Source organism: Phodopus roborovskii, unplaced genomic scaffold, assembly GCF_943737965.1.
Source record: "Phodopus roborovskii unplaced genomic scaffold, PHOROB, whole genome shotgun sequence".
Lineage (NCBI taxonomy): Eukaryota > Metazoa > Chordata > Mammalia > Rodentia > Cricetidae > Phodopus > Phodopus roborovskii.
The window spans coordinates 47,391,763-47,513,658 of record NW_026126407.1 but is presented as its reverse complement, the minus strand read 5'-3'; the positions used below and the strand labels follow the sequence as shown (position 1 = coordinate 47,513,658).

Below are 121,896 nucleotides of genomic sequence, written 5' to 3'. Positions count from 1 at the left end.
GGGTCCAAAGTCCCAGTTTCCAAAAGTCTACTTCTATAAAGGAGGTTATGAAACCACATTATTTAAATTTGAAATGAGGACTCATGGGGGCTGGAAGGATGGCTCACCGGTTCAGAGCTTTGGCTGCTTTTCTAGAGGACCCAAGTTCAATTCCCAGCACCCACATGGCAGCTCACAGCTATTCAAGTTCCAGTGGTTCTGACAATCTCACACAGACAAGCAGGCCAGACACCATAAGTTCTGATTTCTTTAATAGCTGATGGTGTTTCTTAGCAATGATGCTGAGATGGGGCTGAGGTGAAGTACATGAAGGTCCTGGGCTCCATATCCGTGCTGTCAGTACTGAGTGAGGCAGCCTGGGAGGGAAGTACACCTGACTGCTGTAGAATGGGATCTGATACTTGCTGTGCCCGCAGCATCATTTCCACCGCTATTGTAGAGTTAGTGGTGGTAGAAAAGATTGCTTTGTGCATTATGGCTCTACGTGCTCACCACTAAACATCATCTGCAGCCTTCTCTTTCCTTTGAGAAGATCTCATTGAGTTGCCCAGGCTGGCTTTAAAACTCCCCCTGCTTTGGTCTCCCTACTAGATGGAAATACAGGTCTCCACCACCAAGCCTGGCTGCCACTATTTAATTACATAGAAAAGTAAACTGAATGTTCTTGTGAAGGTTGCTGGTGAAAAGTGGGTCCTAAGATTGTAAAGGGGCAAACACTGGGCTTCTTCATTTAGGCCCTTGCTATCCCAGAGATGACCTTTGGAGTTCCAAGGCCCTGACTAAGGGAGGAAAGCCTGGATTACAGTCCTTCCTGGCCCGAGGGCCTGGGCACTGTCTCTGGGGGATGTTCCCACAACTTCTTTTAGCCATCCCCAGGCACCCAGTGCATATCATATCCCCACTGGCTTCCCTCCAGCCTCACTTCTCCTTCCTACTCTTGACTCCATTCAGGGACCCCTGCTGGGAAACATGGGAGACAGGGATAAAGACTTGCAAAACCAGTAAGAGGATACCCTCCCTTTCCCATATCCTATCAAAGGGCAACATAAGTGCAATTCTCAGACAGCGGCAAATACTCAAATGATACCTTCTTTTTGAGTAATAGTTGAAAATATGCAATAAGACTATTTTTTTGTCTTTATAAATTTTGGGACAAAAATAAAACGAATGCTTCTTTGTTGTTGTGTGAAGCCCAGACTGGTATGAACCTGACCTCTTCTTTTTTCGAGACAGTTTCTCTGCACAGACCGGTTCCATTTATTTATTTAGACTTTTTCTTTGTGTAGCATTGGCTGTCTTGGACCAGGCTGGACTCAAACTCAGAGACCCACCTGCTTCTGCCTCCCAAGTACTGAGATTAAAGACGTGTGCTATCAACACCCGGCATACTTCTCATTTTTTAAGTTTGTACTTTCTGGTCAAATCAAGTGTATGGCTTTAAACTACAGACACATTCTTTTGGAGAACCATTACAGCTCAGAAAAGATGTCGCGCCTGCGCAGAAAGCCTGAAAGGTGGCGCTCCCCTGCCCCCCCCCAGCACTGGTGAAATCTCGCGAGAGTGAGGACGCGCGTGTTTGTGTCCGGGCAGCGGCGCCGGCTTCCTCCGCGTTCCTGCGGGCCCGCGCCTGGCTCTGGCTCCTGTTCTCAGTCTCCGCTGTCCCCACGCGAGTTCCCCTCAGGCCCCCGTCCCAGCCCCCGCAGGATGGGGGACAACACCAGCCCCATCAGCGTGATCCTGGTGAGCTCGGGCAGCAGGGGCAATAAGCTGCTCTTCAGGTACCCCTTCCAGAGGAGCCAGGAGCACCCCGCGTCCCAGACAAGTAAGTGGCGCCTGGCGGCCACCCGCCCCGCCGCGCAGGGCACAGTGCCGAGGAGGAGGAGGAGAAGGAGGAGGAGGAGGAGGGCCACGGCACGACTCGGAGTCTCCAGCCTATGAAGCAGTTTAAAAATACGTAAGAATTGCAGGCGCTCATGAGTTCAGGGCCAGCCTTTTCTCCAAACATAAAGATTTTACGCACAGACACGAATTTATTCATTGTTTTAGAAATTATAAATTACTGTAGGGTCTGAAGTTGCACTTGAACTCTTGCTCCTTGCCCACTGCCATTTTAGTAATCACCCCTCCAGTACATAAACTCCAAAAGTGTGTCCACCGAAAAATAAAGTACTGTGTTGCCCCCCACACCGCCAATGAACCACAGGACGCCTGTTTTTTGTTGTATAATCGGCCTTGAAGCCTCTTTCCATCTACTGAACACATCCTCTCCTAATTGTACTGCTCTGCTGTGTGAGAACACAGCCTTCCTCTGTGGGTGAATATTCTTAGAACTTGGTAATAATGATGCAAAGGCTTTTAAGCTACAAAAACAAAGTTGGTATCATGCTCTCAGTACTACTCCCTCCCATATCCCCTAAAGGGGCTACCACTTTTACCATTCTCCAGAACCTTCCACATAAACACAAGCATAAGCACACATTTCTGTTCTAAGTAGAAGTGGAAATACAGTTTGCCCATTGATATTTGTACTTTGTGTCTGTGTCTTGAATACAGGACCAACCTTTGTAGAAGCCTTGTTTATTCTAATGGCTGCAGCTCATCATGAGATGAGCATACTAAGAATTGTTCATCTAGTCGCCTTTACAGTTTTTTCAGTCTGTTGGGGGCTGGGCAGATGGTTGAGTAGGTAAGAGCACTTGCTCTCAAACATGAGGACCTTACTCACTTTTGACCCTCAGCATCTATGTAAAAAAGCCTGGCATGATGTCATCACAGAGTGATGGAGATGGGCTGATCCTGAGAGCTCCCTGGCTAGCCAGCCTAGCCTGAAGGGTAGTGAATGTTGTGGTTCAGTAATATGTCAGTAACGGAAGACTTCACCACCTGAGCTTCTAGGCCACATACCCATGTCCAAACACCACCACTGCCACCAACAAAATACCCACAAGATGCACATGTCCTCTCTGGATATTTTTCTTTTGTAGAATGTATGTATTGACACATCTGGAGTCATGTGTGGTTGAGTCTGAGAGCTAATTGTCATGTTCTAAACAGATTACTTTTCAGTCTTTATTAGTCTGATGACAAAAAGCTGCATCTGATAGTGTTTTATATGGGTTTGGTTTTTCTAGACAAGGTTTCTGTATATAACCTTGGCTGCCCTGGAACTCACTCTGTAGACCAGGCTGGCCTAGAACTCACAGACATCTTCCTGTCTCTGCCTCCAGGGTGCTGGACTAAGGCATGCACCACCACTGCCCGGCTGTTTCTGATAGTTTTTCTTTGCATTTGTTTTACTGAGAACAAGCATGTCTTCCTAGCCATATGCATTTACATTTCAGAGGATTCTTATCCTGTGCCTGATTTCCTCATATTTGAGTTAAAAAGTAAGAATTTTGCTGGGCAGTGATAGCAGAGGCAGGTGAATTTTTGTGAGATCGAGGCCAGCTGGTCTACAGAGCGAGTTCCAGAACAGCCCAAGTTACACAGAGAAACTCTGTCTTGAAAACAAAACAAAATACAAGAGTGAGAATTTTGGATCAGGAGTGGTAGTGCATGCTTTAATCCTAGACTCCTGAGTCAGAGTCTGGCACATATCTTTGAGTACCAGGCTAGCCTGGTCTATATAGTGAGGTCCTGATTAAACAGAGCTACATGGTAAGATACTGTCTCAAAAAAAAAAAAAAAAAAAAAGGAATTTTTTTTTTTTTTTTTTTTTTTATCACAGTAGGTAGTCAGTTTGTTCTTTCTGTGTCGTTTTTGCCAGAGTTTTGATTTTTATGGAGTCAGGTTTCTAATCTAGTTTCTTGTGGTTTCTGAGTTTTGCTATCTCTAAGGCCTTCTGCTCTGCTAGACGATGAGGATGATGTCAGTTTGTTTTGAGGCAGGTTTTAACTCTGTATTCCAGGCTGCCTTGGAATTTACTGTATAGATTGGACTAGCCTTAAACTGGTGACACCCTTCCTCTCTAGTTCTTGAGTGCTAGGATTGTAAGTGAGCATTTCAAGATTATTGACAAGAGAAAAATCTCCTGAGTTTTTCTTTAGAACATCTATTGTCTTGTTTGAAAATTAATTTACTTATTTAAGACAGGGTCCTAGTTTGACCATACAGGTCTTGAACTCACAGAGATCCTCCTACTTCTGTCTCCAGAATGCTGGGATTAAAGGTGTGGACCACCACTCTTGGCCTTAAAATTTATTTGTCTTGATATAAGGTAGAGACTCCTAAGTGTGTGCTGCCTGCTTGCCCCTAGAGTACTGTGGAAGGAAAGCTGAGACAGGATGTGGTCATATGGTTGTTGGATTTCCTTGGGTGTTGGTGCTCAAAAGCCAACATAATTCAATTTTCCATATGGCTGTATGATTTTATTGAGTAATTCTCCTCACCTCTACCATGTACTAAATTTCAGTGTTTTTTGTTTGTTTTATTCTTTGATACAAAGTCTCATGTAGCTGAGGATGACCTCTAACTCTCCATGAATCCAAGGATGATCTCCAGCTTTCACCCCCAGAGTGCTGGGATTACAGACATGTACTATAACATGCTTTTATGTGTTCTTGGAGATTGAACCAAGGCTTCATACATGCTTAGCAAGTGCTGTACCAACCAAATTACACTCCCAGTCCCCTTTCTTTTCTCTTTTAATGGCCTCTTTACACATGGGTTTCACACCATCTTTTGTTATATTTACTACAGGTAGGATTCATCACTTACTGGCTTTTCCCGCTTTGTATTATCCTGGGAAACTGTGACTATTTTTCACCAGAAATTTTAGTATCAATGTGTTAGACTCTGTTGGTGTTTTGTTGGCGATGGAGGTAGAGGCAGCTTTCTTTCCCCATAGTTTTAAAAACTAGAGCATTTATTATATGACTGTTGAAATTCTCAGTGTGAACCGGATGCCATAGCAGCTTCCTTCTTGGGTTCAGGTGTTACTCCTTCAGAAAATTCATTCCTAAACATGCAATAGATAATATTTTATTCTTTTGAAACAGGGAAGATGGCCAGGAAGCATCTCTGTACATTAGGCTAGCCTCACATTCACAGAGATCCACCTGTCTCTGCCTTCCAAGTGCTGGGATAAAAGCATACACCACCATGCCTGGCTGCAAAATTCTTAGGTGTGTCATTTGCCCTGTCTTGGCTGTGCTTTCTCTCTCTCTTTTTTCCCCAAGCTCTTTTTATTTTTTTAAATTTACTTATTTTTTATTGTTAATTTATATTTTACATTCCAATCCCAGTTCCCCCTCGTTCCTCTCCTCCCACTCCCCCCATTCTCTTCCTCCTCCCATCTGCTCCATGGAGAGGGTAAGGCCCTAGGAAGTCTACTGAGTGAGTCCCATGTATTTTGTCTCTTAGTGTTGGCACTCCAGTTAGACTTTGTCTTGTGCTTGGTGGGGTAGTAGGCATATTTATCACAGGCTAACTCTTTGAGGGAGTAGGCCTTTGCAAACAATGACATCTCTTCATCATCTTGCCTCTGCCACTGAGACCAAAGAGGGCAGAAATAGCTTTTCGAAATGTTCTGATTAATAGGGGAGAAAAAAAAATTCTGTTGAATATTCCCATTCAAGAAAATAGTATATTTTGTATTCTTTCACCCTATTTTTCTTTCAGTGGTGAGCATGGAACCCAGGGCCTTGTAAGTGCCTGAACACTGACCTGTATCCTAACTATTCTATTTATTCTCTTCTCCCTTACTTGTGTTTTGTTTTTTCCTTGGTGATCATTTTGTATTCTTTTTAGAGTCCCTTTCTACTTAATTTGTTTGTTTGTTTGTTTGTTTGTTTTGTTTTGAGACGGTTTCTCTGTGTGGCCCTGGCTGATCATTCTATAGACCAGGCTGTCTTTGGGCTCAGAAATCCACCTGCCTCTGCCGCCTGAGTGCTGTGTTAAAGATGCTTGCTGGCACTGCCTTGCTCTATTTGTTTATTTTTATTTTAAAAATGTATTTATTTTTATTTATGTGTCTGGGAGTTTTGTTTGTATGTATATTTGTGATGTATGCAGTGCTCATGGAGAACAGAAGGGTTCATTGGATCACCTAGAACTGGAGTTACAGACAGTTGTGAGCCATTCTGGGAATGGCTGGGAATCTAACCTAAGTCCTTTGCAAGAACAGCCAGTGTTCCTAGCAGCTAAGCCATCTCTTCAGCCCCTGGTTTTTGTTTTTATTATTTTTGTTTTTTGAGACAGTGTCTCACGATGTTTTGGTTGGCCTATAACTCACTGTATAGATCAGATTGGCTTCAAACTCACATAGATCTGTCCACCTCTGCCTCCTAAAAATTGAGATTAAAGAAAGGCACACTCGCTTTGGTGTGCTTTGGTGCACACCTTTGATCTCAGCACTTGGGAGGCAGAGGCAGGTGGAAGGTGGATCTCAGAGAGTTTGAGGTCAGCCTGGTCTACAGAGCAAGCTCCAGCACAGCTAGGACTGTTAAACAGAGAAACCCTGTCTCGAAAAACCAAATAAATAAATAAATAAATAAATAAATAAATAAATAAATAAATAAAAAAGGCACACTCTACAATCCTATTTTTAAATAATATATGTGTATATTAAATACATATATATACATATATATAGTATGTGTTTGCACATGTATATGTATGTGCATATGCAGGCATATTTAGAGCCCAGAGTTTGACACTGAGATGGCTTTCCCAGTCACTTCTTTGCTTATTTTATTTGAAGCAGGCTCACACTGAATCTGGAGGTTAATATTTTAGTTTGACTGGAACTCATCTGTCTGCATCCACCAGCACTAAGGCTATAGGCACATGCTGCCACACCTGGTATTTTTATGTGGATGCTGGCGATCCAAATTCAGGTTTTCACACTTCCATAGTAGGTACTGCCCACAGAGCCATCTCCTTAGCTCCTGGACAGGGTCTTTCTGTGTAGTCCTGGCTGTCCTGGAACTCACTCTGTAGACCAGGCTGACCTTGAACTCACAGTGATTTGCCTGCTTCTGCCTCCCCAGTGCTGGAATTAAAGACATGGGCTGTCACCCCCAACTTATCGTATGGATTTTAAACAGGTTTTAAACCATAGTACTCTAGTAAAGAAGTGTTTATGTATGAAGGCTATGGTATGTACATTTAAAAATTCTTTTCTCTTACCTATCTGATCACCATTTCACATTGAGGGTATTTATATGCATATCCCACACACATAATTATGTATATGTAAATTTTTTATGTAAGAAAGTTAAGAGCCATAGCTGGCCCTGTGGCCTATAATCCCAATACTGTAATCTCCAACATTTAGGAGATAAAGAGTTCAAGTCCAGTCTCAGTTATATAGAGATTGAGGCTGGTCCTGGCTACATAATAAGATCCTGTCTCTGTTCCCTCCTCCAATGAGTAGCAAAACCATTTCCCCACATTGTCATAACTCCTTGCTCTAGATAGGACCTGCTGTCACAAGCTGAGTACTACCACCGAGCTCCATGCATCCTCAATCCCTCATCATTTATTTTAACATGAGACATGCCATTTTAACTCTCAGCTGCATTCTTTCCATTGTGAAACCATCACCATTATGTGTTTCCAAAACTTTCATCATCAGAAGTGAAGTTTTGTAATGATAAGTAATAATTCATTTGTTCCCAGCCCTTGCTAATATTCAGTTGACTTCTATCCCTATGAATTTGCTTATTATAGAGTTTTCATATAAGTAGTAATTGACATTATATATCAGACTTATTTTATTCAGCCTAATATTTTCAGGATGTATGAGTTTATTTTTCTTTGTAGCTGAATATTAATTGTGTAGACAATGGAATCCATGGGTTTTAATAGCTCTGCAGTCCTGTATGTGGAGAGGTTCTGCTTTCTTAGCCATTCATCTTTTGCCCTCATCCAGATAAACCACGTAGCAGATACGCTGTCAACAACACGGGCGAACATGTTGATGACCAGGATGGTGACTCCAGGTAAGGGCTCACCAGTCATTCTGGGCAGGAGGCCTGGTTCTCTTCCTAGGTTTGGCCAGAGCTATGCCCTTCTGCTGACCCAGATGTTCGTTCCTCTGAGAAACTTGGTGTCCTTCTCCTCCATGTAATGGGTGCTTTTAGGTAGTGCAGAGCTGGGGTTGCACTGCCAGTCCCTGACTTGCTCAGATTCAGCCCATGCACCAGCTATGGCTAGTTGGTTCGTAAAGGGATCAGAGGATGGGTGAGGCATGTCCACATGATGCATTTCTCTCCAATGAGAGGCTCAGACCTGATTCCTTAGCACATGCCTAGTCAGGTGCAGATGCTCAGGTACAGTGCAACCTGGGCACATCCTTTCTCAGGTGACGGTTGCAGCAGGGGATGCCATGGCTGACACTCCTTCAGGCCTGGGTGAAAGGCAAGTCCTCTCCTCCCTGTGTTCGATCCTTCTCTGTGTCTAGGAGGACTGTCAGGACTACATTCATAAGCCCTGCCTTTTTATGTGTATCTTAAAGGTTATTGAGAGACAGCGTAAGTCTAGGTAATGGAGACAGGATTGTGATTTACTTGCCCTGGACCCCCTGAAACATAGACAAGGCCTGTGTGGGGAAAAGGATAGCTCCTCCACTGTCCCAAGGAAAGAGCTGAGTCTCCCACACTGGGTCTTCACTATGTAGTGAGTCAGTGTTGTTTCTTGTCATTTCTTTGAGGAGGCACCATATCCACCACTGTGACTCACAGAACCAAAAGGACGCGTTTTTTTTTTTTTTTTTTTTTCCTTTTTGTTTTATTTCCCTTTTAGTTGTTGTGGCAAGATTTCAGGCTGGCTTCTGTGCAACTGAGGATGACCTTGGCCTTTGGTCCTCCTGCCTCTACCTCTTGAGTGCTGGGATGACAGGCATGTGCCACTATATCCAGTTTTATGTGGTTCTGGGGATCAAACCAGGGCTTCATGAATGTTAGGCATGAACAACACAGTCAGTCGATCATGTTGATCTGTGAGTCACATCCTCAGCTCCCAAAGTGTGGCTTGTGCTCTCTCCTGTGAGCATGGTAGGAGTGTGGGGGTGGTTTGGGGTGGCTTGGGGTAGAAAATTGCTATTCCTTTTAGAGGAGGTTCTTGATGTAGAGGCCTGTGGGTTTTTTCTTTTTTCTTTTTTGTTTTTTTTCCCCTGTAAGGGTGGTGGCTTGAATAAATGTGTCACAGGCACACAGCTTTTGCCTTAGCTGGCTGTGGTGGTAATTGCCTGTAATAATAGCTCTTGGAAGGTGGATGCAGGGAGGACCAAGATTTTAAGACCAGCCTCAGATCCTTAGCAAGTTGGTTGTTTTGTTTTTTTGAGACAGGGTTTCTCTATGGCTTTGGAGGCTGTCCTGGAACTAGGTTGGTATCGAGGTAAATAAGAATCAGGATAAACAAATAGGCCGAATAGATGTTTATTCAGGGAGAAATAACTTACAACCTAGACGACTATCACACTACAGGTTGGTCTCAAACTCACAGAGATCTGCCTGCCTCTGCCTCCTGAGTGCTGGGATTAAATGCATGCGCCACCATCGCCTGGCTTCCTTAGCAAATTTTGAGGCCAGCCTGAGCTACATGAGACTGTCTTAAAACAACAAAATGTTTTGCCCCTGCATACTCTGCAGGTGTGTCTTGTTTTCCACACATTCTACAGACCATCGCCTTCACCATCACCCCCCCCACACACACACACCCAAGTTCACTGGAAAGGAGGTTTTCAACAGCCGCCTTTGTTTTTTGTTTTTTGTTTTTCTTTTTTTTTTTCCAGGCATTTTCAAGACAGGGTTTCTCTGTGTAGCCTTGGCTGTCTTGGAACTCTGTAGACCAGGCTGGCCTCAAACTCACAGAGCTCCATCTGCCTCTGCCTCTAGAGTACTGGCATCAAAGGACACCATGCTACTATTCCTGGCTTTGGACAGTCTTTGACAGAAACATTTCCTAGAGATGACAGCAGCATCTAATTCCTGCAGTTGAATTTCAGGGACTTTAAAAGATGTTTTCTAGGGACCCATTTCAGATTTTTGGCATGATAAAGAGGAAGGGCTGTGGGAGGAGAGTGCTTTTGTCTGAGTTCTTCAGTTGAACTTGAGAATCGTTTCATTTGGTTAATACTTTATAGCATCTGACCTTTATAGCTGACCCTTGCCCCCCCCCATGATTACAAGATGCAGCTTAATTTCCTTTGGGGCCCCTCCCAGCTCCCCAGCTCCCCAGTTCGGAGCTTCTTTCTGAAGCAGTGCTGCTTCAAAGTCCACTCTCTGTCTTCCTCAGCTGCTCCCTAAGCTGCTTTCCTTTCCAGAACCTGCAAGGTACACCTGCTCATCAGCTGAGTGGGGTTGTCTGCCCTTTGTAATCAAGGACCAGAACTGTGCTGTTTAGTCAAGGTCATGGGTACTGGCCAGTTGGCTATTTACACAGAAATACTGGATTCCTAGCACTTCATAAACTGGGCATGGTGGCAAATTCCTGTAATCCCAGAATTTAAGAGGTGGAGACAAGAAGATCAGAAGGTCAAGACCATCATCCTGGGTTTTATAGTGGAATTGAGGTTCATTTGGGATATGAGGTTAACTTGGTCAATAAATAAATGTCTTTGGAATTAAGAAAAAGAAATCTAGCTCCTTAGTGTTGTTACCGCCACCACCCACTTCAGATGCTCAGTGGCTACTGAATTATAGATGCACACTTGGAACGAATCCATCACTGTAAAAAGTTCTGTTGGATAGCCCATTGTGACTTGTCTAGTTGTAGGAGTTAAAGCTGGTGAGGCTTGAGCTGCTAGGATGCTGGATGAAGTCTATTAAACATCTCACCCTTCAATGATATCTAATTTGATGAGCTTAAGTTTGGAGCTGCTAGGGAATGGCTCCTTTGATATATATTTCTCTTATACTGGTCTTTGTGTTTGTTGATGAGAGCAAACTGGACATGGAGTCCCAGTGAGTGGTCCAGCTAGGACCCTTATGTAGCTTTCCAGGGTTGCTTGGAAAGCAGCATGTTCTAGAATAAAATGCTCTTCACAGGAACATAAAATAATAAATTCCTAAAAAATCTAAGTCAGATAGTACAGAAACCCCAGTTTTCTGGCAAAAGTGTGCTTATTGTACCATGACCTCCTTACCATTGGGTAGAGGCTCAAGGAGGTCAATATGCAGGTGGAGCTCAGTGTTTCAATAACTGGGGCTGGAAGATGCTCATATGACACCACAGTTCGGAAGACCTTCCTGTCTGGGCATCTTATTTGGTGTCTTGGAAAGATCAGATACTTGTGCCCAGCTGTATAGCTAAGTCTTGAAGCACTAGGGTCTATCCCTCCAGTGTCCTGAATTTTGAGCAGAGACTCCTAGTCTCTCCTGGCCTGTATTTATTTGTGTGAATTTGAGCTTTAGTAAGAAAAATCCCTTGGTAAGTATTCATTTGGGGTATGTATGTCTTCTTTCTCATCCGGTAAGTAGCTTCATTCAACTAATACTTCATAATGGTGCTTCTGGTAGACTTTAGAACTATGTTATAAGACAACCTTATAACTTTTCATGGTTTTTAAGAAACAATGTTTTGTTTGGTCTTGATGGTCCTGTTCCCATTTCAGCAAGCCATGTCCTCCAACCGATGAGCAATTGGTTGCAGGGTAAGACCAAGATCCCTCCACCCTTTTTCTGTCTTGATTCCGGCTGCCTTCTCTTCTTGTAATTGTGCTTACTGCCTAATTTCTCTCAATGTTGAAGAATGACTAACGAGGTACATAGGCCCTAGCTTGGAACCCTCCCTGCCTCTGAAAAGCCCAGATTTTCCCACAGTCTCTGCCCTTTTTCCATCCAGAATTATTTAGCTATTTCACATCCACCCAAGAACTTAAAGCATGGTTGGCTGGTACCAGAGAGACTTCTGGATCAGGTGTGTTGTGCCTGTGATTGTTGTTCCTTGCCTTTAGTTTTGAGAGTTAGAGGGATAGAGAAAGATAGACAGACAGACACTATTAACAGTGCTTGAGTATTTGAGTGTTTAGTTAGATACTCAGGTTTAGATATAACTGAGTATATCAAGAAGTAACAAAAATGTCTCCATGAAGGTGGTATGGAGCTTTTGCAGGCTGCATTGTCTTGTCTCCCTAACAGTGCATCCAGTGTGGGCTGTGGATATACATATAGTATATGTGAGTTAAGAACACTTATTCTTGAGAGGACCTAGGTTCAATTCCCAGTACCCATATGGCAGTTCACAACTATCTGTAACTTTAGTTTCAGTTTCAGGGAATCCAGCGCCCTCTTCTGTACTCCATAGACCTCAGGTACACACCTGGTGCACGTACATAATTGCAGGCAAAACATTCATTCATACACAATAAAGAAAAAAAAAAAAAAGATGAGTCCTTTCCAATCTCTCTCCGCTGTTTTTGGATAGTCCTACTCCAGAATGATTTATTAAAAATAGGATCCTGGCCTGCTTTTTAACTGGACTGTTACCTCTTCCTAAATATGCTTTTTCTAAATATGTTGAAGTTAGAAATTTTTAGTTTTTGTAGCTACTGTTTTTAATCATCAAAAGGGTTTTTGTAAATTTTGGAAACAACCTTATGCCTTATAATTTCCTAAGTATAAGTTATACCCCTTTCCTGGTCTCAAGATGACTTTATCTTTGTGCACATTATATCATCAAAATTATGTGAAGTTCACAGCCAAGCAAGTGTTTTTCATCATGAATGTGTAATGTTAAGAGGTCGCATGCAGCTCAGACCTCAGATGGACAGAATAGTAAACTACGCAGGGACTTCTGTACAGCCACTTAAGGCATTGTGGTTTAACTTCGCCAGGGGAAAGATTTGATTTTGTTCCTTCAAGGGCATATTTGGCTTTTGGTATTTATGAATGGAAGCTGAGATACCACTACTTACCTCTGGGAGTCCCATGGCCAGAGATGAGGCATGTCTATGGTTCTTCATGACAGGGAGGGATTTTAGTGGAGATTTTTGTCTATCAAGGAAGAATTGTTTCAGAATGGTTAAGGTCATTCTCCCATGTGCTACTTTTATGTCATTGGATGGTAGAATGTCGGTTGTTGCTTGTTTAGACGTGATGTGAAATGATGGCTAGATCAGAGCCCAAGTGTTTGATAAGGTTTTAATATCCTGATGTGTCCTTCAGTCAGGTGGAATAGGGCAGAGAGAGGTATGTAGACTTTGAAGAAAACCTATAATGCCCTGGTCTGAGATGCTGGAGTCTTTCATATCTGTTAATCATTCCAGGCATTAATGTTCCAGGAAAGCAGGAACTAAAGACTTGGCTATGGGTCCTGCAGGTCCCAGAATGTCAGTGATAAGACTGGTGCTAAAAGGTTTGACCAGGCCCTCATTGCAAAGAGCAAGGAAGCCCTTTCTGACCAACTCTTTGTGTCTGGTTTATTTGGGGGCCCAGGAGTCCCACGGCAGCTGGAAGATCCTGCTCGTTCTACAGGGAGCCAGTGCAAGCCCCTCAGGTTGTAGTAGTCTGGAGCTTTCTTGCTGGCCTGGGGAGAAGTGGGAGACTTGCATAGCTGCTTGTCTTACATGTTGACTATAGCCAGGCTTCTGCTCCCTGCTATCTCCAGGTCACTCTTGTGGCCCTGCTTTGTGTAGGGTGACCTAAAATGAATGCCCCCTCCTTGATACTTTTTATCTCAGTGTCATTTGCTGCTTTGGAGTTGAGCCACATCAGCTGTTTGAAGCTGACCTTCCTTTTCCATCTTGTAATGGAGGAGTTATGATGTCAGTCTGTCTCTCATCCCTCAATGGAATGTCTGCCCCAAATAGTCTCTGTCAGGACTGTAAGGGTCTCCCTGCCCAGGGCAGAGTATGTTTCTGGTAGTGATGGAGCTGTTGTCTCCAAACCACCCTCCCTAGATATTAGGAAGCTTTCTTTAGTAGATAGTTGAGATAGGTGCTCTCTCCCTTCAGGGCCAGATTAGAAGCAGTGCCTGTGTATATACAGTAGAGGCCTTCAGTCCCTGGTCTCTGAGATAAGAGGCAACACCAGGCCCAGTGCTCTCCTCCCTGCAGGCAACTCACTTATCCAGATCCCCCAGACAGGGAGGACCAGGTTTGCCAGTAGGGGGAATATACAGATGCCTTTTGGGAGGGGTGAGCTCTCACACTCCAGTCATTCCCACTCACCCATGACACTTTGTTTCTATGCATCCCATGTTCCTGTAACATAGTACATCTGCATGCCTTGTACAAAATTCCCTCAATAAGAACTGAGAAGTTTAAGCCTTCAGGATAAGGGAAGGGCTGGGCAGCTATGCCAAGAGGGATGCAGTTAGGATAATGCATGCACCATTGAGCTCTGTCCTCTGTCCTTTTTGTGGCCCTGTTGTGGAGGGCCTGGGGTCACGGAGGTTGAGAGATACAGTTTTACAAACCAAAGTACATTAAGGAGGGGCCCTTCTGCCTGTGAGCCTGTGGCTCCTGAGGGCAGTGCCAGCCCCAGCTGATCTTCCTTTTAAATGCAAACCGCAGCTGTTTCTCTTCTAATTTCATACAGCATGCAATAAATGACAGCATGTGCCTTCAGCCTGTGCTTCTCCTGCCTTCTACTGTAATTCTGGTGATTTCACATCCCTAACCTTGGGATTCCTGCAAGAGAGCCACTGATAGAAATGCCACCCACTGGGGACAAAGTAGCTACACAGAACTGTCATTTCCTGAGCCACTCTCCACTTGTGGGACTTGGGCACAGTGCTGTGATTTTCATTAATGTATTTCCATCTTACCTTTTTAAAATTTTAAGGTTCTCGGATGTTATTCTGGCAACAATTTTAGCAACCAAGTCTGAAATGTGCGGCCAAAAATTTGAACTGAAGATTGATAATGTACGGTTTGTTGGGCACCCAACACTGCTGCAGCATGCTCTGGGGCAGGTATGACTCTCCTCAGCAGGTAGGATTTTTCTAGGGTGGGTGGGCATGGCCTTTTCTGGCTCTGAGGGTCAGAACTGTGCCAACATTGATGCTGGTGAATGTGCTATAGCAGGCCTGATCAGCACTTACCATAGGTTGTATACCTTTACAGGTCCTGGGGATCCAGTAGAGGATGACAAGGGGTCCTCGCCTCCAGGTGCTATATAGTCCCTGCCATTAGCTTGTTTTTTCATTCAGTTTTGGATGGAACTCAAGGCTTTCCACATGCTATGCAGTTGTTGGCCCACTGAGCTACACCCTAGTTCTTTGTTACTAGCCTTTGATGACTACATTCTGTGTCTCTACTAACTGTGGCCTTTCCTCTATATATAAGGTATTTGCTTTCAGAGATGATAATAGAACGAGTTAACTAACAATTGTCTAACTCCTGAACTTTCTAAAAAATGGTGTAAGCTCTTCCCAATAAATGATGAGTATTTGGGCACTGAGGAGTGTTAGCAAGATGGAATGTACTATTACCCAAAGGTGCTTGTCCATTAGAGCCAGTAGAGCCAGTCAACTTTGCATACAGGCAGGACCTATGACAGCATCACCTAGATTCAGAAGGGTTTCAGTATGCTGTACCATATAGAACTTGTATAAAGAGCTGTGCTGTGTCCTGCAAGCATCATCCACATGGGGAGCTTCTGGGATTATTAGAAATATCTTAGCCCTTTGATAATACCATGCCTCCTTATAACACTCTTTTACAACGGTCTTTAATGACAGGGAAGAGTTGAAGTCACTTCCTGTAGAATTGCAGTGACAGGTGGGGATGGGTACATTTCCTGGGTGTTATAGAGTTTTAACTTCCTCTTTAGACAGGCTCAAAGAACTGATGGCTCTCAGAGTGGTACCGTTTGAATGCTTTGGTGTTTGTGTCTGGAGCTGACTGGATGCCAGAACTGGAAAAGATAGCAACTTGTCTCTGTAGCAAGACTGGCTGCCCCTTTTCATTAGGACTGCTAAGCACTGTCCTATCTCTAAATGCCCTGAGCCCTTGCCATGGCAGCAGAGGCATGGTTTCTGGGCTCTCTATCCACTTGCATCCCTTTCTGTCCTGTCACTTTTGGGCAGTGTCAGCTTGATTCCTTCAGTCATGGAACTCAGAGCCCTGGCCATTCTGCTCCTTCTACACATGTAATTCATCTGTTTGTATGGTTGATTCTTCTCTGAGCAAAAACACTAATGGCTCCTCAAAGATTGGGAATGTTTTTCTCTCATTTTACCACACTCTAGAGCCTTTCTCCATGCATGAAGTAGAATGATCTAACAACCTTCTGTAGAAAGTCAGGATTCTCTGCTGGCTGTGGCATCTCACCCCTCCAATTCTAGTGTTGGGAGCCTGAGGTAGGATCACTGTGAGTTCAAGGCCAGCATGGTTCCATAATAAGTTCTAGGTCACCCTGCAGTTCATAGTGATAGCCTGTTGTAAACAGACAGACAGGACATTGTGTCTTTTGATTTATTAGAATTGTGCTCTTTTACAGGTCTCCAAAACAGATCCATCTCCAAAGCGGGAAGCACCCACCATGATTCTTTTTAATGTGGTGTTTGCACTGAGGGTGAGTGTTTGTGCTGACAGTGAATGAGTGCACTGATGGTGAGTGCATGAGTGTAAGAGTGCTCAGATCAGGAAGTAGGGTCTGAGGGAGAAGAGCAAGTTTCCAGGGAGTTTTTCATTGGCCCAGAGCTCAGACTGTGGGCATGACACTGAGCATAGCTCATTGTTTTTCCCTTCTCTTCCTTCTTTAACTTTTTAAATAAAATTCATACATATAACTATTTACTTTATTACAGTAGTGATGGAACCCAGGGCTTCATGCATTTTAGGCAAGCACTCTACGATTAAGCTATATCCCTAGTCCTGAATGTTCCCCATTTGAAAGTGTACATTTTTAAAGTGTATGGCTCAGCAGTTAAGAGCACTGGTTGCTCTTCCAGAGGAGCAGGATTCAATTTCTCGTACTCACATGGCAGCTTACACTCAGCTAGACCAGGTGGTACATTCCTATAGTCCCAACACTGGGGTAGGATAAGTAGCTCCTGCTACATAGTGAGTTTGAGGCCAGCTAAGGCAAATGAAACCCTGTCTTAGTGCCCTATTTCCTTCAAAAAAAAAAAAAATATATATATATATAATTTTAGTCAGGTATGACTGCACATCTCTTTGGCTGATTTAAAACACCAAATAATAAACGAGACACGGAATTTAATTATACCTAATACATAATGCCATCATGTATCATTCACTGCTATCTAGATTCATATTTTATTCCTCTTAACAGGAAACCATGAGGAGCCCAGTAGCAGTTTTTATACCTCTGTATCTCAAAGCAAGTCCTAGGCCTCATGTCCATTCTTTTGTTTTTGATTTATTTTTATTGATGTGCATGAGTGTTTGTTCAAGGCCAGGACAAGAGTCAGATCTCTTGGAGCTGGAGTTACAAACAATTGTGAGCCACCTGATATGTGCTAGAAACAGAACTTAGGACCTCTGGAAGAGCAGCGAATGCTCTTAATTGCTGAGCTATCTTTCTGCCCTGCCCCTAGACCAGGGTTCCTCTGTGTAGTCCTTGTTGTCCTGGAATTCTCTTTGTAGGTCAGGCTGGCCTTGAACCCAGAGATCTGCCTGGCTTTTGTTTCTTTTTTAGACATTGTCTTGTATATCTCAGGCTGGCCATGAACTCTTAGGCATCTGAGGATGACCTAGGCCTCCTGATTCTTCTGCCTCCACCTCACAAATGCTAGGGTTATAGGCATGTGCCCCACGCCTGTTGTATGTTCACTCATTATCCCATTACTATAAGACTTATCTATGAAGTAAGGGTTATTATTTTATGCCACAGTAGCTTTTTCAATCTGACAAGAATTAACCATGATAAGTTGACGTTAATCAGTACCTGGTCCACTAAAACTTCCTGATTGAGAACATAGTTTTCCAGTTGGCGTGTGAGAGCCATGATGCAGACCCTACTCAGTGTATGTGGTATCTCTGTCTCTACTAGTCTTAGTTGTCCTGTCCATTGTCCTGTCACATTTCCTACAATCAGATTTGTCCCATTGAGTAGACTGTGATACCTGCGCCCCGACTTTGTGTGTCCTACAGACTTGAAGTTACTTTGGAGGTATTATATTTGAATACAAGATTTTGGCAGGAAGCCCCATGAGTGATGGCATAGTCACTTTGGTGCTGCTTCCTATTCTGGACTGTGAAAGTTTACTTTGTTTATTTGTTTATTTGAGATGGGCTGGGCTGACCTCAAACTTCATATGTGGACTTGAACTTGGTCCTTCACCTCTGCCTCCCAAGTGCTGGCATTATAGGTATAAGCTATCACACCCAGCTGCAAGTATGCTCTTTCTAAACACTTCCATTAAAGGCTGGCGTGTTCTAGGTTGCAGCTTCCTCGGTGTTAGCCCATGCAAACAAGACATACCAGATATCCCTTCAGTGTATGTCATTGAACCTTACAGGGGGGGGGGGGGAAACTCAAATAATTGGTCCTCAACAGCTGATGTTGGGTGCTTTTGTGCCTCAGCTAGTGGCACCTCCAGCAGAAGGTAGGATGCAACTGTGACTTCAGTTCTTTCTCAAAGGAATAACCTATGTCTAAGATTATTTTTTCCCTTCTTTTCTAGTGGAAATGTTTTTACTTAGACTCTTTCTAAATGTCTATTTTTATTTTGAGGCATGTCTAGGACATGGTCAGGGGATGCCTTAGGCCTGTAGGGTCAGGGCAAATGGTCTTGTTGCAAGTCTGCCCATATGCTAGTTCCCTTTGTAAAGATGGGAATATAGAAAATCTAACTCCAGGTAAACAGAGTGTTGTCTGGGTAAGATTTTAACTTAACGGTAATAGGTACAGGGTCACCTAGAAAATACACAGGATGGGAAAACAGCATCAGAGGTCCTAATCAGTACTGCCATTTGTCCTTCTCCCTTCTAACCCTGTACCCCAAAGTATTACTCAGCAGTCCTGGTGGCCTCTAGGAACACTGAGTCATGCTTGGTTCAGTTATCTGCTCCTTCAAGCATCTCCATAGATCCACAGTAGCCTGCTCCACCCTAGGTCTGGGTGTGTACACACCTGCTGGTTGACTGTGGTCTCTGATAGGTTCCAGAGGGATGAGGGACACTGCTAACCTGAGAACCTTCTGCATGCTGCTTTGACCTAATCAGTGTGGGTGCACAATGGTCACTGGGGGTTGGGGGGTGGATATTTACCTGGAGCAAACAGCACAATGCTTCTGTATTACATATTCTATAACAGTGTGGCCTGTTGTGAATGAATTCCTCTGTACTGTAGACCAGACATGTTCATGAATGGTCAGTGCACAGTAGTGATTACAGATACCTCCAAGTTTTGCTCAGGGCAACCTCTGTTTTGAGTATGTATGTGTTTAACTAGTTTTCTCTGCTCAGTTGGTTGTCCTTCCTGAGATGAAGAAGATCACCTGTGACCCAGATCCTATAACAGATGGGTGGGATCCATGCCCTTAGCTGTCCCTAGCTTTTCTGTACAGTCCTAGCATAGAGTCATCTCAACCACCATCTAGACGGTTGTTCCCAAGACTAGAAGATAGGATGTCAGCCAGCATTTATATAGGTAGGCTGTACACATGCACAGGGAATTCAGGAAGGTAATTCTATGAGGAGGAACATAGTGGAAAGGAATGGAGAAGGCCTTTTTCATGGTCTGTGTTTTTGCTGTACACATGTATTAGCTTCTTTCTTTTTTTTCCTTTTTGGTTTGCTTGTTTTTGTTTTTTGAGACAGGGTTTCTCTGTATTGCTTTGGAGCCTGTCCTGGAACTGGCCCTGTAGATCAGGCTGGCCTCAAACTCACAGAGATCTGCCTGTCTCTGCCTCCCCAGTGCCAGGATTAAAGGTTTGTGCCACCAACACACAGCTTTATTAGAGTCTTTTAAATTGTGTGTCTCTGTGTACATATTTTAAGTGTTTGGCCTCTCTTGTGCAGGCCAACGCTGACCCATCAGTGATAAACTGTCTACATAACTTGTCCCGGCGCATTGCCACTGTCCTGCAGCATGAGGAGCGCCGCTGCCAGTACCTCACCCGAGAGGCCAAGCTGATCCTAGCACTTCAAGACGAGGTGTCAGCCATGGCCGATGGTAAGTGAGGTAGCCTGGTGAGCATGGTCTGGTCTGGTATGGCTGATGGCTTCTCTTGGTGTTATATCTCCAGAGGACCTGCTAGTAACCATGCTTTGTTTTGAAGCAATTGCAGATAATGCTACTAATTGGCCCTCTAGTTTCAGGAACACTATTAAAGAGATCTTCTGCAGGAAAGACAGGCTTACTGCCTGATCACGTGCCAGTTCTCTTTGTGGACTTAGGTTAAGCTGAGAGTACAGAGAATCTCTCTGCCTTCAAGGGCCCCTCCCATACCACAACAGAACAGTCAGAAGCTGACAAAAGCTTTGGCATTTGGTGAGCTGGACACTGGAGAGGAAATCCTTACAAAAGCTAGTAAGCAGAAACTGGCCAGAGAAGTTATAGGATCTCCACATTGAGCTGGTCATGACCAGGGGCACAGGAAGGCTCTTCTAGGGGTTTATATATGGATGAGTCTGAATTGATATCTAGAGGAAATACCCCCCACATTGCTGTATGATCATCTTTCACCTAAGACAGGTACCTCTACCTGGCATTGGTTCTGCTAGACAAATTGCCTTGGAGTGGGAAACTCAGGGAGGGTTATTGAGATCATCCAGCTGGTAAAATAGGTGATTTCCATACTTAGCTTTTAAAATGAAGAAGAATCTAACTATCCCCTAACCAATTATAAGAAATAATCTTTGCTTATAAAAAACTACAACGTTTGGTGTGCCAAAGGACCAAACATAGGATAGAAACTCATTTCCCTAAGGTTAGCAGTTATAGAAGAATGAATGAAAAACAGAAGTTAGATCAAATTAACACAAATTAACAAAGTCCTGCCTGGTTCTAGTATACTTTCAGTTAAAAATTTACCTTTTTCTTTTTTTTTTTTAAATTAGCTAGGTATGGTGTATACTTTTTTCTTTTAGGCAGTTTACTGTGTAGGCTTGGCTGTCCTGGAACTCACTCTGTAGACCAGGATGGCCTTGAACTCACAGAGATCTGTCTTCCTCTGCCTCTTGAGTACTGAGATTAAAGGTGTATACCATCACTGCCCAGCTAAGATGGTATATACCAGTAGATCTCTGAGTTCCAGGGCAGTCAGGGATATATAAAGAAACCCAGTCTCTAAAACAAAACACTTGTATTGTGGACCTGGAAATGGTTATAGAGTGGTTGCCTAGTACATGCAAGGCTCTGGGTTCCAGCCCCAGGACCCAAAACAAATGACAACTAAAAGAAACAAACGCTTATATTATATTTCCTTTTCTTTGATGAACTTGGGAGGAAGAGGCAGGTGGATCTCTGTGAGTTCAAGGTCAGCCTGTTCTACAGAACAGAGTTCTAGTACATCTAAGGCTACAGAGTGAGACCTTTTATCAAAAGGAAAGAAACAAGCCAAAACCACAGCAATCTGTTAAAAAATTAAATATTAAAAAAAAAACCTCACCTTCACCTTAATTGTATATATTTTGTTAGAAATTCATGAAGATCAATAAAAGACAGTTCAGTCATTAAAAACAAATCTCATTAGCACACAAGTGAGGGAAGAGAACTGGGATATGGCATGGGACTACCCAGTCCTACAACAGAGGATGGAGTCTAGTGATCTAAGAGACATTCCTTCTGTGGGAGGCAGTGAAATGGATTGCTTCTGTTACTACAAGGTTGTATAGGCCAGTGACAAGTTTAAATAAAGGTATTTCATATAGAAGTAATTTCACAAATCAGTGAGTCTACTTTTATTTTACAGTAGTTGGGGATACATTGCTTTATATTGTTATTATTATAAGGAGTTTCCTGATGTTAGTTTAACATTGCTTTAACATTACTTATTAATGTTGAATTTGTTCTAAAGATAGTTCCTGTTCTGGCCTGGGTATGTTTGTTGCTTTGGAAGCTGTAAATCCTTATCTATTGTGATTCTTGTAGCAAATGAAGGTCCTCAGTCCCCATTCCACCACATCCTGCCCAAGTGCAAGCTGGCTAGGGACCTCAAAGAAGCTTATGACAGGTAAGATGGCCATGCATGTTGAATCTACTCTTCCTGGGTCTGAAGCATTCTACAGACAGTGCTGCCATAGGCTGGGTAGTGCTTTGGTGTGTGTGCTGGAGCTCTGCGGAGACATGGGCAAGAGGGTTAGAGAAGGGGCAACTGTGTGCTCATTCTTCAGGAAACCATCTTGGTGTCCATTTTTTAAATGGCAGCCCCTTTGTTGAGTGATGTGTACTCAGCAGGGACTCATCATCCAGACTCCTTTTAAAACAAGCTTGGGGTGCTGAAGAGATGGTTCAGTGGTTAAGAGCATTGACCGCTTTTCCAGAGAACCTGGGTTCACCCACATGGCGGCTCACAACTGTCTAACTCCAGGATTCAGCACCCTCACACATATGTATGGAAAACACCAGTGCATACAAAATAAAGAAGTTATTAAAAAACAATAAAAAACAGAAGCTTGGCCCAAGATTATGCACAAAAGCTCGAAAATATTTTTCAACCATTAAAAGTGACATTTTATTGAGCTTAACTTACTGCCAAGTTCATTGCCACCTTTATTGAGATGGACCTCATCGACGGCTCCCTCTTCACACATGAGGAAATCAGTGTTCAGTAGGTAGAACTGGAGTTGACGATCAGTTTGTGTTTTGGGAGAGCTTCAGTTTGAGACTATATAGGGTTGGCAAGTGTTGGGGACACGATGGAAACCTCATGTTGATTTGATTATATTGGTGGCTAAATAATCTGTTAAAGTGTGCGTGTGTGTGCGTGTGCGTGTATGAGAGAGAGAGAAAAGGTCTTATGGAGTGGTCTAGGTTGGCTTGAGACTTAAGATCCTGCTGGGATTGCATGTGTGTGACACTGTCTGGCTTGCTTTCTTGTTTTTTAGACAGGGTTCTATTATATAGCCCTGGCTGGCCTGGAACTAACTCACTTATGTAGACAAGAGCAAAGTAAAAAGCAAACCAGAGATTTCAGGTTTCTAAAGAAAAAAGTGTGGACTGGGATTGTGGTGGAAAGTTGGAATATAGCTTTGTCATCTGCCAGGCAGAGCTCAGGGCTTAATGTACCACAGCACCACCTAGTGGACCAATTTGGAGCACAGGAATTTGAGCTTTTGGTGAGAAAGGCTATTCAAGATTCTTCTAGCCAGATATCCTGTTTGTTAGTACACAGGGTCTTACTCCTCCAGGTGAATTATACCAGCCAGTCCTGGGTTCTAGAACCTGCTCTGGAGAGGCTGAGAGCCACACTTCGTTAGCAGGATGTGGCAGTTGTGACCTCCTGTTTACACCCGTTTGGTATTGACACAGTTATGTAGTTGCCCAGTAGCCCTCATGGCCTGATTTTCCCCAAGCTTTATCCCACAAGGTCTGTGGTTGGCCTTGAGGTCCTGTTCCTCAGCAATTCAAAGGTGTGAGTGTGTGCTGGCTGGGTAGCTGTCTTCTGACAGCAGATTCCTGCTAGAGTCCTGAGAAAGGTCTTCTCAGAGAAGACCTAAAAGACAGAAAGTCATGGACTTAATTGGTATAGAGCTTTGAGAACATCTTTTCAACAGATTTGTTCTGGATTTACTATTTTAACACAAGCCAGGGTTCTGGTGTAGTTGAGTAGCTGTTCCCTAAGTGTCTTGAATGTAGACTGGAAGTTAGAATCTCTGAGGAGGTCACCCTAACTGTCCCAGTACCTGTGTCTCCTTATGAAACTCCATGATCCCATGTGACCCCTGGGTTATAGTCCCTCAATAGGCCAAGGATGTCCTTTCACTCTCTATATATAGCTCTTTGCATCGCTCATCCACTGGTAGTTACAGGAATGTGTAATGGTAGGAGAAATGATGGTATAAATTCCTTGGGGGTGTGAAGAAATGTCTTGTTGAGTGAGTCTCTGAGTTAACAGGGACTATGGTAGAGTCTAGGAGGCAAATGCTGTCTTAGGCCTGGCCAGGCAGGCAGTGATGGCAGTACTGCTGACTGCTAAAGAGCAAGAACAAGCCTGTAGGATGCTTCTGAATATTCTGAGATCTACAGTTTTGTTTCAGGTTTCAAGGTAGGACTTTTGAAGCCCACCTTTGTCTTTTGGTTCGTGCAGCACCCCATTGCACGTACCAGGAAGACTGACTGCTGCTGTGTGGGGTAGAGGACACAGCACACATGACAGAGTCTCAGTAGGAAGAGGATGAGCTGAGCTGAGGTCATAAAGTGACATTTTGGTTCTTAGCTAAAGGTAGGAGTTGGCATTCTTTCTCATGCTGAGTGAGGGAGTGAGATAAGCTTGTGTAGGGCTCATCTTGGGTGTGGACCATAGCACCCTGGTGTTCTGTGCAGTCATAGTGTGCAGATGCAGGGCTTCTGCATTATCTCCTGTTGCAGAAAGGGCCGGGCTCTTCTGCTGTGAAGGCTGGATAAGCTTGGGGACAGTGTTTGTCTGCAGACCGTTTTCAGACTAAATAATTCATAATTAAAAACTTGCAAATAGAAACACAAGCTTAGCAGGAAACCTCTCTGGGTGCAGACCCTGGGTTTTGTCTTGAAATTCAGGTTATAAAAGAAGGGACAGTCCCTTTTCTTCCCTTCTCTTAACGGACATTAGTGTTTCCTGGTCTACTCTCTTGCTGTGAAGGAGTCACCTGACTTTCCCCAAAGCTAGAAGCTAAAGTTGGGCAGGCATGTGTCTAATGCTCCCTGTCCTCCCAGTATGCTCCAGAGGTTTGTCCAGAAGTGCATCTGGTCCTCAGGGGACTCCTAATGGCAGTGCTCAGTATCTCCACACCATAGAGCTTGGTTAGCTTGTAGAGAAGCTCCAGTTCAGTACAAAGTATTCAGAGGGAAAGCTACAGGCTGGGGATTCAAAGTCAGCTGTCATGGGGATGGTGAATGGCATACACCTGAGCCCTGAGGATATTATAAAGGCCTTAATGTGTCCCTGGTTTCCCTCATGCCCACAGCTAGAATTTAAGCCTGGCCTATTCTGTCACACAAGTCTCTGATGTGCCTTTCCCTATAACTCTGTGGTTTATACAATTTGCTAAAATTTGTCTTTCTCAGTGCCAACCAGAGTAAGATTCTCCCAAGTGCAAGGCTGTAATTTGTCTCCTTTCTTGCTGTACCCCAGGAACCTGAAACAGTACTTAGAGTTGCACCTAACAGATGGTTGTCACAGCATCACTGAGGTCCTTGGTAGAACAGACTCAGCTGTGTTTGAAATGATAGGAGTCTTGTCATTTAATTCTGATTCCATGTTCCAACAGCTACCCTGTGCTATACTCTAAATAAGAGAGCTCAAAAACAGGACCTATTGTTTCTTCTTTTTATGACTATGGTTAAGCTAATTGGAGGAGCCTGGCTAGTGTCTGCATGGGAATGACTCCATGCAGCACACTGCAACCCTCTCCCCTCTTGCCCTTCTTTTCCCATCTGCGTGTGGATGCTGAGAGCTTATCATGATGCAGTGCTTCCTTAAGTGGTTTCTCAAGGTTGGTTGTGAGCTTTCCACCCTGAAGACAGGTACAGCTCTGGACACCATACTCAGACATGCTTTAATTAATTAATTGGGCCCATTTCTAGAAGAGACCAAGAATGTTATCCTGGAGAGCTTGGGTCTATGACCCACATCTTGACACTTATTAAACCTTTTATTTTGTTCCTCCCTGAGTGCCTGTAAACCACTGTTGCCCTCTAGACTGAGCCACAGCATGGTGCCCATCCCTACACCTATCCTTAGTGGTGCTGAGGCCCTGGGAGAAGCAGACATAGATGTTTGGGAGTCATTGTGTGCTTTGCATTGGACAGTCAGTGCTGCAGGGATCCTGGGGGAGTGAGGAGTCACAGATGTGTTCTTCCATGTCTCCTTTCCCCACTGCCTAGTCCCTGCTTGAAGGAGGAAAAGATTAGTTTTTGCATTTGAAACTGCTGGCTAGAATTCCTGGCAACCCTCTGGGGAAAATTCAGAAGCTTAGGGCTCTTGGTTTATTGCTGGAGGCTTCAGGGAAGAGCTATAATAGCCCTCAGCAGCTGTATTATAATGCACGCTGAGAATCTCAGCACTTTGGAAGTAGAGGCAGGAGAATCACATGTTTGAGGTCAGTTTGGTGCTACATAGCAAAACCCTGACTCAAAAAAAGGAGTGGGCATGAGAGTGCACACGTTTACTTCCAGCTCTCGGAAGACAGGCAGGTGGATCCTGTGGGTCTGAAGCCAGCCTACACATCAAGAGCTAGGACAGCCAGTGATACATACAGAGACCCTGTCTCAGAAAAAGAAGTGGGGGTGGGGAGAAAAGAGAAAAGAAAAGTGTGTTTTTGTCTGGCCTGAAGCAAGGACCTTGTTTCTCCCACAGTACCCAAACATTTCCACCTTTGACCTGTGCAGGAAGAACTCTTGCCACACCTCCTTGGGTTGCTGGCCTGCCCTATACTTATCCATTCCCATACTGGAAGCTGAGAATAGCAGCAGGGTGGGTGGTGATGGGAAAATATTTCTTGGCTGATCTTCTGGGTAGGAGGCCAAAAAGGAAACAAGATGGGGGGAAGGTGCTATACGAATTTAGAGGTTAAATGCACTGACTGCGCTTCCAGGGGTCCTGAGTTCAATTCCCAACAACCACATGGTGGCTCACAGCCATCTATAATGAGATCTGGTGCCCTCTTCTGGCATGGAGGCAGAATGTTGTGTACATGATAAATCAATAAATCTTGGAAGGAAGGAAGGAAGGAAGGAAGGAAGGAAGGAAGGAAGGAAGGAAGGAAGAAACCATGTGATCTGTCCAGTATGCTTGTTTGAGAACTGAAGTTACCATAAAGCTTTAGGTTGTATTTCCTACATTGGATGAAGGAGGCTACCTGCCTGGTGTGCTTTGAGCTTGAGTTGGGGCAGATGACAAGATACAGCTTTCTCATGCAGAATAAGTAAAGACACAGGCTTTGCCTAAGCAGTTTCTTTTCTTCCTTTGTGCCATTTGTATAACTACAGAAACGTGCTAACATACTTCTTGCCAACACTGCTTATAGACCTGAAGACTATTGCCTTGCCCGAGTCTGGGTTCACCCCCCTCTCATGAGTGCTTTGTATGCCAATGCAAACCTTGAATGGACATGGTATGGTTGGTCAGGACTCATGGCATGAGTGCATGAGACAGAGTGAGGAGGGGTCAGAGTGAAGGTGGGACCAGGTGTCATGGGTCAGGAATAGCTTATTGAGAATGTGACAGTTGAGATTGAAGTAATGAGAGAGCCATGAGGCATTTGGGAAGACAGTCCATGGCAAAATTTAAGTGCCAGGGTCCTGAGAATGGCTAGACTTGAGTGATGGGGCAGGAAATGAGAATAGGAAGAGTACAGGACACAGGGTTCTCTATGTTGGAAGACCTTGGATGGTACTTCCCAGGTGGAAGCTGTGAGGAAAGTAGACCAAGGTACCTTCTCAGGTGCTAGTTGTCTGGGCAGCTCTGACCTGGTGGTATTGAGGAGATAATGGAGTTTGAATGTCCTTGCAGCTAGAGCACATAGGATTTATTGACAGTTTGAGATGATAATAAGTGCGTTGGGGACAGTGCTGCCATGTTTGACTTGAACATGTTGAAGCTGTAACTATGTGTCGGTCACTGAGAATGTGGAATAAAAGGTTTGCTGTGGTAGAGTGTTGGGGCCAGATAGTCACTTGTATGTCCTGTGATTGATAGCTACACATGTACCCGTGACACTCATACCACCTGCAAGGTATGTGAAGGTAGGTGCTCTGTGCTTCTTACCATTAACGTTCTGTGGGACTTGATAGCTTCCCTCTTCTATCCATCTCTTCCCTTTGGAGATAGGTCCTATCCTGCCCAACTGCCCACATGTACCTGGGTCTGCATCAGGTGTTCTAGACAGGCTCATCACAGGATGATACATCACAGGATGTATCTATCTGCTGGAGTCCAGGCAGGCAGCTGATGGTTCTGCTATATTGAATTTCCAGGAGAGACAGAAGCTGCTTCCTTTAGCCCTGACAGGCTGATTGGATTATCCTTTACTCCAGGCAAGCAAGCAGGCAGGGAGGCAGTGAGAGAGAGAGAGAGAGAGAGAGAGAGAGAGAGAGAGAGAGAGAGAGAGAGAGAGAGAGAGAGAAACACATGTACATGTTCTTAGGTGTATAGGTATATTGAGATCTGAAGAGATGCTCTTATCTGAGATCTCCATCTGCATTTTCCTGTAGCCAGCAGGGCAGTATATGAAGCCAACATCTGTGAATAGAGCATTGTCCTATGGAAATAGGCAGGTGGCTGCTGGACTAACAAGCACACTCTTCACAGCCTCTGCACATCTGGTGTGGTGCGGCTTCATATTAACAGCTGGCTGGAAGTGAGCTTCTGTTTGCCCCACAAGATCCACTATGCAGCTTCAAGTCTGATCCCTCCTGAGGCTATTGAGCGAAGCCTGAAAGCCATCCGGTGAGAGCAAACCCCATCATGCTTTTTCTGTCAGTTGCTGCCTGTTACTTTACTGGTTACTTTGTTCCAGAAATTCTCTTTTTCCCACCACAGAAGTTGGCAGGTAGGGCTTTGCTGTTAGCAAAACCACATGACTTTACATCCAATTCTGCCCAGAAATGATCTATCCCAGGTTTTTCCTGGGCCCTCCCAACATAGTCTGTGTGAGTAGAACCTACCAAAGGCCTCACCCAGGCCTACAGGGCAGCCTGGGGCTAAGCTAGGACTCTAGCAGATTGCCTCCAGGGTTCAGTAATTATCAGCATTTCAGTCAGAAATCTTAGACTAATTGATTTCCTGCAAAGAAGAGCTGGGCTGGGAATATAACTCAGTGGTATAGTGCTCTCTAGGCCATGGAGTCATCCTCAGCCCTACAGAGAAGAAAAAAAAAGAGATGAAAAGAAGCCTGGACACATTCTTCAACCCTAGAGATGACAGAAACAGAGCACTTATTGCCTTGTCCCCCACCCTCCCACAGCCCTGCTCCAGTCACAAGGCCTTTCTTGCATATTTGTATAGTTCTATTCATAATGGATATTTTCATTTTCCTATTTTAGTAAGATCTCCTTTTTTCTTTTTCTTTTTCTTTTTCTTTTTTTTTTTTTTTGGTGTTGTACTATAAGATTGGACAAGTAGGCAAGCACTTTACCACTACATGCACACACACACGCACACACACATTTCTTCTTCCCTCATGAGACAGTCTTTCTAATGTCCTGGAACTTACCATGTAGATCAGGTTGGCCTTCAACTCAAGAGATCTCACCTGCTTCTCCCTCCCAGCTGTTGGGAGTAAAGGTGTGCGCCACCATGCTCAGAAGGTCTTTTTTTACTGTTATTTATTTATATGTGTGTGTGCCTGTGTATGTACACACACATAAGGTGGCAGAGACAGGCAGAGGCTTGGTGGGCCAACCAGTCTAGCCAAATTGGCAAGTTTCGGGTCCTATTTCAAAAACTAAGGTTAGAGATGGTGCATGCCCTTAATCCCAGCACTTGGGAGGCAGAGGCAGAAGGATCACTAAGTCTGAGGTCAGCCTGGTCTACAGATGAGTTCCAGGATAACCAGGGCTAAGTAGTGACGACCTGTCTCAAAAATAAAACAAGGTTGAGGATTGATGATCTGGCTCAGCAGGTAAAGGCACTCGCTTCCAGGCTAGATGTGACCTGAGTTCAATCTATGGAACCCACATGGTTTTTTAACACATACAGTGTTAAAAAAAAAAACAAAAAACAAAAAAGGTGGAGAGTGATAAAGACTTCTGATGCTGACTCTGGCCTTCATACTTATATGCTCATGCACTATCTTCTCCCACGTACAGCCTCACTAGTCTCAGTCTCTCTCTCTCTCTCTCTCTCTCTCTCTCTCTCTCTCTCTCTCTCTCTCTCTCTCTCTCTCACACATACTGGGAAAATCCCAGAAGGGGGATGGGAAGTCAGGTATTCAGACTCTCCCTAGTTTTGTTCTAGCCTCCACCTCCTTCCCCTCACCCAGGGCAACAGTAATCCTTGGAAAGTTTGAAAGCCCTGGACTGCTTTCTCTGATTTCTCCCTCAATTTCTCCTGCCCATAGTGCAGTGCCTATGACCTCTGGCTGTGCCTTGGTGTTCCAGGCACTTACCTGGTACAGGACCTGTGGCCCTTTGTGTTCTGCTGACATGTACCTCTGTTCTTCAGCCCCTACCATGCCTTGCTACTACTTAGTGATGAGAAGTCTCTGTTGGGTGAGCTTCCCATTGACTGCTCTCCGGCTCTGGTGCGGGTCATCAAAACCACATCTGCTGTGAAGAACCTCCAACAGCTAGCCCAGGATGCTGACCTGGCCTTGCTGCAGGTAGGCCAGGGAACTGGAGGAGTGGGAAGAAGAGGGAGGCAGCTGGTGGGGGAAAGTACTAAATTCTGAGAAAAGCAGACTGCCTGCTTCAGGGCCCTTGTCTAGCACACAAGTTGATACTACATGGCCTGCCACAGATCAGGGTATTCTGGGTGGGAGGCTTGGGGTTCTGGCATCTGAATGTGCCTTGTGAGCATTGGAATGACTTCACCTCTGATGAGCAGAGGTGACACAAGCCATGAGAGAAAGGAGAGAAGTGTTCCCAGCAAAGGCCTGGAGGAGCCACCAGCTCAGGACAGTCAGTGGCACACGAGCAAGGGTGTGGGAAGTGAGAGCTTGGACCTTGCCCTACTGTGTGTGCTTCTGTCCTTTGCACATTTCCACTCCTCCCTCCTTCCCTCCCTCCCTCCCCTTCCTTCTCATAAAATACATGTCTTTAATGATAAGACATGCAGAGATTCAGCCTTTAAATTCTAGCAATCAATTAAGTCCAATCAAATATTCAGAGAAAGCCTTCCCTGTAGGACCAAGAATTTATTTGACTCAATCTCTGATGACTGCAGGACTAGTATCTGAGTGAGTTACTGGTTTACGTGTATTCCTTTTGTTCCACTGTCTTCCCCCCCTCCCCATTTTTTTTTTGTTCCCAACCCAGTCCCAGGGTCATCAGAATATCCCTATTCTCAAGGAAGTGTGGCAGAGCTGTAGAGACAGGTCCCAAAGTAGGCTGTGCTCTACTCTCAGGCTCTGTCCCAGAGCCGCAGGAAAAGGACAGATTCAAGTGCTGGGTTCCACTTTCTTGTAGAACCTTGTTTGTGGCTGTGGTTAAAATGTGGTGGAGGAAAAGCACAAAAGAAACTCACCAGGTTATGTATGCCAGGGCTGTAGGTGCCATCCAGGTGACATGTCTAAGGTCAGGCCCAAATGAATGTGTGCCAAGATCCTGATCTGGTAGTGGTGTGTACCATGTGGCCACCAGGGGGTAGCAAAGGCCCACCCTGGGGACCTCTGCTCAAAGGCTAGACTTATCAGTGGGATGAAGTGGCCACAGCTCTGAGGTGGGCCCTTTTGGATCCCTCCTGGCTCTGTGTGGACAGAAGTGGGTTGGCATTGCTGGTAGTTTTTGCTTTGTGGGCCTATTGGGCTGCTTTTCCCAAAACCCTTTCTGTTCTCAGAATGTTTGTCCTTTCTGTCTATCTCTGGCTCTCTGTGGGCTCTGTGAGAGCACTTAGCAGATCCTGCCTTTGTATTTCAGCTCCTAAGCTGGAGAAGACCCGGCAAGGACACATTCTGCTTCCCTCTGTAGCAGTTAAGACACAGAACTTTGAGTGTATTCACTGTCCTGAACATCCACAGAGAGGGGGCAGTGCCGCTGTTGTAAAGAGATTGGGCTACATGGATGGTGGTATATTTTCACTTCCTACTTACAGTTTGAAAAGACCAAGAGGCTGTTTGATGTTAGCACTGTGCCTGACCCCTCACTGTCATAGTCCTCTTGGATAAACCTTTGATGTCTCCTCCATTTCCTTGCCTTGGCCTTGTCTGGGATCAGGGAGGGGGGTGTTGTTTCCTTCCGTATTGACTCCCTGCTGAACCTCATAGAAATAGGAGTTTACTGCTGGTGTGCTTGTGTGAAGCCCTGTCAGTTCTAGCCCTGGTGTTTCACCTCACCATTTTCTGTGACTGCTGTTTCCTGTAGATGTCCCTGTGGGGTACAGTGGCCCAAGGGTGGTACTGGACCTTTAGGGAAATGTTTGCTTTAGGTGTGAATGTCACACTTAAGATCAGTCACACTGATTGTGTAATTCTAGTCCTCAGGAAGCTGAAGTGGACACATCTGAGTTCAAGGCTAGCCTGGGCAAGACCTTGTCTTCAAAAAGCAAGACAAAGCACATTAGAAAATCACTCATACCATATCAATCCAGAGAGCATAAAATCTTGGAAGTTTTGTCTTTATACAATTACTAATAAATAGGGCCATAGAGGTGGTTCATTGTGTTGTTCTTGCAGAGGACCTGAGCTAGATTATCATCAGCCAGATCAGGCAGCCTACCCAGAACTACAGTTGGAGGGGATCTGATGTCTTTGGTCTCTGAGGGCATCTGTGCACACTTGTATAGTCACATATACACATAATACAAATAAATGAAAAATTATCAACTGAAAGTTCAAATATAATATAAATTATATATAAGAAAGTCCCCACAATCCTCTGTGTCAAAGATAAACACTGAAGATCCTGTCAGTATTTTAATTGTTTGTTTGAGTCAGTGTCTTATTATATAGCTCTGGCTGGCCTAGAACTTAGAGATCTGCCTGTCTCTGTCTCCTGATACTGGATTAAAAGCCCCTCCAGACTTCTGTTGTTTTGAGATAGGATGTCTTCTGTGTACACTTGGCTGTTTTGTATTTTGGTTTTTAGAGACAGGGCTTCTCTGCATAGCCTTGGCTATCCTAGAACTCATTAGAAACAGGCTGATCTTGAACGCAGAGATTTGCTTGCCACTGTCTCCTGAGTGCTGGGATTAAAGGCATGTAACAGCACTGCTCAGCCTGCCTTGGCTGTTTTCAAGCTTGTAATTTTCCTGCCTCAGCCTCCTGACCTCTTGGGTGTGTCATTATACTCAGTTCTCTTTGGGTTTTTAGTGTATGTATGTACACACATCGTTTTTGGCAGTACTAGAGATTGAACTGAGGGCCTCATGACTGCTTAGGCAAGCACTTTACTGCTGAGCTTCATATATCTACATATCAGGTGTTTACATTATGATTCATAACAGTAGCAAAGTTACAGTTATGAAGTAGCAATGAAATAATTTTATGGTTGGGGATCACCACAACATGAGGAACTGTATTGAAGGGTCACAGCGTTAGGAAGGTTGAGAACCACTGCCTCAGAGGTTTAAGAGCACTTTGCTGCTCTTGTCGAGGACTTGAGTTTGGTTCTTAGCACCCAGGTGGGGCAGTTTACAGTTTCCTGTAACTCCAACTCCAGAGGATCTGATAGCTTCTTCTGGCTTCTGCAGGTACATTGGCATAAACAAACTCTCTCTCTCTCTCTCTCTCTCTCTCTCTCTCTCTCTCAGAGAGTTGACTACAGAAGAGAAGGAGGTGATGTAAGAATAAAGATTGGCTTGATGAGGCTGTAAGCCAAGGAATGTCAGTGGCTGGAATAGACAAGGACAGACTCTTTGTTTGAATCCCCAAGGGAACACAGATTTGCTGGCACCTTGGTTCCAGCCCTATCATGCTGATTTTGGACTTTTAGCTCCTAAAATGGTATTCTGGCTGCCTAGTGGAGAATGTTTTAGGGGTAGAGGGAGGATGGAAGTAGAAATCACAGTGTCAGCAGAAAGAGAGAAAATGGACAGGTCTTTGCCTGAGAGTTCATGTCTCTGGCACTTGGGATAAGAACAAAGGGGGCAATAGTGAGACGGCTGCTTCCTCCACGTTTGAGCTGCTTGTTGGCAGATACCTGCCCTCAGCAATGTAACAGGCACTGCATCTAGGCAGGAGAACTCACCACCATGGGCCCATCTTTGTGATCTAGGTAGAATGTCATGGCTTGGGATTTCACACACCTTCTCACGAAGGGCTTCTGTGATATATTCTCAGGTCTGGCTGCCCCCATGAAGTTAGCATGTATGGAGGCCACCCCTAGAAAGGATTTGTGGTGTCTTTGTGTATTTCCTGGTATCTGAGAGCCTAGGAGAAAGCAAGATGCATAGGGATGAGTTGGAACTTTGAATATACAGAGCCTCCATATTTCATTACTTTGGAGAATGGTGCAGGAGTTTTGGTGGACGTGGGAACACTATGCTTCTGCTGAACATCCAGCCCAAGTAGGCTGATCAGGTTCCCCAGCACTTCAGTATCCCTGTGTTCATGTACCTACTGCCTAGCAAAACAGTGGTACCAAGCAGCACAGGGAACCCTATATACAGAAATAGTGCTGTAGCTAGTCTGTCTCTGTCTCATCTGCCAGCTCCCAGATAACCACATGGAGACTTCTTATTAATTATAAAAGCCTAAACTAAAGCTTAGCTTTGTTCCACTAGCTCTTATAACTTAAATTAACCCATTTCTGTTCATCTATTTTTTTGCCATGTGACTCATGGCACTTACCTTTTGTCTTGCATGTCTTACTTTCTCTCTGGCTGGTGATTCCCTTCCTCCTAGCATCCTCTCTGCCCTGAAAATCCTGCCTAGCTATTGGCCATTCAGCTTTTTATTAAAGCAATCAGAGTGACACATACAGTGTACAAAAATATTTTTCTACAGCACAATGCTGGTGGTATTCAATGACCCAGAGGCTGGGGTGGTACAGTGCTGCTTTAGGTTGGAGGAGTTCTAGAGTGTATCTGTCTAGGCAGGAAGGCGATAGCTTCTAAGTGCAGTCCCTTCATCTCCCCTTGGTCTGCAGGTCTTCCAGCTCGCAGCTCACCTGGTATACTGGGGCAAGGCCGTCATCATCTACCCATTGTGTGAGAACAACGTCTATGTCCTGTCTCCTAATGCCAGTGTATGTCTGTGAGTACCATGGCTGACAAAATCTACAGTCTAGAGCCAGAAAGAGCCTGGCATAACCTGGGTGTCATGCCTTTAATCCCAGCATTCAGAAGGTAGAGGCAGGTGTATCTCTGTGAGTTTGAGACCGGCCGGTCTACAGAGCAAGTTCCAGGACAGATTCCAAAGCAATACAGAGAAACCTTGTCTTCAAAAACAAAAACAAACAAACAAACAAACAAAAAAAAAAAAGAAAAAAGAAAGAAAGAAAGAAAGGAAAAGAAGGAAAGAGTGAGCCTGGCAGGACCCAGTGGCCAGGCATCAGAGGATTTGAAGCCCTGAGGCCAGCTTCTGATGCTGCCAATGTAGGTCCCAGTCGGTTTGGTGCTGCCCATGTTAAGGCTATCTGTTCCTGGCTGAGATCAGAGGGGTCTATGGCTCCTGCCAAATCTTGAGGGACAGTGCCTGTAACTTGGTTCATCTGAAGGCCTGCTGGGTCACCATACTTCATTCTGTTGTCATTGTTCACCCACATGGCTGCTGTGAGCCTGAGAGACTGCACTGTGACCACGGTTATCTGCCCTAGGTACTCCCCACTGGCTGAGCAGTTCTCCCGCCAGTTTCCGTCCCATGACCTGCCATCCATCCTGGCCAAGTTCTCCTTGCCTGTTTCTTTGTCGGAGTTCAGGAGCCCTCTGGCTCCCCCTGCACAGGAGGTAAGTCACTAGAGCCCCTCTGTGGCTGGGTCTGACTGCCTGTCTGGTGGCCCGACTTAAATAAAGGCCCTTAGCATTGTTGACATTTTTGCCGTGGTTTGGGGGGACTTGCAGTGGAATGCTGCAGGCTTCCTGTGGTCCATGGGTCCTTGGGTCTAGGACTGGGTTAAATTTGCCAGAAGGGTACTACTGGCTTTTCTTGGGCTGACAGGGTCCCCTTGTGCTGCAGGAGCTTCTCACAGACGGAGGCTGCAGACAGCTTTGTTTTCACTAAGCCTGGGCCCTGCTTTCCAAGACAGCTTAGTTCCTGTGCCCCTTCCTTTGGGGGCTTAGGAACCATGGGATCTTTGTGTGGAATCCTAGGGCCTCTGCTCCTAGAGTCCTTTCCCTAAGATCTACAGTATACCAGGCTAGGACTGTCTTGCCTGGTGGGCCTGGGTAAGGGTGGTGGGGTGCTTCTGAAGGTGCAGTAGGCTACAGGGATCAGTCACTTTTTGCAACCCCAGGCTCAAAAGAGGGTGAAATGGTGACTTGGACCAGCCCTCTCCACTCTAGTAAGTGCTTTGAGCTCCAAGAAAGGATAGGTGTCTGAGAAAAGCTGGGTGAGCTTCTTGCTTTATTTTCACAAGCGAAGTATTTGTTTTATTAGGTGCCAGATACACTGGGCAAAATCAGTCCTTCAAGTCAAATACTTTTCCTGCTCAAATTGTGAATGGGAATAAGATCCTGGGATTTCAACTCATTTACATGCTGAGTGTGCCAGAGTTTAAAGCTGCCTTTCACAGAGCCCTTGGTTTCCAGGAACTGAGCCACGGGGATGAAAGATATACTTTGCATCTGTACCCTCCCTCCTCTCCCCCAGGCAGTTTTTGGGGGAGGGTCTGGCAGTGCTCCCATCCCAGCAGAAACTTCCCAGTTGTCTGGATAATGGCTGATCTTCCAGGCCATGTCTGAGCAGCTGTTTCAGGCCCTATCGGGGTCTGGGGTGGAGCTGTTTGGTTTGCCACATCCGAGGGACATACATACTGTCTATTGCTTATGAAGCGTTTGTGTTTCATTTTTTACATTTTATGTTTCAATGGTTTGAATTTCTATCAAAATTTATTTGGTTTTGACCATGGTTGAACGTGTATCCCCCTCCCTAGTAACCCAGTCCCCCTTCCACTAGTGGTCTGAGCAGCAGCTCTTCTGGGCCTCCCAAAGATGAGAGCATTGGTATTGTCTATACATACCATGCCTGAGAGGTGCTTTTCCACTGGTGCTGGGTACTGCCTGGCCACTGCTTACAAGGCCTGAATGTGCCTTATTAAGGAAGAGCCATTGGCTCTACATTGAAGCAGTAGGTCCCTTTCCCATTTCCTTTTGGAACTATCTCTGTTCCTGAAGCAGACTTTCAGGTAGAGCCAAGGACTTATAGCAGTTGCTGCTTTCCCAGCAGTGGACTGTCTAATGGCAGCAGGTCTCAGTGAGCTGGAGTGAGGGAGGCAAGAACAGAGCTGGCTGTAGGGAACATGAGTTCAGAGGAGGGAAGAAGCCCAGGCATGTGATGGGAGCTAGTACAAAGGTGGTCTGGGAATTTTTCTGGCCCCATTGCTTTCTCTGGGGTGAGCAGACCTTGCAGAACTACCCAGCAGTTGAGGGTCCTTCTTCCAAACAGGAGGCCTTCCTGCTTAGGTATTGGGGCTGCTAAAGGCTAGGACAGGATCAAGACTGGAGTCAGGGAATCAGCCCACACAGTCTTAGTCTGCTCACCCACAGACCCAGCTCATCCAGATGGTGGTGTGGATGCTGCAGCGTCGGCTCCTCATCCAACTGCACACCTATGTTTGCCTAATGGCCTCACCCAGTGAAGAGGAGCCCCGACTGCGAGAGGATGATGTCCCCTTCACTGCCCGAGTTGGTGGCCGCAGCCTCAGCACACCAAATGCCCTAAGCTTCGGCTCCCCAAGTAGGATCCCCATCCAGGACACCTGTCTGGTAATGGGGGGCTGGGAGACTTTGGTGATGGCATCCAGGACGCCTGGGCACTGTTAGGATAAGAGGTGTCTTTACATGCCTGTACACTCAACTGCCTCTGTTCCTGCCTGTGGAGACCTCTTCCTCCCATCTCTCCTGCAGTGCCACGGGTCTGAGGGGGAGGGAGGCTTTGTCCCTGAGTGGCTGGTTGTTTTCAGAAGCCTTTGCCCACTGCAGCACAGTGGACTTCCCCAATCCAACCTGCCCTCAGAGCAGGGCCTCATACTGTCATCACAGGGAACACAGCTGTCTGTTGTTGGGGTCCATGTTGGCTAAGGTGGGACAAGACACCATGCCTGTCTTAGGGTATAGTGGGCATGCAGCATTCTTCTGTTCTAGGTCCATGAAGTTATTCTTATAGGGGCAGCTCCTTATGTTCCAGGTTAGCCACATAAGAGGCACACTACACACTTTTGAGGTAGGGTGGCAGTGAATTCTTACATGAAGGCTTATGGTACAGTTGGGCACCAGAGGGGAGTGTGGCAGTGACCTCAGGATCTGGATGCTGTCCATGCCTTCGATGCTCTGCATCTTGGCGCACTTGGCATCACTTGGCTGTTCCAACCCACAGCCAGCAGTGATGACATGACCCTCACCAGCCCCAGTATGGACAACTCTAGTGCAGAGCTGCTTCCCAGTGGGGACTCACCCCTGAACAAGAGGATGACAGAGAACCTGCTGGCCAGCCTCTCAGAGCATGAGCGGGCTGCTATCCTCAGTGTACCTGCAGCCCAAAACCCTGAGGACCTCCGCATGTTTGCCAGGTAGGGAGCAGGTGACTGAGTGGGACATGGATAACTGTGCATGGAAGTGCTGGTATCCTTGCACAGCTACCTACCACCACAGCCCATGGTGGCTTTCCTCCTGGGGTTGGTGTGTGAAGGGCAGAAGCTATTGTCCAGGTGTGGCTCTGGCCACACACCTGGATCTAGTGAACAGTTTACTTAGTACTTCTGAGTGTTGCTTGTCACTACTTGAGAAGCAGCTGCTCTCAAGTTCTGACCCACTGGGGCTTGGAAGGAGTATGTCCAGATTCTTGGCCCTGGGGAAACTTAGGACCCTGTGTCATCATAGCAGCTTGCTATCTGTCATTTCCACCCTGACTTAGGTGTTGTACAGACACGGAACAATGGGAGAAGTCAGGTCATTATTCAGGGTTTGAAGAATTACATTGCAGACCACTAGAGGATCATTTGTAGCTTCCAAGGGCTGGCCCAGGCCTTATCTGTCCCATGGCCTTCTTTGTGCTGGATTCAACTGCAGAAAGCTCCCTGGAGCAGGCTGAACCCAATGCCCTGGGAGAACAGAAAGAAGCCTGTAGCATTCCTGCCTTCATCAGGGTGCATGCTGAGGTGGCTCTAGGTTTGCATAGCTGTGCTGCTGTGTGGACTCCCTTCAGGCCCACCACCACTCACTGGGGGGATTGGTGGACATCAGGTCTAGGATGCTTGGCCCAGCCCACAGCTCTTCACAAGCCTGTAGGCAGCTTACAGATCCACCCACCAATGGTTGTTGGAGTCCTTAGAAGCACTGCCTTGGGCTAGGCTCATGCCATCCTCTCTCCTCCAGGCTCCTTCACTACTTTCGTGGCCGCCACCATCTGGAGGAGATCATGTACAATGAGAACACACGGCGCTCCCAGCTGCTCACACTCTTTGACAAGTTCCGCAGTGTGCTGGTGGTGACCACCCATGAGGACCCCGTCATTGCTGTGTTCCAGGCACTGCTCACATGAGCCCAGGCAGCATGCTCAGTGTGAATGGGAACTAGCCTACTCCTCCCTGCCCCCAGAGCTCCTGACAGACTTTAGGAGGATAGGCAGCCCAGCCTGGCAGAACCGGTTATTGTTCCAGCTGTCTACTCAGAAGCAGCTATGGGGCAACCATTGCTGGACTTTTTTTGTTCTGAGACAAAGTTGTATGTAGCCAAGGATGACTCTAAATTTCTGATCTTCCTTACAGACATATGCTACCAATGTTACCTTAAAAATACACATATATTTATTTTTATTAATGGTTTTGTGTGTGTGGGTATCCTCAGAGGTCAGAAAAAAGCATACCCTGGAGCTAGAGTTACAGAGGTTGTGAGCCACTGGGAAAGGGAGCTCAAGAAGAGCAGGAAGCACTTCTAACTGTTGCTTTCTCTCCAGCCCCACCAGGCTTACTCTTCAGTTCAGCCTTCACAGCATCCTCACATTGCTGAGCTGGAGAAGGCCTTCCAGGGTGTGTCTCTAAAAGTCTAAGCCCTTTACAACACACAGGTTGTGTCTTTCTGATCCCTTCTCCAGCCTGCCCCTTATGCAGCTACCCTGGAGAGTGTCCAAAACATTTGTTCGACTCATTCCTGCTCCTAGGTGTATATACCCACACTGATGATTATTCCCCTCTTGGGTGTGACCGGTACACAGGTTTCCTGATGCAGATGAAGAATTAACTGCATACACACAAATTCTGGCTGAGACTTGGACAGTTCCCCACAAACAAGATATTTATTTTACTTTTAAACAATAAAAAAGCCTGTCAGGCTGTTTGCTGAGGCTGATACATCTGTTCAGCCACTCTGTCTACCACACTGACCCATGGGCTGCCCTGGACATAGAAACGTAGTGGCTTCTGGGTCCACTCTCCCGCATAACCAATGCCTATTCGAGCTGCTGCCACCACAGTTGGCCTACTGAACTCCAGGGGCCCATGCTCTAGCCACACAGCCTCATCTTGGGTCAGGTCTCGCTGGTCAAAGCTCTTATCAATGGCCAGGGCTTGGCACAGCTTGGAGGGACCACTGCAGAGCTCACAATCCTTGAGGGTACGGCTGACAGTGCTTTTTCGGAGGGTGCTGCGAAGCTGCCGCATGGTGTCCAGGCCCTCCAGGGGCTCTAGTGCTCGTAACAGGACACAAGCCCCAGGCCCTATGGGACAGAGAGCCTGGAAGTAAACTTCAGACCTGCACATACCCAGTGTTGTGGGGGTGCTGCTGCTGTCTCCCTGCACATGTAAACCGGTATTCCCTGCATCCAGATATCCAGACTCCTCTGCCCCCTCTTCCCTGTAGCATCAACTAGGCTGCTAAGCCTTCCCTAGGAACCTTGGGAAGACTCTCCAGGCAAGACCGACAGTGAGACTCCCACCAATGCTCTCCAAAGCCAGAACTACGATCAACTAGTGTGCCTGAAGTCTTTGGCTTCCTCTTTCTGTATCTTCCCTTAGTCTTGACTGGTAGTGGCTACGAGGATGGCATAAGAAACCCCAGAGAGTCAGCACTTCTGGGGTAGAACGCCACTCTACTAGTCTCAGACCTAATCCAAATATGATATAGGTCAAGGAAGCCTAGAAAGTCTAGTCCATTGAATACCTCCTCCCATGCTGTTCCTAGCCCACCACCTGGGACTTCCTCTGCCGTTTCAGGGAGAAGTGGGGGCACACAGTCCCTGTGAGTGCAGGGCATATGTTCCCTACTCTCAGCTCTCAGGGCCACCTTATCATCTCACGCTATCCTGGCTCCCTCTCATAATCATGGAAACAGAGCACATCCGCTTTAACTTGGCATTCTGACCTCTGCTCTGCTTGGCCCTGAAACTCATCCTCTTCCCAAACCCTCAGCATTCACACCTGGCCGAGTGCCGGTGATACCCATGTCCTTAACCTCTACTCAACATGGATGACCCTCTCCAGGACCATGTGCACCCTTGTGAGAATTTGCCCCCAACCCACATGTTCTTGGGGGCGTTTCAGTTACATGGTCATCCTTGCATCTGCCTTGTTCACCAAGCGGACCATGCCTCAGGAACCAGCGTTTTTTTTTTTTTTTTTTTTTTTTTTTTTTTTAATCTCCCTTAGAGACTGCAGCACTAACCATCTCTGGTTTTATTTCCTTAGTTCAGCCACACTGACAAGGTTGGTTCTGTCCAGGAAGGCTTGTCATCTTTCTCACTTCTCTTTTTAATTACAAGAGTGTACTGGTGTTTTGCCTTTACATATGTATATATGTCTGCACTACTTGTACACCTGGTGCTGACAGAGGCCAGAAGAGAGCACTTGATCTCCTGGAACTGGAGTTATAGTTATGGCTGTGAACGCCATATGGGGGCTGGGAAAAAAACCCAGGTCCTCTGTAAGAGCAACCAATGCTCTTAACCACTGAACTACCACTCCAGCCTCTTGTGATCTTTTGATGTCTAGTCATCCATACTGTCACTCAGTATCAGCTTTGTGGTAGGCATAGAGCCAGTCTAGTGGTTCACTCACCTCCAACTCCCAAGTTCCCTGCACTGGACACCCTCAGCTTTCTGCTATGGGCAGCCACAATTCCCTGCATCGCAAGTACTTGTCCAACAAACCAAGAACATTTGGTTGGTCACTCTGGGCCGGTGGTGGCTTTGGTAGGACCACTGAGAACACAGGGCTACTACATGCTTGTCAGGACAGAGTTGGACCCCAGAGGTGATTTGGTTTCTCCCAGGAGCACTGCACCAGCATCCCTCCACAAATGCTGTCTGGGGCCAGAAGGTCCTATGTGGTTACTACAGGGTTTCTAGCAGCATCTCTGTGTTTACCTGCCTGATGCTAGCCAGTAATGATAACCAGATATGGCACCAAACATTGCCTGATATCTCCTAAGGGGGGCAGAAATGCTCCTGGATGAGAGTAACCAAACCAGATCCCATAGTAGGACTTCAAAGTTCCTGTATGAGCTCAGCTTACCCCAAACCAGTTTCTTGCTTTCTACTTCCCTACCCCCTGGCCAACTCCATATCTAACCCAGAACCAAAAACCATCATTCTGAACTCTAGCCATAGAACCTGACTACTCTGCATGCAGGCTCTGGCCCTGTAGTCTCTGTGCTGTGTAGCCTCAGCTGCTTTAGCCAGACTTCCTATGTCAAGAACAGCCAAAGCCCCTGAAATCCCAATTTAGCCCGCAATGGCACCTCCCTACTCAAATGCCTGTCTACCTCAGTCTTCCAGGGTGTTGGCCAGCTGCTAGCCTGCCTGTTTTCCCAAGCCCAGCACCACTAACCTTGACTGGAGACATTCAAGCAGAAGTACATGCCATAGATGAAGTACACATACAGGGTCCCAGGTTTCATGAACATGCCTCGGTTGCGGGGAGTCTGCCGGCCACCCCTTGAGTGAGCAGCTTCATCTTCTGGCCCCAAGTATGCCTCAGTCTCCACAATGCGCCCACGGAGTTCTGTTCCATCAGCAAGTCGCCGGACAAGGACCTGTGGGCAGTGAGTCTGCTCAGACTATAGGGATGAGGCTCAACCCAGCCAGGCAATCCTCACCTAGACCTCATCTTTTAAGCTCAGGATGTACCAGGAACCCAAGCCCAGAGAGACCAGCCTCCTGACTCCTCCATTCTGCCTCTTCTGCTCCTGCTCAGAGCCTGAATGCCAACATTAAGGTCACTAGCCCTTCTTGACCAACTATAGTTGTTCACTAAGGGTTCTGATCACATCTTGAGATTCACTTGGATTCACCGTGTAGGTTGACCTCAAAGTCTTCTCAATGGTGTTCTCTGCTTTCCCACATCCTCTTTCTACAGTTCCCTAGAGAGCCTTAAATACTCAGTGGCCCCAAGGAGTCCCTACACATTTCCTGGGATATCTAGACTCTGTGGTGTGCTTGTTAAGCTAGGCTAGCCACAAAGGATCTACACTCTCAGACTGCCCACTAGTACTAAGACCTTAATGAGAAACAGGACCAGCAGGGCCAACTCATGCAGTGCCTAGCCTGGTCCATGACCCTAAGAATGGCCAGCAGTCTTAACTAGGGCTCATGGAAGGATTTCACCATACAGCCATGTCCATAGCACCTCACATCCTTATGTTTGAGGGATTATTTGGTCAGAAGGCACCTTCATCTTAGTCCAGGTAGACACATGGTGCCTTAGGGTCGATGGAACAGGAGGGGTAGAGGAAAAGAAGGGGCCAGTGCTTGTCTTGGAAGCCTGGAAATCCTTTTAGGAACCCAAAGCACTGAAGACGGGGATGAATGTTTAGGAAGGAGAAAAAGGTCAGGGAGTGTTCCTTCACTAACTATACTCACATGCTCACATGTCTCCAAGGGCCACACTGGGAACTCCAGCTGAGCTGGAGGGAGCTCCCAGGACTTTTCTGGTGGAGGGCCTAGGAAGGCAGCATGATCTCAGTGCAGAGCAGTCTGAAGTCCTGGCAACTCACTGCAGCGAACCTTTACTGAGCTTGTGACCCACACCCAGGTTTTTCTTGACTAAAGGAATGCACAGGCTAAAATACTCCTTTCCCTGCCAGACATCATCTTGTCTACCAATATGTGCTCAAGCAGGTATTACAGGAAGCCAGTTGACATATCCTGAATGCTGAACAGAGGCAGGTATATGGTGGTGGTGGAGGACCATCCTTGGTCCCTTGACCTAAACCAGAGGTCAAATGAAACCATGTTGTTTGTCATAATCATAGATATTGATTACTATCTTTTAGAAGGAACTCAGACCCTTGACAAAGAAGTAATTCCCTTCTCCATTAAGTCAGGATGTGTTCCTGCTAAGTGCCAGTTATTTCACTAGAGAAACTGGCTGTCCTTGGCCATGCCACCCTAAAGGGACTCTTGTTAAGAGAAAAAGGTAGAGCGGGGAACCTCCTAAAACCAGCTCTGGCACCTAGGAATAGTGGGTGCTCCATCACGTGCACTTTGGAAGGTAACAGGCTGTACTATAAGCCACACCAGGTTGGGCCTGGGGTAGTCCCCACTTCCCACTCCTAGCATGCCTAGCACAGCCCAGATCCTGGACCTACACTGAACCATGCAGTGAGGAGACCAGCTCTTTCAAGTGATCCAGACACCGGTAGCCTAAAGGTATCCTTGGTCCCAACCATCAGGGAACAGGGTACACAAAAGTGGCCCCTCAGAGATGCTGGGGCCAATACATAATACCATTATCATATATTATAATGGCCCTGCTACCACCACAAGGAACATCCCTATCAATATTCTTATTCTTTGCAGTGATCCTAGACAGTAGCCTAACTATCCACGACCAATGTGGACAAGATGGCTACCTATGTGAGCACAAGGAAAGCTGAATCAGAGATGTGAACAAGTAGTGAGTGACAGGACTAGTGCTCCTGGAACCTGCACCTGCATTTACATTACCTGTCCCAGAAATGCACGGGCCAGGGTGACCGCTGGCTGGTCAAAAAACTCTGGTCCCAGCCGAGCAGGGTGGTCCTCTGGACTGGAGAAGTAGATGCTCTGTTGGAGGCCCAGGGATGAGGGTGGCTTCTCTTTAGAGATCTGCTGCTGCTGTGATTCTTCTAGTCGCTGTTTTTTTTGCCTGATCTTTCGGGAAAGCTGTAATAGGAATAAAACAAAAGCACGCGTTTGCCTGCCTGCCTGAGTTTCTTTATCTGAAAAGTGGGTGCCCATTGTGTGGATCATTCCAGAGACATAAACAGAAGGCTACAGCTAATACAGCCTCAGGGAGCCTTGGAACATGGTGTGGGTAATGACAGGTTGTTAGTGGTATCAGTGTGGGTGGGCATTCTCTGCCCACACCTGCTGCACATAGGAGAAACTTGGGTCAGGGGCAAAAGGAGAAGGTGGGTGTCTGAGTCTGATACAAAAGACCCAGTTTCTGTTTCCTGTACATGACACTATCTCCAAGGAAACTTTGTTTCTGAAACCCAGCTCTTTGCTCCTAATCCTGGCCAGGAATTAAGACAACCCAAACCTGGGCAGGGCCTAGCAGAGAGTTTGTCCTATCATTGCTCAAAAGTAAGGCCCCCTCAGTGTTGACCAGAAGACCTGACACATAAGTAGGTGCACATGGGGATGACCTCTGCCTGGTCCCATTATAAGTGCTCAACATATAACCCTGCTAGCCCCCAACTGACCTGACTGCTTGGGTATGAGAATAACTAGGAATTGGGACAAAAAGTCTATGGGTCAGCAAGACACAGCAGGCCTTATTCTACCAAAAGCTGGGTTAACAAAGTAGGGAAATCTGACTACAACCTTCACCTATCGTGGTAAAACAGAAGGGGGATGAAGGGGACAACTGATCAAGTGAGCCTGGGGCCAGGACCAAGACCTGTTCTCAGCCCAAGCTGGGCTTCAGCTATGACCACGACTCCGTGGCTGGTTAATAAGCCATTACTTTCTTTAAGGCAAGGTGTCATGTAGACCACGCTGGCCTTAAACTCCCGATCCTCCTGCTTCCATCCACTTCCCAAGTACTGGAAATATAGGCGTGCGCCACCACGCCCGGGTAGAGACCCATTATTTTTATCTGTTGTGCTGACGTCCAGGTTGGACCGAGGATGCCAGGCTGCCAGGAATGGATGCTGACGTGACTGTCTCTGCAGTCCGACCCACTGTGCCAGCTCGCCGTGGGCTCAGACTCCGCGACGCATCGCCCCGTCTCACCGGCGCGAGCATCTGGCCGGCCTCACGACATCCGGTCACTCGGGATCCTGCTCTGGCACTCCCCGGGCGGCGGGCTCGTCCAGGAAATAGAGGCTGGCTGGTGTCGGGAGGCAGGCTCACAGACACCGGTTTTAGACCTCCTCTGCCGAGGCGCGCACACACACCCGCCCGGCCACGGGCGCCCATCTAGCCATCGACAGGATGCGCCGGGCCGCCGGAAGCGCGGGCAAGGCGGGGACAGGAGCCTGCGACTGCGCAGAAGGCACGCAGCTCGGGGGTGGGGCGAAGAGGCGGAGCGAGGAGCCTACATTGAGAGGCGAGGCTGCTGTAGGAACCTTCTTTACCTTCACTACTTTGGCCTTAACCCACGTTTCCCAATCCCAGTCTATCTTAGTGGCCCTACTGCCGTCAAGCCCCACCTCTCTGAACCTGGACTGAATTTTTGAGGGTCCCAGGCCGGAAGGCCTTGCTTTGGGACGGACTGGGTCACAAATATAAGGCCTTGGTACCTCAGACCGAACTCTGATCTTGACACTCTCCTTCTCCAATCTTATTGGGTGGTGGGTGGGGTGGGGTGGAACTGAACTGAAATGGATGCCTGCCCCATCTGGAGGCGCCTGCCCTGGGTCATCACACATCACAGCTGATAAGAGGAAGGAAAGGGAATCCTGCCTTGGCAGTAGATTACACACACACACACACACACACACACACACACACACACACACACACACACACAGATTACACACACACACAGTAGATTACACACAGTAAGATTACATACACACACAGTAGATTACATACACACACAGTAGATTACATACACACAGATTATACACACACAGATTAAACACACAGATTACACACACAGTAGATTACATGCACACACAGATTACACACACACACACAGTAGATTACACACACACACACACACACAGTAGATTATACACACACACACAAACACCCAGGCCTGGAATTGCTGGGAATACCCATCTAACTGGTAATAGTTGCCCCGCACCTCTATCGCACCTTTAATGACTACATCTCTGGGACCTAGGCCTGCTACCCACCCTTGTAGCCTCTCAAATGAGATTGTTCACCGGTGAAGGAGAGGTGAGCCTCAAGTGGGAAATGACTGGCTCAGAGAAAAAAACAGTCCAGGGAAGGAAGGTCTTGGGACAGAGAAAGGTGCTCCATGATCTGGCTTACTGCATGGGCTCTGTACCATTCTAGGGATGAGCTGGGTCTGAAGGGTTTTTGGCAGAAACAATGCTACCTTCCCCATTCACACTCTGCCCCTGCCTTGTCAAAAACCCTTGAGGGTTTGTCAGAGCTGTGTTTGAATTCTTTGACCCTGGCATGGAAGAGCAACTGGGTGTGGGATAGGACAGAAGGACAGGTCACATGTTTGTGACCCTTAGATGAAGAAGGCACTTAGCTCAAGGCTAGGCTAAGCATCAGGATTCTGGTCTCCAACTGGTCTCCACTGGCCTGCTAAGGCTGGGGCTTAGCCATCCCCTCTCATGGGCCTCAACCAGGACTTCCTGGGGAGGGAGGGGCAGCCTCTCTGCCTGCCTGCTGCCCCTTGGAAGTCATCCAGCTGTTTGTGGCACTCTGTGCTGTTTCCGGGGGTGGGGTAGGGGCAACATGTTGTAAATTTGAACTAATGAGATTGGCCTGGATGTGGCTCCCACCCCCTTCCTCCTTATCCCCTACATTCAGTCCAAACAATGACTCTCCCTTCCTGTGGGAGTAATGCCCCTTCCCAATCTAGGAGGGAAACTGAGACCCTAGTTGGGTTATTGTCTCCTGATAAGGGCAGGAAGGGGGCATTTTGAAGACTCCTAGAGAGCTATCTTGTCCCCATCTCAGGGTGAATGAGAAGCTCCTCTGTTTGGTGAGTAGCCTGGCTTCTGCCCCAGGAGGAGATGGGGTGGTTGCCAGCATCCTATTCTCCAGATGTTCTGGCCTGACTGCGGGATTGCATTGCACAATGTCTGTCCCCTCCTCCTCACTTCCTGGTTGTGGTGTGAAGCTCCCACTACAGGCTAGAAGTGTGGGGTTGGGTTTCCCTGCTGTGTTTTGCCAGCAGGCTGGCCAGGAGTAAGGGAATGTCCAAGAGGAAGGCGCCTGGGCCCTCTTCTGTTCCCAGTGTATTTTACTGCTGGTTGGTGGCAAAGATGCCTTTGGGAGATTCTTTGGAAGGGGTCAAGGCTGGGGGTGGCACTGATGTGAGCTGTTCTGATCCCCCACAGATGGTGGGAAGGTCAGAGCTGCTTCTAACAGGGGTGGTATGGGCTGCCAGTTCTTGCTAGCTCTATAGGCTACAGATGCCAGGCTTCAGTTTTGCTGTCTCAGGGGCCTAACACACTGGCTCAGTCTCTGTTCTAACATGGATAAAGCAGGAGCTGGGTTGGAGCCAGTTGGCTCCTCGTTTTGGAAACTCGCACCCTTCCAGCAGCTTCTCAGCAGAGTGGCAGCTGACATCCCAACAGGCCCCAGTAACTCTCTATAATTGGGGTGGGGGTGGGGCAGAGCCTTGAGGGGTTCCTTGAGCAGAGAGGGCAGCTAGTAGGCACACCAAGGGGAAGTATGTTGTCAAGGTTGCTAGGCTGTTAACTCAGGAGCTTATACATAAGATTTCCCCTTGCCACATCCAGGACCATAGGTAGGGAGTCGCCTCAGAAGTAACTGGGGACTTGAGGCCTTTGGCTAGCCTGGCCTTGCCATCTACCCAAATAGTCAGGGTTCTGAGTCCATCCCTACATCTTCTCTCTGTGTAGGGCCTGGAAGCTAAGCTGAAGGTTCAAGGAGCAGCTGTTGAGAGTCCTCTTACTGCTCAGGGATCCTATCCACACAGGTGCTGGGTAGAGTACTGTACAACCCAGGTAGTGTAGATGCCTGTCACCTGACACGTGCTCACCAGCTCCCAGAGTATTAAGGAATTGCAGCAGACTTCCTGTTCTGCCTAGCCCATGGAATTATGAGAGAAACCAGGAGTGGGATTTTGAGTACTAGACTCTTCCACCCTAAGCATAGATCATTAGGGCAGGCAGGAGGTACTGGGGCTGGAGAGACTGGACACATGCCGCCTTTACTCCCACTGTCCTCATGCCCTCCCAGGAGACCAGGGTGGGCTGTGTCTGCGGAATCCTGAGATCCCCTATGTGCTGAGATGGGTATTTATGTACGGGGATCATGCTCTTGGGAACAGCACCTGTGCATGTGGATGGAGACAGATGGCATGGATTGTAAGATGGCCACTGTAAGGCTCCCCTGGAGCATGGGAGCAGCATGGCCTCGGGAGCAACAAATCCTGCAAAGCTGTTTGTTTTTCTGTCACTGAGTACAGGCAGCTTTCTCTGTGGAATGACTGCATTGAAGGTGACTTCAGGGCTGGAGCACTTAAGGGTGTTTGCTCTTATGGAGGACTGGAGTTCAATTCCTAGCACCCACAATGGACAGCTCACAATTGTCTATAACTACAGTTCCAGGGGGATCTGATGTCCCTTCTGGCATCTGTAGCCACCTGCAACCACGTGCACAGAGACATAAATAAATATAGACTAATTCTTTGTGTAAAAAAGATGGCTGGGCCTGGAGTAGGGTGTGTCTTTCTTGTGACTCTCCTGTAGGGTTTCTTAAGGATTCTAGGTCTCAGCATAGATTTGGGCAGACCCCTGAAGCACCCATGGCAGGAGGAGGGACCTACAGACACCAGATGCCCAGCTCTGACTGGTTCCCTATTTTCCAGATAAGACACCACCCAAGCTAGCCCAGACTGGGCATCCAGACCCTGCTTATTCCTAGTAGGGGTCAAGAATGCTAGGTTTGGAGACTGTCCCTGTCTCTGGCCTGGCATGTATAGGCTACAGGTGCCTAGAACATCTGCATCAGGACAGCCCCCCCCCCCCTTCTCCCTCAGCTGCAGCTTCAGCTGAGGGTAAAGGGACACTTTGTGTCCAGCTTACAGAGGAACAAATTTCTGCACCAGAGGTGATGGTTGAACGCTGAGGCAGAGGGAAGAGAAGGGTGGATGTGCAAAATGCTGCTGTCACTCTGTACAATAGCTTGAGGGGTGGCAGGTGCAGTCTGGCCCTTGTACCTACTGGGAAAGAAGTAGGGAAAAGGGTAATTGCTGAGCTAGGGTTCCTGTGACACTGTATCAGTGTATGAGTGTTAGTGTGCACATGTGTAAACGCGGTAGGGTAAGAGTATGAGCCCAAGAAAATGCATTTGGAGTGCATGTGTGCGCACATGTCTGTGTAAACAAGTGTGTGAGGGGTTGAACGCTTAAGTGTTTACTATGAAGGATGAGAAGTGTGTGTATGAGGGAAGTGAGAACTTCCGGAGTCTCAGTGATTTACCAGTGCGCGCCTTCCAAAGGGCGTCCAATCTGGCCTTTAGGTGCCTCCCACCCCCACACTCTTGCTCTCTAGAGCTCCCCTCTCTCCCTTCCCAAGCACAGTTAGGGGAAGCACAAGCAGAAGGCTAACAACCTAGTAGTTACGGAAAGGAGAGCCAAGGACCGACGGTGATCATCGCAGTCACCAGCGAACCCGACTCCAAGCCACAGGTGTCTGTCTATGGCAGAGCGCAGCCGGCGGTCTTCCCGGAGGAGGCGCCCGGGGCAGGCGGCGGGCGGTGCGCATTCCTCAGCCCTGAGTCAGGCGGCCGCCCCTCTGCCGGGCCCGCCCCCGGCGCGCACGCCCCTCGGCCCGTGGCATTCCCAGGCGGACGGGCCGGGCCGGCGCGCGGGCGGCGCAGGCAGGGACTAGGCGCGGGCGCCCTCCCGGCCTGCGGCGGCAGCCGGTGCAGACCCCTCCGAGGACCCCGCGGCGGTGAGTGGCGGCCGGGATCTTGGCGCGGGGCTCAGGGCGGGCGGGTGTGGGGCTTGCGTTCTGGCGCAAGTGTCCGCCGATCGCTGCCAGACCGGTGCGCGGAGTTTCCCGAGCGCCCACGGAGGCGGCGCGGCCCGGATTCCAGCCCGGCGCCCCACAGAAATAGCCTGTGGTCGGATCGGCGCGGCCTGGCGGGCGGGGCAGACGGGCACCGGCCCCATCGGGTCTTTGGGACCGGAGGTCCAAGGACCCTAGCCGCTCCGAGGGCCACCAGTCCCTCCCCCATGCCCTCCTTGCCCCTGACCCCGCAAGGGTGGCATCTCAAACTCTGCGCAGAGCGCGCGACTTCGGGCCACCGGGTCCACGTCCTCTCCGCTCACGGGAGTAACAGCAACTGCTGCGGGCTGAAGAGCTCGGCTGGGCCTGTTGGGACCGTTTCAGCCCGGTTCGCATCAGCAAACCCGGGGACTACTTCCAAAGACAGCTCCCACTCTGTTCAGTGGTCCCAGGGCGAGCCCGAGGCCACAGTCGGATTCTTGAAGTAGGCCTGGGCGCGGTGGAGTGACCGCGGACCCTAGGTGCACAGGGATAGGCGAGAGGGCCTGTCTGTCCTGCTGGGAGAATGCTTGTAGAGCTAATGGTCAGGGGACTCCCCCTAGGCTTTCTTTCCGCTCAGTTTGTCCGGATCAGAGTTCCTGTTCCTTGTGCCTCTTGGAGTAGTGTGTCTGTCTGCGTGGGCGGGGTCTGGATCTGGAGGCCCCCACCCCCGCTCTGTCCTGGGAAAGCCCCCCCTCCCCACTTCCTGTTGTAGCAAGGAGAAGATTCGAGGATGAAACTGGCTTTTCAGGTTTAGACCAGCTAGAAGCCGGGGCAGTCCCAGGCGAGGTGCTCCCCACCTCCACGGGTTGAGCCTCAGCCCCTTGCCCCCGCCCTTAAGCCTGGAGAATGCTGGGGAACTCAGCAGCTGGCCGGTTCTCAAGAGGTTCCAGAAGCAGAGTCCTCTGCTACCAGGGTCACTCTGGGCAAGCTGGGTCCTTTACTTAGAGATCTGCTAAGAGGGCAAGTGTGTCGAGTAGGCCCTAGATTAAGGTATAGGTTCTGGGACCCTCCACGGACCTCCAGGCAGCCTCCATGGCTGGCCAGTTCCTCTACAGGAGCCCTACTGGGAGGTCTACTTGGGTGAGCCAGCCTTAACTCCCCTGGGGAGCTGTTGTACTGAGTGCACTGGTTTGGGTCTCCAGTTAAAGGACCAGCCGAGCCCTTCCCTCGTATTACCGCTACCGCAGCCCCACTCATCCATCCCTCTGCGCTCTGTCTGTCCTCAAGGTACCCCTCCCCTTAATGTGAAGAGCTCTCTCGCCTGTCACAGGATCAGAATCTCTGCCTTCTGACTACTTTTTGAGTTTGTTGTGTTTAGGGGTGACTCCCTTTACCTCACTTGAAGATATGGGGTCATCCAGAGAGTCACAGCTGTCTCCCTCAGCCCCAGATGCTCTGTAGCTGCTGGCTCCCTCCCAGTTACCTGGCCAAGGTGCTGAACTGCCTTGAGGCCCCATGACCTCAGGCTGTGAAAGGCCTCTCTTGAGTTTATCTGTAAAATGGACATAAGTGATTCCTTCCCGCCACGGATTATACTGTAAACAGGATTAGTTAGGAGGATCTGGTCTGCGGCAGGTGTCCTAAGCTTTAGATGACCGGAGCCGGTTTTTTTTTGCTGACTCAGTTTAACCCCTGCTTCCTGTGGTTCCTGGGAGGGGTTTCTGCATAGTAGGATGTCAGGAGTCAGAGCAATTCTGGGGAACTCTGTGCCTTCTCCCTCCATTCGGACACTCAGCTGGACTGCAGATTGGGACCAGAAGTGTCCATTTTAGTGGGCACTAATCCAGAGACTAATTTACAGCTCAGTTCTTACTCCAAGCCCCTTTATGACTGGCTGGCTGGGACGGGTCTCCTTTCTGCTCTTCTCCCCAACTGGATCAAGGATTTTGGCTGGCTGTCAGAGGCCCCTGGGCTATGGCTGCTTTTGAGCCATGGCTGGTGCCTCTCCCCAGGGATGGCCCCTTTCCTCTTGTGCTCCACCATCCTTTGGTGCCTCGAGTCCCAGAGCTTCCTGCACCCACAGACTGCTGCAGAGAATCCCTTGTTCTGCTGCCCTCTCTGTAAGCTTCCCTGAGATGATGGCAGGTGATGGGAAGGGGGCAAAATTTAGTGTGTCCTGGAAATGGGGAGGGGTTCATTGCAAAGGCCTACCCTGCCCCATGCTAAAAATGGAAAATCCAGAGGACCCAGCAAACACTCAATGTGATGCCATTTGCAGATGAGGTACAGAGAGACCGGGGAGTCACAGTAGTGTGTCATGATGGTGCACAGAGGCTGTAGAAAGCTGTGAGTCCCTCCCCCAGGGGCAGTTTGAGGTTGGTTAATAGATTAGAGAGGAGACAGGTTTCAAGTGTGATGCTGGAGTGTGAGGCGGTTGTAGCCCACACTGAGGATGCAGTTTCACACCAGCATCCTATGTCACTGTGTCTTGAGTGTGCTTTGTGGGTACACCGTCCTATACTCCTCCTTTGCAGTATGCATCCTCAGGTCCCTCTCACTCCTGTAGCTCCCACCTACAGCTTTGCTATCTTGGTTTTTTGTTTGAGGCAGGGTTTCATGATGTAGCCTGGCCTGGCTTCAAACTCGGAGTCTTCCTTCCTGAGCTAGGTGCTGGGATTACAGGTGTATAACGCCATACCTGGCTGCACCTCAGTTTTGGTTGCCTTCTTCCCACTCAGGCCATCACCCCTTCCTTCTGTTGACTCAGCTGAGTACCTACTGTGTGTCAGGCACTTGCCTCACGCCTTTTTAATTGAGAAAATGGAGGCTTGCCAGGTGTGGCGCACATCTGTAATCTCAGAACTTAGTGGATGGAGGCAGGAGAATCAGTTCAAGGCATTCCTCTGATTACATAGTGAATGTGAGGCCAGCATGGGCTACATGAGACCCTGTCTCGAAAACCAAGAAGGGAAAAGTTCATGCATGCTCATGCCTTGGGACAGTGGTGTGGGTATAGATTTTGGCTCATGTTGCTCTACCTGCCTTCTGACTTCCTGGCTCTAACTGTACTGATGAATGGGGGTAGCCAGTTGTCCCACAGCAAGATAGACCCTTGTCTCCTCCACAACCTCTTTCCCACTCATCACACTGTATCCACAGGCAATCAGAGTGCCTTCTGACATGTGCCATAGCTCTCTGGTCCACCCTGTCCCTCACCCTCAATTGGAATCTTGCTTAAGCTGCTTGGAGCCCTGACAAGGCTCTGCTGCCCAACCTAACTCCATCCCACCTCCAACCACTGAGTGCTTGCTTTCCAACACTTCCCACTAACTCTAGTTCCCCTTTGGGCGGCTCCTTATGCTTCTGGGGTGACTCATGGTGTGTGACCCCAGGCAGTCAGCCTCTCCGTGGGCCATGGTTTCCCACTACACTGGGGCCAGCAGAGGAGAGAGAAAGGGCTGTCAGGGAACAAGAGCCCACTGTGTGCCTGGAGGAGATCTAGACACTGAGCCACTGTGGGCCATCAGTGTATTGCTCCTTGGCCTAGACTCTTTGTCTGGTCTGGTATGCCCCTCCCCCAGGCCTTGTGAATCCCACTAGCTTCAGGCCTTCTTAGTAACAGCATAGGGCGGGGCAAGTTGGGAACATAGCACTAGGGTAGGGTGGATATCCTTTCCCCAAACTGCAGGCCTAGAGTTGTGTGTATGTGGGTTCTCTTGTGTTTTCCTTCACTATAGCATGGGAGGTTTGTAGAAGGGGGACCCTGGGAGACCCAGGTGTTGGGGCAGAAGCTGGTTGTAGGGTCAGGCTCCAAGTGCTTTGCACACTGCCCTCTTAGCTTGTGCTTTTCCCATTCACACTCACCCAGGTCAGCTGGTCAGCTGTTGTCTCCAGGTCCTGCTGAAGGATCGGCTCCTTCCAGAGTTCCCACATCTGCACCTAGGAGAACTGGCACTCACCACTCTGTGCTTAGGTAAGGCAACACCAGTGGACAGAGCCCTGGGAGCCTGCAGAAAGCATGTTGCAGGACTTCGATATAGGAGAAATGGAGGCCAAAGACAGACTTTGGTCGGGTTAGTGGAGCCATGCTTATTAGTAGCTGTTAGAAATGGCAGCTGGTATTCCTGAGAAAGACCACCTAGAAGTGCTGGGCACAGGTACCCAGTTTGTTGGAAAGGCCAGTCCCCAGCACTTAGCATTCTCTGTGGTCCTGGGACCTCTCTTGACCATGTTCTTTCTGGGGCTCCTGAGTGGCAGCTCAGGATGGACCAGAGGCAGGACACTTAAGGCATCCTCCATCTTGTCTGGTACCTGCCCCTTACCCAGTGGGCCTCACAGGGCCCAGTCCAGCCTTGGAGATTCCCTGCCTTCCAGGCCTCCTGTGAGAGTGGAGCTTCTATCTCTTCCAGGCATGGAGGAGAGTCCTAAATTAAGCATCAGCAGGTGGGTTACACATCCTGTTCAGGTCTGCAGATTAGAAAGTCTAAGATTTTGTGTCTTCTGCCCTCTGAGTTCTAGTCAGGGAACCCCTGCTTGCATCACATCTTCAGCCTGCTATATCCTAGTCAGGGAGCCCTTGCCTGAATCCTCAGCCTGCTTTCATCTTCACTTTCCAGACACATGAGGCCCTTCACTTGGAACAGGGTCAGGTGTTTATCTGCTATGACTGTCCTTGTAAAGAGGGAAGAAGAGTCCCACAGAGACCAAGATTTACCTGACAATCTTAAGCGAGCCCTTCTGCCTAGACAAGAACTTGGCTAGCCTCAAATGCATAGATATCTGTATATGTCTGCTTCTGCCTCCTGAGTGCTAAGATTAGGGGTGTGCAATAGTGTGCCTGGCTCAAATACACACACACACACACACACACACACAATTTCAAGACAGGGTCTCACTGTGTAACTTGGGCTGTTCTGGAACTCATTGTGTAGACGAGGCTGTCCTTGAACTTACAGAGGCCTGCCTCTGCCTCCCAAGGGCTGATATTAAAGGCATCTGCCACCATGCTCATATATATTCAGAGGCTGGAGGACAACTTTTTTTGTGGATTAGTTCCACCCCCCCCCCCACTTTTTGTGGTGTCTGGGATTGAATTCAGACTTGCATACCAAGAACTTTTACCTGAGCTATTTGGAGGGCCTGCTTGTGTGATAGGTTCTTAGGGTCTTAGGTACTCAAGGAGCTTTCCCCAACCTGTCCCTGCCTAGTAACTTCATGGCCTATTTTGGTAATTGGTGCCACCTGGTGGTCATTCATCCATGGTTTCTGCTCCAAGGGATTTTTGTTTTGTTTTTAGACACAGCCTCACTCTGTAGCCCTGGCTGGCCTCAAACTCACAGAGATCTGCTGTCTCTTTAGTACTGAGATTACCCAGCACCAAGGGACTTCTCTTTGTAAAGTCATTTGCACACAGGAGCGTGGTGCCCTAGCTGTTGCTCTGAAGTTCCAGGAAGTCACCTCTTTCTCTAAGTGTGGGGAGTCTTCTGTGTGTGGGACGTGGAAGTCATGTGGTTAAGATGGCCTGGGACGGATGGGCTAGTGCCCTGTGCTCAGACTTTGCTGTGCTGCACAGCTCCACATGCTGTCTGCGCTGTTTCCACCCACTCCAGCCGGAATCCTCACTACCCCCTGCCAAGCACCTGTAATTTGTTTTTTTGCCCAGCACACCAAGCATTTATAAGGCTATTGTTACCCAGGCTTTAAGTTCAAGAGGGTGGGAGCCCTCTACCGGTGTGTGTCAAGCATCTGGTCTTGCTCATAGTAGGTATATGCAGTGTTGTCCCATGGATTTCTATTACTGGGGAACCTGTCTGTGGTGAGATCAGGCACAGAGCATGCCAGGAGCTGCGTGCACCTCTGTTGGGCTTGCATTACTTCTTCTAGGTTTGGGTCCATGGTGTCCTTGGAGATTTGTCAGGGTTGTCACTCAACATAATCTCCTGCTCCCAGGCTTGTCTCACTGCCTCTGGAACCATGAGTGAGGCCCGAAGAGACAGTACTAGCAGCCTGCAACGCAAGAAGCCCCCGTGGCTCAAGTTGGACATCCCAGCTGTGGCGCCTTCAGCAGCAGCAGAAGAGCCTAGCTTTCTGCAGGTAGGTTCTGGCCAGTGGCCAGTAGGGGTTTTGGGAATTCCCTCGCCAGGCTCCTCACCATGACTCTTTCTAGCCTCTGCGGCGGCAGGCTTTCTTGCGGAGTGTGAGTATGCCAGCTGAGACAGCTCGAGTCCCATCACCCCACCATGAGCCTCGGCGGCTGGTGCTGCAGCGTCAGACATCCATCACACAGACCATCCGCAGGTACCACACCATCCTGGGGCTAAGGTGGGGGCCTAGAGATAGGCACACAGAATCCCCTTTAGGTACTAGGGATGGGAACAGGGCAAAGGTCCCTTCTCTCTCAGCTTCTCTATCTTAATCCCAGCACCCTTTCATCATCCACCTGTTCTGGGGACCTATGGCTGGCACTCTATCTGCCTCTCTGTTCCCCGGGTATGCACTCTCTCTTTCTGCACACCCTAATAGCCTGGCCCCTCACAGCCGACAGGTACGCTTCGGGCGTGTCCACACTCTGCCTCTCCTGGGGCCCCGGGCTTCTTGCAAGGTCCTTCCACAGCGCCAGTCTCTCTCTTGGTCCTTGCTCAGGTACCTCATGCAGGTCTTGAGTGTGTTGGTGATTTCTGGCACGTGCATGTTATGCAGCCTCTTGGAGCTGTTGGAGTGCTTGACTTGACATTCCCTGACTGTTCATGACAAGGGCTGGCTGTGTTTTTTATTTGCATGTCCAAAGACCATGGCCATCCTACAGCTCCTGCTGCTGAGTTCTGTAGTGCCTGGGGTGGTGGTGGCTGCTTGAGGCCAAGGTGTCTCTCTGGACTCAGGGAACCTTCTGCTGACAGGCATGTAGAAAGCTAGAGTGGGAATTGGGGTGACCAGGGTGGGAGCACTCTTGTCCTTATTATTAGATGTTGCCAACTAGACCCAGTTCTTGGAATGACTGGAGATCTACCCAGGGGGTTAGCCTTTGAGGCTCCCTGACTGGGGTAGGGGGACAGGAGATATGGCTTCCCCTTGCTGAATCTTTCCCATGCCAGGGGGACAGCAGACTGGTTTGGAGTGAGCAAGGACAGTGACAGCACCCAGAAGTGGCAGCGCAAAAGCATCCGTCACTGCAGCCAGCGGTATGGGAAACTAAAGCCTCAGGTCATTCGGGAGCTGGACCTGCCCAGCCAGGACAACGTGTCACTGACCAGCACTGAGACGCCGCCTCCGCTCTATGTGGGGCCATGCCAGCTGGGCATGCAGAAGGTGCACTGCTGCCTCTTCATTCTGCTCCTCTAGCCCCTGGGGAAGAGTTGGGAGGGAGAGTATTCTTCTGAGCCTGTAGTTGGGATAGCAGCCACAGTCCTAGAAAGGCCCCTGCGACACTCCCGGGAGGAGGAAGAGTCATCAGGTTGTACCAGTTCAGGTTCTGGATAGCAGATGTCAAGAGGGAGAGTGACTCTCTAGGTGTCTTAGATGAGCGTGAGGCTTAGTGGGTAAGGAGCATTTATGCTTTTCATGGAAGGCTTGCCTGGGTCTGATTACTGATCTAGTATCTTTGACTCCCCCAGATCATAGACCCTCTGGCCCGTGGCCGCGCCTTCCGCATGGCCGATGACACTGCTGATGGCCTGAGTGCTCCCCACACTCCTGTCACACCAGGTGCTGCCTCCCTCTGCTCCTTCTCCAGCTCCCGCTCAGGTTTCAATCGGCTCCCTCGGCGGCGCAAACGTGAATCAGTGGCCAAGATGAGCTTCCGGGCCGCTGCAGCACTGGTGAAGGCAAGTGTAGAGGGCCAAAGCTGGAGGTGTGGCCGCTGAGCCCGCTTCCACTTCCAGGTCCTAAGGTCACCTTCGTGTCCTCAGGGTCGGTCTATCAGGGATGGCACTCTACGAAGGGGACAACGTCGAAGCTTTACTCCTGCCAGCTTCCTGGAGGAAGACATGGTGGACTTCCCTGATGAGTTGGATACGTCTTTCTTCACCCGGGTAAGAAGAGCCTGGGGTGTCACCCCATCCCCTCTGTCTCTGGATCCACCCTGACCTCACATATTTGCTCAGGAAGGTGTCCTCCATGAGGAGCTGTCCACGTACCCAGATGAGGTGTTTGAGTCCCCATCAGAGGCAGCACTCAAGGACTGGGAGAAAGCCCCAGAGCAGGCCGACCTCACAGGTGGTGCCCTGGACCGCAGGGAGCTTGAGCGAAGCCACTTGATGCTGTGAGTACAGGTAGTGGGGGAGGGGTGCAAGGGGGAGAGTCCGTCATTGGGAGCAGCTGGGCCCTTGGGTGCAATGCTGTAGCAGTCACAGTTGGACTGACTAGGGAACTGGGAACATAGCCTGACCCAGGGGTAGGCACAACCCTAGACTTTGATGCCCAGCTACATAAATTCCAGAGCCCAGGGGCTAGAGTCTAGAGGAAGAGCATGGCCTAGTAAATCTTGTTGAGATGTAGAGCCTTAGTCTTGGCTCCCCATTCTCTCCTGGCCAAGCTGCCAGGGGCTTGCTGTAAGAAGGAGGAAGAGGGATGGCTTGGGTGTCTCCATCCCTGGAAGGGCAGCAGAGACACAGAGCAGTGTTCTGATTCTGCCCAAGAAGGAAGACTGTTGTAGGTTCTAGGCAGGAAGTGAACATGCTGGTCCCTTCCAGTCCCCTGGAGCGAGGCTGGCGGAAGCAGAAGGAGGGCAGCACGGTAGCCCCGCAGCCCAAGGTGCGGCTTCGCCAGGAGGTGGTCAGTGCGGCTGGACCCAGGAGGGGTCAGCGCATTGCTGTGCCAGTACGCAAGCTCTTCGCCCGGGAAAAGCGGCCATATGGTTTGGGAATGGTGGGAAGGCTCACCAACCGCACCTACCGGAAACGTATTGACAGCTATGTCAAGCGGCAGATCGAGGACATGGATGACCACAGGTAGGTTGTGTTGGGGTGGAGGCTGGGCTGGTGTTAGGAATCCAAGTCAGGGATGCTCCTCATACCTCTGTCTCACAGGCCCTTCTTCACTTACTGGCTCACCTTCGTGCACTCACTGGTCACCATTCTGGCTGTGTGCATCTATGGTATTGCGCCTGTGGGCTTCTCGCAGCATGAGACAGTGGACTCGGTGAGCTCAGCCAGCCTTCTTGCACCCACATACCTGGAGTCCCGACTCTAGACCCAGAGACTGGCTCTGGGAGGATGGAGCCCTCCACACTTGATCTGATCTCAGTTCCTACCTTCCAGGTACTTCGGAAGCGTGGTGTCTATGAGAATGTCAAATATGTACAGCAGGAGAACTTCTGGATTGGCCCCAGCTCGGTGAGGACAGGGCTGGAGGTGGAGCTTGGAGTTGAGTCCTAGGCCTGAGGCCACAGCTGCTGTCTCCCTCTTCACAGGAAGCCCTCATTCACCTGGGTGCCAAGTTTTCACCCTGCATGCGCCAGGACCCACAGGTGCACAGCTTCATCCTTGCTGCCCGGGATCGTGAAAAGCACTCTGCTTGCTGTGTACGCAATGACCGGTCTGGCTGTGTGCAGACTTCGAAGGAGGAGTGCTCGGTGGGTGTCCTACGCTGTCCACTCTTAATTCCAGATTCAGGCCCCACAGCGTTTGCTCTGCTTTTGGCAGTGTGTGGAACCTAACTCGGTCCCTCTCATTCTCACCTTCATTCAGTTCCTGTGGAAGATGCCCATATGACTTTAATTTGGTCTCAGTGGGCTGCTCTTTCAGCACCTGTCTGCATTACATCTTAAGTGGATATTGCCTTATTTGATGGTGCATGCCTGCAAGTGCATTAGTTCAGATGCTGAAGTAGGAGGGTGGTTAAGTTCCAGGCCAGCCTAGACAGTACTCTATGGACTCAAAAGAAAACAAAACAAAATGCAAGAGTCACCCAAACTCTGACACTGTACATAGCTGAAGCTGTATCCCTACTTCAGGGCAGAGGCTGTCTCTATGCCACTGGGTTTCTGTGGTTTTTCCCCCCTGTGGGTTTCTGGGGTTTTAACCTAACAGTTGTGTGAAGGCAGAGGCACTCACAGGGCCTTGCCTTTGATCCCTGACTGACCCTGTGTCCCCACAGTCTACGCTGGCAGTATGGGTGAAGTGGCCCATTCATCCCAGTGCCCCAGACCTTGCAGGCAACAAGAGGCAGTTTGGTTCAGTCTGCCACCAGGACCCCAGGTGAGCACCATTGATTACCTTCTTCAGATACCCTTGGCTATGTCTGAGGGGTGTGGAGGATTCCTTGGTTTGGGCAGGAGGGTGACATTACTATGGGACAAAGGCTCTAACCATGTGGGCTCATGCAGGGTATGTGATGAGCCTTCCTCAGAGGACCCTCATGAGTGGCCAGAAGATATCACCAAGTGGCCGGTGAGCTGGGGTCTCATACTTGTCAAATGGGGGAGGAGGCCACACCCTACCATTAATGGTGCTACAGACTCTCATCTTCTCACTACCCTAGCCTTTGCCCAGCCTGCCCAACAAGGCTTGCCTCTGTGAGCAAGAGAACTGGGGGAAGACTTGAGAAACCAAATATTATTCTAGATTCTAGTTAGCAGGTGGCTCAGCTCAGGCTTTGGGTGTTATCTGCTTGAATCAAGGAAGGCCTGGCTTCTATCTGAGTCTTGTCTTCATCTCAGTCTCCAATAAGGGTATTAGGCCAAGAGCTCGGTGTGTGTGATAATGACCTCTACTCACTTGTTTTTCTTTTTTACCTAGATCTGCACCAAAAACAGTGCTGGGAACCACACTAACCACCCTCATATGGACTGTGTCATCACAGGCCGGCCCTGCTGCATCGGCACCAAAGGCAGGTGAGTGTGCATGAGCAGCTGGCTGGGGGAAGCACTTTTCTCCCTCACCGAAGCCTGCAGTAACCTGTTCCAGCATAGGGAGTAAGACCAGGCCAGTGGAGGTGGGTGGGGCTGAAGGTGCCTGTAGACCTCAGTAGCCTCCATCTACAAGGCTGGGCACCCTCCAAACCCTGGCATGACCCTTTAGGTGTGAGATCACTTCCCGGGAGTACTGTGACTTCATGAGGGGCTACTTCCATGAGGAGGCCACACTCTGCTCTCAGGTAGGCCTTGAGGGCATGCCCCTCTTTGCTCCTGGCCGCTGTGGAGGCTGACTGGCCACTTTGCACAGGTGCACTGCATGGACGATGTCTGTGGCCTCCTGCCTTTCCTCAATCCTGAGGTGCCTGACCAGTTCTACCGCCTGTGGCTGTCCCTCTTCCTGCACGCTGGGCAAGTGGGACTGGGGGCTGGGTGGGTGGCCTCATTCCCCAGGAGTGGTGGGCTGAGGGGTGAAAGAGAAGCCACCTTCCTGCTGAGTGCCCCTCACTGCCTACAGGATCCTGCATTGTTTGGTATCCGTCTGCTTCCAGATGACAGTCCTGAGGGACCTGGAGAAGCTGGCAGGCTGGCACCGCATAGCCATCATTTACCTGCTGAGTGGTGTCACAGGCAACCTAGCCAGTGCCATTTTCCTGCCATACCGGGCAGAGGTAAGGTGGCTTCCCAGGGTAGGGACCCTCTGTGTGTGCCTGTGGCTGGTGTGACTCCATCTGTGTTGAGATCAATTGTGCTCTGAGGTGTGATGGCAAGATGATGGCCCCAGATTCTGGGGTGGGGGTGGGGAGACGCTGCAGCCCCGCTAGCTCACTGCCTCTGACCCCCAACTTCAGGTAGGTCCAGCCGGCTCGCAGTTTGGTATCTTGGCCTGCCTCTTTGTGGAGCTGTTCCAGAGCTGGCAGATCCTGGCTCGACCCTGGCGTGCCTTCTTCAAGCTCTTGGCCGTGGTGCTTTTCCTCTTTGCCTTTGGCCTGCTGCCTTGGATCGACAACTTCGCCCACATCTCAGGCTTCATCAGTGGCCTCTTCCTTTCCTTTGCCTTCTTGCCTTACATCAGCTTTGGCAAGTTTGACCTGTACCGCAAGCGTTGCCAGATCATCATCTTCCAGGCTGTCTTCCTGGGCCTGCTGGCTGGCCTGGTGGTACTCTTCTACTTCTACCCAGTCCGCTGTGAGTGGTGTGAGTCTCTCACCTGCATCCCTTTTACCGACAAGTTCTGTGAGAAGTATGAGCTGGATGCTCAGCTCCACTGAAGCAGCTGTGGGCACCCCAGGACACCCAGCCTCCCAGGCTGAAGAGATGGTGCTGCCAGAAGCCTGACTTCCGTGCCTTGCTCGCTCCTGTTGAGCCCCTCTACTGCTGGACACTTATTACATGAGTTCCCATGATAACCTTCTAACTAGTCCCCCGACGACCACTTCATGTGGCCAATAAATGGACTGGGAGCGTTTTAGCTGCCATTAAATTTACCAGTGCTGTTTCTTTTCCTGATTTCTGGTTGGGAATGTGGTAGAGGCCACAAAGACTTTCGACATATGATTCCTGACATCAGTGGTTCTCAACTCGTGGGTTGAGACCCCTTTGCCAAACCTCTATCTCCAAAAATATCTGTATTATGATTCATATGTAACAGTAGCAAAGTTACAGTTTTGAATTAGCAATGAAATAATTGTATGGTTGGGGGTCACCACAGCTTGAGGAACTGTATTAAAGGGTCGTAGCACTAGGAAGGTTGAGAACCACTGCCCTATGTCAGAGACATAACTGGCTGTCACCTCTGTTAAGTCTCGTAGTGGGGCTAGTAGACATTGTTGGTACAGGGAGCTAGGGGAGTACAGGCATATCTCCACAGTGGGGAGCATCTTGCACACCTTGTAACTCATGCCTCATTCTTCTCACTGAGCCCAGCAGAAGCTACAGGGAACCTGTTAGATGGAGGTCTGAGGCTTTAGCTTCCACCCTGTCACCTACTAGCTCCTATCACAAGCCCTGGGATGCAGGCTCCTGTTTCCTCACAGCAGAAACAAATCTAGCTACTCAGATTGTACCACTCCATGCTATGAGGCCATGGGAAGAAAGGTGAGCAGTGTGGTTCCAGAGCTTAGGTGTGCCCTCTGAGACTCTGGCACTTCGCAATACCAGTGTCTGCCCTCATCTCCCTCCAGTATGGGACAGATCTAGCCCATCCAGAGTGGCTTTCTGATTTGTCCAGTTACACTGCAAACAGGTTTATTTTGTAGGCCAGGCACACAACCACATAGGATCTTCAGGCAGAGTTCATAGGAAAGCGAGGGACAGAGGAACTTTGCATGTTAGAGGGTTCCAGGGCTCCGGCTGACAACTCCACCCAGGCAATACAGAGATGCAGCTAGCCCAACACCCTTTCCTGTGAGGGCAAGGGAAGGGTGCCATCTTGCTGGGAAAGGTTGGATCAATCTGTCTGGGGTTTACTTCTGTCTAAGCTTCTTGATGAAGGAAACCTCATCTCGATTCCGGATGCCATAACTGAAAACGAGAAAGGTACAGTGTCTGACCCACAGAAGGATCACCCAGGCTTACACAGGATCAGGAACAATCAGGTGAGGATGGCTATAGCCTTCCTCCCCCTCCACACCTGGTTTCTTTCATGAAGCTCCAGGCTGCTGTGAGAACAGCAGGGTTGTTTCCCTGCCCTGCATTAAGTGGGAGCCCCAAGGAAATGCACACAAGACAGTCAGTCCAGCCAGGGACCTTCTTATCACATCCCTTTGGTGGAGCAAGGCACCGATGGACCACAGACCTACAGCTCAGGATGTTGCCTAGACTTACTCTCTGAGCTTCTTCTTGTCCTCTGTGAGCTTCTCCCCAGCTGAGGTCAGATGGTACGTCCGCCACACATACGACCTGCAAAGAAGGGACTTAAGTGATGCACATACTACCCCCAGGAGGGTGAACTGAGCAGCTGGGATGATAGAGGCTTGCAGCACCAGGGCAGATAGGTTCCTTGTCTGGACATTTCCCTATGTGATATATACGGTAGGCCCAAGGCAGTTGTAGGGGGTACCAAACACATCTTGCTAAGGAAATAGGTGACAATACTAAGAGTCAGGTAACAGGATATTTGAGGGAAGGGGGCCACTGACAGGTACACCATCTATAACTAGGGATACATTAAGGTGTCAGGTGTTTCCAAGTGAACACTTCCTGCAGTGTGGATAGGGTGACATCAGTAAAAGGGTGTTTTAGAAAGGGCAACTAGGGTAGGACCCTCAGGCACAGAATTACCCAACCTGGAAACTCTCATGACATGGGATCATGGCAACATCTCTACTTGGTAGAGGGGCATTGGTGGTATTCAAGAGAGGAACTGAAAGTCGCCTCCTTGTAGTACCCCACACAACCCCAAGATTGACACAGAGAAGGCACTGTTGCCTACTCACCAGCTGATGTGCTGAATGCCTCCTTCCCGCTCCTGCTTGAGCTGCATGTATCTCTGGATAGCCTTCTTCAGGTCCAGGACTGTGGCATTCTGTACGACCACCACAGCTGGAGCCATGGACACATATGGGAAAGAGATATGGGAGAAGATCCATAGGAGAATCCACACACAGAGCCCCAGGCAATGGGAGAAACCCAGGGCTCTGCTCTGTTGGGCAGGATGGCTGTGTGGCTGTCCCAACACACCCAGGCATGGTCTGAGTTTCTCACAGACTAGCTCTGCTATTACCTTGCTGCTATGAGAGCTCAGGCTTAAAGAGAGAAGGATGGTTGTGGCTTGAACGAGAATGCCCCCATAGGCTCCTGTATTTGAATGTTTGATCCTGAGTGAAGCTGTCTGGGAAGGACTAGGAGGTTCGAGCTCTTTAGAGGTGTGTCATTAGTGGTGAGCTTTGATGTTTCAATAGCCCACACCATTGCAGTTAGCTCTGTCTCACGGCAGTGGACCAGAATGTAAGTTCTCAGCTACTGCTCCAGGACCATGTCTGCCTGCCTGTTGCCACCATGCTCCCTGCCATAATGGTCATGAACCCTCTAGAATTGTAAGCCCCACAAACATTTTCTTTTAGAAGCTGCCTTGATTGCAATGTCTCTTTATAGCAAGAGAAAAGTAACTAAGACTGTGGTACTTACGCATTACCTCTCCATCCATCTTGCACACTCGGACTGTCATTGCTTGGCCATATTCCAGTGCAATCTGAGAATTGACCTCTTCTAAAGTGACCTAGGAAAGACCAAATGGAGGTGGAAATGCTGATCCTTAACACCTCAACAATAACAATGGAAACCAAGCTGACAGTGCCCCAAAGTTGTGTTCTGTATTATGAAGAGCATAGATATGGGGTTCTTGCCTGCTATGGTTAGGATTTTCTATTTAAAAAGTCTCCCAAGGGAGCAAAGGAACAGGCATGGGAAGAGAGCTGCACAAGGGAAGAGCACTGGGCCTGACAATTCTGAGACTCCTACATCAAGCAGTGTCATATGACTGGTTGAGGCAGGGCAGGGGTACAAAATTTACCAGCTACCAAAAACCAGTGATGACAAAATAGTTTTTGTTTTCAGGCAGGAATTCACTATGTTACCCTGGTGGGTCTGGAGCTCTAAGTGGGTCAGTCTGACTTTGAAGTCACAGAGATCCGCCTGTCTCCAACCCCCTCCCCCAAGTGCAGGGATTAAAGGTGTGTGCCACCATAGCCTGGTGGCAAGAGATGTTTTAATAAAACACCGAGGGAAGTACAAGTTGAGAAAGTGGTGTAACTCCGTGGTAGAGCACTTGTTTAGCATTCGAAAGGCTCCAAGTTTGACCACCCAGTTCTGTGCGAACACAGATGTTAAATTAAAACACCCTTGATGGACAAGGTAAAAAAAATGAAAGAATCATTATGCCCACGCATATTGATGCTTGAGGCAAATGGAAAAGTCCAGGCACACTGCTCCTGAATTAAAATCTTAGTTTTTGTTTACTCCTAACTTTTCACACTTGCGAGCGAGTGTTTTGGGGTCCTCTCATCCCCAAACTTGGCGCTTATGCACAGAATCGTCTTTTGCTCGTGGGACCACCCTGTCGCGCACCTGGATCGGAAGGTCGCAAAGCAGAGGGTCTTGTACGACCATGGCGAGACCTTCTTGGAACACGTCCACGGCCTCGGAATGTGGCAATGCTTCCTCATCATCCTCATCGTCCTCAGGCACTTCCGGCCGATCCGCAGGCTCCGGGTCTTCCAGGGTTGCCAACTACCAGTAGAGTCTTGGTTTTCCGTCGCTCCTCCAGGCGGCCCTGACTTCCGGCGCGTGCGCAGTGACTGCGCCACGCCCCTGGCGAGGCAGTTCGGTCATTGGTGCACTGCGTGGCTTCAGTGACCAATGAGGCGTGCGAGACCGCTGATTAGGCTGGGAGCATGCAGAAAACGGGCTATTGGCCGGGTAGGGCGGGTCACGTGCCTAGTGCAGGCAGCCCGGGAGTTACATGTAGTCCGTCGTGTCTTTGGCTGTAGAACTCAGTCCGGTCCAGTGTGGTCAGACTGGTCTTCTACCTGGGCTGGTTGTCAGGGAGGGTCGGAGGGTCAGTATTGCCATCGCTTCGCCCAAGAAACCTGTTTCCCTCCCACCCTCACCCCAGCACAGCGTCACTTTGTGACGCTAGGAAGTGGGTGCCTCCTGCCCAATCAAAGAAACACCCTGAGCAGAGCCAAACACAATTTGGCCCTGCAACAGAACCAAAGAAATGCTCCCTGACCCTGAAACCAGTGCCAAAGAAACACATTTTGTTGCTGGAATCAGAGCCAGTGAAAGAAATACACCCTGATCCTAAAATTAGAGCCAAAAGGCTAAATAAAAAGGACCAGTGAAAGAAACACACTTTGGCCCCGAAATCAGCCAAATCTGACCCTAAACCTGTGCAGAAAACCAACCAATCCCTAAGCATGAGATCTAGCCAGTCTGAGCTCAAGGATTGAAATCTGACCAATCCTCACCCTGGAAATCTCCCTAGGAAAACTCTGCCCCCTAAGAATCCCTATACAAACTCTGTGTCTGTACAGCCTTTGTCTGTGTGGCCTCCTGGGCTGTCCTCTGTCACCCTGGCAGAGGCAGCCACTCTCCTGGATTCTTTCCTCCCAATAAATCCCTTGAATGAGGTTTAGGTGAGATCTTCTTTTGCTGCTTTTGCCAGCACAGAGAGGAAGCGACGACCCTGAGTGGAGCGGGCAGAGTGAAGTTATTACACTCCACTCTCCCGGAGACTGGAACCAAACTGTAACAACTTCGCTTGGGAAACCCTCTTCTGCCGGAGCAGAGCTGACACACGGGAGAAGCCTTTCCCTGAAGCAGGGCTGTAAGCTGCTGTGCTTACTCTGACCTGTGATATTCCTTGGCTCCCCAGTGCCAGAATACCTTTCCATCCCAGCTGTAGCACTCAGGATTCTGGCTCCCGAGTGCCAGAGTCCCTGTCCATCCCATCCGAACCTCAAAATGCCTACAGCTACCCCCTGTGTCCTTGCCCCCTGCCAGGTCTCAGTTACTCAGGGATTCCGCCTCACGCACCATTCCAAAAAGTGGCCAGAAAGGTTCACTTAAAACCTAGTGAGATTGAGCCGGGCATAGTAGTACACACCATTAGTCCAATTGGTTGGGAGGCAGAGACAGGCAGAACGCATCTCTGAGTTCTAGGCCAGTCTGGTTTACAGAGCTAGTTCTAGGACAGCCACGCTGCAACAGGTAAGTAAACTCTGTCTCTGAAAAGCAAAACAAACCAAAAAATCCAGGCAGGACCAGTGGTACTTCGTGCCTGTAGGGTGGCAGAGCTCCCATCTGCTCAGCACCGTCTCTGGTCTCAGTCTTCGTGTTCTTTCTATTGCCTTTTTACACCAGTCTCTGTAATAATTGTAGCACCCAGTTTTTTTGTTTTGTTTTGTATCATGTGTGTATGGTGCTTTGTCTGCATTTATTTCTTCTAAGCACTATGTGTGTGCAATGCCCACAGATGTCAGAGGAGGGTGTCAGATGTAGTGAGATAGCCACCAATGCCTTGCTTTGTGCCTTTTTTTTTTTTTTTTTTAAAAAAAACGATGGTTACTGTATTTAAAACTTCAGTTCTTGCTGGACACACCTTTAACCCCAGTACTCAGGAGGCAGAGGCAGGAGGATCTCTGAGTTTGAGGCTAGCCCACTCTATAGAGCAAGTTCCAGGATAGCCAGGGCTATGCAGAGAAAATCTGTCTTCAAAAACAAAGCAGAAACCCCAGCCCTTGTACCAAGCCTATTGTACCCTCTAATACCAGCAAGGGGATGGGGGATGTGTTCAAAGCCATTCAGGGTTGCAAAGCAGAGATGAAGAAACCAAACCAACCAACCAATCAAGTAAACAAAATCCCTCTATAGTATAGATTAACTTGGCCCTAAAGATGCACAAGTTCGGCTGGGCGGTGGTGGCACATGCCTTTAATCACAGCACTCGAGAGGCAGAGGCAGGTGGATCCCTGTGAGTTCTAGACCAGCCTGGTCTACAAGAGCAGTTCCAGGACAGCCTCAAAAGCCTAAGAGAAACCTTGTCTCAAGAAAAAAAAAAAAAAAAAAAAAAAAAAGGAAACACAAGTTCTTTCTTGTCTATGACATTTTCATCTAGATTTTGAGATGAATGGTCTCTCTTCTTTCCTATGTTTTCCTTTCTGTGCCATCATAATTTTCATGTCCTATTCTGCCTCATATCTTTACCTGATTCTCCATATGTCCACCATATACATTTGTGAAGCAGAGTCTGTTACGAGCAGTTTTCCCACCAGCCTGGTTCCACAGCCGCATCAGCTCCAAATAACACACAGAGACGCTGTATTAGATATAAAGCTATTGACCTGTTACTAGTAATTCTTATTGGCTAGCTTTGTCTTAAACATTAACCCATTTCTATCAATCTAAGTGTTTCTACGTGGTCTTATCTTACTGGAGAGAGGGTCTGGACCTCTGCTCTCTTGGTCCTACATTTTGACTCTCTCACTACCTCTCCCAGAATCCTCCTTGTCTCCTAGTCCCACCTATCTTGCCTTCCTATTTGCCAACAGTGCTTTATTCATTAATCAATAAGAGAAACATTTACAGAATGGCATCTCCCACCATCGCCTCTTTTCTGTCTAAAATAAAAGGAAGGGTTTTAGCCTTAACATAGCAAAATATATAACAAAACAGTTATCAAATAAGAACCATAGTTAACAATATTTAGTCCATTAACATTTAGCAAGATTTAAAGAAAATATTTCATCATCTATCCTATCTTTGTGAGTCTAAAGTCCTATATGTAATTTATCTTTAATCCTAACTAAGGAAAACTATAACCATAATTATCTGTCTTCAACTTCTTCAAAGACCACAGAAGGATAATATATAAACTCTAGAAATGACAGAGACATCTTGTTACCTGATTAGTCATCTGAAGTTTTTTTTGTAATGTTTTATTTTTAGCCTATAGGCCATAGTGTGTCTGGCAGACTCCTCAGCAAAGCAGGAAACTTTAAACTGTCCACCTGTATTGGTAGCTTGTCAGTCACTTTTCTCTGTGTCCTGCAGAATGTCTGGCAGACTCTTCCATGAAGCAGGACCCTACAACAATGCCCATCTTGTTTCAGCAGGTCCTGCTGTCCTACTTTTCTGTGGGTCCTGCATGTCCAGTTTATATAGCATAAAGTCAGACAGTCCAGACAAGAGCAGTATTGCCCAAATGGCTAGTCTTGCCATATTGAAAGCAAACTCCATAAAGAGTTTCTTCGATGTCCATCTCCCTTTCTGATGCAGGTGGTGTTGCTAGGAGCAGTTGTGCCTCACTGTCAAGAAAAACCCTAAACCATTTTAAATGTCATATTATGTAGGTCTTTGAAAGATTTGAAGAATATTTATTTATCTCAAATATATCTCTGTATATCTAGAAACCCTAACTAACATAGCTATAAGTTTTGACAATTATAGGTAACTATCTATATTTAAATTACACATTACATTTTTAAATGAGCTATATAAACACAATACCTAAACAAGAGGAGAAATATCACAAAATTGACCTTAAATTGTATCAATAAATGAAAATCCATTCCAAAACAAAGTATTCATTTCTATACCCTAATCCCCTTTTTTGCCTTTAAAAAGAGTTTGGTTGTGATCATTAACCATTTATAACCAACCCCATTTAAATGAAAACAAACATAAACAATATTTGGGAATTTGGGCGTCGTTCTTTCTAAACTGTTTCCTTCGGTAGGGGACGCTGTCTTTGGGAATCCTAAAAAGACACAGAAATCCTGGCTGTAGTGGTCTTTAAGGCTGCCTTGTCCCAGCTGTTTTGAATGTTGGATCACCTGGAACACTGTTTTAGGGGGTCTTGCTTGATCAAACCATGTTAATATGGAAGGAATCTACAGCTTTTTATTATCTGTGGAAACAAAAGTAGAAATTCTTTTCCCCAGTAACCTGTCCTTAGACTTAAATTTGGAAGTCAAAGCATTGCAAATATTTATTATTATATTTGTCTAAATTATACTATATTTGTCTAAAAGACAAGTGTTAAAGGGACTCTGACCTACTTTGAGGGATAGTGTGTTTGTGAGTGTGCGGGGATAGTTACATCATGCAGAATTGTCTTCACTTGGAAATTAAGCATGATGTAAGGATATGCTTGGGTGTCAAGCTGACAAGAGGTGGACTTGTAATGATTAGTATTGGTGGTCAGCTTAACAGGGCAGAGAATCACCTGTGACACAAGTCTCTGGTTTATCTGTGAGGTATTATTTAGGTCAGATCACCCTTTGGGCATGCCTGTGGTGGATTTTCTTAAATCTGATACCTTAACTACTTGGCCATTCTGATATCTGGAATTTTCTTGGTTACATTAATTGAAATGCCAAGACTTACCCGGAATGTGAGCCACACCTGGTGTCAGCTAAGATATTAATATGAAGTGGTCTGAGGGAAAAGATTTTGCTTTTTGCCTGCTCACTTTTGAGTTATCTATTCTGTCGCTGTCATTGTTCCCATTGTCCTCCAGTGACACTGGAACTCAGCCTTTTCAGCTTCCAACGTTGATTGGAGACAAATGTTTCTCCAAGAAGTCTCTTGCTCTCCAGGGCCAGAGTAGAACTGTGGAGGCATTCAGCCAGCCTTGAGGACTGAGCCTCTCCAGTGTGCAGGCAGCTGTTGTTGGATACCCAGACTGTGTGAGGTAAACCAATCTAATACAACTCCTTTAATATGTATTAGTCCTACTGGGTCTGTTCCTATAGAGCTCCTGGCTGATACAGATGAATGAATGTACCACTTTTTACATAAAAATTCCATTATGTATTAGACAGTGAACAGCAGAAAAGGAAATAAAGGTAATGCAGAGATGATACTGATCCATCTGGTCAGCCAGCTGAGAGCCCAAATGACTGCTCATTCTTCTAAGTAGTGAGGCTTCAGGGAGGACCAAACCAATAACACTAATTCATACAAATAGTAACAAATGTGGTACTCACAGAGGGCTTATAGCAGAACTCCAGAAGATCTATTTTAGTTAGTGGTTCATGTAATATGATTTATTTCCTTTCCCCCAACCTCTCCCTCCCTTCTCTTTTTTGGGACAGGGTCTCATGTAGCCCAAAGATCTAGAACTCACTCTGTAGAGCATCCTGACTAGCTAACTCCTAAGTTCTGGGGTTACAGGCATGAGTCATCATGCCCAGCTCACTATCTTCGGTGTGGCTTTCAGGGTGGCTTTTCTAGCTCTCTCTTTTTTTTTTATATCTAATAATCTTGCGTGAGCTTAAAAAACAAAAACAACCGTGCTCGGGGACTGGAGAGATGGCTCAGCGGTTAAGAGCCCTGACTGCTCTTCCAGAGGATTCTGGTTTGATTTCCAGCACCCACATAGTGGCTCACAACCAGGGATCCAACTTCTTTTGATTGACCTCCAAGGACACCAGGCATACATGTGGTGCAGACATATATGCAGGCAAACATCCATACACATAAAACAAAAACAAAAGAAACAAAAACCCCATTAAAATCGAGTGTGATGGTGCACACCTTTTATCCCAGCACTCAAGAGGCAGAGGCAGGCAGATCTCTGTGAGTTTGAGGTCAGCCTGGTCTACAAAGTGAGTTCCAGAACTACTAGGATTGTTACACAGAGAAACTCTGTCTTGCAAAATAAAAAAATAAAAAGAAAGAAAAGAAAAACAGAAACCAAAAACTAAATAAAAATTTGCAGACGTGTCTGTTCACATGGACATCTGCAAGCTAGAGAGGTAATGATCTCCCATTTCGAAACCCTGTTGTATTGTTTGCTTTTCTTTCTGTGTGTGTGAAAAAAATTTATTTATTTGCCTGCCTGCCTATCTATCTACCTACCTATCTATTGTTTTTTTGAGACAGTGTTTCTTTCTCTATGTATCTCTGACTGTCCTAGAATTCACTTTGTAGACTAGGCTGGCCTTGAACTCATAGAGATCTGTCTTCCTCTGCCTCCTGAGTGCTGGGATTAAAGGTGTGCCCTACCAACCAACCTTCTTGTTTGTTTTCCTTGACTGAGCTGTTACTTATGTTTAACACTGACACGGCCAGTGCTGTGTCTCAGAAAAACCTCGAAGGGGAAAAACCTAGAAGGGTTTCTGCTGAAGCACTGCTCTGTAATACATCCTTGCCGCCTGTGCTGCTCCTGTCAGGGCACCTGGGAGGACAGTCAGAAGACAAACATCTACTGTCTCTGTATGGGGATGCTCAGTGTCATGGAGTGAAATCATACCCCCCCCCCCCATCACTGTTCTCAGGCTTGCAACAGATGGCAACAGGCACCTCTCAGCTCCACGGAGGCCAGTAGCTCTGTGATGTGCTTGTGGTTTCAGATGTGGGTGGCCCGTGTCCGCCTGCTGAGACTTATCTCCTGGATCAGGTAAGGGGCTTTGCAGTTCACACAGGACTGTTGGCAGTAAGTCACCTCCTGGCTTGGGTTGCCTGCAGTGCTCTATGGCCCTGAGAGGATGCACCTCACAAGGTGAGTCTGTGTTTAGGGCTCCCCTCTTCTCAAATCAACATGAGGTGCGGTGTCCCCGGTGACGCGGGTGACCCCCGGTGACGTGGGTGACACCCCCGTTGGACCTCATCTCCTGCCCTGGTCTTGAACATCTCCCAGAGATAGCATCTTTGCAGAGATAATCATGAAATGACAAACTAGAAATGTTCAGGCCTGGAGAGGTGCTGGGGGTGATGTCAGGGTGTCCATGCCCTGAAGTGGCAGAGGGAAGGACAGGAAGTACGGCTGATTGTGGAAGAAGCTTGGCTTTCTCAAAGCTTCTTTGATTGAGTTGACTTTTGTGGGGGATAAAACTTGACAGCCTGGGCCCAGGGTTGGTAAAGTCCTCTAAACCCCTAGATATTTTGAAAGGTTCATGGTAGAAGAGGATATGGAGGTGGCAAATGTAGGTGGAATTCTAGAAGGGTAGCTTGGTGGGGTTGGGAGCGGGGAGAGGAGGGTGTGTGTGGGTGAGTAGCATTCTCTGTTTCTGGGTTACTGGGCTTCGGGAGGCTGTTTTGCTGGGACTTTCCCTTTCTTCCCTAACTTGGTCTTCCCAGGACACTGATGCCCTGGGCTTACACTTGGCCAGGGCTCAGCCTCCTACGAGTAAACTACAACCCATGACTCCCACTCTGGTGAAAAGTCCTGGATACCCCCAGGAACAGGGTGGCTTTGGTAGGGACGTGAGAGGGCACTTTTGTTAAGGAGTTGTGCTGGTGCAAGAGACACACATTACCAGGGCCTCTCTCTGAGTTGCCCATCTGGCTTAGTTAGCTTTGCCTGCAGGTGGCTTCAGGGGAGGCCCCTGCTAGTGCAGGGCATAGGAGGCACTTCCTCATGAAGGCAGTGGGAGTTGTAGGGCACCATTTCCTCCCACCCACCCACCCTTCTAGTGTACAGAATCAGTACATCTGCTTGAGCCCTGCCTGTAGCTGGGACCTCTTGCTCTGGTGCTGAGTGACACAGCTGGCTGAATCTGGATGCAGTTGTCCCATCAGGCAATGAAGTGAGGCTGGAAGGTAGGCAAGTGCTTTAGGATGGGTAAAGAAGCCAGTTGGAGGGGTAAGAATGCCCAGAGGAATTCCTTGGCCACCTCCCCACCAGCTCCCCTGTGCTATCCAGAGCCCCGCCTTTCTCTTCCCTGGTCCACCCGACACTTCTCCATCCAGCCTCATGTGAGTCCAGCCAAGTGTGCCTCTGATATCTCCCCACTATTTGTCCTTCCTGCAGGAAGTATGTGGGAAGGTGCTCTGGGGGCTCCCTTCTTTGCCTTCACGTCTCTGCTCCTTCCGGTCTGTCTCCTTGGTACTCACCCAGTTGGTCTGCTGGCCCCATCCTTCCGGCTCTTAGCATCCCTACTCCATCAGTGTCATCTGTGTGCTCACACACCCTGTACACAGCAGGCTCTGGGATCCCCCCCATGATAGAGGAGGTCCTCGCACTCTGTGGGGTTTTCCAGAGGGGAAGCTAGATCCTGTGCCCACAGCCAGCCCCATTTCCCGGCACAGCTTCCATATGCCACAGGCTCCTGCTGCTGCTGGAGGGTGGGTTGTCTCCCTCCAGAGAGAAGACACCGCTGGACAAGGTTTGCTTAAAGAAAAGCTGCCTCCTATCCGCCTCCATTTCTGTGGGCTTTGTGGGTGGGCAGGGAAATAGGGAGTTCCCCCATCCCTGTTAAGAAAGAAAGCAGGGCCTGGGGATGTAACTCAATTGGTAGGTGCATGCCTAGTATGCCCAAGGCCCTGGGTTCAATACTCAGTACTGGGAGAAAGGAAAAGGGGAGATGGACAGATGGATTAGTGGTTAAGGGCACTTGCTGGGTGGTGGTGGTGCACAGCATTCAGCAAGGCAGAGGCAGGCAGATCTCCGTGAGTTCAAGGCCAGCCTGTTTTACAAAGTGAGTTGCAGGACAGCCAGAACTGTTACACAGAGGACCTGGCAGAGTATTACAGTACTTCATGAGTGCATGTTCACACGCACGCGCGTGTATACACACACACACACACACACACACACGAGAGAGAGAGAGAGACAGAGACAGAAACAGAGACACAGAGACACAGCAGGGCTTGGCTGTGGCTCCTTGTAGAGTACTTACCTAGCTCTGTTCTTGACTATAGCTATATTGTTGTTATTAGTATTATCAATGTTTTTTGTTTTTGTTTTTCTTTTTGAGACAGGGTCTTGCTCTGTAGCCCTGCCCAGCTGACCTGGAACTCATTATGTCTTCCAGGTTGAACCGGGATCTGGGATTCAAGATAATCCTCCTGCCTCAACCTTCAGGCCTATACAACTGTGCTTGGCTACAGCATGGTATGTGCATACCTTTATTTATTATTTATTTTTAAATGAATTTATTCTTAGAGCATTGGTGTTTTGCCTGCATGTATGTCTGTGTGAGGGTATTGGATCCCCTAGAATTGGAGTTACAGACAGCTGTGAGCTGTCATGTGGGTGGTAGGAATTAAACCTGGGTCCTTTGGAAGAGCAGCCAGTGCTCTTTAACTGCCGAGTCACCTCCCAGCCTCTATATGCCTATATTTATATAGGATATGGTTCTGTGTAGCAATCAGTAGAGGGAATAACACATTTGAAGTGAAGCTGACTTGTTGCATGTGCCATCCAGCACCAAATAGCCCTGTGCCACTTGGCTAGCTCCTGTGCATGGAGCTTCTCCTCTGTTTCAAAGGCAGAGGCCAGTTTTTAGGGCAGTATATCCTTCAATGTGGTCCAGAAAATCAGGGCAGGCAGGCCAACAGGGCAGGACTTAAATCTCAGAACGTAGAAGAGGCGGGGTTCTAATCCAGCCTAATGACTCTAGCTCACATCAAGTTGACATAAAATTAACCAGGATAGACCTTGTCTCAAATAAGAGGTAACAAAGAGGACTGGAATGCAGCTCAGTGGTAGAGTATTAAAGTACCTTGTGCATGAATGTACACACACACACACACACACACACACACACACACACACACACACAGATAGTAGGGTTTAGCTGTGACTCCTTACAGAGTATTTACCTAGCTCTGTTCTTGACCACAGCTCTATTGTTGTAGTTGTTATGGTTGTTAGTCTTATCATTTTTTTTTTGAGAGGCTAAGGCTACATCCTCACACTGTTCTGGGTGGTGGGTGGTGGGTAGTGGGTGGTGGGTGGTGGGGTGGGCTCCAGAGCAGGAATACATGCCTGGGAGGATCCATTCCAATATGATGGGTGTTGGTTTCTCCAGGTTCTCAAGGTTCTATAGCCTGGTGTGTCTGGGATGTGGTCAGACATTTTTGGTCCCAGCCCAGCTCCTCTTCAAGGATCAACAAGTGTCCAGTTGTCTACCTCTGTCCTAAGTACCTAGCCCAAGGTCTGTCTGTCAAGCAACGGAGTCCTTGTGTCACTGATATGTACCAACCTGAGCTGGTAGAGTTTTGGGGGAGAGAGGCCTGTGATGCCCAAAACTGGCTTTGTTGGTGAGGTCAAGCCCCAGCACTCACACATTGGTCTCAGAAAGTTCCTGGATGGTGTAACAGTTTATGGGATCACTTCTCGAAACAGAGGGGCTGAGAGTCACGTGCTGGGCTAGTCTCTGGTTTCTCTGGGTGTCTGTTTTCTCATCATTAGAAAGGTAGTGGCCCCACCCTTCCCAAGTCACCTACTGGAGATGGGGGTGCTCTGTGGAGAGGAAACGCTCTCTGCCCACACAATGGCTACACTGCATCAGGCCGTTTCCAAGGGCTCCTGCCTTTGTGTCTGACTAGAAAGGGGGTACACTGGGCTGGAAGTCACTCTACTCCTTGCTCTCAAACCGTCTGCTCATGGGTTGGGTTGTCCCTGCGGTCTGTGTCAGTTCTCCGCTGGAAGTGGTGGCAGTGCTGATCCTCCAGGTTCTGTCACTCTAGGATCCTGCTGTCACACACCCTGGAAGTATATGAGGTCTGTATATCTCATCCCTGCTCTGCCACAAGAGCAGCCATGCACCTGCCTGGAGAGCTTAGTGTTTGTGTCCTTGGTGCTACCTAGAGTTGTGGACAGATAAGTGGACTGCTAGGGTGTGGGTTGTAGTTAATAGACATCTATTCTGGTTGTGTGAATGGGCTTCTGGCTGGTGGGCCAAGGTGCTGCCTGCTGAGGAGGTGCTGGCTCCTGGAAGGTCAGTGCTGTGGCCTCTGTGTGTGTGTGTTTCCTTCTTCCTTATCACTAATCAGGCTTGTATAACCAGGGTGGCCCTGCTTCCTGCTCAGGGGCTATCAGCCAGCCATCTGAAGATGTAAATGGGTGACAGGGCTTCAGTAGTCACACAGCCAGGCACTTCTGAGATGTAGCTTCTGGTCCCCATCCACTCCTGGCTCGTCAGGGATCCCAGGGCTCAAGGTCTTGCTTTTCTCAGGGGCTTCCCTTTGTGGGACAGCTGAGGACTGTACATGACATGCAGTTTGGGAAGAGCTGTCTGTTTTATAGACATCTGCTGCTCTCTTCCCATATTCTGGGGCAGAACTCTGTTACTCTATGTCAGGAGCAACAGGTAAGAGAACGCAGAGGCTTGCTCTGTGACCTTGCCAAGAGGCATGGCCCTCTATGTCACTCTGCTTCTGCATCTGCATTGTGAATGAACAGCCTTTGGCTGGACACTTTTCAGAACCTAGGTAGAGCTGGGCATGGTGGCCCACACCTTTAATCCTAGCATCCCAGTACTCAGGAGGCAGAGACTGGAGGATCTTTGAGTTCGAGACCAGCCTGGTCTACAGAGTGAGTTCCAGGTCAGCCAGGGATACACAGAGACCTCATCTCAAAACAAACAAGCCAAGACAGAAAGTGCAGGTATTGCAGAGCCTGGGGTACAGCATATGCCGCTGTCAGAGCCTAGGACCCAGGAGATCTGAGTCTGAGAGGCAGCTCAGTGCTGAAGGCTCCAGGCTTTGGTTGGGTCAAGTGGCTTTTCTAAGCTTCAGTTAATCACTGAAACTGGAGAGCTGTGCCCAGTCCTGCCCACAGGACAAGGCAAGGGCACCTGCCGTGCAGAGTGCTGAGGGAAGTAGGCCTTCCATGGGGTGCCTATCACAGGGAGATGTCTCCCACAGGGGACACCTCCCATAGGGGTACCTAGCATAGGGAACACCTCCCTCGGGGACACCTCCCACAGGGGACACTTCCCACAGGGGTGCCTAGCACAGGCCCTACAGTTTAGTCTTTTACAGGTTGGACCTTGGAGAGGATGGCAGTGAAACAGGCCCTGGGCCCCTGGTTCCTGATCTATACCTATATCTGCTCTTGCATCTGCTGGGGAGTCCCTGTCCCAGAACAGGGAACAGGTGAGGGTTGGGTGTCATGTCTTTCTGAGGTGGCTGGATAGAGTTAGGGGAATTGGGGACAAGTTGTCACCTGTGACAACCAAGGGAAAAACATGGGCCCAAACACTGCTGGGATCTATCCCCTAGTGTCCCTCCATCTCCCACCCCACGAAGCTCTGAGGTATGACTGGCGCAGGTACCAGGGTCAAAATCCCAGCCATTCCCAAGCTCTCACCCTGCCCCTGACACATTCCCTTGGGACTTTCTTTCGAGTTTGTCTGGTCAGATCCTCCCCACCAACCTTAAGGCCCTGCTGTGTGCTCCTACCATCCCCAGGGCCGAAGGCTGGGACATTCACCTGCTTCAGCAACAGTCTTTTCAGGATTGACTGCCACTGGTCGACTCCAGAGCTGGGCTTGGCATCCAGGGCCTGGCTTCTCTTTACCAAGTGAGGATGAAGGCCAGGCCTGCTTGGGGAGGGTACAGGGTCCCCATTGTGGCAGCATCCATGATGCTAACACATGGCCTTTCCAGTAACCAGGTGACCGACATCAAGCACAGGTGCACCTTTGGGGACAGCGTGTGTACCCTCATGTTGCCCCCTGAGGAGGTTTTGGTGCCGACTGACAACTTCACCATCACTTTACACCGCTGTGTCATGGGGCAGGAACAGGCCAGCTTGGTGGACTCACAGTTCCTGCCGTGGAGACATGGTGAGTGGGACAGTCCTTCCAGGAGTTGCCTTGTTGCTTGGCTCTGAGGCTGTGGCCTTGAGCCTTTGACTCTGCCTGAGAATCCTTGCCAAGCAGGACTAGAAACAGATTGGACCCTGGGGAGGGGCTATAATGGCTGCTGCAGGGCCAGAGTTTTGGCAAAGAATGAGAAGACATGGCCAGCTGAGGGTAGAGACTACCATCTGAGCTACCAGGAATGCATTTTAATAACAGCAGAAATTACTCTGGGAAGGCACCAAGAAGAACTTTCAGCAGCCAATTGTGCAAGAAATTATCTTGCGGGGAGCGGGTGCCTTAAGGAGGCCATCGGCTGCCTTTCCCCAAAAATGAGGTCCCTGGTTTGAAGGAGCCTTGACCATGACCTCTTGAGAATGTCCTTGATCCCAGTTCTGGCCATGCTAGGGACACTGGGCTCCTCTTTGTTTCAGTTAAGCTGGATCCTCCCTCGGATTTGCAGAGCAATGTCAGCTCTGGGCTTTGTGTCCTGACCTGGAGTATCCATCTTGCACTGGAGCCCTGGAAATCACTCCTCAGCTATGAACTGGCTTTCAAGAAGCAGGAAGAGGCCTGGGAGGTAACACGGTGGTAGCTCCTGAGGCCTCTCCCCTGGGACAGGCTAGAGTCAGTGATGAGTACAGGGGGAGGCAGAGTAAGATGCACATGTATGTGCTGGCTGCGTACAAACCTATGCTTGTGTGTGTCTATGAACATAGTGTGTGAGTGTGCCTATTTGTACATGTGTGTTTATATGTGTGTGAGTGTGTCTTTGCTTTGTGCTTACATGGGTGGATGTATACTGGACAGAGTGTGTAAACGGGGTGAGCGTGTACATGTATCCATAGGTGTGTATAAATATGTGTGAGTGGGCTTGTTGGTACATGCATGTCCATTTTTTAGGACCCTGCACTCAGTCAAATGCCCCCAACCCTGCAGCAGGCCCGGCACAAGGACCGTATAGTTGGGGTGACCTGGCTCAGCCTTGAAGCTGTCGAACTGAATCCTGGTTCCATCTATGAGGCCAGACTGCGTGTCCAGATGACTTTGTCAGAGGAGGAGGAGGATGACATGACAGAGGGGGAGTATTATAAGAGCCATTGGAGTGATTGGAGCCAGCCTGTGTCTTTCCCTTCTCCTCGGAGATGGAGACAGGGTAGGTGCTGTGTGGTGGCTGCTTTGTCACAGCCTGGGCTGAGTCTTTGTTCCTTGGTTCCTTCGGTCCCTCCCCCATTTCATCACCCTACAGCCTGCCCCTTGCTTCTGAGATGAGTGAGGAGTTCATAGCAAGTGGCCACCATTAGGAATAAGGGTATCCGGGACTGCGTACTGGCTGAGGCTGGACAAACCTGGTGTCCTTTGTGAGTGTTGGGCGGATCCTATATGCAGTGATGACTACTGGCCATATGGTAGATGGGAAAGGAGGGGTACAGAGGAGATTACCCCAGGAACATCAGAGGTATGACACAAACCCAAGACTCATCCTGAACTTTCAGCATTGACTCAGAGAACTAAAGGTGCGCCCCCCATTTGGACTTAGGGGCACATACTGGCAATGAGGACTGTTCACAGCCATGGACTCTTTCTGCCCACAGGCCTCCTGCTCCCAGCCTGGCAGTGGCCGGAAAGCATCCTTGTTGCTGTGTCCATCTTTCTTCTGCTGACTGGCCTTATCCACCTTCTGTTCAAGCTGTCACCCAGGTAGATACCTGTGTGGTTGTGAGTGTGTATGTGTGTGTGTGAATGAACCATAGCTGCCCGCTTATGGCAGCTATTGGCCTCATCTGAGAGCTAAGCACACAGCTGGTTGCTTCCAGGCCCTGAACCCACTACCAGAGATCAGTCTGTGAAGGACACAGGCCATGGTGTAAATATGGGCATTAACCAGAGAGGTCACAGTGGTCCACACTGGCTCCTGTTCTGGGATTTGTCCAGAAGTTTTATTTATTTATTTGATTTTATTTTTCATGAGTATTACAGTATTGCCCACTTTGGTTTTCACCAAGTGGGCTAAAGTGATCTTCAATGCTTTAGCTTTCTGGGTAGATGAAACAATAGGCATGTGTTGCTGTGCCTAGCAGTCCTTTGAGGGCAGCTCTGGATGTAGCGGGCTAGCATCTAGTAAGTAGAAGGGAGCTCTGGTCTTGGCAGTGACTAAGCTTTCTGGCCTGTGGCATTGGGAAGGGCTTCCATCTGGGTCCATTTGGTCTCGACTTTTCTATTTTGGCTTCAGGGTGAAGAGACTTGTGTACCAGAATGTCCCCTCTCCAGCAGCATTCTTCCATCCTCTCTACAGTGTGTACAATGGGGACTTCCAGGTGTGTGCAGGGGAACTTCAGGGAGGTGGGGTCAAGTGTGCACTACAATGGCAGAAACGGCCTAGAAGTCTGCTTGTGTGTGCTGAGTCTGGGCGTTCACTGGTGTGTGTGTGTGTGTGTGTGTGTGTGTGTGTGTGTGTGTGTGTGTGCATGGCAAGCCTGGGGACCTTGTCTGTGTGCCGAGCCTCTTTTGTAGACATAGCAGGGTTACATTTGTGCCCATCTCTAATGGGCACATATTTGGCTGTATTTTGGTCAACTTACCATAGTGCAGTATGACGGACTGTGAGACTCAGGGGCTTTTTGTGGAGGCTCCTGGCCCCTCTGAGAGACAGCATCCTTTGGGAGGCGGCCCCTCCTGTTGCTATGCAGAGGCTGCAGACTGTGTCTCTAGTTTTGTGTGTCACTGCTTTTAGGGGAGTCCCTATCTGTCTCTGCTGGATGGTCCTGGAGAGCATTCTGTCACCGTTTTGTTTTGTCTTTGGCACCTGTCATATCTTTCCCTATCTTTTTGGCACCTGGTTCATGCTGCTATAAGCCTGTGGCCTTCAGCTGAGGGGGTTACTGAGGGCCCTGAAGAGACTCAGGGCTTTACATGTAGGAGGGAGGTAGAATTCTTTGGGCATGGGTGGTGCTTGGCTCCGGGATTGATTGCATGGTAGAGCCTCCCGGAGGAGATCTTGGCTGTGTGGGGAGCGGGGGTGCTGCTCCGAGAGTGAGTCCTGAACTCGCTGCCTGAGTCTTCCTCTTGCCCCCTGCTCTGATGCAGACCTGGACAGGGGCTCACAGAGCCAGACCACAACCACGACAGAATGGTGTCGGCACTCCGTCAGGAGGCTCGGAGTCCAGCATCTGGGAGGCCATCACAACTCTCACCTACAGCCCAGCATGCCCTGTGCAATTTTCCAGCCTGAAGTGGGAAGGCACAGGCCCTGGCTTCCCAGGGCCTCCATGCTTAGAGTATGTGCTGCCAGCAGGGTGCCCGGAGTTGGAAGGACAGCCGTCTGCCTACCTACCCCAGGAGGGCTGGGCCACTCTGGGCTCTGTCAGGCCCCCTCCTCTAGACTCAGACAGAGGCAGCAGTGAGTATTGCATCTTGGACTGCTGTGAGGAGTGCCACCCCTTGGCACTCCAGGACACACCCAGAGCCCTGAGCTCACACAGGCTCAGCCTGTGACCCTTCCTGTATCCAGCAGGGTCTGACACCCTACCAAGGGATGTGGGCATTTTCCTCCCTCCGGCCCTCGGATGGCACTGCACTCAGTCTCAGCATGTCTCAGCCAGATGCACCATGCCTGATTTGGGGAGGACATGGAAACCCAGAGAGGAGGCAGCTGTGGATGGAAGCAGGAGGTCCCCGCTCTGCTCTGCCTCGTGGTGGGGAGGCCTCCACACTCAGCGTCTCAGTGCCTTCCTTCTCTCCTCTCTGACTTTGTCCCAGTCCTGAAAAGAGGGTGTGACAGGTAGCCTGGTCTTTCCTCATACCCTTAAAGGGTTAGCTGAGGCCAGGGGACACTGCAGAGACATCACGAACAGGTGGAGTGTCCCTTTTCTGTCCCTTCCCACTAAGACTGAAGGTGGTGATGACATGAAGACATGGATGCCTGGGGTGGGAAAGAACGGTGAGGCTTTGAGCACGTGGGGTTGGAGTCTCACTGAATGATTTGAAGACATCTTACCCATCTGTATTAATTACTTCTTTGTCGCTGTGATAAAACACCGTGACCAAAAGTGCCTTATAGAAGAGTGTGTTTTGGTTTAAGGTTCCAGAGGGGCAGGAATACATCATGGTGCAGAGGCTTGGCAGCAAGTGGCAGGCTATGCAGCAGGAGCAGGAAGCTGACGGCTCACACCTTAACCAAAAGCGTGGGGCAGAGTGAACTGGAAGTGATGTTTTATTCCCTAAGCAAGGCTCCACCTCCTAACCCTTCCTAAACAGTGCCACCAGCTGGGGACAGAGTGTTCATCCCATGGGGGATGTTCTCATACAAACCACCTCACTACCTTCTGTCCCCAACATTCCACTGTTCCTAGGAGAGAAACTGAAGCAAGGGCCACTGTAGAGTTGGAAATGACTATTCCTCAGCAGCCTTGGCCTGGAAGGGGTACCCACACCCCTATTACCTGTGGGGTGGTCCAGAGGGTATGATGGGTAGACTAGACTGTGACTGCTCTTTCTCTAGGCCTGCCCTAACAGTCTACCAGGAACTGGGTGCCTAATACTGGAGATTTGTTTTCTCTCTGACTGAAGTTCAGAGGTCTGGAATGGAGATGCCAAGGAGGCCATGCTCCCCTGGAGGGAAGGGTTTGTTTCAAATCTTGTTTCACATCTGTTTCCTACTGAGCAACCTCTTCTGTACTGAGACTAGATGCTATCCCAACAGCAGGGCAGAGCCCACCTCAGACCCTTGTGTGTGAGCAGATTTGTGAAGCAGTGGGCAAAAACTTAAGCTGAGCGGGTGGATGCATTTGTACAGATTTGGGGCTTAAAGCACTGATCTGACAGGAGTCTTCTTGATACTTTGAGGTTTTTCAAAGGGTAACCATGGAAACAATGGTAGTGTGAGGTTGATCTCTGAGGCTGTGCAAGAATTAGCCGAACTACTGCATGGTAGGCGCAGTGAGTGAGTAGGAATAGGGATGTGGTATGGAGTCAGAGCTGGTGTTCTGGGAGCTCACAATGCTGACCCCACTGGGATACTTATCAATGTAATAAAGCCTATAACAATTTTGACAACAGCTCAAATCCTATTATACTAAAGATTAGTACACTAATTTTTCAAAGAACCTCTACAGAAAAAAATATTTCCTCAACCCTCAAGACTTATTATTCTTCAATGTGCTCACACTCGGGATAGCCTTCCAGAGGGCAGACTGTGACATGGCTTTTGCTTCAAGCCTTATTAAACAGAGTTCATAGGGGACAGAGACTGGGCAAATGCAAGGTATGTGGCCAAGTCTCTGACTGTATGTAGCTCAGCCCTTACAAGACAACAGAGAGTCCACACAACAGAGGAACCCTGCAAAGCGGCCATGGCTCAACCCTTCCTCAATATCAGGGAATGGGTGTGGAGAGAAGCCATACAGATGCAAAGGCTGTGATACCCTTTACCTACTGAACAAGCCCTCGACAGCACAGTTTACATGGGAGAAAAACCCTATGAATGTAAAGAGTGTGCAAAGCACCTCCCCCCACCAACATCATAAACATTACCATAAACAATATCATAAGATCCACAGTGCAGAGACACCCCACAGCTGTGAAGAATGTGGAGACATTCAACCATAGTTCAAGCTTGAAGAATTTGACAAGCATTTTTAATTTTTTTTTAAATTTTACTGTGGGGTGTGCATGTGTATATGTGTGTTCTGAGCACATGCCACATTAGTCTGGATGATGGCTGAGGCCAGAAGAGGGAGCTTGAGTTACAGACAGTTGTGAGCTACCTGAAGCATGTGCTGGGAATTGAACTCAGATCCTCGGCAAGAATAGCAAGTGATATTCCACTGAGCCATCTCTCCAGCCTTCAGCAAAGGTTTTTTTTTTAAATATTGTTCATACTTTATTAAACACCAAAGAGTCCACACAAGAGAGAGACCCTACAGATGTAAAGTATGTGAAAATCCAGCCAAATGGTGGTGGCACACACCTTCAATCCCAGCACTTGGGAGACAGAGGCAAATGGATCTCTGTATTCAAGGTCAGTCTTGTCTACTGAATGAGTTCCAGGACAGCCAGGGCTACAAAGAGAAACCTGGATCAGATGGTTGTGGGTGATGGTCTTGCAGGTCTTGCAGGTCTTCTGCAAGAGCAATAAGTGCTCCCAACTATCGACCCAACTCAACAGCACCATTGTTTTGGTTATTTTTTAAAGATTATTTTATTTTTATGTGTGTGAGTGTTGGCATGTATGTGCCCCGAACCGCATGGCAGTCAACCACGAACCGGTGAACACCTAGGAGGGAATGGAGAACAAGGGGATACAAAGAATGGGCAGAAAGACAGTATTCTGATCAAGCTGACAGATTTTATTTTCTCGGGGGAGGTTGTATAGGACCATGGGCAGGATGTGAGCAGGGTTTGCACGCAGCCAGGGCATGAGCACTGGCACGTAGCCAAAGTGAGAAGGTCAGTAGAAGGAATGCCTTAAGTTGTTTAGCTAACCTGTAATTGGCTGTAAATTGCATCAGGAGAGATAGCCCTGAGCTATTCTTTAACTGGCTGTGAAACCACAAGCTTGTACCTTGGAATGTTCTGCTGAACATTCTGTTTATTTCTTTAAGAGGCAATAATTTTCTGTCTCAGAGACCTGAGGTTGTGAGGAAGGTAAAGGTCCCCAACATGTATGTATGTGTAACATATGTGTGCTTGGTGCCTTCAGAGGCGAGAAGAAGGCATCAGATTTCCTGGAACTGAGGGTACAGGTGGTTGTGAACCACCAAACCCAGGTCCTCTGGAAGAGTAAGTACTCTTAACCACCGAGCCATCTCTCCAGCCTCATTAACACTTCTAAGTAATACAACATATTAAATATACTCACCAAGCTGAACAAAGCTCTTGACCTTCTTGTGCACGGTTACTAAAGTTTGTAATTTTTGACTAATATCACCTTGACATACCAAAAAAACTATAGCCACTTGTAACCTCCCTCCCATATATTTTTATTCATCCAACCATTCATGGTCACTGAAATTGATTTTGTCCATGTCTTGGCTACTGCAGTGACACTGACTTGAATAATAGATATCTCAACCCTGACCATTAATGTCTACTGCCTACATTCAGTAGTGGGATGGCCACACTCTCCAGCCATTCTCTTTCTAGTGCTTTGAGAAATTTCCATCTTATTATCCTTAATTTTCCTTGTGGGAAACACTGCTGATGGGTTTTCAAATGCACAAATTTCAATGAAAGATAACATGGCATATGAAGCAGAGAATCCCGGCATAATGGAACAGCAGTGGCGACAAAAAACACTAGAGACTGGCCAGTAGGAAACAAAGGCTTATAGATTACTTAGAGAATTAAAAATAACCATTTGAGAGATGCCCAATGAGCTGAAACACTGAAAATTGAATAAAATGAAGCCTGTAAACAAGGCAATAAACACTGTAAATGAAAGCAAGCAGTAATTAATTGTATAGGCAATGAACCAGTGAGAAACAATGGAGGAGAAACGGGGAATATGATGGAGAAAACAAAAATTCAAGAACCGTGGGCCATTGAGATGGCTCAGCAGTTAAGAGAACTCAATGCTCTCACAGAGGACACAAGTTTGATTCCTATCACCCACATCGGGCTGCTAACAACTTCCTGTAAGTCCCGCTGCAGGGGTACGTGGTGCTCTGGCCTCGTAGGCTTTTGCACTTGTGTGTGTGTGAGTGCACGCACGCTCTTAGTTACTGTTCCATAGCTGTGAGGAGAGCAGGGCGCTGCTTATGAAGGGGAACTTAAAAAGGGCTTGCTTACGGTTTAGAGCTGTGGTTCTCCACCTCACCAATGCTGCAGCTTCGGTACAGCTCCTCATGTGGTGACCCGCAACCATTCAGTTATTCTTGTTGCTACTTCATAACTGTAATTTTGCTGTTGTTGTGAATCATAATGTACATATATGTGTTTCCTGGTGGTCTTAGACGATCTCTGTGAAAGGGTCATTTAATCCACAAAGGGGTCATGACCCACAGGTTGAGAAAACACTCGTTTGGAGTCTTAGAGCAGACAGGTATGGTGTTGAGCAGTAGCTGAGAGCTTTGCAACCTGCTCTGCAGGCAGCAGAGGGAGACAAGGGCTTGACATGGACTTTTGAAACCTCAAAGCCGCCCTCAGTGACACATCTCCTCCAACTTCCTAATCCTTCCCAAACAGTTCTACGCCCTGGTGAGCGATCATTCACATTTATGAGTCTGTGTGGGCCATGTCCACACAAACCACCCCCTTATCCCACACATACACATAACTAAACTAAAAGCTGAAGAAATTCAAGGCGATCAATTATCTGTAGCTAATCTAAATACAGATGCAAACCCAGGCAGAGGCATATTATACCTAAGGTTCTACAAGTCACAGTCAGAGAGAGGGGCCTGACATGTCCCAGGCCAGCAGGGTGGCTCACTGGGTAGAGTGGGACCCAGACACGTGCACACACACTAAAGCATTGAAAAGGACTGGAGAGACAGTTAAGAGCTCTAGCTGCTCTTTGCGTCTCAGCTCCCATGCGGTGGTTCCCGGCAGTCTGGGACTCCAGTCCCCGGGGTCCCTGTGCCCCCGTTTGATTTTCACCGGCACCAGGCATGCACATGGCGTACAGTCACGCAGAGAGGAAGAACAGCCACGCCCACACCTACACACCCGAGAAATCTGTCCAATCGTGCAAAACTCATGAATGTGTTTGGAGATAATGTTGTTGTAATTTTAAAAGTGACAACATTCAAGGAGAAAAATGAGAAGAAAAGCTATAGTTTTCTATTTCCCGTCTTTTTCTTTTTTAATCAGCCATTTGGTCGTACAATTGATAAAATATTCTTGGATTTTTTTGGTTGAAAATGAAAGGAGGCTGTGAAATAATACACGTTTGTGGTGTGGAGGCTATGAATTACATGTAAATACACGTTTGTGGTGTGGAGGCTATGAAATACAACCAAGGCTACTGTGAGTAGATGTGTGAGATGGTGGCATGAAAGAGAGAGAGAGAGACAGAGACAGAGAGACAGAGACAGAGGGGGGGAGGACCAGGGGATGAGAAATACAGAAGACAGAAGTTTGAGATTTTGCACAAGCTGATGGCTCCTGAGAACAAGTTATGAAGTATAGCATAATATATGCGGTTTGCATATGGGAGAATTAGCAGAAAGCTGTTATACAACAGGACGAAGTCTACAGATAGCCAGTCAAGCAACAAAGGGGACACAGGGCATCTCACGTGTGCCACAGACTGAGCACATGGTCTTGGGACTGGTACCTTCAGTGTCTTCAGGGAGAAGGCAAGCCCCTCCCCCTCCTTCCTTGAGGCTTGGCTCGGGGAGGTTGGTATAGGCGAGGATGTAACTATGGCTGAGCACTCACACACTCACAGCCACTTAGTCTCAGCTCTCTGAATAGCTGTAAGTCTCCACACTAACCCCTACCCACTGCAGTAAGATGTTCCTTTGATTGACAACAGCAATATATGGGTATACACATAAATATTTACAAGGGAGCTTGACAGGGCGACCATTCACTGAAACACACCAGACGGTGCCCCCAGCAATCATGCTTTCCCAGCCTGTGGCTTTGGATAAGATTTACAGCACCAGACATGAATAATCCCTACTGTGGAGCTGGCCTCAAGTGCAACAACCATCATGCCACAGTTGCCGGGATGGGCAAATCATGCCTAGCAGAGTGATATTGAAGCATGCAGGGCCCAGCATTGGGGGAGCCCATTGATGTCTTTTCTCTGCCTACAGCCTGCATAGCACCTTCCAGCATGGAAAACCAGCCAGCAGGGAGGGTTTCCTGGTAAGTTCGAGATTCATGTCTCTGTGTCCTGTAATCAAAGTGTGAGGTGAGTTTAGCAACAGGCTCTCATCATTCAGTTATGGTGGGCAACCAAGAGCAATGGCAATAGTGTGTGTTTGAGTGCCTCTGGGTCTCCCTGACCAATGGTTGCTAGGGAGGTATCCTGTGTCTGATAGGGACTTTCATTTAATAACCAACCCATGTCTTCTGGGGGCACTGTCGTCTTCTGCTCAGTGCAGAGTACCTCTGTTCAAACTCATTTGGATTACCTGACAGAGAATTCACAACAATCATTCTCAGATGATTAAAATTGAAACTTTAATTTAAAATAAAATTTAAAAATATAAACATGTATCTAAACAAAATCAAGAAATCCATGCTATTGATAAGAAATAGACATGGGATGGGGGCTGGAGAGATGGCTCTTCCAGAGGACCCAGGTTCAATTCCCAGCACCCACATGGCGGCTTACACCTGTTTTGTTTTGTTTTGTTTTTTTCAACACAGGGTTTTTCTGTATAGCTGTGGCTGTCCTGGAACTCACTCTGTAGACCAGGCTGGCCTAGAACTCCCAGAGATCTCTGGCTCCCAAGTGCTGGGATTAAAGACATGCTTTCTTCCTTCCTTCCTTTCTTTCTTTCTTGATACTTTATTTAACTTTATTTTATGTGCATTGTTGTAAAGGTGTCAGATCCCCTGTGTTGAAAAAACAAAACAAAACAAAACACAAACAAACAAAAATCTAATAAAAAACTCATTTTAGGAGGTAGACAATATCTAAAAATCAAATCATGAGGCTATAGATATGGCTGAGCAGTTAAAAGAGCTTGGAACTCTGGGCAGAGGACCCAGGTTTGGTTCTTATCACCCACATAACAGTTCACAACTGTCCATAACTCCAGTTTCGGGGGTCAGATACCCACTTCTGATCTCTGTGGGTGCTAGGCGCTGCCTGTTGCTCCAAGACATATAGGCAGGCAAAACACTCATACACGTAAAATAAATACATCTAAAAACCTTCATGTCACATGGGCATGTGTAATTAACCAAAAGATTTGTTATTCTAATATTTAAATATGTCTAAATTACATTTGTAAAAAGTAAACTCTAGATGTTTTTTGGCTTAGCACAATAGAAAACTTTTATTTCAGCTATATAAAGTGATCCTTTTGGCTGGCCAATGCGATTCTTTTTATTTGCTTAGGTATTTTCTGTTTTGTCACATTAATGTGTTTGGAGTGAGTTGCTTGCTTCTGTTGAGCTCAGGATAAGTCCTGTGTATGCATATGATTAACAGGTAGTAACTTTTTGCTGACATTTGGACATTTCCGATTTAAAAACGTCTTCACTATCATTTACACAGGAGAAGCCATTCACAAATCATGCAAGAGATTCTAAGAACCCACAAATTCTTGGTGAAGTTGGGTCTTCTCTTAATTTTGTGTCTAATTTCTCCTGTTTCAGGCTTTTAAATGTTCAGGTCATGATCTCTGTCTCCCTCTCGTGTTCCCTTGCGGTAATGCAGCCTCCTGGGTGCTGCAGAGAGATCTTCTGGACCTGAAACTCTCCAAGCTCCTTCAAGGTCCAGTTGTGCAGGAAAGTTAGACAGCCTCCGGAGTGCGGCCTGAGTGACTGGAGCCTGGTGACACCCTCCCTTGTCGTACATAGGAGCTGTCACTCTGCAATGTTTTGATATCACAATGTGGTGGTATATGGAGACACTATGAAGTCTCAATGTAACATTGTGGTATCAAAAATTAACATTGTATCACAAAGGAATATTGTGATGTAAAAATTCAGTATTGTGATGTCCCAATGGGGCTTTAGGTCTTATCAGTAGAGCGTCATGATGTTGTAATGGGGCACTATGATGTCACATTCAGTATTGTTACAAAAGAGCTTGTGACGTAAAATATAGCATTGTGATGCCATAATGCAGCATTGAGCAGCAACAAGAAACATTGTAATGTTACAATTCATTTGTGAGGTGTGACAGCTAAGCATAATGATGAAAAGGACTTAGACCGATGATGTCAAATGCAGGTTTGTACTGTCCTGGTGCGGCTTGTAGACAGCGGTGTGAAGTACTGTGATGTTAAGGAACTGTGCTGTGATGAGCTTTGTGCGGTCACTAAGCTGTATTGTCACATCACGGTGCTGAACTATGACACAACTGTGCATCTTGACATCACAAAGCTCCATTTTGTCCTTATAGCGCTCCTCTGTGACGTCACGATGCTCCGTGGGGACCTCATGGTGCTATGAATTAAACACAAAAAGTAGGATGGGGACTTGTTAGGAGGGGGAGGGGAAGGAAGGGGAAGGGTGGGGAGGGAAAGAGGAGAAGGGGGTGTGATAAGAATGTATCGTACACGTGTTAGCCTAAGAAAAAAATGAATTCTAATCATGAATTTTCCATGGCTGTAGCATGCTTTCTTTCACTGGTAGGAGCTTGGGAGACACGTGCCTGGAAAAGAGGTATTCAGGCTATGCAGAAGTTTCATCCCAGGCTATACATTCTCTGAGTGTCATACATGGCTTCTAAAATTCTTCCATCACATAATTAACACAAATGTGAATGAACCAGAAACACATGGTATCTTTCTCTCTTGTGTCTTTTTTAATATTTATTTATTTTACGTGCATGAGTATTTTATCTGCATGTGTGTCTGTGTATCACATGTGCTCCTGGTGTCTTCAAAGGTCTGAAGAGGGTGTCAGGTCCCCTGGAGCTGGAGTTACAGATGGTTGTGAGGTTCTGTGGGATGCTGGGAACTGAACGCAAGCCCTCTGAAAGAGCAGCAGTGAAATAAAATAAAATAAAATAAAAGAAAGAAAGAACGCCATCTCTCCAGCCCCTACTTTCTTTTATTTTACATGAGTACAAAAATTACAGCTTCAGAAAGATATTCTTGTCCCAGCATAAGACTGTTGCCTGCTCACATAGACGTTGTAGATTTAGAGTCACTAAGGACTAGGTACTTACCAAATAGAGAGTAGTGAGTGTTGAATGTTGAGATGAGGTATAGGATTTACCACAAATGAGGCTCTATCAATGCCTGCAAGAAGAAAATTCATTCTCCAGATTCCACTCACTGTCTTAGTAACTGTTCCATTGCTGTGGAAAGGCGCCGTGGAAACGGCAACTCTTAAAAAAGGAAGCTTTTAACTGGTGGCTGCCTTCCAGTGTCAGAAGGTTAGTCCATGACCGTCATAGCGAGAAGTATGGCGGCCTACAGCAGGCATGGTGCTGGAGCTGGAAGCTTAACATCCTGACCCACAGGCTGAGAGACTTTTGAAACCTCAAAGCCTACCCCCCTCCCAGTGACACACTTCCTCCAACAATTTCTCCCCTCCTAATCCTTCTAACCCTTTCTAACAACGTCACTCCCTGGTGACTAGGGGGCCATTCTCATCTGAACCACTCCAGACCACCTTGCTCTTTAAAAGGCTCTAAAATGCTTCCTTTGACACAGAATTCATTCAGAACCAGGTGTGCTGGCAAAGCAGAATGTGCTGAGACAGCTCCTAGTGTTTTACTCTGTGTAGTAATATCAGTGCCCCCTTCTTCCTAAGATGCTGCTTGGATGGTGTTTGTTATTTGACTGGTGCTGTATTTAGAGTGGGACTGAAAGACCCGCAGAGGGCGTGGACCCTCACACCCCAACTCAGGAAAGGCGCCCCCACTCATGAGAATCGGTCTTGATGCAAAAGCATGAGGTCTTTTATATTCCAGTGCATTGGGGTCCACAGCCATACTCCACGTGGAAGTAGGGGACTGGGAACCCTGGGTACAGGATCCAGACAGCTTTTATAGGGTTACAACAAAGCCCGAGCATCATGAACCAATCATCTCATAGCATTCAGTGCGGACCAATCAATTTGAACTATCCACGCCTGCACTTAGCCCAGGAAGTCTGCTTTCTCTAGGGCTTCTGGGTGGGTGGTATGACAAGGCTCATTTCCTGTGTTCACTCACTCACAGGTCCTGTCAAGAATGTGACCTTTTGCCTACTCACTGCTAGGGGGCAGGGTCTAGGGAGAGTTAGGCTAAATTTTTCCATCCTTACAGAACTATAATGACGGCTGTTGCAGGCTGCATCCTACTCTTAGGGATGTGCTGGGGCACAATTGTGGTGTCAGGAACATCAGCCCAAGATAGGAAAATGATACCTTGGCTCTACTACAGCCTTTCTTCAAACAGTACAATGACTCCATTGAAAGAATAAACATCACTTAAACAATGACCTAACCCCAGATGTTCAAGTTTCAATGCAAATACACAGAAACATTATAAAACATGTGTCCTCCAGAAACTATCCGTTCCACAGGGACAGCTCCTAAAGGAGAGGGAAATAGACAGAGAATGCAAAAGAAGATTATAAATATATTCAAAGTAATCAAACAGGGCAAAAGCAACTTCCTGAATGAGTTTGAGAGCACATAGACAAAGGAATGAAACAAAGAAGCCAATACTGGGCATGAAAACAAAGTTCAATGAGTTAGAAGCACTGAAGGAAAACTAAGCTGAGCTTGGTAGTGGGCCCACGCCTTTAATGAAAGCACTCAGGAGGCAGAGGCAGGCAGATCTCTGTGACTTTGAGTGCAGCGTGGTCTACAGAGTGAGTTCTAGGACAGCCAGGACTACACAGAGAAATCCTGTCTTAAAAAAATCAACCAACCAATCAACCAACCAGGCAGCTGTGTTGCAGGGGTCACCGTGGGAAATGAACTGTGGAGAGAGGTGAGAACAAACACTCAGTACCTCTGGAGTCGGTCTGTTAGACTGGATCAAAACTTCTAGTGTCTGACCCTGTGCTTCAATTTTCTTATACTTTTTTTTTTTGGATAGTTATTTTTTTTATTTATTTTATATACCAAAGTCCATTTAAATGAAAACAAACATTTATAGACAATATCTGGGAATTTGGGCGTTGTTCTTTCCAAACTACTTCCTGCTGGTAAGGGGCGTTGTCATGGGGGATTCGAAGAAGATTCAGAAATCCTGGCTGTAGTCTGAGCATCGGGTGGAGTTTCCTGTTGTTCATCTGTCTAGGTTGTAAGTTATTTCTCCCTGAATAAACATCTATTCGGCCTATTTGTTTATCCTGATCCTTATTTAACAGCAGTATTTGGTGTCAGAAGCGGGATTAGGATTTTCACGGGACCTGGGTTTCACCCAGGCGGCAGACGCCGCTCCCCTCCCCCACCTTCCCCAACGGGCAGGGTTTAACCAGGTGGACTCACCACAGCTTTGGGACATTTGCCTCTTCCTTACAGCAAAGGAGATCTTTGCCGCCAAAGCAGACCTGAGAAGGCACTCACCGCTCCTCATTTTTTGCCCATTTCCGCATGGGACTTTGCATTCGCGCAGAGCTGCTTTGCACCCGCCCTGCTTGAGCGTTTTCCCGCCCTTAGTCTTGTGTTCCAGCAATTCCATAAGTCTCCTTTTAACAACATTTTGCTTACCATAGTTTGTTAAGAGCTATTCTACAGGGACTGGAATCAGAAGGATTGTCTGCTGCCGGACGATATTTGGTGGTACACTTCTAGGCAGAACCGGGATCAGACAGGCCTTGGCGGCTAGGCGCTATTTGGTGGCACACCTCCAGGCGTAACTACCACAAGCTGAGATTTACAACTAAAAGCACAAAGTTCCAGGACAGCAGAATTACACCTAAGGTAATTGTAACATCCTTTGCAATTTAAGCTGATATAAAATCTGAGATCAATTGTTCCATAACTATGGCAGATACTTTTACAATGCAGAACTTTAGGAATTATTTTACTTCATATATAGAAGGGATTTTAGCAGAAGAAACTTATGACTGGACCAATATGTACTTTTATTTTGTAATAGCAATGGGTTTCATCATTAACATGATATTCTTAAAGAAATGGTTTGAGATCACAGCAAACAATAAGGAACTTGTACAAACCATAGGAGACTTAGTAACAAGGATTCGAAACATTGAAAATGATAGAATTCAAAGCATAGAAAGTATAGAAAGAAAGGTTCAGAATATTGAAGATGGCGTTGGCGAGCTGACAGGTAGAATTTGTTTCATGTCAGATACCTCAATAACCAGAACAGAAACAATGCAATGCATTAACACGCTAGCAGAAACAGCTCGTTCCTGGTCTGAGGAAGCTACTAATAAGTTTAAAAAACTGGAACATCAGATAGAAAGACTAGATGATAGAATCTCTTCCATGTCTGAGGATAATGGCAAGCTAGCAGATAGAACATTGTTTCTGGAAGGCAGTTTACATGCCATTCAGATAATATCTAAGGATGAGAAGATTAAAAACAGGGAATCATTTCTAGTTGGAGAAAGTAAGAAACTGACTGATGCAATGAAGTCTCTAGAAAGTTATTTGATTCAAGAAGTTCAGACACTCAAAGAAAAAATGGTGAATAGATTTCAGGCTTTAGAAGACCTTCAGTCTGATACATCAGAAGAACTACAGGTAACAGGGCATGCAAAAGATTTAAAATTTTCCACACCATTTAGGGTCAGGGGAGCTTTCCCTGTATCTATTCATGAAAAGCCAGCAACGAAGAAACATCCAAAAGGTGTCGTTGCATATCAGTGGGAACCAATATGTATGAAAGATTTAAAAGGTATAAAGGAAGCAGTAGTCTCTTATGGCGTGCACTCACCTTATGTGAAGCAATTAGTAGAATCATGGGCAAGGAATAACAACGTAACACCTAAGGATTGGGATCAATTAATATCAGCTGTCCTTGAAAACTCCTCTCAATTAGAACGGAGGGCTTTATGGAGAGAGGAAGCAAAAGCTCTTGAACTTCAGGGCTTAAAGAAAGGTTATAAAGCTCCCCAAGATAAAATTCTTGGTGAGGGTCTCTATGCTGACCCAGAAACCCAAGCTGCCTATGATGAACATATCTTGTCTCTATGCAGTACAGCAGCTTTGAATGCTTGGGATAAGGTTCAGGAATTAGGAGAGAGGATAGAACCCTATACCAAGATAAGGCAAGGACCTAGAGAACGCTTTAGTGTCTTTCTAGACAGATTATCTAGGGCAGTACAATTAGAGGTAGCAGACATAGATGCTAGGTGAATACTCATAGAATCTTTAGCTTATGAGAATGCGAATCCTCAATGCAAACAGGTGCTTTGGCCTTTAAAAATGCGATCAGCATTCTTGGATGAATGGGTCCTATATACAGGCAACATTGAGTATAATGACAATAAAACTGAAGCATGGGTAGGAGAAGCCATCTCCAAAGGTTTGAAGAGATATCAACATATCAGATGTTATAACTGTGGTAAGATAGGACATTTAAAAAGAAATTGTAGGCAAAGCTTCCCTAGAAATAACACTCCCAGGAATGAATCAAACAGAAGGCCTCAGCCTCCTGGGTTATGTAGAAGGTGTGGCAAAGGCAGACACTGGACAAATGAGTGTAGATCCACCAGAGAAAAGCAAGGAAACCCTTTACCATCGGGAAACTCCTTGGGGGGCCTCTCGAAGGTCCCCACGTCACAGGTGGTCTGAACATTCCCAGTCACAGTGGAAGACAATCTCCCACAGGACAATTAGAAAATTCTGTGCCTATTATAAAAACTCATACTGCTCTGGATGACAAACTAGTGACGGAAGTTGAATCAAACATGACAGAAGGAAATAAAAAAAACGTATATTTTGGCAAACAGCTATAAATAGTCATAGGCCTAGATTGATAGTTAAGATGAATAATGACACAGGGGTGGATGTAACTATCATATCTAATAAATCTTGGCCTCGAAGATGACCCCTGCATGAGGTAAATGTTCAATTCTTAGGGATTGGAACCCTGTCTCAGGTAAAACAAAGCACGAGATGGATTGAATGTATAGGACCCAGAAGGACAGAGAGGAATGTTGAGACCATATGTGGCTGATGTAGTGATAAATTTATGGGGTCATGATCTATTACAGCAATGGAATACACAGATTAACATTCTTCCAGTATTAGATAGGAACCATAAACGACCTCATGATTGCGGAAAAAATATTATTAAGTACTATACAAGACAGATACCAAATATCCAGGCAGTACAAAAACAGATTACAAGTGCTGAACAAACAGAGGAACCAAAATCCCTACCTTTAAAATGGCTAACAGAGGAACCTGTCTGGGTAGGACAATGGCCTATGACCTCTGAGAAGTTAGAAGCTTTAGAAAGCCTGGTTCAGGAACAGCTAAATGCTGGCCATATTGAGGAATCAACCAGCCCTTGGAATTCTCCTGTATTTGTGATCAAAAAGAAATCTGGTAAATGGAGAATGCTTACAGACCTGAGAGCCATCAATAAAGTTATCCAGCCAATGGGCTCTCTACAGCCTGGAATGCCCTTGCCTTCTTTGATACCCAAAGAATGGCCTATTATAGTTATTGATTTAAAGGATTGCTTCTTCACTATACCTTTACAAGAACAAGATAAAGAGAAATTTGCCTTCACGGTACCTAATTACAATAATTCTCAACCGGTGAAGAGATATCAATGGAAGGTTTTGCCACAGGGAATGCTAAATAACCCCCACCCTGTGCCAATATTTCGTACAAAAATCGTTAGAAATAATTCGTAAACAGTTTCCACAATCCATAATCTATCATTACATGGATGATATATTGTTAGCTGACTCTAAAGGAGAAATATTAGAAAAAATGTTTGAGAAAGTAAAGGAAGTTTTACCTCGCTGGGGATTACAAATTGCACCTGAAAAAATACAAAAAGGAGAGTCTATCAACTACTTAGGATATAAAATAGGTCTACAGAAAATTAGACCACAAAAAGTACAGATCAGAAGAGATCGCTATCAGACTCTTAATGATCTTCAAAAATTACTAGGAGAGATTTCTCAACTGCAAACCATAATTGGAGTAGAAAAGCATGATTTGAAAAACCTGAAAATGGCCCTAAAAGGAGATAAGGACTTGAATAGTCCACGAATACTATCAGCTGAAGCTGAGAAGGAATTAGAATGGGTAGAAAAGAGGATACTAGAAGCACATGTGGACCGTGTGGATCCAAACCTAGACTGTATTCTGGTTATATTACCATCTAGAGAATATCCTTCAGGGATTTTGATGCAGAGAGAAGATATCATATTAGAATGGATATTCCTACCACATAAACAGAATAAAAAACTAAAAACATATATAGAAAAGATCTCTGACTTGATTATAAAAGGTAAATTAAGACTTCGTCAGCTAATAGGAAGGGACCCAGCAGAAATTATAGTACCTTTAACTAATGAGGAAATTTCCTCCTTATGGAAAGATAACGAATATTGGCAGAGAGCTTGCAGTAACTTTTTGGGAACGATTAGCAACAACTATCCCAAAACTGAGAGAATCAAATTCATAAAGAAAACGATTTGGATCCTTCCACGCATTGTAAGAAAACACCTATTTCTGGAGTTCATACATTCTACACTGATGCAAACAAATCAGGTAAGGCAGGATATAAATCAGGTAAAATTAGCAAAGTGGTTCAAAGCCCTTACAATTCTGTACAAAAGGCAGAATTGTATGCCATTCTCATGGTACTTATGGATTTTAAAGAACCCCTCAATATAGTTACTGACTCTCAATACGCAGAGAGAGTCGTTTTACACATTGAGACTGCAGAATTTATTCCTGACAATACAGAATTAACTTCATTGTTTATACAGTTACAAGATACTATCAGAAAGAGGACTCATCCTATATATATAACACACATCAGATCCCATACGGTCTGCCAGGTCCCCTAGCACAAGGCAATGATGAAATTGATCGTTTATTGATAGGAAGTGTGCTAGAAGCCTCAGAGTTTCATAAGAAACACACGTGAACAGCAAAGGTTTAAAAAAGGATTTTTCTATCACTTGGGAACAAGCCAAGGAAATAGTAAGGAAATGTCCTACTTGCTCATTCTATAACCAAATTCCTTTACCACCAGGCAGTAACCCTAAATGTATAAATAGGAATGAAATATGGCAAATGGATGTGTTTCATTTTGCAGAATTTGGAAAATTAAAATATGTACATTACACTATAGATACATTTTCAGGGTTTCAATGGGCTACTGCTCTGAGCTCTGAAAAGGCTGATTCTGCTATCACACACCTATTAGAGGTAATGGCCATTATGGGCATACCTGCACAAATAAAAACTGACAATGCTCCAGCATATGTCTCCAGCAAATTGAAACAGTTTTTTGGGTATTATAACATAAAGCACATAACTGGTATACCACACAATCCTACAGGACAAGCAGTGGTTGAGAGATCCAATCGTACTTTAAAAGAAATGCTCCATAAACAGGCAGGAGGAACCAAGACACCCAAACACAGATTACATAATGCTTTATTAACATTAAACTTTCTTAATGCTGATGAAAAAGGAAAAACAGCTGCAGAAAGACACTGGACAATAGAAAAAACTTCTGAACTAAATCAGCCAGTGTACTTCAAGGATGTACTGACCTCAGAATGGAAAGCAGGATATGTGTTACGTTGGGGTAGGGGTTTTGCATTTGTATCTACAGGAGAAGAAAACCTATGGATACCATCTAAGTTCATCAAGATCCGAATTGAACAAGAGAAACATCTTAATGAAGACAAATGACAAATTAGGTCCCATGAGGTGTTCGGAGACCTCTTAAAGGTAGGGGAAGCATTCTGTTCTTGTTCTTACAGGAAAACAGAGAAAAATTATCATCCAACAGCCAAAAGACACTGAACATGTAGGTACCTACAGAAGAGAAGACAGCTCTTCAGAAACAATCACTTAATGAAGCGGAATCTGATATATGGTAAAAATATTTAATTGTAGTAAACTATTTCTATACAGAAATCTATTTCTCTCTACTATCTAGTATTCCTGAAGTCCCAATTTATGTAAACCAATGCTGGCTTTGGAGTTGGATTTGGCTTTTCTTCTCTAAATTCAAGCATGTTGTTAAGATTAAATTCACGGTTTCTGCCTTAAATCAAGAAGCCAATTGGTGTAAGGCAGAAGAAAACAAAATCTGGGGACTCATTTCTTATATGCAATTTTCTCTCTGAAATCCTAATTTTCTCACATACTTTTAATGTTTATTGTTGTCTTTCCCTAATGCATACCTTAAAACTTGAAAATAATAACGATTCCTAACAGCAGTCTTTGAACTCTCCGGAAAGAAGATGGGGCCCCACATCATCGTTTCCACTTGACTCAACCTGATGTATCTGAACTACAAACATCACCCTAAAACCGGTTTGAGACTATTTTGCTCGAGACAACTCATGACTAGCTAGGTGTAATGGTGCACCTTTTTATTACACCCTGGCCAGAGTTTCAAATAGAACTACAGTCAAGAATTTTCTGCCACAGTGACTAGCTACATATGTCACAGCCAGTTCTGTTGAGAAATTTGGTTGCTAAAAATTTTTCTTCCTACAGGATCCATTGGAGCAATCATCGTCCCATTTCAGCAGGAAGTAACCTTAAGATAACGACGTCCCCTTTCCCTACCCTTGGAATTTTGGGATAATAGTCATGGTCTTTGGGTTGGTTTTAGTTATTTAGGGTTGGGTATGGAAGGTGATGCTTACACTTGGGTTTATCTTTTAGACAGAAATAGGGAATGGTTGGGAAAGGTATGGTTTAGGTGGGATATAGGTAGATTAGCCTATTTTCTTGTGAATTTGAGTAAGAATGAGATAGTATTTTACAGCTTACATTGTTATGTATTCTTATATGTGGTAAGCTATGTAAAATTAAGTTTATATTTTGTTATATTGTGTTAAATCTTTCCACTTACGATGTTTTATGCACATTATTTTTTACCATATTCTATGTATGTATACTTTTCTTGTATTCAAGACATTTGTATATTGATACAATTTGGGATATTTATCATACTGCCCTTTATAGTTCTACCTCTTGTCTTGACATTTCTACTCTACCTCTATTTTAGGGATTTATATGTATGTATATGTATATAGTTATATTGTTTAAGTATTTGTTCCTGCTTTACTCAGGGAAGTTTTAATCAGTCTTTTAGCTAAGTTCCTGAGTATTACAGATTATCTTCACTCATATTTCCTGTACCTATGAGATTAGTCAGATATAGATGCTTAATCTTCAATAACTTCATAGACATGCAGAACATGGCATTTAAATGTTTTAATATTAGTACTCCATTGACATGAGACACTGTTGCTCCTGACAGCACCGTGCACTTTCCCGAAAATATGTTGGACACTGTTGTTGCTCCTGCTGGAGTTCATTCTCACCTCAGCTAATGGCCTGTTGGGCTAAGAATTGCCCCCACCTTGACCACTGATTTGGACATGCAGTCCTATGTGCTTGCAGGAGACAAATATAGAAGACTGCTTGACCTTGCCAAGTCAGGGTAAGACAGCCATTCTACCTCCCTGCTGTTGTTGTGGTCTGTCAAGTTCTCTTGGCCTTAACCAAAACTGGGTGTACCAACATTGCTATGAGACCTAGGGTGACTGTCCAGGTGGCTTGCTGTTTCTGTCCTTGCTGCACCTTTTGGAAGTTGTCCATCCGCATTTCCTGTCTACTCTAGTATTGTTATTTTCCTTCTCAGGTCTTGATGAGGTTGAAGATTAAATTATCACAACTATTATTCTCTCTTCCTAGTTAGAGATATTAGGTACTAGACTTACGTTTTCCAGCTTAGGACAACTCTATTGTAAACTCCGTTATGCCTTCACCCTAGGACTAGATATGTAGGTCATTTTGTTCTCGATTTTCCTTTTCTTAGAGCACACTTGTTATTCACTGTTTTGTATATAGTTTTGTATTAAGCCTAAATCTTTTCTTTAGACTAAAAGGGGAATTGTAGTGAGATAGTCCTTTTGCAGTAATCGCTCTAAGCTGCACATCTACAGAGCTGATGTGGTCATTTGAAGAATTTCCCTCATAGGCTCAGGTAGCTGAACACCTGGTCTCTACTTGGTGGCAACTGTCTGGTAAAGCCTTGTTGGAGGAAATTCATTACTAGGGGCTCATAACCTCACCCAAGTCCCAGTTCACCCTCTGCTTTGTGCTTGGAATTGAAGATGCGATCTCTTGGCTCCCTGCCCTGGCCACCTGCAGTTCTTCATCTCTGATGATGGACTCTGCCTCTGGAACTATAAGCCCAAATAAACTCTTCCTTCTTTTAGCTGCTTTTGGTTGTAGTTGGTTGTAGTGTTTTATCACAGGACCAAAAAAGTAACCAATGCCTTGTGATTCTGTAAGCAAAACATTCATTAAGTCAAGTAAGAAGCTCATTGGTGAGCCTTGTCAACGGAACCAGTCACAGAGTAGATCAGGGCTTGTAGAGAAGAGAGAAGAATGGGAACATTAACCATTGCCAATGATAAATGATTTTTAAAGGCAAAATAAAAGAGGTGAGATTTTTGGAGTACTATGGAAAAGCCAAATCTCCTAATTGTAGGTATTTATAATGCCAAACAGACAAACCCAGAAAAGCTGCATTATTCTATTAAAAACACTAAACACACAAAACAAAAATCGTATACAGCTGAAACTTTAAAGACTTTAGAATTCACAGAAACTTTTAAATCCAGAAAGGCTTGGAATAATGTATTTCATGTTCTGTAAGGTCAATGCTGCCGATCTAGAATACTATTCCTATCAAAATTATCTGCATTTGTTTGAAGGAAAAACAAAACCAAAAACAAATAAAACCCTTTACACGGCAAACTTTACATGGCAGAAACAGGTTAAACAACTCATGACTAGTAAGCTGGCCTTGCAGATGATACTGGCAGGAATAATTTAGACTAGAGAATAAGATAAACATATCTCTAGGGCAAACAGGAAAGAAGAAATCACACTAGAAAAGTTGCTGAATGAATGAAGAAGAGGAAGACACAAGAGCAGCAGAACGTCATGGATTCATGCATCCTTTTTGGAAGATGGATTTTGTAAGGATTCAGACATTACGCTGGCCTGCCCTGTCACCTGGCAGAATGCACTCAGGCAGCCCAGGGTTCCATGAGTAAAGGACACTTAGGCTCTTTGCTCTTTGTGGCTCTGCTCTCTCTCACTCTCCCTCTCTCTTTCTCCCCCTTTTCTTCTGCTCCCGGTTGGCCACCAGCGACCCCCTTCATTTCCCTCCACCAATAAACTCCACTGTGGGCTGCAGCAAAAGAACAACATTGGTGTGTTGAAACTTGGTTAGGCTCTCTCCATAAACTCTCCTGCCACCTGCTGGTGGGCAGCGGAGACACTCGGGATCCTGATCCCAAATCAGCAGCCCGCTTTTCATCTACCCATTTACTGGGATCACCATCTAACACGGGCTACAATTCTGTAAGGGACCCCTTTTCCTGGTCAGCTTAAATGTTTCCCTTATTCTTGGAAACGGGGGAGGCCCCAGTTTGATTGTTTGTTTGTTCGTTTGTTTGTTTCTCGAGACAGGGTTTCTCTGTGGCTTTGGAGCCTGTCCTGGAACTAGCTCTTGTAGACGAGGCTGGCCTCAAAATCACAGAGATCCGACTGCCTCTGCCTCCTGAGTGCTGGAACTAAAGGAGTGTGCCACCAACGCCTGGCCATGTGTGTTTTTAAATGATGGTAAACATTGAAGGTTATAAAGATTTATTTCAAATCAACAAAATATTTATACCACCCAGTCTTTCCTGTAAACTGTTTATAAAGGTTAAGCTTCTATCACAAAAGCGAATTTTTTCTCTACTAGTTTGCCTTTTATAGGCGTAAATCCAACCTATTAAGTTAAAACCAGTTACAATCAGGCTGGAGGGTTAAGTAAAACATCTCTCCACAGAATCTCAGCTTGGATCCAGTTCTCCAGACAGATCCTACACTAATGTTGTTGTAGCCATCCTGAGTACAGATTAATTAATTACAGGGTTAAAGCCTTACGTAGACACTTATGTGCTTAAGGCGAGTAACTAAAGACAAATTTTGTCTGCTGAGATATACTAAACAGTCAGACAGCCCTCAAATGCTCAGAGATCTAGAGAATATGGCATTTAAATGTTTTATTAAAGAGCTTTCCATAACAAAATAGGCCAGCTGCTGGCACCACCCCATTTCCTCCAGGAAGACTGGTGCACACTGAGGAAACCCCACCCACAAAAGTGGCAACGCCAGCCACTGAACAATCCTGCCTTTCCTCTCAACTGCTGCAAAGGGCTCTAAGGACCATGGACAAGAGGGCAGTGGAACTGACTTTCTCCATGTTGCTTGGGCCAACGGTAGGTAAGTCTTCCCAAAGCTCCTAATCCACAGGTCTCGTGCCATCAGCAGAAGGCAGACACCCTTAAAGGCTCTGACTTCAACAACTGTGGAGGACCTGGGGATGGCTGTCCATGCTGCCAGCTAGTGAGTCTCTGTTACACTCTAATCATTCATTCAGGTAAAATTTTATCCTTCTCAAGAACTCTGATGATTTTGATGACAGGTAGCTTTGTCAGCCTAAAGCAGCAGCCAAAGCTCCAACTGTCACAAAACAGATGTCAGGAACAGGTATTTCAGGTGCGTAGGTGTGAAGACAGGAGTGTGTAAGTGTATGAAGGTCTAAGAATGGAAGTTATGAAGGTCTGAGGAGAAACGGGCTTAAGTGAGGACAGAAAAGTGATTTGAGACATTCAAATAGATGAAACATGTTCCAGATTATTTCTCTCTCTCATTATGCTACTGTTCATCGTCTTAATATTAGTCAATAAAATTTGGATAAGCTACTAATCCAACTCTGACAGGGTACTAAGCAACAGGCTATGCCACTATACGATAACTGCAATGTCAAAATTAAGGTGCTTTTCATTGTGCTAAAGATGTCTGTCAGTTTTAAAAATGTTAATGCATTCAGCCAAATCATTTCTAACATGAGTATGCTGCTAATGTGTCTAAAATTTATGTTTTTACAAACTCAAATGAGTTTTTTAAGTTCCAGGGAGCCAAGTTGGACCCATCCAAACAGGTCAGATTCATTCCAAATAAATATTATTCAACCTTTCCCTGGTCCCGGGACTCTCTTCCCTTATCTTGGGACCCTCTTGGGAACTCCTCCCTCATCTTACAATCTTCCCTTCAAGTACCAGGACCTAAGAAAAAAATTTTTTTTCCAAACTTAACCTTGACGTCTGCTCTGCCAACATCTTGCCAGGTCTAAGAGGCGCCAGAGAGTTCCATACAGCCTGGACTTCGATGAAACAACCAGCTATCCCAGGACGTGGCAGCACCCCAGCTTTCTCAGGTCCCCCAAAGATGGTCAATGCCCCCCCCCCCCAGGTCAGTAGGAAGTAGTCTTGAGAACTCAATGCCTTTACTCCCTAACCTGCCACGCTTAACTCCTCACCTTTTTAATAATAAAAGTGGGAATGTAAGGATTCAGGCATTACTCTGGCCTGCCCTGTCACCTGGCACAATGCACTCAGGCAGTACCCTGGTCAGCCCAGGGTTCCATGAGTACTAGTCTGCAGGAAGGTGTAAAGGGCCCTTTAAAAGACAGACTCCGCCCACCTACGCTCTTTGCTCTCTTTGTGGCTCTCCCTCTCTCTCCCCCCTCTCCCTCCCTCCCTCCCTCCCTCCCTCCCTCCCTCCCTCCCTCCCTCCCTCCCTCCCCTTCTCTCTCTCCTGCTCCTGGCTGGCCACCAGTGACCCCTTCTTTTCCCTCCACCACTCTACATGGACACATGGAGTCTCACGTTCCTGCTTCCTTACCCACAGCCACAGCAAAAGAACAACAGCCTTGGGTTTTGTCACTGGATTTCTGTCCATCTTCCCATTGTGATCACACCGAATACATCTTTTTCAGCTTTTTACTATCAACGGAGCTAGCTGTAATACCAACCTGCCAGACAAAATGTGCCTGTTGGTGCAGTGTGGCATGATGGTTATGGGGAAACTAACCACTGTCTGACTGGAATCTAACTCTATTCAGAGAAGGAATTCAACCCAGCAGTGGTGGCTCACACCTTTAATCCCAGCACCCAGGACACAGAGGCAGATGGATCTCGGTGAGTTCAAGGCCAGCCTGGTCTACAAATCAGGACAGCCAGCTACACAGAAAAATCCTGTCTCAAAAAAAAAAAAAAAAAAAAAAAAAAAAAAAAAAAAAAGTTCCTGGTCCCATAACCCTGGTATAAAGCTGTTGGCAGGGAAGCTCTCAGGACCATGGAAAGCCTAAATGGCATGGGCTGACTTAGGAATGTTTATTTTTATACCCATAGGTTGGTGCTGCTCTCAGCTGTGGCCAGAAAAGATCTATTTGCTGTGGGCAATGCTTAATTTGTGCCAAGACCCATAACTGGTTAATGTGCTGTCAGTCACACATGATTGCTGACTATTTGACCCTAAATGAGGCCCTCCAAGGCTCAGGGAACACTTTGAAAGGGGGATTAGCAAGAATGGGAAGGAGCTCTGTAAAACACTCTCCTAGAGATGACAGGACTTCTCATCTGTGAACTCACCACTGCGGTGCGTACCTTCTAAAAGCCTGGGCAAAACTGGACCTGTCAGTGTTCTGGCGGGGATAGATGAGGGGCTCAAAAAGTCCTACTGCTCCCTGAATAGCCATAGACAGTACGGATACGGGGAGGGAGAATCATCCTCCCGATGTGTGGCTGCTGGTATTGTACAGCCCTCACTCAAGTAAATAGTCCCCTTTTTGTGCTCGCGCAGACAACCATGATTAAATGCGTTGGCCACATCCAAAAGAAGACAGGAAAGTGCTGGAGACTTAGAAAGAAGAGATTAAGTGGGAGAGGGAAGGAAACCAGAAGGGAAAATGACGGGGGCTGTAGTCAAAGAACGAACAACTATAGTGTGTGTGTGTGTGTGTGTGTGTGTGTGTGTGTGTGTGTGTGTAATTATGAATGTTTTAAAGACACACAGGTTTCTGTAAAATGGGAGTTCTTAATTAGTCTAAGTAATTAAAAACCCAGATTCAGATACAGAGGGAAACGCTGAGAGATCAGAGAGAAGAAGGAGCAAGCCTCAGCACACCTTTCCTCCTTAGCGTCTCAAGAGACGGAGAGGGAGCTTCTGTTTCCTCCTGCTTATGCCCTCTCTCTGCCCAGCCATCTCACTTTCTGTCTCTACCAGGCCTCCATGGTTAGCTAGAGGCAAGCTCTATTCTCTGACCTTCAAGACAAGCCTTTTTTTTTTTTTTTTTGTTCAAACAAGATATCTCTATACCTTTCCATAGTCACTCTGAATGGTAATGGCCTCAGTTCTCTTATCAAAAGAAACAGACTGGTAGTTTTTAGTTTCATGTTCTTGTCTTCAGGGAATGCATCTCACCATAAAAGACAGATGTTACCTTAGTATGAAAGGATGCAGAAGGTGTCCCCAGCAAATAGAACCAGGATCGAGCAGGCGTCTCTCTTCTAACATTTAATAAAATCTACTTTAAGCTAAAACTTTTCAGAAGACATAAAGAATTCACATCATTCTAACAGAGAAAATCGATCATGGAGATCACAGTGCTAAACACATACCTGGATACACATGCTAAGAAAGCAAACACTAGAGGTGAAATCCCAAAACAGCAGCAATGGCTGACTTCAACATCCCTTTCTCTCCAATATCTATCTGGTAGTTGTCACAAAAATCAGTCAAAGATCTGCGCTAGGCCAGGTGGTGGTGGTGCACACCTTTAATCCCAGCACTTGGGAGGCAGAGGCAGGCAGGTGGATCTCTGTGAGTTCGAGGACAGCCTGGTCTACAGAGCGAGTTCCAGTACTGGCTCTGTAGCTACTGACAAACCATGTCTCGAAAAACAAAACAAAACAAACAAAAAACCAAACAAACAAAAAGATCTGTGCTAAATGACATTATTAAGTGGACTTTACAGAAATATACATTGTAGAATATTCATTCTTCTCAGAAGTATGTGAAACTTCCTATTTTAAAATTAAAATTTAATTTTTTATTATTATGTAAGATTTTCTCAAAGATTCATCATCTTTGTTTATGTGGTTGTGTGCATATGTGTGTGCGTGTGTGTGTGTACACACACATGTGTGCATGTTCTTGTGTGTGAGTGTATATGGGTATGTGTGCATTGGATCCCCTGGAGCTGGAGTTACAGGTAGTTGTAGTTGTGAGTTACCTGATGCAGGTACTGGGATTTGAACTCAGGTCTTCTGGAAGAGCATGAAGTGCTCTTAACCCCTGAGCCATCTTTTCAATCCCTACTATTGATTTTTCCTTCATACAGAATGCATTTTATTTTGATCAAATCATCCTTTATTTCCTTTCAACTCCTCTTGTGACCCAACATCCATCTTCACACAACACACACACACCTTATTGGCTACAAATCAGGGTTGCCTGATTGCATGTGGTTGAATGTGGATGTATGTGGATGTTTGTGTGGATGTGTGTGTGGACCACATGCCACAGGCCATACCCTTGAACAAATCTGACTTTCTCTCCACTGGCAGCATCAACTATGTGTGGTTTTGCAATGAGGAGTGGGAACTGGTGAGGCTCCTACCATCACAGTGAAGTGTCTACTAGACTCACCTTCTGTAGATCCTGTGTAGGGAATCACAACCATTGGAAGTTTGTGAGTGCAATTGCCTGCCAAGTCCAGAAAGATTTGTTTTATAACAATCCTCCCCAACCTCTGGCTCTTAGACTATTCCCACCCCTTTTCCATGCTGTTTCCAGAACCTTAGGGGTAAAGGGTGTGATATAGAGGTTCCATTTGGGGACAAGCATTCTCCAGTCACTTAATCTCTACACTCTGATTATGTGGTTCTCTGTGTTAACCTCCATCCACTACAAATAGAAGCTTCTCTGATGGCACGTGTGATTTGGACCACTCTATGGGTGAAAGGATTAGGATTCAGAAGATAGGTACTATATCAACCAGCAAGATGACCGTATGTAGTGGGTTCTCGGCAGCTACACAGTACCGGAAATCAGTTCTCCACTGTTGAGAGGACTTTAGATCCAGTTTCCCTTAGGATACCCATGTCAATATTGCGCTGATGGATGGATTTGGCTAAGCAAGTCATTACTGTAGTGCCTGGGCTCGCAGCTGAGTAAGACCGTTACCTTTTCTCTCCTGGCAGCCTGCCTTACATGGTGTGGAGATATAAAAGCTGACAATTGGGTCAGAATGAGAATCCTGTACCAACTTGATTTCTGTAAATTCTGTGGCCAGTGTGTGCATTGCTCTCTCGCAGCTGACCCACTCTCCACGGTGCTGTTCAGGACCAGCCTTGCCTCATCCTTGTTTCCCTCTCCTCCTCATATCAGTCAGCAGCAGACTGTGGCTGCCCTTCCTAAAGCTGCACACCTCACACAGAGACTTCTCCAGCAAGCCGCATTATATGTCTGTGCAGACCAGCACCCTGGGGCCTCCTGGCTGCAATAACCACGAAGCTGATGATTTTACCCTCCCAAAGCAGCAGTCAGCTTCCTCTGCCCTCACACAAATAAAATCTGAAGTCCTTACTCAGCATGGCAAAGGTTCACCATCTGCCCCCGATGGTTATTCCTTCATATGCACTGATATCCTTGCCACTTTGCTGAGCAAGCCATGGAGACAGACTCACCAACTGTTCCCAGTCTCTGCTGAGACTAAGGTGTCAGAGCTGACCTTTTGCCCCACCCTGTCCCTGCCAGGCCCTGGAGGCTCTTTGTGCCTTTGCCCTTGCCATACTGTTTTCAGCATTCACTGCCACGAGATAGACCAGACACTCTGTATTTGCCGTATTTCTTCCTCCCCTGCAAGGGGAAAACTCCATCTGTGGAGGCAGGAACTTGCTTCTGTTTCCTCCAGGCCCTGTCACTGGTGCCCTGCATGGTGCTACTAATAAGTTTAACAAATATAACCTGAGCAAAGGAGTTGACAGAGGATTGAGTGAGTGAGCAAGCAAGGGAATAAATAGAAATCTTCCTGTTAACTCATGATAAGCTGTAAAGGCTTGACTTAGAACCAAAGTATTTGGGTCAAAGTTTTTTCTCTAAGACCAATTCCTTCAAAGATCCTTGTGTGTGTGTGTTGTGTATGTGTGTGCGTGTGTGAGACTATGTGTGTATGTGTATGTGTGTCTGTGTGTGTGACTGTGTGTGTGTGTGTATGTGTGTGTGTATGTGTGTGTGTGACTGTGTGTGGTGCGTGTGTGCATGTGACTGTGTGTGTGTGGTGTGTGTGTGACTGTGTGGTGTGTGATTGTGTGTGTATGTATGTGTGTGACTGTGTGTGGTGTGTGTGCACGTGTGACTGTGTGTGTTGTATGTGCATGTGTGTGTGTGGTGTGTGTGTATGTGTGTGTGACTGTATGTGGTGTGTGTATGTGTGTGTGTGGTGTGTGTGTGGTGTGTGTGTGGTGTATGTGTATGTGTGTGTATGGTGTATGTGTATGTGTGTGTATGGTGTGTGTATGTGTGTGTATGGTGTATGTGTATGTGTGTGTATGGTGTGTGTATGTGTGTGTGTGACTGTGTGTGGTGTGTATATGTGTGTGTGTTGTGTGTGTGTGATTGTGTGTGTATGTGTATGTGTGTGACTGTGTGTGGTGTGTGTGCGCGTGTGACTATGTGTGTTTGTGGTGTGTGTGTGTGAGACTGTGTGTGGTGTGTGTATGTGTGTGGTGTGTGTGTGTGTATGTATGACTGTGTGTGTGGTGTGTGTGGTGTGTATGTATGTGACTTTGTGGTGTGTCTGTGTGTGTGTGAGTGTGTCACACATAGATTTCTTGCTCTTCCAATCACTTTCAAAACCCTGGTGGTTGGAGTTGGGTCGGTGAACTTCGATGTGGCCAAGTCCGAGTGGTCCTCTATAAACGGTTCTCAGAGAACCGTTCTCTGCTCTTCCCTCAGAAGCAGGCTTGCTGACAGAAATGAAAAACTCACGAGGGACATTCCTGGGTCCCGATGATCTATGTCAGCATTTTTGCCTGTCCTCTTGTCTGTAAGTATGGGGCTAACAGCAGCATGGAAGCTGGTGACTCAAAGGCTTGACTTCAAGCCCCAAACCTACCCGCTGCCACCCGCTGCCACCCGCGCCACCCCCGCCACCCCCGCCACCCGCTGCCACCCCCGCCACCCCCGCCACCCGCTGCCACCCCCGTCACCCGCTGCCACCCCCGCCACCCCCGCCACCCGCTGCCACCCGCTGCCACCCCCGCCACCCCCCACCACCCCCGCCACCCCCGCCACCCGCTGCCACCCGCTGCCACCCCCGCCACCCGCTGCCAGTGTGGTTCTAAGAAGGCTACCTGCATTTGGTTTCCTTGATGTACACTAGGCGTGGTGAAGAGAGCTGTGAGGAGTTCACATTAATCCTGAACTCCACTGCCACCGCAGAGGCTGCAGTCACCACACAGACCAACACTTATGGGACTCCCTTGGGTCAGGGTTCTTGGGTCAAAGTAATTTCACTTTATTTAGATTTGTTTTAATTTAAAGAAATTTATTTTACTTTTAATGCTGTATATTTGTGTGTATCTCTGTGTATGTGCACATGAGTGCAGGAGCCTAAAAAGGCCAGAAGAGGGCATCAGATCACCCAGGAGCTGGTATTCAAGGCTGTTGGGTGCTGGACACTGCCCTTGGGTCCTCTGGGAAACAGCAGTATGAGCTCTTAATTATTGAGCTATTTATTTAGTCCCACTTCACTAAATTTAATCAACTTGGTCTTTAAAAAAATTATTTAAAATTTTGTGTACATCGGTGTGAAGGTGTCAGATTACAGGAACTGGAGTTATAGACAGTTGTGAGTTGCCATGTGGATGCTGGGAATTGAACTCAGGTCCTTTAGAAAAATAGTCTGTGCTCTTAACCACTGAGCCATCTCTCCAGCCCCCTTAACCTAGTCTTAAGGAGTAGGCATTGCAATGGCAGTTTCACAAAGGGAGACACTGTGGTTCAGAAGAGACAACCCCATGTCCACAATCACATACAACTTTTAGATGGCAGACCTTGGATTCATACCCAGGGCTACCTAAACCTGGCTTTCTTCACTGCACCGAAGGCAGGCCTTCTGAGGGTGGGGGAGTGGGGAGTGGGAGGTGGGGGGCACATGATTTCCTCACACACAGAGATCTCCAGCTCAGTCACCTGGAGGCCTCAGGTGAGGGTAGAAAATGGACAGGTGAGGATAGCGTGCTAACATGCAGTGGAAAGCCAGGTCCGTTGGGTCAGAACGTGGATGGACCCAGGTCTTCTTTTGCAAGACCGAATGAAACCCAAATACTCTAGCAGCTTCCTGATGTTGAGGTCCCCAGTTACATCTACGGGTAGAGATTTGTGTCCTTGGGCCACAACATACAGGACCGGCAAGAGACAAAGCACTGTGCTGAAGTTCTTATTCGGACATCTAAAACATGACTGCATTTAGAGACAAGTCCTTCAAGCAGACAGCTAAATTAAAAAGAGTTGATTGAGGATCCACTGAACATGAGTGGCATCCTCCTGCAGACAGGAAATTGGTACACCTTGCCAGGATGCAGGGGGATGATGCTAGAGGCAAGCTGAGCAGAGACGCTTCAGAAGAACCCAGTCTGCCTGCACCAATGCCAGACTTTCAGCCTCAGTGGTCAGAACATGCGTTCCCCCAGGTCATTAGGCCTGTACTGTTTTGCTCTGGTAGCCCTGGGGAGCTAGTATATTTTGTCTTTTCTTCTATTTCCCTTTTTGCTTCCTATTTTATACTCCCGTTCTTTTTTCTCTTTCGTCTTCCCACTCTCCCATGTCAGAATAGAACCTATAATGATCGAATTCAAGAAGAAAATAATGCTTTCAGAGTGGATAAGTGACAGATCTGTCTCTAGATAGAGATGAAGGCAAGCCCACCTCCACACACCTCCCCAAGATGCGGGCCAAGGTAAGAGATATGTCATTCTTTTTAGAGCGTGGCATTGCTTAGAAACAGTGTTTGGAGGTGTCAGGAGCATCCTTAATGGACAAACGGTGTTCTTCGTTCACTAAGTTGACTTCCAAGGCAAGAGGGAAGGAGGCAAAGGAGTCAGTTACAAGAATGAACTGGCAGTGGGTGGGTTGGGGGGATCCTGTGCCTCCCATCCCCAGATACCCTCTAAAGTGCCACACTCAGGCTCACAAATGGCTCTCCGAATGGGCTTGCTCACAGTGCTCACAAAGGTAGGGCGGAGAAAGCGGCGCGATGGCTGCTGCCAGCTTCTTGTAACAATTTCCCTGCCTACTCCATAAGCCTGTGCTCTACACCCCCATTTTATTTTTGTTGAAACCAAGCCTCTGAGCCGATTGGTGAGCAGGTCAAGGCTTTTAGCCAACGAACAAGGAGGAGGATTGGAGCTCGGGTTCAAGGGCTCTAGCACAAGCTGCTGGCACAGCAGCCACAAGGTTTTGCTCACCCAGGTCTGGCGAGTCTCCTGCAATCCGCACAACAGCAGCCACAGAACAAAGGAGCCGAGCGTTGTATGCACAGAGCCACCTCGCCACCAGGGGGCAGCGCGAGCGCACCGTCGCCTTGGGCGCGGTGGGGCCGGTGTCCGCTCGCGTGTGTCGCTGGTGCCTTAGCTCCCCTCTCCTTAGGCCACCTTCCTCCTCTTGCAAAGTGAAGGAATTGATTTTCTAGCTCATGGCATTTTCTGCCCACCCCTCTTTCTTCCTTCTACACGCAGAACCAGACATTCTTGGCTACTACCGGGTGCCTCGGCCCCAGCACTGCCCGCCCCATTCTGTGCCTCCCACTCTGCTGTGAAGGCGTGTTCCAGTGTCACATGTAACAAGCGAATGTAGAACCGAGAATGCCCGTGACAGTACAGAGGGAACTCACCCCCCCCCCCATCATCACTTCCCACCTCATGACCAGAACCCCATCACCTCTGCACCACATCTCTGTTTCCAGCTTGTTCCCTGCTGGCTAAGCCTGTGTGGGTTACCAGAACCTGGAGGCTCCCTCCTGCCTGCCTGTCCTCTAACAAAGCCTGGTACCCCAGATAGGTTTGGGCAATACAGCATAGGGTGAGCTCCCTCCCCATTAGCTGGCTCTACACCTGCAGCTTCCACCATCCACTAGCCCCATCACAGAGAAACCACCTTACTCTGGGTTCAGCTATGCATGGATTTTTCCTCCCTCCTGGAAACCATGGCTATGTGCATTCCCTCATGTCTTCATACCGTCCTGCAAAGGAGAAATGCTGCCAAGGCCTTTCACAGGGGAGACTGAGGCCCCAGGCAGGCAGCCTTCTGTTTCTCTCTGGGAGGTTTTCCAGTGTCCTGCCTCCCTTTACTATTGGGCCATGTTTTGTCTTGCAGCTTACAGCCACAGCTGCCCACCCGGCAGATACAACGCAAGATTCCAGCCCTCTAGATTTACAGCCACAGATTCAACTCACAATGAGGAAAAACATTAAACACACACACACACACACACACACACACACACAGACACCCCTCTATAGAACATACACAGATCCTCCCAACAGTACCGTATAACAGCTACTTACACTTTACTAGGTATCTCAGGGTCCCTGGAGATGATTAAAGATGCATAGAAAGACATGTTTGGGTTTTATGCAAACACTCTGCCATTTTATATCAGGGAGTATGATCACCAGAGAATTTTGACAGTTGAGGGTAGGCATGTACTCTTAAATCACAGCATGGCTGAATTGCTTTCTCATGTATATTAGTGACACTTTTGAGTGGCTATGACAGATAACACAGGAAAGCAACCTAAAGGTGGAAACATTTGTCTTGGCTCATGATTTCAGATGTCTCAGCTATATGGGAACCTGCCATTTATAAGATAATTAAAGAATAAAAATCAAGCTGGGTGGTGGTGCACACCTTTAATCCCAACACTCAGGAGGCAGAGGCAGGAGGATCTCTGAGTTCAAGGCCAGCCTGGTCTACAGAGTGAATTCCAGAACAGCCAGGGATACACAGAGAAACCCTGTCTCAGGGGAAAAAAAAAAAAGAATGAAAATTAAAAAGTTTGAAGAGAGTGGTTGCATGGCTGAAAAATGATTTAGGCATTAAAAAAAAAAAAAAAAAAAAGCCCCAGGGCCAGGAGTGGGTCACCTCTCCATCAGCCAATGCTCAGAGAAGCCCTTCAAAGCAAAGCAGGCACTTGCCATTCTTCTTGGTTGCCATCGGAAGTTCATCATTGTAAGACCCTATTGCTGAAGATATCGCCTACTTTAGTTGCAAAATACAGATAAGCTAAGCAGAAAACAAGCAGGAATCTTCTTCTGGTCTGGCTAGCATTCAGAAGGGCTACACAGCCTGCTTTGGGAGAGAGCTCAACAGTCTCAGTGAACTCTGCGAACAATAACCAGCTGCTTTTGCCACTACACAGGAGGGATCATACTTGTCACTGTGAATCTGGTCAAAGCCCAGGGCTGGGGAGGGCATAGTCCCTAGGGAGAACCTACTTACTGTTGTCTTGCTAAATGGATGTTTATTTTATGTTTTAGTCTTAGGTGATGAAACACCATGACCAAAATGCAAGTTGGGGAGGAGAGTGTTTATTTGGCTTACACTTCCACACTGTCTGTATATAGTCTATCATAGAAGGAAGTCAGGGCAGGGACACAAACAGGGCAGGAACCTGGAGCAGAAGCTGATGCAGAGGCCATGGAGGATGCTGCTTACTGCTTGTTCCCCCTGGCTTGCTCTGCCTGCTTTCTTATAGAAACCAGAACTACCAGCCCAGGAGTGGTCCTGCCCACAATGGGCTGAGCCCACCCTCATCGATCACTAAGAAAATGCCCCCAGGCTTGCCTACAGCTCTATCTCTTGAAAGCGTTTTTTTTTTTTTTTTTCTCAATAGAGGCTTCCTTCTCTCTGATGACTCTAGCTTGTCAAGTTGTCATAAAACTAGCCAGGACATATGTGTTGTCAAGTTGTCTTCTACATACTTATGTTTATGTCCATAGGTTCCTGCTGCTCTCAGTTTTGGCTAGAGAAGCTTCTGTTTGTAGTGGGCCAAGTTTAATAACCTAATGATGCAACTTAGTCTCAGAAGAGCAAGTGTAACAGCTCCCCTCCCCACCCCCAGGCCTTAGCACAAGTGACACCATGTTGGAGGCACCATTCTGACCTTAGAACCCAGCATGCAGGTCCCAGCACCTGCCAAAATGGGAACAAAAACCTGGCCCACAGTTCCAGGAAAGCCCATAAATGTACTGACCCTTGCCTCCTGGCTTCTGTGGTTCTGCTTCTGGCCAACTGAAGTATGACAAGCGGGTGTGGTTTTTGTGTATAAAAACCACAGGGCTCTGAGGCTTGGGACTGTGAGGTTTGGGCATGTTCCCCACACAGCTGCCCAGCAATAAATACTTTGTGGCTTTATGAGTGTCTGTGTAGTGGTCTCTGGTGGGCTTATCTTGCAACTTACTGGAGGTGCCGGCAAAGTCACCAGAGAACAAGATGCTGGGACATGAGGGGGCTCAGATCCCCTCTGTGGTGATAACATAGAAAAGGGCAGTTCCTAGGGAGTATGCACCCTGACATGGTCCCCATGAGCTTCTTCCTCTGATCCTACTGCACAAAGTTCTTTCTGCCCTGACCTTGCTTGCTTCAGTGACAACCCTTATCCATTTCATGGCTCACATGTGAATTGGGTCATCTCTATTTACTCCTAACCAGGATCTCTTGTATAGAGGTGGTATGTATACAGTCCTGGACCAGTTGCCTTTGGAGTTCCGATAAATGTGTAATGATAGTAGTCACTATTCTCTCCAAAGGAATCCAGATATCACAAAGGCTGAAACAATTGGCAGCCCACTGAAGTATCCCACACTAGATACTCTCAGGAACACTCATCAGGCACCTTGCCACACCTAGGAACTATGAAGTACTTTCCTGAGTTCTGGGCTTTTTGTATTCTGTTACTCAAGCCTCAAATGCCCTTAGCCCTTGTCTCCCTATGCAAACATTCTATGCACCCATCCAAGTCTGCTCCTTTCAACGATGCTCTCTGTGAATCTTCTCCACGGCCCCACCCATCACCCCTAATACATTCCACTGTCTTCATTGGAAATCTCCCTTCTGTTGGGCATGCACATCACTTGGCTGGGACACTCTCATGGCGGTGGGTATTCTGTGGGATGCAACAGACGATCTCTATGAAATCATCCAGATCAAGGTCAGAGAAGGCACTTGAGTCTTTTTGTGTCCTGAGCATCCTGAACCCTGCTAGGCAAAGATTGATGCATCAGCCTTTGTTGAATGAATGAATGAATAAAATAAATATCGGGTGCCGGCTTGTTTCTAGGGAGGCTCCGTGGTGTAGATGGCATTCACTACTCAGGACTCTTTTTCCCCATTCACTCAGGCACAGCTGACCACACACTGGGGCCGCTCGTTAGGAAGTGATAGGCTCTTAATTCGGTTTCATTATTTTTTTTCATAAGACAATATGATTCCTCTTTAGTACTTTCCAAGGCACACCAATCAGCATACTAATCACCCCAAAGTGTCAACGGAATCTGCCAATTTTGTACATTTGCATATTTCCTGTAGGGCTCCGCATCCCCTCCCCCTTCCTTTCATTAGCTATTCTTGGAAGAGCTTTGCACCCTCCATATTGTTCAAACGGGCTTGATTTTTATTTCACTTTGTAAAGACAGATTTATGAGATGATGAATGAGTCCCTGCCAGTTTCATGCATTTCCGCTCTGTACACTTACACCTTATATTTATTCAGCCCCATTCTCTCCTCCTGGCTCCAGATGGTGTGGCAATACAGCCTTGGGTGAAGGCAGAAACTCCTCCTCCCCCTCCTCCGCATCATTTCAGCTCTGGCTCTCCGGTGCCAGGTTTGAACGGTGCATGGCCCTCTGGCAAATGCTGCTTCACCTGCAGATTTCACTGCAGCTTAAGAGCCAGGGACTGTGAGCGAGACAATGGGAAATGTCACATGCAGTAGGCTTTCCCATTTCAGTCACTGCCCCATACATAAAACCACAGCTGAAACAGAGTTTGATATATTCACAGACGTCCCCCCCCTCCCAAATGCTTTATCCACGCAGGAAGCAGGCCACAAACGTCTCAAGAGAAGACTCAGGCAATAGAACAATGAAACAAAAGCCCAAGCAGATGAAAAGCGTTGGCAAGAACATGTGTTTGGTCCTCAGCACTCTCTTGCCTTCTGTCTGAAATGTGACACAGGGAATCAGGTATCATGTAGATGGAAGATGGTTAGAGACAAAGATATCAGTGATCTTTAGGAGATGTACATGCATCCCCCACCCAGCTGAATAGGGGCTGGGACAGACCACAGGGTATGGGAATTGATTATAGGGGCAGCTGAGTGAGAACAAATCTGCCCCTTGCTTTCCTTATGGTCCAGGGAAGTGGGGAGATTGTGTGGCTCTGAGGTGCCCAGGCTCAAGAGTATGGTAGGTAATAATGGAATGTGCTGTGCACAGGCAAGGAAATCAGGAGCAAACAAATGCTCAGCATTTGAGATCAGAAATTTTCCTGTTTTTAGCATGTGTGGTGGTATGCATGGGAGGCTAAGGCAGGAGGATTGCAGGTTTGATGCCAGTCAACCATTTCTTCTAAGTTGATTAATCAATGGCACAATAGCCAAGGATCATTTGGAGTAGTGGGACTCTGCAAACATCCAGGTGGATCCAGAAAGAACCAGAGACTCACAGTCCTTGCCACATGATGCTATTTATGAACTTAGACACTGGTGGTGGGAAGCAAGGGAACCCTTGACTTGGTGAGGAGACCCAGAGCTGACTGAGTTTCTCTGCATTCACACAAAACTCTTCAGAGTGGTCTACAGACTGGAGGGTGCAGACAGTCATGTAGGCTACTCAGGAACCAAGGAGAAGAGATTTACAGATGTGTTTGCATCTGGGATAGGTAAACTCCGTATACTTTACCAAGCAAAATGACTCAAACTGACTTCAGAGTTCCTGTGGGTCCTAGACCTTTAGGTAGATTCCAGACCCTGACATCTTTGTCTCTGTCCATCTTCCGCCTACATTATTCTCTGTGCTATATTTCAAACAGAGGCAAGAAAACTGGAGGGTGGTGGTGCATACCTTTAATCCCAACATTCGGGAGGCAGAGGCAGGCAGATCTCTGTGAGTTCGAGGCCAGCCTGTTCTACAGAGTGAGTTCCAGGGCAGGCTCCAAAGCTACAAGGAGAAATCCTGTCTTGAAAATCAAAAACCAAAACCAACCACACAAAGCAAAACAAACAGAGGCAAGAGAGTGCCAAGCTGGACTAAACACAATTTCTTGCCAATACTTTTCATCTGCCACTAGGAGCTAGAGATTTCATGTTCCTTTAGAGGAAGATACAGAAGGCAGCCATATAGTTTATAGATATAAGCATTCCAATATCTCATAGCCTGTAAGAAGAGATCTGTTTGTTTTGTCCTGCAAGTGTTCCAGTACTTCCCAAAGCTGGGGATGATATCAGAAAGCCCCCCAACAGGTGTCCACATGAAAACATTTTACAGCAAAGCTCCCAGTATCTGTGGTGTGCATGTATGTATATGTGTGACAGTTCATGCAGGGAATGAAGAGATAGAATGGTATTGGGGTGGGTGGGTGTTTTGCTTGCTTAGATGGCAGAGTCCTCAGGCTCCTCGTAGAACGTTGTCAAGGGGCATCTGGCACAGACAAGAAATTATCAGCAGAAATAGAACCAGGCACTCGTAAACCTTAAATATAGCTACATTTGCAGACCCTGCAATGGAAAAGGAGCTATCGGTTTACCCCAGTTGTCCTTTCTCATTAATCTTCATTCATGGTGTTTGACTCTGGTGTGGCATCTCTGCAGAAGGGCAGTGAAAACTGACATGGCGGGGGGGGGGGCTACACCATTTGATTTTAGTTTAGTTTGGAACTGAACTCCTCTGTTAGGTTCCAAAGGACCAAGCTAAAGGCTCAAACAGTGGAATCACTTATACTGATGTTGTGAGAATTCAGGATTGAAGGCTGAGGGGTTGGAGAGTGCGTGCTCTGGCCAAGGATCCAGGATTGGCTCTCAGCATCCACAAGGTGGCACATAGCTATCTTGTCAGGCTCAGTCCTGGCACCCTGGGCTCCCTCCTGGTACAACTGCCTGGGGCTCTTTGCCTTGGACTGGGGCAGGTTAAATTCACGATTCCCTTCTTGTGGGTTGTTCCCAATTCTGAGGTCACCAGGGTAATTCAAGATGATGTCCAGCACTGGCGTGTGAGTCACAGGGTGACAAGTGGAGTGGGCGGTCCTTCACTACTCACGTGCATCTCTCCAAACCCACAGATTTTGAAGCTTTTGAGGCCTGGACACTGTCCTGAGTGTAGGAACCCTGGTCTGAGCTGTGTTTGGTAGGGCTTTTATTACTTTTTTCCTGACTTTGCTAATGTTTTTTGTCTCTGTACTTTTCAGGTGTGATGACTAGTTTTGGTTCTAGAATTACTCACCACCAAAGTTGCCTTGGTTAATTTGATTTGTCGACATATTTATTCAGGGTCATCTTAATTGTGCTAATTGATGGGAGGACCCACCCACTTGTGAGTGGCCTTATTCCCTGGGTTTGAAATCCAGTACTACCTAAGAGCAGAGAAATGAGCACAGGCATGCACACATTCATGGTTTTCTTTGTCCTGACTGTGGGTGTGGCCAGCTGCTTCTGGTTCCCATTGCCTTGACTTCTTCCCAATGATGGACTGTAACTGGGACTGTGAGTTAAAGTAAAGCCACCCCCCACTCCCCATGGATATTCTTGGTTGTCAATTTGACACCTGGAATGAATTCAAACCCAGAAATGTAGTGGCACACCTGTGACTGATTTTTGCTTTTAATATTAAGTAGGAAGATCCATTTCTTTATTCTCATGCATTGGTTGTGGGCCTGAAGAGGTGGCACCCTGGTTAAATTAAGAGCACTTGCTGCTCTTGTGGAGGATCTAGGATCAGTTCTCAGTATTGGCATGATGGCTCACAACCATTCGAACCAGGAGATTTGGCGCCCTCATCTGGCTTCTGTGAGCACTGCAGGTATGTGATACATTTAAGGTGTACCCAAAATACTCATACACATAAAAAACAAACAAACAAACAAACACAAAACAAAACAAAAACCAGAAAAAAATACTGGTTGAGATTTACCAGAATTGGATGATACTATAAAAGTTTTTCTTTGATGCTATGAGCCACCTCTTTCTGATGTTCACAATAGACATGTCTGCCTCACTTCCAGCTTCGGAGCTTTCTGCCCTTTGTCAACACACTGAGAGACAGCAGCATCCAGGTGCTTGCATTCTCAACTTGTAAGGCACTCTTACCCATAGTGAGGCTGTCAGCTGAGTTTGCATGGATGTGAGGGCGTGCGCGTTGGATCATTTGTTCAGGGTTGAGCCTCTTCCTTTAAGTAATTAAGGTCTACTGGGGGATAGAGATCTGAGGA

The 121,896-nt window shown here is 47.2% G+C and overlaps 5 protein-coding genes across 6 annotated transcripts; 3 read left to right on the top strand and 2 right to left on the bottom strand.

The window, feature by feature from the left end:
• The first annotated feature begins 1,644 nt into the window (after positions 1–1,644).
• On the top strand, positions 1,645–39,545 carry Nprl3 (NPR3 like, GATOR1 complex subunit). 2 transcript variants are annotated; one of them, XM_051181017.1, is made up of 14 exons: positions 1,645–1,822; positions 7,874–7,943; positions 11,558–11,596; positions 14,730–14,859; positions 16,389–16,463; positions 19,880–20,033; positions 21,954–22,035; positions 28,312–28,449; positions 30,166–30,322; positions 34,746–34,852; positions 35,415–35,544; positions 37,303–37,492; positions 38,132–38,324; positions 39,130–39,545. In XM_051181017.1, the coding sequence occupies exons 1-14, from the start codon at positions 1,705–1,707 to the stop codon at positions 39,293–39,295; spliced, it is 1,749 nt and encodes a 582-aa protein (XP_051036974.1). In that variant the 5' UTR covers positions 1,645–1,704; the 3' UTR covers positions 39,296–39,545. The 2 variants fall into 2 exon arrangements, with proteins under 2 accessions (XP_051036974.1, XP_051036975.1); XM_051181018.1 differs by lacking the exon at positions 11,558–11,596.
• Positions 39,546–40,026: 481 nt separating this feature from the next.
• On the bottom strand, positions 40,027–46,150 carry Mpg (N-methylpurine DNA glycosylase). Its single transcript, XM_051181020.1, has 4 exons — positions 45,965–46,150; positions 44,693–44,890; positions 42,576–42,780; positions 40,027–40,468 (listed from the first exon to the last, which is right to left on the bottom strand). The coding sequence occupies exons 1-4, from the start codon at positions 46,148–46,150 to the stop codon at positions 40,080–40,082; spliced, it is 978 nt and encodes a 325-aa protein (XP_051036977.1). The 3' UTR covers positions 40,027–40,079.
• A 4,513-nt stretch (positions 46,151–50,663) lies between these two features.
• Positions 50,664–63,178, top strand: Rhbdf1 (rhomboid 5 homolog 1). The gene is made up of 19 exons (XM_051181016.1): positions 50,664–50,805; positions 54,713–54,817; positions 56,794–56,937; positions 57,011–57,141; positions 57,936–58,149; positions 58,455–58,664; positions 58,749–58,871; positions 58,944–59,101; positions 59,532–59,789; positions 59,868–59,979; positions 60,099–60,173; positions 60,251–60,412; positions 60,937–61,037; positions 61,166–61,229; positions 61,578–61,672; positions 61,860–61,935; positions 62,004–62,104; positions 62,211–62,364; positions 62,545–63,178. Exons 3-19 carry the CDS (start codon positions 56,818–56,820, stop codon positions 62,962–62,964), a joined length of 2,574 nt encoding a protein of 857 aa, XP_051036973.1. The 5' UTR covers positions 50,664–50,805; positions 54,713–54,817; positions 56,794–56,817; the 3' UTR covers positions 62,965–63,178.
• An 818-nt stretch (positions 63,179–63,996) lies between these two features.
• On the bottom strand, positions 63,997–66,942 carry Snrnp25 (small nuclear ribonucleoprotein U11/U12 subunit 25). The gene is made up of 5 exons (XM_051181028.1): positions 66,761–66,942; positions 65,822–65,912; positions 65,131–65,236; positions 64,520–64,594; positions 63,997–64,216 (listed from the first exon to the last, which is right to left on the bottom strand). The coding sequence occupies exons 1-5, from the start codon at positions 66,800–66,802 to the stop codon at positions 64,159–64,161; spliced, it is 372 nt and encodes a 123-aa protein (XP_051036985.1). The 5' UTR covers positions 66,803–66,942; the 3' UTR covers positions 63,997–64,158.
• An 8,970-nt stretch (positions 66,943–75,912) lies between these two features.
• Positions 75,913–83,352, top strand: LOC127219471 (interleukin-9 receptor-like). The gene is given in 10 exon segments (XM_051181030.1): positions 75,913–76,034; positions 78,911–79,024; positions 79,340–79,451; positions 79,538–79,716; positions 80,166–80,311; positions 80,671–80,887; positions 81,327–81,432; positions 81,965–82,049; positions 82,819–83,176; positions 83,179–83,352. Coding segments are annotated over 10 exon segments (1,482 nt in total). The 5' UTR covers positions 75,913–75,943; the 3' UTR covers positions 83,253–83,352.
• The last annotated feature ends 38,544 nt before the right edge of the window (positions 83,353–121,896 follow it).

Excerpts from the sequence above, each read along its gene's own strand:
- Nprl3 (XM_051181017.1), top strand. The coding sequence starts at position 1,705 with ATGGGGGACAACACCAGCCCCATCAGCGTGATCCTGGTGAGCTCGGGC. Across the intron at positions 11,597-14,729 it reads GATGAGCAATTGGTTGCAGG|GTTCTCGGATGTTATTCTGG; the intron begins GTAAGACCAAGA and ends TAAAATTTTAAG. Across the intron at positions 14,860-16,388 it reads TGCAGCATGCTCTGGGGCAG|GTCTCCAAAACAGATCCATC; the intron begins GTATGACTCTCC and ends GCTCTTTTACAG.
- Mpg (XM_051181020.1), bottom strand. The coding sequence starts at position 46,150 with ATGGGCGCCCGTGGCCGGGCGGGTGTGTGTGCGCGCCTCGGCAGAGGA. Across the intron at positions 42,781-44,692 it reads CCCGTGCATTTCTGGGACAG|GTCCTTGTCCGGCGACTTGC; the intron begins GTAATGTAAATG and ends CACTGCCCACAG. Across the intron at positions 40,469-42,575 it reads CTTGAATGTCTCCAGTCAAG|GGCCTGGGGCTTGTGTCCTG; the intron begins GTTAGTGGTGCT and ends TCTGTCCCATAG.
- Snrnp25 (XM_051181028.1), bottom strand. The coding sequence starts at position 66,802 with ATGGTCGTACAAGACCCTCTGCTTTGCGACCTTCCGATCCAG. Across the intron at positions 65,237-65,821 it reads GATGGATGGAGAGGTAATGC|CTGTGGTGGTCGTACAGAAT; the intron begins GTAAGTACCACA and ends CCATGGCTCCAG. Across the intron at positions 64,217-64,519 it reads GACAAGAAGAAGCTCAGAGA|TTATGGCATCCGGAATCGAG; the intron begins GTAAGTCTAGGC and ends TCTCGTTTTCAG.
- Rhbdf1 (XM_051181016.1), top strand. The coding sequence starts at position 56,818 with ATGAGTGAGGCCCGAAGAGACAGTACTAGCAGCCTGCAACGCAAGAAG. Across the intron at positions 59,980-60,098 it reads AGCATGAGACAGTGGACTCG|GTACTTCGGAAGCGTGGTGT; the intron begins GTGAGCTCAGCC and ends CCTACCTTCCAG. Across the intron at positions 61,936-62,003 it reads AGGCCACACTCTGCTCTCAG|GTGCACTGCATGGACGATGT; the intron begins GTAGGCCTTGAG and ends CACTTTGCACAG.